Source organism: Vitis vinifera, chromosome 13 (genome assembly GCF_030704535.1).
Source record: "Vitis vinifera cultivar Pinot Noir 40024 chromosome 13, ASM3070453v1".
NCBI lineage: Eukaryota > Viridiplantae > Streptophyta > Magnoliopsida > Vitales > Vitaceae > Vitis > Vitis vinifera.
The window spans coordinates 2,294,634-2,407,110 of record NC_081817.1 but is presented as its reverse complement, the minus strand read 5'-3'; the positions used below and the strand labels follow the sequence as shown (position 1 = coordinate 2,407,110).

The following is a 112,477-nucleotide window of genomic DNA, read 5'->3' as shown; positions in this document are numbered from 1 at the left end:
TTGAATAGATTTTATAAAATATTTGTTTGTTTATATTTTAAATTTTATTTAATGTTAATAAAATTAAATTTATTTAAATCCTAATATACATAAAATAAATCTAGAAAAATAAGTTTTTATAATTTTGTATTTGATATTTTATTAAATATATATTTTTTACTGTGGGCTATGTTTTGTTTAATTTCAAGAGATTTTTAAATGTTTAGACTTTTAAGTTTAATCAAGTATTTTTTACTTCATGACTAGGTACATAATTATTCAAACATATGTTATTTTAATTGTTGGTAAATTTTAATTTAATTTAAATATTTGATATTTTATCAAATATCTTTTTTATTTGTAGGTTATGTTTAGTTTAATTTAAAGATTTTTATAAATATTTAGATTTTTAGATTTAATCAAACATTTATTAATTTAGAATTGACTACCTAAGTTTTAATAATAACATTATATTAGAACATAGATAACTTTTAAATAAAAATTTCATCATAAACAGATATAAAACTTTTTGGGGGTTGGTAAAGTGCAGTAACTCGACCTTAGGAAAATGGGTTTTAGTAGAGGCTTGTTCTGATTTGGCTGCATGTAAGTTTCACTCAAATTTTCAACGCTCTGATACAAATCTCTCAGGCAACCCATCATGCCCTTCTCTGTAAGAAGCATAATAACAGTCCCAACGAGTAATGTAAAAAGATTGAAGAGGAAATCTACGAAGTCATTTTCTGCTTCAGTATAGAGGATCGGACTTTCTGACTGTTCTTGTCTATTACAAGATTCAACTTCATTGTGGTTTCTGCCATTGTTTCTACTATTTAAAAGCCGCTCAGATAAACAGACGATATATACTTGGAGCATGTTTCCATGAACCCATATATACTTGGGAGGCCTGTGTGGGGAAGTTTAATGGTTGATCTAAATGAATTAAGTGCACGTAACCCCTATGATTTAATGCACTTCGTAAAAGTGCAAGTGAAAATTAATGGCTCTCTTCTTCTTTTAAATTCATTATATAATTAGCATAGGGCAAAGTGGCGCTTTGGTCCATTCCTTTCTCTTAAATTAATGGTTTTCTCTTATCCTCAAAAGCCCTTTTTTTTTTAATACTATTCTTTATTACTTCTATGGACGATGCTGGTTAGAACGTGTTGGACTGCAATGATGCTTCCTTCAGCAGCTTAAAACCCTATCACAAAACCAATCAAAATTCAACATATATGGTTCACAGCATGAATGCCTTCTGGAATTGGGAAGAGTTATATTTTCCCAAAAAGAAAACTTACAGTTCTGACTTAGTCTGCAATTAAGTGCAAGCGATTTGAGATTTCATGAGGTTTTTTTTTCCAAAGAGCTGCATTTCTCTGAAAAAAATGCCTCCAGATTCATGTTCATTGGGGCTAATAATGCAAATTTATACTTTTGACGATAGATATATAAGCTAGGCCATTTTACAAAGGAAACCAATGGCAGAAGCTTGCTTGGTCTGCAAAGATGCCGTGAGTAGTAGTTTCAAAGCTAATCCTTGGATTCGATGTGGGCTCACCACCTTGTCCTGGAACCAACCAGATATTCTACTTTCAGTTTGTGTTTTCCTCCCTCTTCCACCTGTGCCTCTTTCCATCCTAATCTTCTTCTCAACTTTATTCCCCAAATCATATTCTTATCATACAACTGTTTTTCAAAGCAATTTTTTACAAAACAATTCTTAAAAACTGTTTTTCAAAACTATTTTCCCCAACATTCTAAAAAGTTGAAATTTTTCTGCACATTTTTTAATTTTTTTTTAAAAATTTTTATCGAATATATAATTTAAATAATTATACAGAGGGAAAAAAAAATCTAAATGTAGAAGTTGAAGAAATTTTGGTAAAATAAAAAATATCTGGGGAAAAAGTGCCATGTCAGCAATCTGCATCAAAGTAAACACCGCCCTGTCAAGTTGGGCCAGTATATTATGATTCCAACATTAAGGAAATGGGCCCCACCCTTTTGTTCCATTATTAGCCCACCAAACTAATACTATGTAACTTAGTGTGCACCTATCTTCTTAGTGGGCCCCTTCTGGGCGGCTCTCGGTTCATATCCACCCTCCATCCTCCCAAGCCCAATCATCCCATACTCTTTTCCAGAAATTTCATATTTCACAACCCACCACGTGGCCGTAAATAATTGTTTTTGTAATGGGTTTATATTCTTTATGATATTTTCTATGTTATGCATGATAAAATAGTTTTTCTTATTCATGGACGTACGGTTAGGTCAAATCACGTCTCATGCATTTTTATTATGTAAATCATTTTATATATAAATTGATGGATTTAGCCCTTCATTAATTCTACAAATAGAAATTAATTTTTTATTTTTAAAGATAGAAAATATCTTTTTATTCTAAAAAATAAAAAATATTGTGTTTTTAAGGAACATCTTTTTTATTATTTTTGCTTATTTTCTAAATTTTATTTTAAAGAATAATTATACAAATATGAAAAATACTTAAAAATAAAGTATTAGGATAAAATATATTTTTAAAATATATTTAAAAATATGAAAAATGGATTAAGAACATTTTAAGTTTTTATATATATTTTTGTTCTATAATTGATGTATTTGAAGATTGTTTTGACTATAATTTATCAATAATGAATTAATTAAATTGAGTCCATGTAATATACATAATAATGAAAGTAACAGATAAAAAAAAAAAAATTCATTCAACGGGAAACCATTATAAATTATAAGAAATATCAATTTGATTTAATTTTTATTGATTAGGAATCAAGAAAATTGAAAATTGAATCAACTAAATCAATTTCCACAATAACAAAACCTAACCAAAACTTCACAATTGTTAAAAATTGAATCAGCTTGGTTGCTTTTGATGGTTTAGCATTTAAATGTGTGTAGCCGAATGGTGCCTATGCTATCTCCTCAACTTGAGGTGGGATTTTTTTTTCATTGACTTTTCTTGAAACTAATCAATCCCACATCTGGTGGTGATAAAAACGAGGAGGCCTTTTAATACATTACGCATCCAAAGGAATGACATCTCCACAACTCCTGGGTTTACCATAGAGCCCAACATGGGCTTTATTTGGATGGTCACCAATGTGGTTGCTGGTTTAGGCGGGGTTTGCAGTCCGTTTGATGGCGAGGCGGTTCAATGGTTGATGGTTGGCAGTCGATTTGATGGCTAGGCAGTTCAAGGGTCAGTGGTTGACGGTAAATTTGATGGCTAGGCGGTTTAATGGTAGATGGTTGGCAGAAAATTCCTTTCAAAACTTTAGAAAAAAATTTAGGATATGTTTTTTAAAACATTCATGGAAAAAACTTTTTGAGAATGGTTTTTTAAAATTATTTATGATATTTTGCAGAACAAGCCTATTGAAGAATCTAAAACGTTCTGTAATTCTTTTTTTTTTTTTTAATGTTTCTAGATATGTTTTAAAAATAGTGTTACATGTAATATTTTATTTTTAATCATTCTTCCATATTTATATTATTATTTTTAGAATAAATCTTAGAAAATAAATGGAAATAATTAACTAAAAAACTTAATTTAAAAACATCATGTTTTTTATTTCCTAATTGAAAATATGTTTTTTCTTTTTATTTTGTTGAATAGAAAACTATTTCAAAAATCAATTACCCAACAAGGTATAATAATTTAATAATTGATTTACAAGTAATATCTCCTAATTAATTATGTTATGGGAAAAAAATTAACTCCAAACCCCAACCAAATCTGCAAGAGAATAAGCCAGAAAAGAAATCAATTAAAACCCAACAAGCCAGATAATTGTTTACCTCATCAAGGCTAATTGCAACCATCTTCTCCTCGAGAACATCAACTTCTTCTATGTTGTACTTCTTAAACAAAGCCATGGTTGTTGCCATGGACATGGGTGTAATCGACAAGTCATCAGGCACCATGTAGGTAACTAAGCCCTGCACATGACCATGACTCCTCGATGAAGAAGAATTAAAGAAAGGAAGAATAGCATAGGCTAGTGTATTCAATTTCAGGGGCGAGTCCGCGCTCTGGTTAGGTTGCAGGTAAGCTCCATCGAGTTTTTTGATACTCTCATGCAGGCCTCCTAGGCAAATTCCTTTTGGAAGAAAACTCGTCGTGGTGCCAATCGGCAAAGTCAGAAGGTTGAATAGGAAATCTACGAAATCTTTTTCAGCTTCAGCGAAGACAACTTTATCATCATTTTTGTTGATTAGAAGCTTCAAGCTCATCTTAGGGGTCACTTTGGTTGCCATGCATGAATTGGATCATAAAACCAAGATTAGTTATATAATAATTCAATTTCAATCCTGTAGATATTGTTGCTATATATAAACCAAAAATCCCAAATTAGATAGGAGAAAAAAAAAAATTTGATGCTATTTATGTATGAATTCTTCCTAATTTTATAAACACGTTTTTAAATCGTGAGAATTCTTTAAGTCCAAAATGAACAATATCTACACAGATTAATCTATCAAGAAAATAAAGAAATCAATAAACATATAAGCAGATAATATCTATATGGATTAATTCATCAAGAAAACAAGGAAATTGACAAACTTATAACTCAACCAAGTTTGATAAGCTTATATGGATTGGAAGCCATTTCCAAAAGAAAAGTAGTCCACTAACTTTACCTAGAATTGAGCTTCTACAGAAAACTCAAATAGAGAGAACATAAAAGGAGATGAAATTAAAATAGCTAAATAGTGATCTTGAAGTGGAAATAATGGCTCTCTTCTTGTTTTAGATTCATTATATAAGCAAAGACAAAGTGGTTTTGGTTCTTTCCTTTCTCCTCAATTAATGGTCCTTTTCTTACAAGTATGGTTTTGAATTTTGATTCTTTACCTTCTAAAAATTTTTATTTTTTCTTCTTGTTTTAAATTCATTATATAAGCAAAGACAAAGTAGTTTTGGTTCTTTCCTTTCTCCTCAATTAATGGTTTTGGTTTTCTTCTTTGCAAGTATGGTTTTGAATTTTGATTCTCTCCCTACTCGATCCTAAAAAGTGTTTTTTTTTTCTTGTTTTAAATTCATTATATAATTAAGCAAAGACAAAGTGGTTTTGGTTCTTTCCTTTCTCCTCCTTTAATAATGGTTTTGATTCTCTTCTTGTTAGTATGGTTTTGAATTTTTGTTCTTTCCCTTATCCTCTAAAGTATTTATATATTTTTTCCGAGTTCTATTCTTTCTTAGTGATGGTGTAGGCAATGTTCTCATGAAATATCTCACATAACCAACCTTCCTTCAGCATCTTCAAACCCTATCATAGAGCCAAACAAAACTTAATATAATTGTTTAATTAAGTGTGAGTCCAGTTATGGTAGGTGCTTTCATTGAGATTTTTGACAATTTCATACTAGTTACCAAAACCACCTGCATTGCTCTTCTTTGCAAGGATATTGACCACAGTTCCAATGGGCAAAAACCGAAGGTTGAAGAGGAAATCTATGAAGTCCTTTGTTGCTTCATTAAAAAAAGACTTTAATTATTGTTATTTGTGTCTAATAGAAGCAGGGAAGCAATGGGCATGGAGTCGTGAAGATTCACCGCATCAACGTTCCCAACAACATTAACATTCTCTGCAACGGCGAAGACAACAACAGACCCAATAGATGCGGAAAGCTCCGCCCTCTCTTATGGGCTTACGCAGCTACTGAGGTGGAGGAAGTGCTCATTGTTGGGGTGGTAGAGGGCTCGAAGCAGCCAAAGGAGGCGGGGGAGTCCTGTAAACCCCCGTTTTGGGTTTATTTTTTGCACTTATTTGTTTTTGCCACATGGTAGGTTTTTAGAGGTCCACGTGTCATCTTTGGAGAGGTCATTAGGAAGTGGCAGCTGCCCTGTTAGTGGAAGTAGGCGTTTTTGGAAGAGGCAATCAGCAAGTGACAGGTGTGTGAGAAGATTTTGAGGACAGTTTTGAGGTCGTTGGGGGGAGGGGAGCGTAAGGAAGAAACCAACTAAGGAAAGAAAAGGAAAAGGGTTTTACAAAGGAACTGAGGATGAGAGGAATAGGTTTTCTTTTTCTGGGATTCAAGGGTTTTAAGTGAGAGCTGAAAAAAATGTGTGAAATAGAAATAGTGAATCGGTAGAGAGACAATTTCAGCTTAAGTGAGGGTCATTCTATAGGGAGTTAGAAAGGAGAAAGGGGCGTTTGGAGTAGCAAAGACAAGAAGTGAAAAAGAGAAAGAGAAAAAACAGAGAATCAGCTCACCACTCTTTTTCTTATCCGGGTATGATTACAACATATTTTACATTTTCCCATTTTAGACTATTCTCCCTTGTTTCCTGCTGATTTTGGGTTCATCTTGGTGCTTGAATGTTGACATCAGATATTGTGCATATTTGTGAAATCTAAGACCGATTTTAATGCATTTTTGTTGATTCTAATATGGTTTTTTTAGTTCTTTTTGTAAGCAACTCGTGCATTTCTCTGTTCATGAACGACTTGAATATGGATCCATCACTGAATCTTATTATCAAAGATCATGCTCTTGCTTCCTTTTGATTCCACCTGTATCTAGCCCATTGACCTTTATGAAATGGAGCTAGGTTTAACCATATTATTTTTGTTTGTGCATGCTTTGTTTTTGTTTTTGTTTTTGTTTTTGTTTTTTTTTTACTTTCTCCTCTGTTTCTGGTATTTTTAGAGTGTTGGGTATCATGTTTGGGTTGGCCATCTTGATCGGGGTGCTTCTGGGAGAGCTCAAGTTGGTCTAATAGATTTAGCTATGGAAGAAGTCTAGCTGTTGAGAGTGTCTTCCAAGCTCATAATTGATTCTGTTGGCACCATTAATTAGAGTGAAGAGTACCCCTGGTGCTTCCGGAGAGCAGTGCTTGAATGTGAAGATGAGAGCCTTGTTAGCATGGATTAGGCTTCTATAGGGACACATCCCGAGGGGTCCCCTAGTGTCGGCGCCTTCTCTTGATTCAGAACACTTTTGGAACTGAATGCATGAGTAGTAGGCATCTGGGGAAATTGAAGTGTTGAATAGATAAAAGAAAAAAAACAAGACTTTTTTAAGAAGGAAATATTGCTCATGGGAATCGATTGGTACACAAGTCCAAGAGAAGTTTCTTATGCTCCTGTGATTTCTATTGAAAAGGCATACCATAAGCAACTTATAGAAGCAAATTACCAATAGTGCTTTTGAGCCCTCTTCTATGATAGCCCAGTGTGACCCTTGCCAGGGCAAGAACACGACATGCTACTTGAAATACCGAGGTGATGGGGTGCCTAAGGACGCAAGTGCAGTTGTAACCACCATCTATCCCACCTTTGCATTGTCATGCATGGCCACCCAAAACCTTTGTAAAACCCTTCACTAAAACCCCATTCTATCAAACCTGAATCTCAAGCCAAACCGCTCTTGTCTGAAACGTCATGACAAACTCACTATCTTCCCATTTATCACACCCACTACCAGCAACTTATTCCACCACCATACCTATATTTCCATATTTCAAAACCCACTAAACCCACTTCTCTCACTACCTTCCACCACCCATTCCATTAATCATAACCCACACCCTTCATACCCATCAGTCCCTGTTGAGGCCTCGCGTCTCTGACGATCCACGTAGTTGCCAAATGGATGGATGCGCGGTTCTCAACCAATATAGGTTCTTGATTCAGTCAGTTTTCCTGCAAAAGACGTCCGGATAGGGTGTCCGGACGCACCCTCCGATGGTTTTGTCAACCATGGTTTAGAGAGAGATAATTAGTTGGCTTTTTATTAGGTATAGCAAGCTTACCTTCCTCTTTGTGTGAAGGTTGATATATATAGTATCAGAGGCTTTGATTCCCTCTTTAATGGTAGGGAGATATTTTGTGTTGTTATGATGACATTAGGTGGTGGCAGGGCTATCATCACCCTACGGGCGGCTGATAGAGATCGTGGGAAGTGACTTGTTGTCACTTCATCTTGTCCTTTCACTCTACAGGTGGTGGAACGTGAGCCATGGCAGGCTGTTTGTGATAACGTGTAAGACTTGCTTACTTTAGTCAATGACCCAGACAATTATATTCGGATGGCTTATGTTGGTCATCCGGATGTATTTGTGGAAGCCGTCTGGATGTATTATGCTTATAAGTGTCGTTTGAACTTCCTTGAGGCAGTCCGGATATGAGAGGCGCGTCACGTGTATCGGGGTGGTAATGCGTGCCACATGTCACCATGAGGTGCGTGGCACGTGTTCTCAGGAGGAGGGGTCCCTACAATGCTCCCCTTTTTAACTTGCCCATTTTGCCCGTGCAAAAATGGGCGGGTTAAAAATAATTGATTTTTTGAAACTGAGGCTACCTTTTTGCGCTCATTGGGCCACGTGGTGAACGAGAGTGGAGAGAGAGAGGAGCATTTATGATGAGTCGTCGTCTCTGTGTATTCCCAGGCAGCATGTCGTTTTAATGATAGTGTAGCTGATCGTTTGGTATACCGAGGGGCTGTCTCCCTATAAATAGCATACTGTGCCTACTGTTGTATTTTTCCTACTGCGTTTTTCTGAGAGTGCTTTCTTCTTCTACCTTCTGCGTACCTTCTTTTTTTCTGAGTGAAACCCTAGAGTTTTTCTACCGGTGATTTCTGTATCGCACTTGTGACTGCGTTTGCGGTGTTTCAACCTTTTTCTTCCAGATTTACACTTGGTATGTGCATCGTTCCTGGCTTTTCTTGCTTTGTGTTTGCCTTGGTTGGGTTGTTTCTGGTTTGTTTGGGCAACTTGTTTGCGACTGTGTGTGTAAATGTTGATGTGTTTTTTTTATTTCTAGGGTTTTGTTGAGGGTGTTTTTGACTGTTGGTACCTTTTTGTGTAGTTTCCATTTCAGTCTCGGGCTAGAAAATGTCTGTAAACAAGGAAATTGTTTCGTCTGGTCCGGCCGGCGATGTTCATGAGAAATCTGCAGATAAGCTGAGTGTAAAAGAGTTCCGGGAACGTTTCTGTATCCCGAATGGCACGTTTGTGGAATTTTTGGACGAGGAGGAAGTCGTGTCGACTGAGAAAGCTGAATGTCGTGCCATCACTTTCTCAAATGAGCAATTCGCTGTCGGGCTCCGGTTTCCTCTCCCAGCACTATTCAAGGAATTCCTCCACTTCACCCAGATCCCACCAGCCTTTATCCACCCCAATATAGTCCGGGTGCTGATGGGATGCAGCATTCTAAACATGCTGTTCAACCTTGGCCTCTCGTTGCTGGAGGTTCTTTTTGTTTACTCCCTGAAGAAGGGAAAAAATGATATCTTTAGCATGGCTGCCCACCTGCCCTCCCTTCAATTGGTGACTGAGTTGCCGGATTCGACGAAGGGAGGGGCGAAGGGATATGTGGTGGTCCGGGGTGTGTGGGCGGGGCTATTGGAGCACCCGGAGCGACCTTTTTCTCCAAACTACTCATTGGTGCTTCCGGGTAAGTCATCTTGCGGTTTTTGTCCGGTATTTGTCTTGTTGTCCTGCTTGCTGGTTTTATCAGATGGAATAATTACCTTTGGCTGATGATAATGCAGGTCCGGACAAGAGGGGTCACGTAGTTGAGTGGGTAGAAAAAGCGTCATTTGTTCGGTTGAACAAGTTGTTCGAGATTACTGCCACCGAGAGGTAGCATGTGACGCTGCTCACTGCGCGGAACCTGATGGCTGTTGTCCGGGAGTCCCAGGAGTATATCATCAATATTCTCCCCAGGAAACTGTCAAAGAAGGTGGTGCCTAGGGAGCATTACGTTCTAAAAGACCTCCTTTTCTACGAGGAGGTGCAACAGGCGGACGCTGAGAAACGCCGAGCACTCCTTGATGATCGGGAGAGGAGAAAAAATGAGGGAACCTTGCGGAAGGCTCCGGGGAAAAAACGGTCCCGTCCTCTCCTCCTGCTGACGCTCCAGCGAAGAAGAAAAAGAAGACTTCAAATAAGGGGAAGGAAGTGGAAATCCCCCCTCCTCCAAAGGAGGTTGTAATTCCTCATTCAACCTATGTGAAGGAGGTAACAATAAAGGAGCCGAAAAATCCCGTCCCAATTTCCATTTCAAGCGGACCCGGACATCTGGCGGACCCGGACATCTGGCGGACCTGAACCACTCCGGTCCCTCAATGTCGGCGGCTGGCCACTTGGCTCTTGTGGTAGAAGAAGCCACGTCAATAAATCAACCCAGCTCCCCTCGTCCGGACGCAGATGCGACAGAGGCTTTATGCACGGTCGCATCTCCTCCTATGGCGACCCCAATGGAGGAAATGGGGGCAGAAAACCAGGGTTTGCCTTCCTGCGAGCCAAGTCCTCTTGCCCTTGTACCGGTGAAGGGGCCAGCCTCAAAAAGACCGAGTTCGGCGCGAAACCTAAAGTCCGGCCTCCTCGGGCGGCTTCAAGATCGATTCCAGGAGACCATCGAAGTCAGTTGCTCATCCGTCCATGATGACCATCCGGAGGGGAGCGAGACGGAGATGGCACCTGAGACCCCAGCCACCCCGATGGTGGTCCCGGATGAGGGTACGCCCGGAGAGACCTATCCGGCTGAAAATGAAGGGGCCCCAGATCCGGGGGAGGAGTTACTTTCCAACGCCTCATCCGGGGGGGATCCTGCTGATGATGCGGCTTGCATTTCTGCTAGCCCTTTTAGCTATGCGGAATTGGAAGAGAAGCTGAAGCAGATTCCACCCGGCTCGACTACTGCCATGCCTTCAGCAAAGATGTTTGAAGTGGTGGAAACGGTATACTGTTCTTTGTGTTACTTGATTTTTTGTCATGCTGACGTGTTTGTGGTATGACTTCTAATTTCGCTTTTGTTGTCTGTGTGTTTTGTTTGTAGCTGGTGAGTGGTCTTCGCGGCATGGCTCAACAACACGATCTATTTACTGACCTGCTGCGGACCATCGATTACATGAAGGCCTTCGTGTCTCAGCGAAAAAATAGTGAAGATCAGTTGCGCTTGAGACTGGAGGAGGCTAAAGCCAGTTTATCCACCGCTCGGGGAGGAGAATGAGGCTCTCTATGTGGATTTAGCTGAGGCAAAGAGCCGAGAGGAATCAATGGAGGCCCGCTTGCATGAGGCGGAGGATGAGGTGGCTCTGTTGAGGGGGGAAGTGAGGCACATCCGGACGGAAGTTTCAATTGAAAAGAAGCAGAGGGAAGATCTGCAGTTGCGCTTATCAGCGCAAAAAAAAGAGCCAGAGGGCGAGTTTGCTACAGAGAGGGAGGAACTTGAAGCGGACTACCAAAAGCAAGTGGATGATATGTTCTTCTTTGGCTATCGTTGCTGTATGAAGAAAAATGGCATTAAACGGGATGTCCCTTCAATTCCTCCGGGTGAAGAGAAGAAGCTGCTCGACAAGCCTGCTCCCTGATAGTTTTTCTTTTTGTAATCTTTGCTACTATCTTCTTTCTGTAACTGTTGTTGTCCGGAGACCTCCTTGTACTTATCTTCACAAATATCAATAAAACATTCATTTTTGACATTTGTACTTGTCTCTTGCTTTTATTGATAATACTGCTTTAAATTCGACACATTCCATGGTCTGAGTAATGGAGTTCCGTCTAGCTTTTGTAAATGATAAGCTCCATTTTCATTTGACTTAGATACTATATAGGGTCCTTCCCAGTTGGCTTGAAATTTTCCTGCGCCTATTTCAGCAGTATTTTCAAAAACTTTTCTAAGGACCAGCGTACCATTTTTGAAGCTTCTGGACCTTACTTTGTGATTGTAATGAGCGGATGCTCTTTGCTGATAGTCTGCCATGCGGATGGCTGCGCTTTCTCTTACTTCATTTTCCAAATCCAAGTTTCTTCCTAACTCCGCGCTTGCATCAACCTGTTTTGCTGCTTCAGTCCGGATAGTGGGTAACCCAATTTCGGTAGGAATTACTACGTCCATACCGTATGCGAGGGCGAAGGGAGTGTTTCCTGTTGGTCGTCCGGGTGTGGTGCGATAGGCCCACAGGACGCCGGGCAACTCTTCCACCCACTTTCCTTTGGCTTGCTCGAGCATTTTCTTTAAGGCAATTATCAGAATTTTGTTTGTGACTTCTGTTTGCCCATTCCTTTGAGGATAACGGGGTGTAGAGTATGAATTCTAGATGTTCAGTTCCAAACAAAAATTTCGAAACGCCATACTATCAAACTGTGGACCATTGTCGGCTATAATGGTGTGTGGAATTCCAAAACGACAGACGATGTTTTTCCATACAAACTTGGTGACATCTTTGTCTTTGATGCTAGCATACGTTTCAGCTTCCACCCATTTACTGAAGTAATATGTGGCAACGAGCAAAAATTTCTTTTGGGCAGGTGCAACTGGGAGGGGTCCCACTATATCCATGCCCCATTGCGCGAAGGGTCATGGGCCTGATATTGGCTTTAATGTTTCTGATGGCATATGTGGAATGGGAGCATACCTTTGACATTTATCACATTTTTTGACATATGCTGCTGCATCTTTCTTCATCGTGGGCCAATAATATCCTTGTGAATGGGCTCTATGTGTCAGAGACCGTCCTCCTGAATGATTTTCGCATATTCCCTCATGCAACTCAGCTAACACATACTGGGCCTCCGAATGACTTAAGGCACCGAAGGTAGGGTCCCGTGAAGGATCGCTTGTACAAGTGCCCCCCGATTATGGTGAAACGGGCAGTTTGTACCCGGATCTTGTGTGCCTGTTTGGGATTTCCGGGCAAAGTGTCTGTCCGGAGGTATTCTGTAATGTTGTTCGTCCAATCTTGGCCGTCTGCTTGGCTTGCCTCAATGGTGTTGCAAGTAGAGGTTTCTGCGACAGAAGGGTTGGATTGCACATGTACAGGCAATAGAATAGCTTCTTTGATGGGGAGGGAGGCAGTTATGCCGGCCAAAGGGTCAGCGCGCCTATTTTCGGTTCATTTGATCTTTTCGATTGTCCATTCGATGAATCGATGTAAGGTGTCTCTTACTTTGGTCAGATACCGCGCCATGCGTGCGTCCTTGGCTTCGTATTCCTTCTGGACGTGTCTTACTACGAGTTGCGAATCGTTATAGATCCGGAGTTTGGAAACGGATAAGGCCAAAGCGAGGCCCAATCCGGATAAGATGACCTCATATTCTGCTTCATTGTTGGAGGTAGGGAATCCCAGCCGAATGGCTTGCTCCAGGTGCTCCCCGGTTGGGGACTATAGCAGAAGTCCGACTCCGGACCCTGATGATCGTGAGGCTCCATCAACTCGCAAAGTCCACCATTCTTTTTCATTAGATTCCTGGTGTTGATTAGGCCTTCGGGCATATTCTAGCACGAAGTCAGCCATTACTTGGCCTTTCATGGACAATCTGGGTTGGAATTCGATTCCAAACTCGCTCAATTCGATAGCCCATTGCAGCATTCTTCCGGTTAAGTCTGGCTTGTGCAGAATGTTGCGAAGGGGTTGGTCGGTCAACACGACCACTGGGTGGGCTTGGAAATAGGAGCGGAGCTTCTGGGCAGCGCTACGAAGGGCTAAGGTTGTTAGCTCCATTTTTGAGTACCTGGTTTCTACGTCCGCCAAGGCTCTGCTAACGTAGTAGATTGGTTTCTACTCCTTTGGTGAGGGGCAGCGGAATAGAACAGCGCTGATTGCCCACTCTGATACAGCCAGATACATGTACAATTTTTCTTTTGGAACGGGACTGCTCAAGATGGGTGGCTGCGTAAGACAGTGTTTAATCTTTTCAAAAGCGTTTTGACAGCTGTCCGTCCAACCATTTGCTCCAGCCTTTCGAATTGCCAAGAAGAAAAGTCGCAATTCATCAGTGAAGCAGGCTATAAAACGCCCTAGTGCGACGAGTTTGCCCGTGAGGCGCTGTAATTCCTTCTTGCTCCTAAGGGGAGGTGTTTCCATGACTGTCTTGACTTGATCCGGGTTAACCTCTATCCCTCTTTGGCTGACCATAAAACCCAGAAATTTTCTAGCACTTACTCCAAAGGCGCATTTGGAAGGATTCAGCTTCATGTCATACTTCCTCAGAAGGTGAAAAACCTCTTGTAAATGAAGAACATGTTTTTCTCGGGTTTTGCTTTTAACCACGATATCATCAATATAGACCTCTACTGTGTGGCCTATCAGAGGTTTGAAGATCTTTGTCATCAGTCTCTGATAAGTGGCGCCAGTGTTTTTGAGTCTGAATGGCATGACTTTGTAGCAATAGAGGTCGTATGGCGTTATGAATGCTGTTTTTTCTTCGTCAGCCGGAGACATGGGAATCTGGTGATATCCGGAGAAGGCATCCAAGAAAGAGAGCATCCCTTACCCGGCAATGGAGTCCACAATTTGATCCATTCGTGGCAAAGGGAAACTGTCTTTTGGACATGCATTATTGAGGTTGGTGTAATCTACGCAAACCCGCCATTTTCCTTCTTTTTTTGGCACCACCACTACGTTGGCTAACCAATCCGGATAAGCTACTTCTCTGATGAATCCGGCTTCCAGCAATTTGTCAATCTCATTCCGGATGACTTTTTGTCTATTCAGGTGAAAGCGCCTAATCTTTTGCCGGATGGGTCTGGCAGTTGAAAAGACGTTAAGCCTGTGAGATGCAATAGAGGGATGAATTCCCTTTATATCAGAATGTGCCCATGCGAAGATGTCATGGTCTCGCCTGAGGACGTTTTGCATGCTCTGGGCCTCTTCTGGTGTAATGAGGGAACTGATGTTTGTGAGGTGAGTACTTTCCTCTGAAATTTGGATTGTTTGTAAGGGATCTGCTGCCGGGGGATCTTTCTCCGCCGGACCCAATAATTGTTATTGGTCACATGTATGGCTAGGGTCAGGGGGGGTGCATCCTCTTGGCTGGTTCCTGCCTCTCGTGCTATCTGGTAGCATTGGCGAGCGGCTAATTGGCTGCCATATAGGTCAATTTGTCCCTCGTCGGTGAAGAAACTCACCATTTGATGATATGTAGAGGAAATGGCTTTCATGTAGTGTAGTCACGTGCGCCCTAAGATGACATTAAAGGGTGACAACTCCTGGACCACCGAGAATTGCACGTTGAGAGTGACTGGGCTAGCTTGAACCGGCGGTATAATGTCTCCCAAGGATGTAGTTGACGATCCGTTGAATCCGGACAGGACTCGTCCAAGGTTTTCGAGGTCTGTGAGACTGTGTCCCATGTGGCCAACGACTGATGCTTGTAGCAGGTCGGCCGAGCTACCCGGGTCAACCAAGATACGTCTTACATCGAAGTCTCCTATCTCTAGGGACAGGATGAGGGCGTCGCGATGTGGCTGCAGTGTCCGGGTAGGATCTACTGGTGGGAAAATGATTGTCCCATCTATGGGGCGAGGGCCCCCTCTAGTTAGCCCAGGCCGGATGGAATTGATGCGTTCGCGTATTGATGCGGCCCGCAACAACTTTTGTCTTTTTCGCCTAGAGTCGTACTCCTCGTTAGATGGGCCTCCGTTAATATAGTTTATAATGGCCTTGGGAGCGGCTAGGGCCCTGGGGGCTCCAGGGTTGTTATTTTGGGAAGTGACTTTTCCTCCAGCGTTTGAGAGGATGTATTGCTTTAGGTGTCCTGCCTTGACGAGCCTCTCGACCAGATACTGGAGGCTTCTGCATGTTTCTGTCGTGTGACCGTGTTCCTTGTGGAAGGCACATCTCTTGCTATGATCCCTTGTGGATGGGTCCGTTCCTTGGGGTTTGGGCCATCTGAAGTCAGACAAGCCTTGGATCATAGGGAGAAGTTTTCCATATGATATGGAAAGAGGCATGAGGGACGGTCTATCCGGGCGACTCGGTCCCTCCTGCCTTCGATCGGACGGCCTTGGCCGGTCCGGAGGTTTAGCATTTCTTTCCGCGTCACCTCTAGATGGTCGTCCGGCAACCAAAACTTGCTGGGTGGCTGCACGCACGTCATCTTCGAGCATTGAATATTTGTTGGCTCGTCTGAACAAGTCGTCCATCGTTGTAGGAGGCTTTTTGGCTAGTGATTCGAAAAATGGAGTGTCTGGACAGATGCTTCGCTTGAAGATCTGTAGGACAACATCCATGCTGCAAGCCTCTACTTGGAGTACGGCTTGGCCAAATCGCTTCACAAATTCCCTTAAGGATTCGTTATCTTGCATTTTTATGTTTTGCAGAGTGCTAATGTTCTGCTTGTGTCGGGCGGAGCACAAGTATTGTCTCACAAAAGCTTCGGACAGGTCCCTGAAATTGCCAACAGAGTTGGGAGGTAGGCGATGAAACCATGAGAGGGTCTGTCCTTGTAGGCTGGCGGGAAATACTTTACACAGTAGTGCGTCGTTGCCAATATCGAGCGTCACGAGCTATCGATAATGCATGATATGATCGAAGGAATCGCTGGTCCCATCGTATGTGGAAAATTTTGGTACGAGGAATCCCCTTAGGGGCTCATAATGAATGATATGAGAGTAGAAGGGCGTGGAGAGCATGTCATCCAGCTTTTTGCTGATGGAGCCAATGGGTGGCTCGTTTGGAAGGTTTCCCCCAGCTTGCTGTACCATTAGGTGCGAATGAACGTTCCGCATCATGGGGGTGACCATGGGGTCACGATGCGGGTGCATGTTCTGCACTATGGGGGTGACCATAGGGTCAGGGCGTGGTGCCTAGGTTGTGGCTACCGGTGGCCTTGGTCTTCCAGGCTCTTGTGGGCCTAGTCTTGCGTGCATTGAATTTGACAACTGAGATATTCTATCACGTTGTCTTTTTGCTGAAAAGTGTGTAGAGTCTGAGCTTTCCTCACGGGGAGCTCGGGGCTTAGGCGTGTGTGGCTCATGAGGCCTCATGTTGCATGCTCCTGGGATAGCTCCTATTGTCCCAGGATATATTAATTCTGGTTCTTGTTGAGGCCTTGAGTTTGCTACTTGGCCTCTTGAACGCTGACGTTGAGGAGGCCCTAATGTTGAAGCCTGGATGCGTAATACAACGTTTTCTTCTCTCAATCTTTCTGTCTCCTGGAGGAGAGCTTTCAGTTGTCGTTCGCTTGCCAACTGTCTTCTTTCGATGGTTTGACGTCATTCAAAATTATCTTCCTCTCCCCTACCAGATGAACGGCTTCGGGAAGGTGTGGCCATCTTTGCTAGTGACTGAATCAAAATGAAAATTTCCCACAGACGGCGCCAATGTTGAGGCCTCGCGTCTCTGACGATCCACGTAGTTGCCAAATGGATGGATGCGCGGTTCTCAACCAATATAGGTTCTTGATTCAGTCGGTTTTCCTGCAAAAGACGTCCGGACAGGGTGTCTGGACGCACCCTCCGATGGTTTTGTCAGCCATGGTTTAGAGAGAGATAATTAGTTGGCTTTTTATTAGGTATAGCAAGTTTACCTTCCTCTTTGTGTGAAGGCTGATATATATAGTATCAGAGGCTTTGATTCCCTCTTTAATGCTAGGGAGATATTTTGTGTTGTTATGATGACATTAGGTGGTGGCAGGGCTATCATCACCCTACGGGCGGTTGACAGAGATCGTGGTAGGTGATCGTGTGAAGTGATCGTGGGAAGTGACTTGTCACTTTATCTTGTCCTTTCACTCTGCAGGTGGTGGAACGTGGGCCATGGCAGGCTGTTTGTGATAACGTGTAAGACTTGCTTACTTCAGTCAATGACCCGGACAATTATATTCGGATGGCTTATGTTGGTCATCCGGATGTATTTGTGGAAGCCGTCCGGATGTATTATGCTTATAAGTGTCTTTTGAACTTCCTTGAGGCAGTCCGGATATGAGAGGCGCGTCACGTGTAATGCGTGCCACGTGTCACCATGAGGTGCATGGCACGTGTTCTCAGGATGAGGGGTCCCTACAGTCCCCATTCTTCATATCCACCAAACCTGATCACCACAATGCACTCACCCATTCAACTCATCACTTTCGCAACCATCCACCTATACCCAACCCTCTACCCGATCTCCTTGTCACCTTTCCCACCCCCCCTACCTGCATGGCATGCATGATATTTTCTAGCATTGGCAGAAATTAATGGAGGATGTGAGGAAACCTTGACACTGTTTAGGAAGAGGCAAGAGTTGGAAATCCATCAAAAGTTGATGAGCTTGCATACATGTCAAAGGCGTAGCACATGGTCCTGACCATGCTACAAATATTAGAAGCTTGAGAATGAACAGAGGAATGACTCAGGTGAAAGCAAGACATATAGATGCAGCTTTTAGGAAGCTGAACCGAGTAACCCAGACAAGGATCAAGACCTTGAATTTGGTGGTTATGAAGGAGAAGACATCTCTAGAGTTGGAAGTAATTGGTGAAGATGGGACTGTACAATCTGTTTAAGCAAGCTGTATTTGGCACAATTAAAGATCTTGTTGTTCCACGTCGGAATGAAAGGTTCCACTATCCACAAGACTATAAGGTTGTAGGGAAGAGGAGATAAGCTACCGCCTTGTTCTATCTCTAATGACCTACATCAGTTCCTTCAATCCTTTGCATGAGCCCTTTTAATCTCTGACCCCGCTCCATTTCTTCACGTGACTCTCATGCCAAATGTAGTCCCGCTGCCAGGTGTGCTCTCGCATCTCGCATGGGTCTAAACGGATAGAAAGTCAAGTGGTCTTGGAGATCTCAGGTGACTCTTCATCATTGGCAAGGGAGGAATTATCATGCAATCCCACTTTAGCACTCCTTGACCCCCATGCTGCCATCTACATGCATTCAAACCTCTACCAGATTACCTTTGTCGACCCCACATGTAGACTATAATACAAGTCCATGATTTGAGTTTGACTCAAAAAAATTCTGAATTTGATGATTCTAATTCAAAGGAAGGTCTCCCAACCTATTCTTTAGAAAATAGAAAACCTGAGCCAAAGGTTGAGTAAGCAAAGGTCGTGCCAACCAATCCAAATGTTGCCAAAGCAAAAGTGAAAGTTAAAGAAATGGCAAAGATACAACTATGTGGAAGCGAAATTGGGTTTTCTGCATTGTACAGTACACCACCCAGATGGGGATCACCCTCATTAGTGATTGCCTATCTCCACCCCGGGCCCACATACATGACCCCATTTTTCATTGGCCACCCTCTTATGCTCCTTTTCAAAACCCATGTGTTTCTTTATCCATCTTCATGCATGTCTTTTAAAATTGATTTTCAAAATAAAAATCTTGTTTTGATTCCACAACTTTTCATCCTTAAAATTTTTTAGGTCTCAAAAATCCCATTTTCAATAAAAATTTGTTGTCATTTTATCTTCGGCAAGCATTTTTCACTTTTTTTTCTTCTTGATTTTCATATTGTTTTAAAATAAGTATGAATAAAATTCTATAATTCCAAATCATGGAATTCGTGGAATTAATTCATACAAAATAAATTGGGCTTTGGTGGGGGTCTAACATCAGTGATGGTTTCTTTAAAATAAAAATAAATTTGAGTGAAGTGCAATGTCTGTCAATAATGGTTTCTTATTCTGTTTAGTGATGCATGTGATACATTTTGTACTCACTATTATGCACTAACCCCATTTCATGATAGTGCATTATTGTTCACTGCTAAGATATGGACTCACTCTCACTTTGACTATTCTTTATGCATGTTTTGGCTTCCAGTGTATGATTATTTTGATATCCATTGATTTCCTTACTGATTGTCATGCTTGTTTCATCTTATTTAGTAGAGACTTATTTTTAGGGGCTTAGAGGGGTGTTACGGTCTTCACTGTACCTTTCCAATAAGTAATCTGATCCTCGAATCCAGGTTTGGTTTTTCACAAACCTTCTTTTCCAAATAAGGAGTCATACTTAAGGTTTTCTTTCTTATTTTGTTTTCTCTTTAAAAATAAAACAAAAATAAGTAGCGACTCCAAGTCATTTTCTAAAAAAATAAATCTTTTTTCAAATAAAAAGCGAGTTCGCCATTTGAGTGGAAACACGTGCATAAATGCAAGATCCACACATCCTTTTATTTTAAAAAACAAAAAATATAATATTTTTAGATAATACCTTTTAATAATTTTTACTTATTTTTTAAATATTATTTTAAATAATAATTATATAAATATGAAAAATAATTAAAAATAAATCATTACAATAAAATTTATTTTTAAAGTATATTTAAAAATATGAAAAACATATTAATAACATTTTAAGTTTTTAAATATATGTTGGTTGTATAATTGATGTATTTGAAAATTGTTTTGACTATAATTTATTAATAATAAATTACTTAAATTGAGTAAAAAAAAAACTCATTCAATGGCAAGTTTTATGAATTATAAAAAAAAAAATACAAATTTTAAAATATCGATTTGATTTAGTTTTTATTGATTGAAAATCAAGAAAATTGAATACTAAACCGACTAAATCAGTTTTCATAATAATTAAACCCAACCGAACTTCATGATTGTTAAAAATTGAACCAATCGGTTGCTTTTGATGGGTTCGAATAAATTTTTGTAGAGTATTTATAATAGTAAATCTCCCTTCGGCTTTCTTTTTAATTTGAATAGATCTTGAACAAATTATATAGCAGGTTAATTATTATTCTTCTTATTCTAGTTCCATAAAATTGGGGACAAATAGAGTTTACATTATATAAAGGCAAGTAAAAATAAACATTATTTAGAGACTTAGAATTTTTTTATTTTTGCAAATTCGAAAACGGAGTTTAATACTACGTCGGTCTCCTGCTCAAACAATCATATTCATAGTCCTTTTGTATTTGTAATACCTCAGCGGGAGCTGCGACTCTTAATGGTAACTGCCGGAGGTGCGGAGCTGCGACTCCTAATGGTGGCTGCCGTAGGTGCGAGACATGCGTCAGAGCAAACTCCGGCATATTCGGCAACTTTGGTACCTGCGGCAACTTCGGCAACTGCGGGAGCTGCTTTGGACTGTTGTGTTTCTTCTTTCTCAAGGAAGACTTCAGTGAGAGCTGCGTTGGACTGCAGAGAACACTTCAACAACTGCAAAGCCTGAAAAGTGAACAAAAAGATTGATTAAATAAACATTCAAAAAGAATGTACCTTTCAAAACTTTTAAAGAAAAATGAAGGCTATGTTTTTAAAAACATTCATGAAAACGGTTTTTAAAAACTATTTTATGGTATTTTATAAAACAAAAACACGAATCTAAAATGTTTTTTAATTTACTTTTTGTTTATGTTTTTAAATACATGTAATGCTTTATTTTTAATAATTCTTTTGTATTTCTATAATTATTTTTAAAAGCAACTTAAAAACATTATATTTTTTGTTTCTTAATTGAAAATGTGTTTTTCTTTTTATTCTACAAAATAAAAAACTATTTTCAAAATCAATTACCAAACAAACAAGGCTTAATGATTTGGTAATTGATTTGCAAGTAACATCTACCAATTAATTGTGTTATGGAAAAAAGATAACTCCAACCAAATCTACAAGAGAATAGGCTAGAAAAGAAATCAATTAAAACCCAATAAGCTAGAGGATTGTTTACCTCATCAAAACCAATTTTAACCACCTTCTCCTCAAGAACATTAACTTCCTCTATGTTGCACTTCTTAAACAAAGCCATGGTTGCTGTCAGGGACATGGGTGTAATCGACAAGTCATCAGTCACCATGTAGGTAACCAAGCCCTGCACATGACCATAACTCCTTGATGAAGAGCAATGAAAGAAAGGATCATTACTCCTTGATGAAGAAGGATTAAAGAAAGGAAGAATAGCATATGTTGGTGTGTTCAACTTCAAGGGCGAGTCCGAGCTCTGGTTAGGCTGCAAGTAAGCTCCCTCCAGTTTTTTCACACTCTTATGCAGGCCTCCTAGACAAATTTCTTTTGGGAGGAAACCCACAATGGTGCCAATAGGCAAAGTTAGGAGGTTGAACAGGAAATCTATGAAATCTTTTTCAGCTTCAGCGAAGACAACTTTATTGTCCTGTGTGTTGATTAGAAGCTTCAAGTTCATCTCAGGGGTTGCTTTGGTTGTCATGCATGAATTAGACCATAAAACCAAAATTAGTTATGTAACAACTCAATTGCAATTGTGTAGATATATATATATATATATATATATGAAATCTCACATTAGATAAAAGAAAAAAATTTGATGCTATTTATGTATTAACTCCTCTTAAATTTCTAAACATGTTTTAAAATCGTGAAAACTCTTTAAGCTTGAAGCAAATAATATCTATACAGATTAATTTATCAAGAAAATAAGGAAATTAACAAACATATAACTCAACCAAGTTTGGTAAGCTTACCTAATATAGGAGAAAAAAAATTTTGATGTTATATATTTATGTAGGAACTCCTCTTAATTTTATAAACATGTTTTTAAATCGTGAAAACTTTTTAAGCCTAAAATGGATAATATCTACATAGATTAATCTATCAAGAAAACAAATAAAGTAACAAATATATAACTCAACCCCCTGCTTGGTAAGCTTACCTAAGTTGACGTTATTTATGATATTATTTATGTATTAACTAACGAGGAAACAAACTAACAAAAATTTTTGACGTTATTTATGTATTAACTCCCCTTAATTTTATAAACGTGTTTTTAAATTGTGAGAACTTTTTAGGTTCGAAACAGATAACATCTACATGAATTAATTTATCAAGAAAATAAGAAAATTAACAAACATATAACTCGGCCAAGTTCGGTAAGGAGAAAATAATTTTGACGCTATACATTTATATATCAACTCCTCTTAATTTTATAAACATGTTTTTAAATCGTGAGAACTCTTTAAGCCTAAAGCGAATAACATTTATATGGATTAATTTATCAAGAAAACAAGGAAACTTACAAACATATAACTCAACCCCATGTTTGATAAGCTTACGTGAGTTGGATGTATATATATACATGAAATCTCATAATAGATAGGAGAAAAAAAAAATTGACGCTATTTATGTATGAACTCTTAATTTTATAAACATGTTTTTAAATCATGAGAACTCTTTAGACTCAAAACGGATAATATCTATACGGATTAATTTATCAAGAAAACAAGGAAATTAACAAACATATAACTCAACCAAATTTGATAAGCTTACATGAGTTGAAAGCCATTTCCACCAAAAAAAGTAGTCCACTAACTTTTAAGTACCTAAAACTGAGCTTCTACACAGAAAACTAAAATAGAGAGAGAGAGAAAGGAGATGAAATTAAGATAGATGACTAGTGATCTTGAAGTGGAATTTGTGGCACTCTTCTTATTTTAAATTCATTATATAAGCAAAGACAAAATGGTTTTGGTTCTTTCCTTTCTCCTCAATTAAGGGTTTTGGTTCTCTTCTTGCAAGTATGGTTTTGAACTTGGATTCTTTCCTTTCTCAATCCCAAAAAGTATATTTGTTTTCTTTTTATTTTAAATTCATTATATAAGCAATGATAAAGTGGTTTTGATTCTTTCCCTTCCTTTCAATTAATGGTTTTGATTCTCTTCTTGCACTTTGAATTTTGATTTTTTCCCCTTTCCCAAAAAGTTTTTGGGTTCTATTCTTTTTTAGCAATGGTATAGACAATGGTTCTCAAGGAATATCTCACATAACCAAGCTTCCTTTAGCCAAGGGCAAAGCCACCATAGGCTTGGGGGTATATGCCCCCGCTCATATTTTAAAAATAAAAATTTCTTTTGCTTATTTAGGAATTTTAGAAAGTTAAAAAATAAAAATAAAAATGCAAGTTTGCCCCTCTAAAAAACTAATTTTGTGTGTGAAAGAAAAATAGATATAATAAAAAATTAGATAACCATGAACATTGAATAGATTTTATAAAATATTTGTTTGTTTATATTTTAAATTTTATTTAATGTTAATAAAATTAAATTTATTTAAATCCTAATATACATAAAATAAATCTAGAAAAATAAGTTTTTATAATTTTATATTTGATATTTTATTAAATATATATTTTTTACTGTGGGCTATGTTTTGTTTAATTTCAAGAGATTTTTTTAAATGTTTAGACTTTTAAGTTTAATCAAGTATTTTTTACTTCATGACTATGTACATAATTATTCAAACATATGTTATTTTAATTGTTGGTAAATTTTAATTTAATTTAAATATTTGATATTTTATCAAATATTTTTTTTATTTGTAGGTTATGTTTAGTTTAATTTAAAGATTTTTATAATTATTTAGACTTTTAGATTTAATCAAACATTTATTAATTTAGAATTGACTACCTAAGTTTTAATAATAACATTATATTATTACAAGATTCAACTTCATTGTGGTTTCTGCCATTGTTTCTACTATTTAAAAGCCGCGCAGATAAACAGACGGTATATACTTGGAGCATGTTTCCATGAACCCATATATACTTGGGAGGCCTGTGTGGGGAAGTTGAATGGTTGATGTAAATGAATTCAGTGCACGTAACCCCTATGATTTAATGCACTTCGTAAAAGTGCAAAAGTGAAAATTAATGGCTCTCTTCTTTTAAATTCATTATATAATTAGCATAGTACAATTAAAAACTGTTTTTTAAAATAGTTACCGAACAGACGCTTAACTTTTGAGCGTACATGTCATCATTACTCTTGATTTATAAAAACAATTGTTGAGTACTTTAATCCAATAAAAACTTGTTTAGCTAAGTCTCACTTTAGAAATTGTTAAGCATTCGTCCACGAACGGTATACAAGTTCATTTAAAAGTAATAAATTAATTTAACACATTAAGTATTACTTAATTTAGGTTTTATTTATTAAAAAAATATAGTTTCACATATAAAAAAATAGAAATCATTGAAAACCAATTTTTGTTTTTTAATTTCTAATATTAATAAATTCAATATTTGAATTTTGATTTAAATTATTTTTAAAAATTATTAATAGGATCATAAATTCATTACATACCAAAGGCTATGTTTGGTTCTCAAAAAAATACTAAGGAAAGAAAAATAAAAATAAAAAACGAAAGAAAATATGTTTCTCATATTTGGTTTCATAGTAGAAAATACCAAATGGAATTAAATATAATTAAAATTAGTAAAAATTTTATATATTCTTAAATTACTTAATCTTTATATAATGAAAAAAATAAGCAAAATGAATTTGAAGAAGTATATGAAAATAATTTATTGACTTTAAATTTATTTTTTATTATTCTTTGTTTTATTTCCTTTCACTTTTCTTCTCTATTTTTTCCCTCACATTTTCCCCCAAAATTTTCAGGAACCAAATAAAGTCAAAGTAATTAGTTATTTAGCATGAACCCTATAACTTTAGTAATCAATAGCTAGGTTTGATTAGTTCAATATTCCAATCTTGTGGTAATTACAAACTTTTGATTATTTGTTTAATAGTAAGAGTGAAAATCATTGGCTAAGCCAAATCATAATTTTCAAATTTTGAATTGCAAATATTAATTCTTTAAAACCATCTTAGTAAAATGGTGTATATCAAAGTCTATCAAGGTTTACAAATTCAATCAATTAATCAAGTGGCATGTTCAGGGGGGAACTCTCCAATATTTTAACCCTTTGTTTTTGTCTCACAACCTCCAATTAGTAAATTGAAGAACACAAAGGTATAGATCATCCTTCAAGTAGATGTTAAAATAAAATTAAAAATAAAAAATTTAACCAGCAAAAATGAATAATCATAAGATAACAACCATGCATGTTTAATCAACTGAGTCAAAATATGGTGGTGTGAAACAAAACCCATCATCAGTTCCCCAAAAACTCTCAAAGTCCAAAGAGTCATTTTCAATGGAATGCTTGATTAAGCCCCTATGTTCCAAGGAAGAGGCCAGTTAAGACTGCCTTGGACTGCAGTGATGCCTTCAGCAGCTTCAAACCCTACTATCGAACCGAGGAAAAACCAATATGGTTTCTGTCAGGACTTTCTTTGTCTTCAAAGAATATTGCAATTATCTAAATAAATAAATAAATAAAAATAAAAATAAAATAACAGATAGGTTAGCTGAATTGCATACCTCAGCCATGGTAAAATCGACGACTTTCTCCAAGGCACCCACTTCCTTCACATTGAACTTGTTGAGGAGAGTAATGCTAGAAATGGTAGACATAGGCTTCACCACCAAATCATCCATCACCATGTATGTCACCACCCCCCTCACAAACCCTCCCTCATTGGAAGAGGACTGATTTGCAGCCGGAGGAGCAATGTAATTCACCTCAGTGCTTGTGCAGCGCCGGCAACTAAGGCAAGTGGCAGAGTTATCATCAGCCATACTTCTATGACAGCAGAACAGATATAGAACTTCTTTGATGAGGTGGGTACCTGAGCATCACTTGTTAACAAAAGAGGGCCATGACTTAAGGCTGGTGCATTGGGTTTGAGAAGTGAGTCCTTGTCCTGATTTGGCAGTATGTAGGTTTGACTGAGATTTTCAATGCTGTCATATAGGTTACCAAGGCAACCCACCATGCCCTTCTTTGTGTCTATTAGAATCTTCAAGCTCACCTTCGTGTCTGCCATTAATGCTGTAGAATATTGGTGCTTGATAGTTTGAAGTTGCAGTGTGAGTACTGTTTATATGGGGCAACCATATATATAGTTGGCATGCAGGGGAAGTTGAATGGTTGATTTAGGTTTAAATCAAAATATATTGCATGGTAGGTGGTCATATTTAAGATTCACATACTTAAGGAAAACGAAGGGGTTGTCTGCTATTATACCATTCTGGAAAAAGTTCTACCAGGCATGCATGGATGGGAAGAGTCACTTTCCAATATATAGGTATCTGCTGCAAATGTATTGTTAGGAAGTAATCCATCTCTTTATCCACAAACATTACGGCTTAAAATTAAATTGACAGAAAAAAAAAATGAGAAAAGCAAAGTTTAGGACTGCATCAATTTCAGTATGAAACTGTAATATAAATATTGATTGTATTTATAAATGATAAAACAACTACACTAACTAATACCCATGAAAGGAAATTGATATTCTTGAGGTTGTACTGTGAGAACAAAAACGTTCAAGGAATTGTGAGTGCCATAGCTTCAGTATAGGTAATCAGTTGACCATGCTGTCTTGATTTGCAGAGATGCCTCGTGCAGTTTCAAATTAAGGCTGGGAAAAAGGAAATGAGAGACTTTAATTAATTATGGTCTCTAATGATAAATACTAAAATGAAAATTTTAAAATGAGGAGGAGCAATCAGATATATTATCTGCCTTTTTAGAAAGGAAGACGCTTGTTAGAACTTCCTTGGTCTGTAAAGATGCCTTAAGCAGCTTTAAACCCTGTGGAACAATCAAACAAACAAGAAGTAGGTTGGTTACAAATGACTGAATATAATACTAAGATGTTGAAATATTGCTTTATCTTCAGTATTTATTAGTTTCAATTTTGTATGGTTTTACTTCAGACAATTTGTACTGTGAATATTATCACATATTTTCTAACTCCATGCTCATAAGATTGAATTTTTCTGAGTTCCTCCTAATACCGTAGAAAAGAACCAAGTTTGTTTCTGAATCCAAGTGAAGTGGTTAATTTAATTTGGAAATTTAAGACAGAGGGTATTATTTAGATTTTAGATTGAACATGTAAATACCTCCGACAATGTAACTTCCACCACCTTTTCAAGTACTCCAACTTCCTTCACATTGTAGTTTCTAAGTAAAGCAATTCCAGATATGGTGGACATGGGTTTAACCGCTAGATCATCATTCACCATATAGGTCACAATACCTTTCACATAACCTCCATCCCTTTGATACGACTCAGATGTAGCAGGTGGTGGGCCGACGTAAGGCACCTCCGTGGATAAGGTGTACTTGCACTGTGGGCAAATGGCACGAGGATCATCTGCTATGAATCGGTGGTAGCTTCCACACATGTACACCTTTTTCGCCATTGATAAATTCTCGGTTAACAAAAGGGGAAAGTCAGCAGCTGAGACTTGGAGGATTGGTTTCAGTAGAGGGTCCTTGCTTTTGTTAGGCTGCATGTATGCTTCACTCAGACTTTCTAAGCTATCATAGAGGCTTCCCAGGGACCCCACCATACTGTTCTTATTGAGAAGCCTGATGATGGTTGCCACGGGAAGGGAGAGGAGGGTGAAAAGGAAATCTACGAATTCTTTTCCTGCCTCAGCAAAGAGGACTTTGTTGGCTTTTGTGTCAACCAGAAGCTTCATACTCATTTTGGAGGAGGCCATCGTGGGCTTTTTCTGTGATATATGGATGATGGGGAGGACATTTATATAGAGAGCCGGAACAGAAACATATGAAAATTAAACATTTACTGTATGTGAATGTTTGGGCTTCCAATGCAGAGTGGGTAATTGGAAAGGACAATACGGGTTATAGGGTGCATCAGAATTGAAATGGTTCTTTGAATGGAGGCGCATGCTCCCTCATTACTTAATGATTTCACTTTGTTTTTAGAATTTATTTATTTTTCAATGGTCCCAATGCTCAGAGCATTTAAAACTAGAAATTTTGATTATGTAAGTGCTCACACAGAAGGCCCATAGGCCCATCTTTAGAACTAGTATTCCCATCTAACAGCTTGTGTTCAGGATGAACTGTAATTGCTTTTCTTGCAGGTTAAAGATTTGATTGAGATGCCTGTAACACACAAAAAGAAAAAAAGAGCAAACGCATGAAGCTCCTGCAAGGGCGTTCCAACATATTTAACTTTGGCCTGAATGGGCTTTGGCATCTGTTTCCAGTGGCATGTGTTAAAACTAAAACACAAAAGTAGCAGAAAGATTAACCTGCAGAAATTAAAGTTTTAAAACATTATCTAATTTGCCTGATTTGGCTCTGGGAATCTGTTTCTAATAATAGTTCATATACAAGAAGATTCAGTCAGTGGGACAATTAAGTCCGGGTTACGAAGTTGTCACAGCACTGTACAACCAGTTGAATTGCCACAAAGAACTTATGAAGCAGCATCTCCTGCAAACAGCATGTGATACAATATGAGAAGAAAAGAATGTGAGCAGAAAAAAAAAATGCATGCTTAAAAATGGAAACAAAACGTGCTCTGCCTCAGCCAACTGTAACTGGAACCTCACGACTAGCATTTCAAACTGAAAGAAGGAAAAAAGAGGGGAAAAAAAAGTAAAGGGAAAAAGAGAAAATATTTGTCTTCTTTAGGCTAGGAAAGGTTAAAAAAGACAGACCAACAAACAAGCAAAGCGAGGGCAATTGTGGGCCCAAATTTGGAAGCAAACTCCACCAAAAGGAAATTGTGTAAAAATGACAGTCCTAAACCTACATAAACCCAGGCAAACATGAATTCTGAAATTTCCAAGAAAAAATGTGGTAGATTGACATGCAAAGGAAGGAGTAGTTGCAAGTAAAGCAAGTTTAGCAGTTCTACGGTGAGCGGCTAAAATATTTGAAACTTGTCGAACTTGACAAGCATCATCTTTTTACGGAGAAAATCAGATTGGCATTTTTCCATGGAGGCAGCTAAATATCTGCTCCTTGGGATTAAATTGCTATTCCATTTAGAACAAGAATATCACAACAAACTAAACTATGGGTGATCCACTAGCCAACAATATGCCACATCACTGGGAGAAAAGAGCGGTCCTGTTCCTCCACAAACAATGACTTTATTTTCTTTGTACTGAATAACTGGGCTGTAGTGGAAAAACAGGACTCAAAGGTCTGGCCACAAAATATCTCCAAACCAAAACAACAACCAAAAAAAATAAAATAAAAGGAAAAAAAAAGAGGCAGAGACCAAGCCCTTTTACAACACCTAGAAATAACAAAACTGTATGTTCTAGAAACTAGAGTTGTATTCATTTTTGAAAAGTAATTCATACCTCACTGATTTTGTCAGGGGAAGGTCCTTCTGATGCCTGACTAAGTTCTAGTGCAAATTACACCACCTGAAGAAATGGGAAAATAATGCGAGCTATTGGATTTCAGAATATCTCCTGAACTGTGGTAGTGCTACAATGGATGCAACAATGCAAAGAATTCTACTGGCTCTTCATCTTCTTTAACAATCTGTTAATGTCCACGATTCAAAATGCACAGTTAAAACAACTATGAGATAATTCAAAATCTAATCAGCATTCTTCTCCTAGCTTATAAATCAGAGAAGAGAATGGAATGTAAGGGAGAATGTGTAACATTACTTAAGAAAGACAACAGAAGTCAAAAACATCTAGGTTTGATTTCTGATAACAGAAATCAAACTTAAAGCATTTAGATAAATAATTTAGCAATAATTTATCAAAATAAATAAATAATTCAGCAATAGACACATGCCAAAGATCAGTACATCATGGAATCAGATAAAAATGGTAACTAACAGATATGTAACTAACTTCCCTGTATTAACAAGGCAAACAAGGATGCAGAGCTAAAAAAAGCGGCATTGAAACATATAGAAAATTGGGTCAAATCAATAATAAAAGCAGGCAAGAAATTGAAGAGGAACTAATGGAAAAATCAAAATTCACCCGGAAGCAAAATTCCCAGATTTTCTTTGCGCACTTGCCAAGAGCTTCACAACCTTCTTTTAGTAGGAGACAATGATATCCTACTCTAAGGGCTTCACAATTATTTCCCCTCATGTACCAATTCTCTTTTCCACTTTTAGGGAAACCGTTTTCCAAATGGGTGCCCAGGATGTATCTCAGCATGCTTATGCTTCTGCCAAAAGGTTCAAATAACATCTTCATACTGAAGATCATGTCAGGAAAAATGTTACAAACTCCAATTGACCTAGAAATTCGTCATGGGGATCATAGAACCAAGTAATAGCATTAATAGGGAGGTCAACTTTTTCAATCCTCTGTTTTCCTGTCACTTGTTCCACAAACACCGAGAAAATGACATCTAAGTCATCTGAATCCTCTTTTCATACACTTCCCTCTCTGCACCATACTGAACTCCTTAACAAACCTCACCATTACCCATAAAACCCCAAAACAAGAAAAATATGAACATCCAAATCTCTCAAGTCACTCTACCAAACAATAAATGATGATTTACCATTTTTGCACCCCTTCTACATGTACAACACCAATTAGGAAGCATGTTCCCTCTCCTGGCTAGCCAGTTATCATGAGGATCTTTCCCAGTGAAATGCCATCCAGGCCGAGAAACCAATCTTTGAGGGGAGCTAGAGTAACCCATACCTCCTTGGAAGGAAACTAACCACCTTCTATGTACAAAAAAGAACAATAGAATTTCACATGGTAATTTCCTCTTTGATGGCTCTCATCTTATCATATCCATCCCCTTCCTCAGTATAAATGCTCAATAATGACACCAAAATTAGACACCTGCTGGCTCTACCCCAGGTACAGAAAAACCCTAATGAATCCTGGATTCAAATGTCCCTTGGATGACAACAAAAATAATCAGCAACTGAAGCACCTTTGATCTTTTTTTATTTTTAGGCAAACAGAAAATATATTAAAAGTGCTAAGAAATGGGTACCAAAGTACACATGATATATATGATAGACACTACTAGGCAAGCGAAAAGAAGAGAGAAAACAAAAAAGCAAACTGCCTGCCCTTATTTGGAGTTCAACCAATCAACGAAGCATATCATGGTCATTGACATCTATATACACTCTATCAAGTCTAACCCTTTCCAAAAAAATTACATAAAACTATAAAAGAAGATTTGATTGCTTGGTCTATTTGTTCAACATCTTCAAACAATCTCAAATTTCTTTCCTTCCATATAGTCCAAAGCAAGCATACGGACAGGCTTCCAAGCTTTCTTCATTTCTTCCCCACAAAGGAACTGTGCCAAGTAAATCTCTTGAGTTGAAATGGCCCCTTTGTAGAGAAAGAAATTCGAGCACCATCCTACAGCCTTCTCCCCACCAAACATCCTACAAAAAGAGAATCATTTGGCTAATTCCTACCTGATAGAACACCCAATTGGAGAACTCTGCACAACATGTCCTAGTACCTTTTCCAAAAGCTAACACTGAACGCTGCTCTATGATCATCAGAACACCTACTTCTCTAACCTTATACTTTCTAGCCACCACCATCACCTTCAAAACCATCCATCTGCATAGACACTTTGTTAGGCAACCCTGTATTTTCACTCTGAGACCTCCACACTTCAAATACCCCACCCATTCAACTAAATAGTACCTTTTTTATGGGCAAAATATATTGTACTTCCTTTCCTCTTCTTATGTCTTCTATTATTTTTTTTTTCAACAGGCCTTTCCCCTCCACTAATTCCAAACCCCAAACCACCTCGTTTGCAGCTTCATACCTTTTTTCTTGATAATTCTCAAAAAATTTCTCTACTATCCCTACTTGCAAATCATGTGTCATGACTTTAAGGGATGACCTTATTTCTGTTGAACAATTTCTTTAGCAGGCTCTCAAAAACATTTTGAGGCTTCAAAAGAGGAATGCTTAATTGTCGATTCTCTTAACCATTTTGCCTAATTAAGCAAGAAACTCTACAAAACATTTACAAGAATGAATCAGAGCTAGTACTACAATAATAATGCATAGGATTTTGATAGCATCTTCCCTAGATGAAGTATCATAAGCATAAATTCCCAAATTCATAACGAAAATTGCAATTATCTATTTCAAGAATAAAACATTGCTTTTCATGTTTTATATGACTTCATCAGGAGCACTCAAATGCAAGAAATATAAAGTTGGTGACTCCAAGTATTCCTAAACCTTAAAAGCCTTCAAATCCAAGAAAGCTTCATCACATAAGAAATGAATAAACAGAGCACAAACTTAGAGGTGCTGAAGAAAAATAAGAAACTAAGGAGAATTAAACAGAAAATGCTAAAACACAAGTTCTGTACCTTAATGGCAGTGTCCTCTGGCAGACCCAGCTGAGAACGAACATCACAACCAACTTGGTTCCAGTCAATCTCTTCTAGATCACCTACCTCTCTGCTGCTATCTAGTAGAGCCCGGGTATTACCATGATTGAAAGATCTTCCTACCCAAATATATATAATCCTATCCTCAGCTTTTCCTAAACCTGTACTTGGAAAGAAGAAAACAAATGCAGCTTTGGAATCCAGATCACCTGCACCAAAGGATGCAAATTTTTCTAAGCTAGGCCAGCAACATACTAATGGTTGTACTGGGTCACCATGAGCTTCCATCATTCCAGTCAAGACAGTTGAATCCTGACTTCCTTCCAAAGGATCATTTCTCAGTGTCTCATCACCATTTCTGACAAAACCAATGTCCTTATGTGAATCATCACTAGCTACTCTACCTGATGATATCCGCAACTCGCATTGTTCAGTTGAGTTCCCATCTCCATTTCTAGCACCATTCTTGAACTCTGAGACATGTTCTACACTAGAACATGGTTCAGAAAAAGAGCAAGTGTTGACGTCTATCCTCACAGCATCTTCTTGACAGGAAACCGAAGTTGAAACATTATTTTTTAACCTTGTTTCATCAGTCAACACAGGCAGTGTAAGTGACTTTGACAAGCTACCTCTGCGCTCAGCCAGGGAAACGGGAAATCTTTTAAATGGTAGGGAGACTGATTGAGAAGAATGCTGTGAAGTAACACTAACAAGTTCTGGATTGTTAGACACAGATTGAAAAGAAGCATTAGATGCAGATTGAGAAGAAGTGTTAGATGTGCTAGATGTGAAAAGAGACAAATTAGAAAGGGTAGACAAGGTTGATGATAGAGGAAGAGGGCATGCAACAGTGGAAGGAGACATCAGAGGGGACTCAGAAAAATACTTTGATGTACCACTTGAATCGGAAGAAATGGAATCAGGGGAGAGATAAGGTGGTGAGGAAGATGAAGATGATGATGATGATGATGATGATGCTGATGATGATGATGATGGTGGTGGTGAGGATGATGTTGAAGAATTAGCAGGAGAATGTGATGGTTTGTTCATAAAATTATCAACACCGACTATTAACATAGAATCTGAAAACACCCTGTGAAAGGATAACCTGGGAGCCGAAATGAACTCCTTCATATTGCCAAAGGCAAACTTACGCCTCAGCGCACTCCAACTGCTTTCTCTTACAGGAAGGTGGGTTTCATGTTCAGTCTCAGATGATGCAAAAGGGGGCACAAAACCCCCGGAGATTGCTTTCTTGAAAATCTCATAATCAACATTATATGAATCCACTTTTCTCTCACCAAGGCAAACATCAACCATTGATTTCCCAACCTCCACCCCATTAACAGATTTATCCATCAAAGGCAAAAGGTTAGAAAAAGCATCCCAGAAGTATGACTGTTCTTCTCCTTCCTTGATCACTGTTATTGGCCCCTGTACTCTTTCATAACGAACAATCTGACAAACCGCAGCTCTGGCATCCCTTTCCATTATGAACTCACAATTTTTACCAATCCAAACATAGATTGCAGAAGGTACATGTACAATAAATGCACCCCTAGAATCAAGAGCAGATGGTGAAGGATCATTCAACATTTTTGGAACAAGATGCAAAGGATCATATGGAGAGTGTGGGGCAATTCTATACATCCTCAGTAATGAACTTGGACTAAGAGGAAAGGCATGGACCCTTTTTTGACACTGTAACAACTGGCAAGCAAACCCCATATTTGGATCAGCAATTCCCCTAGCTGCTTTCACATACTGAAATGCATCTTCAAAACTCTGCCCTTCTCTCCACATAAGATATGCAATCACAAGCGAAGTGGATCGAGACACCCCTTGGCAACAATGAACAAAAACCCTTCCCCCCTGTTCTCTAACATCCTCAAAGTAGTCAAAAACATCATAAAGTATACTGGTGATGTCTTCAGATGGACTATCCTGCAACCACAAAGTTCTGTACACAAAATCGGCTCTGAAATATTCAGGACAAACAAAACCCACACAATTGAGAATATGGGTGATTCTGTTCTGCTTCAAAATCTCCCTATCCTTTGCAACCGCATCTCCCCCAAGATATATATGTTCAGCAACCTTAGAGCACTCTTTATCAAAGAATGCAATCTTATCCCTCCTCACAAGCCCACCATTCTTATCCGGGTTTTTCTGAATCGCAGACAAATCAAGCTTCAGCCTATCTCCACCCTTATTCATATCTCTCCCACTTGGGGTGGGTGGTTGAGGCCACTCCCCAACATCATCAGAACTTGCCTTTGGCCACTCATCCAAGCTCCTGCGAGCAATGGACAATGGCTGCAGTGGTGGCAAGCACGCCCGGGCCTTACAGTTTTGCTGAGATCGTGGGGTTAATGGAGCCGGAAACCGCCGGTTTTGGCCACTATTATTCCCAATACCACCGTTTGGATCTGAGCAATCCTTTTCTTCAGACTCAGGGTTTCTCAGCCCCGTCCGAGACGAAGACCAGGACGCCGACCGCCAGAACGTTTTCCGATTTCCAGCAACCTGGTACGGAACACGAGAACCATCCTCTTTTCCCACCATGCCCACAACAAACCCTCAATGCGGAGGCAGGAACAAACTCAGATATCCAAAACAGCTAATCTCGCCAATCCCAACCAGAAAACTGGAGATTCTCACCCAAACCCAAATTCACAAAAGAAAATCAAACCGACACGGGAAACATCCGATTGACCAAAGCAGTCAGTCTTACAAACAAATCCTGATCTGGGGTCCAGAGATTAACTATAACAAACAAAGAACCCACAATCAAAAGCAGTAAATCCACCACTAAACATCCAGATTCAGCAGGAAAAGAAACGAAAACCCTAAAATCTTGAAGCAAAATCTTGCCAAAAAGCAAAAAGTAGAGGAAAACAATTCAAACGGCCGTGCACTTTTCCGGGGTTTCTCGAGCAAAACATCAGCCTAGAAAGATTAAAAAATAGGGAGAGAAAATGGGGTTAGGTTTTGGAACTTACAGGGCAAGAAAGAGGTGACCATGAGAGAGTGAGGAGCATCCAAAGAGAGGAGTAGGGGCAGCAAGAGTCTTTTCACAAATTCGTTTTTGGGTTTTATGATTATCGTTCAACCCAACAAGACAATGGAGATTTGTATTGTATGGAGAGAGCGATGGGGCTTTTTCTATATATTTTGAAACGCAACTTCGACTTCACATAAGTTGAGTGTTCTGCCATTATTCTTTACTATTCATCCATCCAATTTCCCAGTCAGCGCTTTGAAAAAGACAGATTTTCATGAACCCTAATCCGGTAAAAATCGATTCATCTGTTTGATATTTTTATTCTTTGATTTGATTCTTATATTGATTTTTTCACTTTTGTCTAATATACGTTAGTACAAAAATAATAAAATATAGTTTTTAAATTTTAAAAAAAAATAACAAATTTTGAATTAAAAACCATTTTTTTATGACTTTTTAAATTTGATACATTTTTAGATTTTCCTTTAATAGAATATTCTATCCAATAATCAAAAATATAAAAATAAATAAATAAACTTAAAAATTTATATTTATAACGAAGTATATTTTTTCAATACCCATCGAAAATACATCATCAATCGAGTAATATAATAGATATAATTTAAATATTTTATCTATATATTTTTCACCATATCTAATTCGATAAGAATAGACTTGTTAGAAAAAATTATATTTTATACAAATTTTTAGTGCTTTTATGAATAATAATTTTTTTTTAAAAGGTTTTTTTTATTTGAGTCACTAAATAAAATTTTATTCATAAAAATAATTAAAAATTATTTTTAAAACTTTCTTCTATAATATTATCAAATAGGCTCCAACTTTCTTTAAATATTATGGATATTGTAAAATTAATATGAGTTTAAATGAATCCATATATAAAGAAATTAATAAAATACATGATTTAAAAATAAAAATAAAAAAGTTGAATCACCAACAATGGTCAATGACTATTTATTATATTCTAAGAAAGACAAATATCCAAAAATTATTATTAAATGGACCATTAATTAATGGATCATGTTTGATTGATGATAAGAATATAAATGAAATATAGATAAAATCACTAAATTTAAGACTTAAGAGGATTGGCCTTTCTTGGAAAAAGCCTTCAATCCACAACCGTGTTCAATATGCATTAATTCTCCCCTTAAAATCAAAGGAAAAGCCGAAGTATACATTTAGATAATCTTATCATAAGAAATTTGAAATTAATGAATACATAAAATAAATAAATAGAAGTTGAAACCTGAACAAATTACATTATCACTTCTTTTAAAAAAAATTCTTTTGTATTTATCAAAAAATTTCAAATATCATATCTCATATGGGATAAAGAGGAAAGTTTCTATTGTCATATAGATATGAATTTTTTTAATTATATAAACATATTTTCAAGTTTTTCTTGAGCTTAAAGTAAACAATATCTACACAATCGATCCTACACTCAAACGTAAATGTTTGTTTGACCTGTGAAATGTGTTAAACTCTTGATTTTTTTTTTTAAGGTAAGAGAAGCTACCATAAATAACATTAATATTTATTATACTTTAAATCTTATAATATTTACAATTTAAAACTATTTAGAAACATTCCAATATTCTCACTTGAGTGGTTGTTTAAGTGATTTTATTACCATCATAAATTTCATTATTACTAGTTTTAGGGTCATATACATTATTCATATATGCAAAAATTTGTGGGTTTGGGTTCAAAATTATTTTCTCATATTTTATTTACTTAAAAATTTATAAAAATAAATATAATTAATAATTGTTTAAAAACGATATATTTTTAAATATTTAATCTTTAAATAAAAAATAAAAATAATTTATATGGTTTTAGATCAAATTTTGATCATCTTATTTGAGAATTAATTAATGTTAACCCAAAAAATAATATTTACAAATAAATTAAAAATATTCATAGAGTTTGTTTCAATGTTAGAAGCGTTTCTAACTTTCTTTTACTACTTTAAAATTAAAAAAAATAATCATTATCAAACAGACTTTTAAGTTTTGAACAACGGGAAAATTGTTATTTTATTAATTTTCTTATATTAATAACGAAACATTAGTAAAATTAATAGGTGGTGGTAGTCAAAATCAGACAAAACAACAAAAATTTGTTAGATTCTAACATCAAATGATGTCTTCCCCTTCCATCGTTTCTTTTCCTTTTTCCCTTTTTGTTTATTCATTTGGTTTGCTTTTTAAAAACCAAATTTCAAACTAGTAAACATTTTAAAAAGAAAGAAAATTTGATTGGGCAGACCAACTTTCACCCCAATTTCAAAAGCTTGCTTCAAAACGACCAAGACCTCACTTTCATAAAGAATAAGACCTAACTTGAAGATTGGGGCCGAGGAGAAAATTGATGCCACAAAAATCATACCGGTAGCAAATCGTCAAGAGCAAGCTAAAAATGTCTCCTTTTTTTTTTTTTTTTTGGCCCCACGAATTTGATGTCACATATGAAGATGAAGATGATGTTTGAGACGAAGGGGTTCGATTTAAAATCACAAATTTAGAATATATCGAATCCTACTAGGCATGGGAATCTGTTGAATCTTGTTATGCTTTTCCCCTAAAGCTAAAAATCTCCTCTGCAAACCTTCATCCCTAAGGCACATTTTCCATATGGAAACAGGAAACTAGACTCTTTTTGGAAATTGTTTTTTTTTTTTTTTTCAAAACCACAAAATAAATTTTTTTTTTTATATTTTTAAAAACATAAAATATGATATTTTCAAAAAATATCTTTTAATTATTTTGATTTATTCTTTTAATGATTTTTGTAAATAAAAATAAAATTCTATATATAAAAATATGGAAAATGGGTTAAGTAAAAAAATTTAAGTTTATTTTGGGATAGACATCTCTAGCGGTGTGTGGTTCACACTCCACACTTCTTCATAGATTTTTTTATATTTAAAAAAATAAAATAAAATTGGGGAGACCCATTTTTTTCCCTTTCAAATGTGGAACTTTTACTTTTTGTTTAATTAAAAATTTTAAAATATTAAAATTATGTTTGTTTTTAATTTAAAAAAATTATGTTTTATCTTAAACATAAGAGCACTCACAAATAAAAAGTAATTTACTTATGTTTCTTAAAATAAAGTTAAAAACTATTCCAATTCATCACTTAAAGTTAAAGTTATAGATTAAACAAGTGTCGGGTAAAACTTAATAGTTATTACTTAATAATTTAAATTAAATTATATTTAAATTATATAACTAAAAATGTATTACTTAATTATTACTTTAAAATTATTTGATAAAATTAACCTAAAATATATTTTAAATTATTAAATTAACATATTTATCAAATTAATATATTTATTTTTATAAATTATAATTAAAGTAAAAGAGGAGGTTGAATAACAATGAAGGTTGTGAAATAGCAAATGAGATCTTAGAGATAACCAAACAAATTAGTGTAAAAATATACGAACTTAAAAATAAGTAAATTATTTTTAATTTTAAGTTTATTAAGTTATTTTATCAAATATACTTAATTTATTTAATAACTTAAATTAAGTTATTAAATCACTGTAAATTACTAAGTTGGTTTACCAAACATCTGCTGATGGATAGTTTTGTTTATGAAAAGTTAGCCGATCCTAATTAACACCCAAATATACTATCACCGTCTAGGCTTGTATTTAAGAAGAATGGGCACATAACGAGCCAATGTTGGCAACTATTGTTGAAAACAAAACACAACACAGTTTTTAATTTTGAAAAACACATTTAACCCTTTTTTTTTTATTAAAGATGATTTTTAAAAGAATCCATTTTCAAAATAAATTGTTTTTTACAACATATTTGAGATATTTTTCACAAAGTATTTTGAAAAACAAATAAAAATACAGTTTTTACAGTGCACGGTATCTTCAAAGAAAATAAATGGAGAAAACTATTTTTCATATTTAAAATCCTGAGCAAAACTTACCCTTAGAAATAATTAAGAACTGTTTCAAAGAATTGTTCTCAAGTCTCTTTGTCTGTCACACATTCGATCCCTTTTTTAGTCGTATTGGAGAAAAATGCAAAGAAGAGACACGAGAGAGACAGAGTTTTCTCCAACAAGGTCCTGTTCGTCAAATGGTAGGGCCAGCATTTTTGTTAGGCGTGAAAGAAAGCAGCTTCCAAAGTCTATCCATGAACTACCATGTCGGATAGCATTGAAATTGATAAAGACTACCACATACAGAATTATTAGGAATAGACCCGGAATCTATATGTAATCAAATGAGAAAACCCCAACTCATTTAGCATAATTGAATAGAAAATCATAGAAAGTGGGGTAGTGTGAAGTGTGAACCAAAGACCATCGGAAGTAGAAGTAGGGCAGGAGCTGTTGATAGGTTATAAATCATTTCAAGCTAAAATTCCAATTGGGAGAAAGTAGACAGATGGATATGATTCTAGACTTGACGGAACTCAATTCTGGAACTAAAGAAGAACCCATAAACCAAGTTTAGTCGGTAAAAGTAAACTAGAAGTCAATGTCACTATGCGGAATTCAAGCAAAGCATTTGATTCAAGAGTCTAGTCTAAGGATATGGTATCAAGACAACTATGTCATTCCAGTCTCGAGGATTGAATCATTTTCCTTTTCCACGTAAGGGAAATCAGAACATTTGAGAAGGGTATGAAAAGAAGTAAAGAGCAATCTCAAAGGCCAAAAGAAAAATCAAAGGTTCAAAGAAAAAAATTGTCCTCACGGAAGTGTTGATGCCTAAAATTTATACTGCCATTTGGGTTTATGAGAATTTGTTATGATGTTTGGCTATAAGGATGTGAATACATACATCTATGGGGTCATGACACAAATGAGTTCTCTTCATGCAGAGCGCTTAAGAGTGTTCTCTGTTGCTTTACCTTCATATAGGCTTTTTCAAGCATGGGCCTCACTTCACTATGCTACACCTATTTTTGGGTAAAGGCTTGCTTATAACGGAAGCTGAGAAAAGTTTTCTGCCTACCTCAGGTTGGAAGCATTCCTTCAGTATTGCGGATGAAAGAGGGCTGGATCATCCCCTAACAAGTTTGGAGGGTGAGACCTTCACATGTTAGCAAGACCAATACCTTCTTATAACCCAAAAATAGTCTACCCTATTCTATCTATGGTCAATTTAGGAACACTTTGCAGCTTGGTGACACCATTGATGTATCAGTTTTGGATGGATTCCTTACTTAGGTACAAGTACAGCTGCCTTGTGAAGAGGTTGAGAAGAAGCAATTTGAAATGCTCTGTTGAAGTTACATGACCAAAGCCCCAAGCCTTACGTTTTCACCTTCACTATTTTACTTAACAATCATAAGTATCAATGCAATGATAATCATTCAGTAGCCATTGGAACTCATATAAAACTGAATTATCATATTTATGATTTCAGGAGGATCCATGGGATAAAAAAAATCAGTTCATTTGCATCATGATTACTCCACACACGTCATGGATAGTTCAGGACGATAATCTAGTGGACATTCACTGACAAATTTAACCAGTTCTAGACTTGCATTTTTTTTTCTAATCAAGAGGATGCAAAGGAGGGGAGAAGCAACCTCTAAACAAAGAGAAGGTAATAAAAGGAACAAAAAAAATCTGGAAGGGCATAACTGTTGACAAAGGAAAGTATAATGGAATTCATGGAAATTCATAAGTTTACTTTCAAATACAAATGCCAGCAACAAGCAAACTAAACCAGAAAGAAACTTACACTTTTGGTTCCATAAAAGGACGAGGCAATAGTGATGATGATGCTGAACTATTATTACAATCTTCTGAGATTCATCTCTTTTCACAAATTACAGTGACCTCAACATTGAGCACACCAAGATTCCGAACCATCAACATAAATACTGAATCAATGAAAAGATTGTAGAATTTATCATACAGAGCACAGGCAAGCAGCTTAAGATGTCTAAAGTTACCTAATATGACAATAGAAGATTATTGCTCATAGCATGATCCAGGTCCATTTGGAGGCTGTCGAGCATACTTATTTGTAACTGGATCAGCTTCAACCCCACGCCTAGTCAAGAGGCATCTGTAGTAATGCAACCTCGGTAATGCAGTTAAGGTAATATTTTTCCCTGATGTTGCTTCCCTCTTGCTCCACAAGCGCTCTAAAAAGAAGAAAGTGGAGCATGAATGGCATGCTTAACGGCAAAAACAAATGAACAAAAATAAAAACAAAATATAGAATTTAAGGTTGTAAATAGTATTTTGGTACCTTAACACAGAGACAGGAAGGACGTTTGACAGTAGATGAAACATATTAATAGTAATAATGCATATAAAGATTTTTTTTTACATCATTAACAGGATGATGGTAACATTGCAACTGAAATATTGCTTATTAAAGAAAAATCATTACAACCTAAGTTTTGGCAACTAGGATTCTTTGTTCAGACAAGAAGGGGGGAATAGGGCAAATTTTCTATTGTGAGTCGAAGTAATAACAAAGTGCAGATTCTTTTGCCCTTCTTTTTTTTTTTTGTTAGGCAAATGAGAATATTATTAACAGCACCTAATCAAAAGAAGGCACACCAAAGTATACAGGGAGTATACAAAGGTGCCAAAAATAGAAATAAGATGGAGAAATTAACAAAAAAAACCCCTCTTTTGCATAAAAAAAAAGAGCTTAATGAATCAACCAAATCTAAAATAGACATACAGGTTCTATCTAAAGACTTTCTAGCCCTTAGCCAGAGAGTGCACAAAAAAGAGTTTTTGAGAGTTTGCTCCAATTGTTCTTAATTGACAAAAGCTCTGTGATTCCTTTCCTTCCAAATAGTCTAGAATAAGTATAAAGAGGCAACCCTCCACACCTTCGTGTGCCTCTTGCCCCAAACCTTGCCAACTTGATGACATTTCTCTGAGTGTAGAAGGCAACACAAAATCAACTTTAAATAATGAAAACAATGTGTGTCATAAGATTCTCATTGTAGCACAATGAAGAAGGACATGATTATCTTATTCCTCCTCAACTTTACTATTAAGACCATATCTATTCGCTAAAGTCCATCCTCTTCTTTTTAGCTTATCTAGAGTCAAAATTCTCCCCTAAAAGAATCCTACTTTTGTAGGTAATCATGGGATCCACACTACTTTTACTAGAGAAATCCATCTCTTTCCACCTCCCATCAAGAGTAGAAGGCTTTGACTAGGAACAGTCCACCCTATCTTCACTGAATACTTTTGCAGCTAGAAGTACAAATTCTCTTGCATGTCCAATATACTTTGAACACTTCTTTAAGGTTACCTACAATGTTATGTAACTCTTTGCTGTTCAAGCATCCTGTACCACAGAAATACAAAACTGAATATAGAATACAAACTCAGAAGTGGTTTATCCAACCAATCCACTATTTGGATCTTCTAGAATGAATTCCAGACATCGATTTAAAATTTTCACTCCAAGAATTAAATGATGAGAATATATAAACTTCCACAAGAGGGAAGATGGGAAGTAATTGGGAGATTAGAAATGCTCATACCAACAGTGCATTTGGACATTCCTAGAACATAGAGAGAAGTTCCATTTCCAAAAATTATTCCAAGGGTCTACAAGAATATAAAAAAATATTGGATTGTATCAAGAATTATGTACAAAAAAAATACAATAATATCCTCTGGTGTCAAGGGAATTGCACATATAGAGATTCAACAAACGGGGACAAAGCCCCGGGTCCGGACAGATTTACGGTGGCCTTTTGGCAAAGATGTTGGGAGATTGTCAAGGAGGACGTCTTGGATATGTTCAAGGAGTTCCATGAACAGAATTCCTTCATTAAGAGCCTAAATCATACTTTTTTGGTCTTGTTACCGAAGAAAGGGGGGGTGGAGGACTTGGGTGACTATAGGCCTATCAGTTTGTTAGGGGGATTGTATAAATTATTGGCTAAGGTGCTGGCCAACAGGCTTAAAAAAGTCATAGGAAAGGTGGTTTCTTCTGACCAGAATGCTTTTATTAAGGGGAGACAGATTCTTGACGCCTCCCTAATCGCAAACGAGGTAATAGATTCTTGGCAAAAAAGGGGAGAGAAAGGCTTAATCTGTAAATTGGACATTGAGAAGGCGTATGATAGCATCAATTGACAATTTTTGTTAAAGGTCATGCAAAAGATGGGATTTGGGCCAAAATGGATAGGATGGATGTTGAGTTGTATCTCCACTGCCAAGTTCTCAATGCTGGTGAATGGGGTGCCAGCTGGGTTTTTTTCAAGTTCAAAAGGGCTAAGGCAAGGGGACCCTCTTTCCCCTTACTTGTTTGTCATGGGAATGGAAGTTCTAAGTGTGCTAATCACGAGGGCCGTTGAAGGGGGGTTCATCTATGGCTGTAGGATATGGAGAGGAAGAGGGCAGGTTGTCAATATTTCTCATTTACTGTTTGTGGATGATACAATAGTTTTTTGTGAGGCAAAGAAAGAGTTTTTGACATATTTGAGCTGGATCCTATTTTGGTTTGAAGCAGCCTCAGGGTTAAAGATTAACCTGGACAAAAGTATGGTCATTCCAGTAGGGGAGGTGGAAGGGGTGCATGAGATGGCTGCTGAAATAGGGTGTAGGGTGGGACAACTGCCTGCTGTTTATTTGGGGCTACCTCTTAGGGCGGTTGATAGGGCCTCTTCCTCGTGGGATGGGGTGGGGTGGAGGAGAAAGTGAGGAGGAGGCTTGCCCTTTGGAAACGCCAATATTTGTCCAAAGGAGGGAGAATCACTCTTATAAAGAGTACGCTGGCCAGCATTCCCTTGTATCAAATGTCGTTATTCCATATGCCAAAATCAGTGACAAGAAGGCTTGAAAAGCTTCAAAGAGATTTTTTGTGGGGAGGAGCCAATGGGGGGAACAAAGCACACCTAGTCAAATGGGAGGTGGTGTGCGCGGATAAAGAAAAGGGAGGGTTGGGGTTAAGGAAGCTTGTTTGTTTGAACAAAGCTCTTCTAGGCAAATGGATTTGGGGTTTGCGCGTGCTAAGGAGGAGCTTTGGAAAAAAGTGCTTGAGGCAAAGTATGGGCAAGAAGACTTTGGGTGGAGGACAAGGAAGGCAAATGGGGTGTTTGGAGTTGGAGTTTGGAAGGAGATCTTGAAGGAGTCCACTTGGTGTTGGGAAAATATGGTGTTCAAGGTGGGAAAAGGCAATAAAATAAGGTTTTGGACAGATCCTTGGTGAGGGAATAATGTGCTGTCCCAAGGCTTCCCGGACCTCTTTTCCATGGCTGCCCAAAGGAATGTCACAGTGGAGGAGTATTGGAATCAGAATTTGGGTCAAGGAGGGTGGAATTTAAGGCTTTTAAGGGACTTTAATGATTGGGAGTTGGGTATGGTGGGCAATTTGTTAGCTGAGTTGAGGGAATATAGAGTAACTTTGGAGGAAGACTCGGTGTTTTGGAAGGAAGGAGAGAACGGGCTGTTTAAAGTCAAGAAAGCGTACAGTGTGTTGGCAAATACTGAAGGAGCTGAATTCCCTCATAGCAATGTTTGGGTGGACAGAGTTCCAACCAAAATTGTTTTTTTTGCTTGGAAAGCTGCTTGGGGGAAAGTCCTTACTTTGGATAGGCTGTAGAGAAGAGGGTGGCAATTCCCTAACAGATGTTTCTTGTGTGGGTGTGAAGAGGAAACGATCAATCATATTTTAATTCATTGTACAGTGGTAAAAGGGTTGTGGGATATCATTCTTGTGTTGTGTGGTGTTCAGTGGGTCTTTCCAGAATCTGTAATGGAGGTTCTATGTAGCTGGAAGGGCTCTTTTGTGGGGAAAAAAAGGAAAAAATTGTGGAAGTCCATTCCGCTATACATTTTTTGGACAATATGAAAGGAGAGGAATAGGCTAGCTTTTAAGGGGGGGGAGGGGGGGTGTTAGCATTTCAGAAGTTAAAAACTTCGTTTGTATACAATATTTAGGGTTGGGCTAAAGTGTACATTGATATGGAGTTGAATTCCCTAATAGGATTCTTGGAGTGGTTAGCCTCCAATTAGGGGTTGGGTTGTTTTGTTTTTTGGTTGAGAAGCCATAGCCGCCTCGTATATTCCCTGTATGCTTTGCGGCTTTTAAGCCTTCTTTAATATATGTGCTTGCTTATCAAAAAAAAAATAGAGATTCAACAAAGAATCAATCTAATTTAGGTCATAATCTATATGGGATTCCCAAAGTTATTAGTAGAAGGTAGACCACGAAGAATTGAAGAATTACATATGAAGGTACAAAAGGAATTTAATTACATGAACCATTATGGCATTTGAAAAGAAAAAACCCCAAGTCATTAGAAATATCGTGGTCCTTTCCTTATCTGACAGTAAAAATATTTCAAGGCATTTCAGCACATGCTGAAAATGATCCGGCTCCAGCAACAAAATGGACTTGCATCAAATACTACAAGAAGAAATGGATTCATCCCAAATGCTTGGCAAACTAGCACAACATAACCATTTTACTTTTTAGGAATATCTGAACACTACTAAAGAGAACAATAATTTATTGAAGATTTTAGAAAAAAATATTAGATTTGAAATATGCTGCACAAATTTAATAATAATAATAATAAGATTAGATTTTAATTTGAAAATTTTTTAGTCTCCAACTCCATCAATGGCCAATCTAAGGTTATCAATTAGAAAATGCTAGACAGAGATCTTTAAAGCATTCCGTATGCTCTATAAGTTTCTGATTCATAAGGATGAGAACAAACTCCTTCTATGATAAGAATTTTCTGGGTGTAAGCATTAATTGAAAATTTATATTCACTGCATACCTGCAGCTGCTGCAGCTCGAGGCCATATTGTTTGCAGGACGTTTGAGGTATCTGCTACCTCACTCCACATGCAAACTTCTCCTCCAAGCACAAGTTCTTGTTCAGAAGCAGAATTTATTCCTTCCAGTGGCTCTGCATTATAGAATCCATCCCAAGGGACATCAAGATGGTCAAGATACCAAACTCCTTGATTGCTGTAAATGCACCTGAAACCCTTTGCAACAGCCTTCGGACAAACTCCAGGGCCCAACCTGCAGTGGTACATAATATTGTTTGCAGGTGAAAAACAAACCTCTCTGGTTTGATATCATTGTGAAACTTCCTTGAAAAAACCCATTAGAACAAGAAAGAAGAATACAAAGAATGACAAGGAATCCTCGTCAAAGGAAGCTATACAAGAAAACCAGAAAAAGAGAGAAACCAAAAAGTAGAACCAGATACAAAAACCCCTATTTGAGAGGAGGGCCTACAAACCCATAAATGCCAAGGATCCCATTTTGGCCAAAAAATCAGCCTCTGGGCCCCCTACAGTTTCTCAGATCGTAGAACCCATCTAGACATGATTTTCATCCTAGATGGAAGCCACTGTGATGCAGCATAAAGGGATCCCATTAGAAACTCACCAATTATGTATCACAGTCCGTGGATTAAGGTTTGTCGCAAATGTGTTGAAGGTTTCTTCCCTGAGATGACAAAACTCAGATATGTTAGAAGTTTCTATGAATGACTTGCAAAGACTGTGCTAGTATTAAGTACTTATAAGTTAATAGACACATCAAATTAAATTCTTATCAACCAGTTATCCTTCTCTGTTTTATATTCTTCTTTTTTGTGTTTCTGAGCAGTTGCAGAAGTAACCAATATGTTTTTGTTTAATTCACACAAATTGATGAATATAATTTGTTCAATTTTAAACTTTTTCTATTCCATCTTTGTTGACCTCCCAAAAAGTTTCTCAGTTTCCTAGTAAAATCCAAGAAAGAACAAGTGAAAACAGGCCCCACTTAGAAACTTGCCTGGCAGAAAAGAAAAAAATCCAGGGCAAGACCAATATGCAGTATGCTAATTATAATTTTATTGGATTAATCAACATACCAGTTGACAGGGGCCCAATTTTTTGAAATTGCTATTTCTTGTGCTCTGAGTACAAAATATTGATATGCCTCTTTAGGAGTCATGTTGTGATCTTGAAGCCTGCATTAAAAATAGATCCATAAACTGAATAAACATTAATCCAAGAAACTTAATCCTGGCCTTGAAGAGATCAATAACTGCATAAAAAGTACATTTAAACAACACATGGAATCCTTCAATTAGATGAAATCTAAAACTTATGACAAACAAAAATAAACCCAAATCAATCATTAATTTTTTGATGGGATTACTTCATCACTGGACACCATTCGTTGAACCAAACAAACTATGAAAATGTGGATAGGAAAACATCAGACATGAAAAAGATTTCTATACAGACGAATAATAGCAAGCAATAAAAAATAGCTAAAATCATTTTGAACATGTAGAATATGCCCAACAGGAAAACTGATAAGGTGGCTAACATATGAATGGAGTGAATGGAGTTTCTAAAGCGGGCATGCCTAAAGACTTGCTGCAACTGCAATTCATCAGAATAAAATTCTTAATCATGATAAATTGACTCACATGGCAAGGGTCAAAATGAACACCCACCCCCTAAAATATATGAAAAAAACAAAAATAAATTTAAACGCCATGCTCTTCAAGGACAGGTTTTAATTATCTGTTTCAAGCCATACATTAATCTATAAAACAGTTATTATCAAAATTATAAGTCATTAAATAAAACGTAAAAGAGGATTAACAATTAAAGATGAGGGATGTACCATTGCTGCACATGTGGAGTAGAGTTCCAACAATCTGTCAGATTTTGGACCATTTCAAAAATAATAAATGTCAGAAGGCATACAAGTGTAAATTTCATTGAGAAAGAGCAATACCACTTGAACTGAAAAGTTTTGAATCGCAAGTATATATAATACAGAGGACAACAAGACTACAGTTGAAAACCCACAAATTGCCACCACTTAATAAGCATGGAATATGTTGATCAGCAAATGGTCTTGATTCTTTGAAGTTTTTTAATCATGAAACTGAAGAGTTAGCACATGATATAGTTCAAGTTCTTGAAAGATGTTATAGGCTTATAGCCGACAATTTGACTTGAACAATCACCATTTCTTTGTAGATTCATTGGCTACAAAGCTTTTATACCGATGGAAAGATTGTAATAAAATATTTATAGTAAAACAGGCAAGAGAATCATGTCTATAGATACAAACTTGCAGATTCATTCAGAATCAATATGTAAGATCCGTATCTGAATTGGTTTTGTTAACATATTGTGAGACAAATTTGGTTATTTCACCATGGAAATATAAAAAATGAAATGGGATCGACTCTAGAGTTGTTCCCTATTTTATAACTACTTTTTCTCCCTCTTCTATTTCTTCTTCTTCATTTCTGCCAGTCTTTTTATGGTAAAAGTATCTTTGAAGCATGCAGGTATGCAGCATTTTTGGCTGATCAGTTGTCATTTGATTAGACTTTCATGAAACCTAAAAGATGACCATCAGAATGCAGCCAAAAACAAAAATGCAAAACCAGAGAAGCCTGAATGTTGGAACAAGTGAAGATTTAAAAACTGCAAGAAATTATTCTATCATAGCTCTACGATTTTAGAGTTCATCACCCATATAATGTAACATGCATTTAAGTGAATGATTCCCAAATGCATTATAGTTAAGGTCATTCATAGAAACCACCTCCCTTTTCTTAATAAATCAGATAAGTTTTGCCAGAGACAGAATGAAATAGATATCAAGTTAGTATCCGACCTCTGTTATCATGCCCTTTGTCCTATTAGATAATATATCAAGCCAGACATAGAATGCCGGCAATCTTAAACTCTCAAATTTGTGAAGGAGTGGAATAATAATCTACTCCATTTGTGATAATTAATCATTTTATGTAAGAACCTCCTCAAGTAAGAGATACAGTAACAAAAAATTTTAAGATAATCAAGATCATGCCAGGAGCAAGATAAATATCAAAGCAATGGAAAGAAAAGTACAGGACAATCATGCTTGTGTATAAAATATGGCATCTTTAGCATAAAGATAAAAGATCACAGGTTTTTACAACCAAATGAAACCAACCATAACACAACCCAACTCCTGCAAAACCAAAATACCCTGTCCCTTGGATCATTGGAATGGTCAAACCAAAAGATCATTATCATTATCTTTTTTTTTCTTCCTTTTTCTCAATTAAGTGATAGTAGAATCTAAGCTTGTAAAAAGAAAACCACAATGTTTTAATCAGAATAGAAGAGACACGTTAGAGAAGAGTTCATAAAAGAATCACTAATACTAACCTGTATTGACCTCATCACCACCCAAATGGAAGAGCTCAAAAGGAAAAATTTTTCTCATGTCTATAAAACAAAAACTTTAAGTCAGAAATTTATAGTAGAGAAAAGAATAATTACCACACTACCTAATTTCTCATAAAAACCTAATAACAATAGTCTTAAAGTCCATAAGATAAAAATGTTGAGTTTCAAATGTAATGCTTTTGTAATTGCAAATCAAGCATGCCAAGAAATGATGAAGACATGGGTTCACTATACCCTTTCAAGCAGTACAAGTTGGCATGAGTTAACTCAAATCAGCATTAAAATAAGAACACTCTTGTGAACCACAAGTAGAAACATGCTAAAAGGAATGACTCCAAGCCTTTGCCAAGGATGCTTTGACATGTTAATGTGATCTTCAAACCCAAAGTTTCTCAAGACCATAACTTTCACTAAAGTTTCAGTTTTTCACTTTTTGACATATGAGTTGCATATTTTTCCATGACATCTATTCTTAAACATTATTTAATAATAAATATTCTTTCCACAGTAGAAGTATGCAAAAATTGGGGACATTAATGTTGCAAAATAATGAGAATAAATTACTTTGCAACCCTCACCAGGGGTATCAATGCAAATATCAATCCCTCAAAAGGCATCCATACAGATTAACATTTAACTTCGGGTTTGTATACCTTTGCAGTAAGATGCCAATACATATGCAAGAGGGTGATCCTTGGAAACTATAGCAGATGATGCACCATAGGCTAATGAGAAAAAATATGGAGGAATTCACAACTACAATTATCAAGGGTCGGGGCTCCAAGGATGAAGATTGATCATTCTTTGTTTTTTTCTCTCTAATCTGATGAACATTATATCCATAAAGGAATTCCCTCTTGACAGCATTGCTCTTTATTTAAAAACAAAAGCATCAAATATATGTAACAGGGTAACATATGCTACAAATCCTCCAATGAGGTATGGGACAAAATGCATGCCTTCCGATTTATTTTTACAGAATGGTTTCTATCATAAATTTAGGGGCAAGAAAAATGTCTGCCCAAAACAGCTGCATGGAAAATACATAATTCTCTGTCAGCAAATAGAATCTCGAGTAACCAATTTCTATCCTTATTTTTGCTTCATCCACTAAATTAAAATTGTTCCATGTGATGTTACTAACCAGGAAGTGACACCATAATGCATGCATCAAAATCACTGGTGTAAAAAGGGAATCTTTTAGGAAAAAATTCAAGTATTAAGACATTTAATATGTTGACAAGTTTGTAAAACAAAACATACATAATAGAATAAAAAAATTATTTTCAAAAATATCTTTATCAACCAATTTTTTTTTCAAGGAGAGATTAAAACCTCCATTGCTCAGGTTAATATCAATCAGGTTGACACATTTTATAGAATCCCCAAGTACAAGGATCAAGTGCATTAGGGATATTACTATTCACACAAAGGCAGCAAATGCAAAAATAAAAGAAAGAAACATGACCATTACCAAAGGAAAGGCTTTAATGGAGCTTAACCTGTCAAAATTCCAGAAACCATATCGAAAGTAAACTCTTTTGAAACATCAAGAGGCTCTCTACAGGAAGGAGAGGGCCAAAGGTCAGGATATCCTGTGCCCCTACATAGAAAAATATATAACAAATTTGAAATGTCATGTGTTGAAGGATAGTCTAGATTACCTAAAATAAATGCACAAGTGGTCAATCAAGAAGCAAAGTTTCAATATTTCTCATCTTTTGTTGTTTTGACTCCTAGGATTTTCCACAAGTATCCATGAGCACTAAACCAATGAAATAAATGTACTAAACAAGGAAAACTACAGATTTCACAGTTTGATAGACAATGTGAAGATTAAAAATGGTTCAGTCCAGGAGATAATAAAACCATGATTGTGTTATTATTGTGTAAAGTTCGCTACTTCAAAAGGATTGTCTTCTACAAAGTTGTCAGAATGAATCATTTTTATATTATTGAACAAAAAGAGGGTCTTGATTAGCCTGCTACAGATGCCATTGTCAAGTTCTTTTGTATTTTTTGTGGCAAACCAAACATGAGAAAATAATTTTCCTCAGCATTTTTTTTCCTTTCCCTAGTACTTTCCGGGAACCAAAAATAATCTGAGAATTTCCCCAAAAGAAAATTAACACCAGCTAGAATAACATGATTTTGACATGGAGATGATATAAATAAGTGTTTTACCATGATTCTGCATGACCAGGGATATCTATTTCTGCCATAACATTGATGCCTGCCATAAATGATGGAGAAAAACTTAAAAAAAATGTATATGCAGCTATAGATATCTTAAAGCCAGAATGCAATTCAACTCCCAAAGATACCCAACTAAAACTGAAATTGAATTGTTCTATTAAAGAAAATTTTGGACTTCCTTGAAAAAAGAAAAATGTGAAGTTAAGAGTTCCAAAAGAAAAATGTTTGGAACATGCCAATGAAAACTATACAAACTTTGAAGATAGAACACACCTCTCATTTTGGCGAAGCTTCAGATCCAAACATACCAGGGAAATATGCACCAGAAAACAAACTGTTAGAATATTAGAAAACAAAGAAATCTTGAGTGCAAAAAACCAAGACAAACCAAAAAACATGAATCAGGTCAAACATTCAGAGAACAGAAGTGACAAGTTCTGTTTCGTCTCTGACTCTATATCACTCTGCTCAATTTGATCCCATATAAGTGAGGAAACCAGATCTTCTTTAAATTCAAAAGACTGCATAAATTTTATTAAAATATTAGATGATTACAAATGTATTGGTTGAAAGTAAAGTCATATTTAAAGTGCACATAAACTTGTGATTTATTATCTACATTGTCGACTGAAAGCATTCTTTTTCACTTTGCCTGTTCTGTTAAGAAAACCTAAAATAAAATTAGCAGCAAGAGTAATGAAAATTATCACAATGAAAACAATATAAGTCCTGACTATTTGGGTTCAACTACTGTTGGAAAATCAATAATTCGTTATGTTCATAGCAGCTTCCACCAAATCTTATTGATAAGATCCAATCCATTTGAGGATCATTATAGACACACATTCATTGTTTCAAAAAGCATTGGAGAATACTTGGAAGAAGGTTCTTAAAAACATTTTCTGATTAAAAAAAAAGGTTCTTAAAAACAATTAAAAGCTCCGGCACTACTTATATATTAAATAAGATACAGAATCTTACTTGACAATATCATACGCATCCTCAACTGTGTAGCGCTCCCACTTTGTATATGCACCTTTCCACAATTTTGGATACGTAGGTACTTCCAGAGGAAATGACTGTTCATCAATGATGTGCCAATGCAGGACATTCTACTGATTGTAATTCTCAGTATCAGAATTACAGCCAGAAGTATTAGAGAAGCAGGAAATGGGATGACAATCAGATGAGTGGTTACAATGAATTCCAATTTCAAAATGAGCAGGAGAAGAGCAACGTATCTTACAAGTTTAGCATATGACATAGATTCAATTACGTGTTTAATTACATCAATCGGTAAATAGTGCCTTGAGGTATCTGCAAAAGAACATAAAATATGATGCATATCAAGGTTGATTCCAGAAAAAGAATATAAAAAATTTGGCAAACTTAATTTCCTGATCAACAAAAGAACAGTGGCTTACCTAGCATAAGACCACGATATACAAATCTTGGTTTGTCTTGGATGTACCATGGTGCATTGTACACTTGTACAGTTTTAGTTCCATAATCAAATGCACATAATTGGCTAAATGTCTGTAAAACAACAGAAAGAAAAATTAAATAAATAAATGAGGAAAGAGAATCCATATATCATTTTCAAAACCTACTTAGAAAAAGAGCTTTTGTCCATCCAATCTTGGGAGTGATGAGTTTGATACAATCCTAAAAACAAGCATTTTCTATGAAGTGGCCACTCTCAATTCTTGAATCTGTGCATTTATGCCAGACAGCCTGTGACTTTGACCACTGAACAGTGGCACCTATGAAAACTACCTAACAATAAAATAAAGAAAAATGACAATATCCAACCATTTTTATCATCAATTCCTCTTTATTTTCTTGTAATTTTCTCTCTTATGACCAAAAGATTGATAAGGCACCATGTAAATGTAGCCAATGATTTCCAAGGATTCAGCATGATTGCATTACAAGATAGGAATCTATATAAAGAGATCAAAGTCTAAAGGTCAGACAAGATTCCAATGATTAACCTAGACAGTGACATAATACTCTTATAATGATTGGTTGACATCAGCAGAAGATTGTCAAAAGAAAGAACAATGGGCCAAAGTGGCTCATAGTATAGACCAAATGAAAGAACACAGAAGTCCGTTTCACTAGTTAAAGACAAATGCCTAGGTAATATGAGTTCCATGTTTTGTATCAAACAAAATGCAGTAATACAGTATACATACCTCTAATCCACGCAGAGCGCCATAGACAGTATTTGCCTGAAAGAAACACAATATTAAAAACAGTACCATCTGGAATGAAAAGCACAACTCTCTATATAGGTTTGTGCATGCATTAGAAGGACTTGAGAAATAAACCCAAATTATGCCTTAAAAAAAGACAGAAATAAACCCAAATTGAAATGGGAATTTAATATTTAACCATTTGATTTTTTGCACTGACTAGCTTGAGCTATTCCTCAAGAAGATAATAGAGAGAGAGAGAGAGAGAGAGAGAGAGAGAGAGAGTGGAGATTCATTAACTGAAAGAAAATAGTGCTCACATGTTGAGATGCTGCATAACATATCCAATACAACTATTGCAGTTCAATGCCCAATAATTATTGAATTGTTTGTTATAGGCAGAAGTCCTGGAATTGTTTGTGTCCTTAATATGATAGATAATAGTTAACACGATCAATTGGAGAAGATAAGAACAAAATACATGGATGTTAGTTGAGTGGCAACACGAGAAAAGTCAAATGAGAAACAGTTAACCAGTTAAAGGTGGCACAAAAGAGGAGTCATTTAATATGAGTTGGAGACTCAACAAGAACAACCGACAAGAGGAAGGCCAAAAAGAATTGAGGCAGTAAGAAAGGCATGGTAGTTGATGATTCAGTGGAGAGTATGACTCTATAAATAGTTGAATGGAGGAAAAAGCTCCTCAGAGCAGGCCCAAAGCAAAAGGGATCCAGATGTCAAGTGTTCAAACAAGTAGAAATTGTTTGGAATGGGAAGTAGTCATCTTAATATGTAAAATTTTTGTAAACTATCAAGAATTAAGTCATGTGTAGTTATTGAATTATTCTTGAAGCAGAAAGTATTAAACTAAAGAATCAATGATTATTTTGTGAATATTCAAGTCCACTGGATTAGAGTAATCAAGCGTTTCCCTTTCAACTGTGAACATATCAGAAATCCGGAACATTGCTGGTGACATGCATCTAACCATGAACATGGCCTCAAATAAAACAACATGAAAAGGGATGAAAAAACTATCATCGTTGCCATATCATAACTGGTTCAAATGTGAAGATCGACATTGTGATGCACCACCTCTGAACAAGAGGTGCAATTATTGACTCAAATGACTGGAACATGCCTATTCTAGTGCCCACTCATCACAAAAGCCCACCTCCTTCCTCAGTTAATTACGCCTTCCCCCTCTTCCATCAATTGAAATGTGAGGTTGTACAAATGAAATTATGCAAAAATCAGATCGAACTAATCACTACAAACACACATCCCATAAGTGGCAGGAAATGGGACAAATACTGTCAAGCAAATATAGCATAACACTTAACCAATAACCAAATCAATCATAAAGACTGTAGGAGGCACCAAGAATCACGTTAAACACATATCCAAGACATTTTAAAATTTAGTATTTTTTACACATTTACATCTGGGTCTCCATCTACCATGTTCAAAACTATATATGAGCTAAAACCAAAAAGTTCTTGTCCTAAGTTACCTCAATTGTAGCCTCTCCAATAATTGAATGGTCATCGTTTTTTGCCACAAGTAAGGAATAACTCTCATCCACACCAAGTTGAAGCTGCAAAACAAACAAAACGCTCTCAAAAGCACATAGAGGTGAGACACCAAGAAAATAATTGAGGCTGGCACAAGGTTTTTCCTTTTCTTTTCAATTATTATTTTTTTCTCTTTTATCCAACATGAGCGGCACAAAATTTCAACAAAATAGGATCACACATCCAAAACCGCCTTCAGATAAATTTTAAAATTTAAGAATACAATACCAATTAATCTTTGTTTTGATCAACATCCCAGTGTTTTCCCAGTAACCAAACAAACGCCTAAAAGACCTCATATTCACCTACTTCTCAGACTCACCATTTCACTGTCGGAGTGAACAATAATCCTAATCTTGCTAATATCATACATCGATCTCCCCCTGAACTTCGAAAACCTAGTGCTGTGCTTGAATATGATTCCTCTGTATCTTAGAAACGCCTCTCTGACAATATCGGAGTTCCCGCCATCGCCACCGACGGCAAGCGAGAGATCGGGGTCAACGGCAAGGACGTCCTCGCCGAACGTGAACTCCGAGGGCAGGGGCCAGAGGTAGACGAGGGAGTCATCGAGGTCTGAAGTGGAATTGAACCCGAGAGAAACACCCAGGGCACAGATTAAGGTAAAGACGAAAACGAAAGAGGAGAAGTGGTACGGAACTGCCATGAATTTGCAGGAAAAAAAGTCCGATGACGATCAGGTACGATTCGGTTATGTACAGTTGGTGTGGATCAGATGAGTGGTGCCGACAGCTGGAGTGCCGCTGGCGCTGACTACCGTTCCAGGTAACAGGAGCGACCAACGAAAACATCACTTAAAATCAAAACCAAACCGTTTATAAGTGACGATGGTACAGTGAGTGATTTAGTTTAAATTTATTTTGCTAGAGCGCTCCACAGCATCCAGTGGCTGTAGTTTAGTGGTAAGAATTCTACGTTGTGGCCGTAGAGACCTGGGCTCGAATCCCAGCAGCCACAATCTGTTTTATAAACAAACCTTTTGCTTCTCTATCATTTTAAATTTATTTTTATTTTTATTTTTCATGTACCATAATTAATAGAGTTTATTTTGAATTATAATTAAGAAAAACATAAAGAAATGTCGTGGATTAATGAAAGACATTGGGTTATTAAAATATTACAAAACACTTGAAGATCAATAAAGTTACGTTACAATTCATTCATTCATCTTTGACTAGTCAATAATAGTTTGATATACCTACTTCCGAAACAATGTAATGCTCATGGGAGGTATCAATTTCAGCCTTTCAAGCATTATGGTTTTTTCTTTTGCTATGATTAGAATTGTCCTACACTTATTTCCCTTTGGACTATATGTTTAAGGTAGGTTTTGATAGTCATTCGCACATCATGGGTTGACAGCTGCATAATTGAGTATTAGTGGACAAAGAACATGGGGGGTGGCTCTCATGGCTCATGTCTAATCTATTAAAGTCGAAGGTGTAGTCAAATTAAATACAAGGTAATTGGAATGTTTTTCCATCACCCCTGGCATTAGTCTTGATAGGCTTCAACAAACACCTTTTTCATTTACATAAGCTCAAAAAGGTATAATATAGTTAATACCTAGCTACTCTCCTATTAGGTGCATGATGCATGCCCTCACCTAAAAGACAAGTTTTATTTCATTGATACTATCAAGTGTGGCTCCCATTTAAGAGCATTGGTGTTTGTTCAACCACTTTTTCTATTTTCAAAATGTCTACATTTCCACAATATGGCTTGCCATCAAACACCTTTTCTAGGAACATCACTTAGAAGCTTTTGTATTTAAACTCCAATTTCTCACTATTGTAAGAGTTTACAAAAGCTCTCTAGGATTTTTCACAACATTGATTTCTCCCATTTTTCGCTAGCATGTTGTAGTCTTTGTAAACTTTTGTTTCTTGTTCCCATTTCCCTTACTAGTAAGCCTTTGTGGTGCCTTTTTATTCTTCGATGTTTGTCTTGCCTTATTTTGTCTTTTTCCTTCCTATTTGTTTTTTCTTTCTTCTTTTAGTTTTTATCATTTTATTTATTTATTTATTGTCTTTCTTATTGGGCTTATCATTCCAATTGGTTGATAGCCACTCTCACATAACCTCCATCATTTAGAGGACGTGTTCTAATATTTATAAAGTGTTTATTGGTTTATCCTATATAGTGAATATCCTAATTTTAAGTCCGACAATCATAATAAGATTACCTTACATTATTCACACTTTCAAGCTAGTGCGAGACTACATTTTCTCCTCTTAATTCAATTATTCTTGCATTTCTTTTAGCTTTACCCACAAATCCATTCCAATAATATCCACTTTCCAATTAGGGTTCTTATCCTTAACTCTTTACATCACCTAGATCTCAACTTGATACGATTTACCATGTTGACCATCTTAAGCTTTTATATGTTAAGAAGATGTTCGTGCTCTTTCTTGTTGGGATAGAGCCCTTAAAAGTAAGATATGTTGTAACAAAGTTATACTAAGTTTCCACCATTTTATTCATTACTTACATTAATATTGAGTTGAGAATTTAAAACTATATCACTTGCATTGTACATAATTTAGGTGCGTTGGAAGTTAAACGAAAGATCCAAGTTATGGGTTTCTTACAAGATTGATAAATCGTTCATAATTGATTCATGGACTTAGGCAATCCATTTGATGTTATAGTGCACCTCCTAATTGGAATGATGACTTATCTTGGTCATCAGAATAGTTTCACATGATAAGTGTACTAGTGTGTAACATATTAAATAGGACCTAAGATGAATCATGACATTAACTATCGAGTAATCATGATTCATCGAACTATTATGTTGTATAGGCTTTCAACCTTGAGAGAATATTGAATTAGTTTTGATATATTTGATGATTTTGATCTTTGAATGAGATCTTATGGTGGTCATATATTCCCAAGGAATTAGGTCACTATTAATTAAGACAAATGACAACAAGTATTATTAATAGAAGAACCACAATATCTCATGAGATTGAAATAATATATCTTATTAGGTAAATCTTAAGGACTTGTAATCATGAAACCAATAGTGCCACAATAATTCTTATTATGAAATTTGACCTATGTTCTTTGTGAGATAAACTATATCATTTGATCACATGATATGAAGATTTGTAACTCAAGGATTGACAAGATAGCCTTGATAAGTTGATAGCACATACATCGTTAAATTATGGATATCGGTTCATAAGGAATCTATATGCAGTCGTTAGTAAGTCACAGACCCAAATTATCTATCTCGATCTAATATCATACAATCTTGAAATGCAATTGACTCTTTGTAGTAAAATGTCGAGTAAACTTTAGAATTGGATTTTGAGAAAGCTAGTTTTTTCTTATTGGTCCTAGTGGTCATTGCTCAAGTTTGTATTCCATGGTGACACATTTTATGAAGGTTAGGTAGGTTATTTATTCACATGTGTGTATATGGGTATTTTGGTAAAAATGCAAGATTGTATAGGAGTTTGTAAATGTCATCTTCGGACTTGACCAATCAATTAATTGGAACCCAATATGGTTTATTAATTAATGAGGACCTAAGTAAACAAGATTAAGTGATCCAAACCCAAGTTAAGTCACTTAAACCCACAAAGAGTCTATATAAACCCTTTTAGGGGTTTGGGATTCAGTCTTATTCTTTTGTTTTTCAAAATCTAGATAATGTAACCCTACCTTCCACCCTTATGAGGGAAAAAAGAGTCATTGAGCGGGAAATCTCTTATCTTTGAGATTCGTGCCACCTTTTCATCAATTGGAATTGACTTGGGAACATTTGGATCATAAGTATGTTTTTCTAAGCAAATAGATTTATAGTTTTACATGATTCAGTGTTTGGAATGCTTCAATTACATAGATTTAGAGATCTACATGATAGTTTTGTATGCAACTCAATGTTCTAAGGCTTGGCATTGAGCAATCCAAATAACTCCTAAGCCCTTGTTGTAATGACGACAATCCTTTTGAACCAATAGTTAATTTTTTGAAAGTTACTATCAAGGTTACATAGTAAAATTTCCTAAAAGTAGCATAATCTCCTAAGATTTCTATGATTCCATGTCCAATCAAAAATAAAAAATTTTAGTGGCAAGTGAAAGGTATGAATCTCATCTAGCAAATCGATATTCTTTCCAAAATTATATTATAATGGGAATTGATGTCAACTATAAAAAACTTGATCATAATCATGTCTAGTTCAACACGTATTAACCTAAAGAACTAACTCATACTGAGAACTTATTGAATCACCATTAAATCTAACCAATGAACTATTACTCATAGTTAGTTGTGTTATTAATATCCCCATATTACGAAAAGTTGACAATAATAAAATATTTGTTGAGCCATCGACTTTGACCAAGATATGATACATGTTATAAATGGCGATAAAAAAAAGTCACAACTAGTGTTCCATTATGTGACTAAACCATCCTATTACTAGGAGCTTGACTAAAAACTAAGTCTTGACAGCATAGTGGCAAACATTTATGGGATGAACTTTTATTTTTACTCAATTTACTTGTTCTATTGAGGTTAACCACACCTCGGAGGAAATCTCTTCTAAACAATGAATATAACTCTTTTTTGTCTACTTACAATACATTTATCTAATAGTTTTTATAAACTAGGTGACTCTTACATTATTTCATTCCCTTTTACCAAGAATTGTCTTACCTCACCACAACATAAGTACATCTCCATGATGTGCTTTAAACTTCTACATTCTTTTGTATTACGATAGTTGTAGACCACTAATTATGTTCCAATGAGTATGGTGTGGAACTTGGTATTTTGTTTTTATTTTACTTTGAGTTTTATTTTTTGTTTGTATTCCTCATTTTTATTTTTATCTTTACTCATTTTTTGCTTTTCCGCTTGATATCATGTTTTTATGCTTCATTTGTTGTATTTTTTTTTAAATAAAATATGAAAAAAAAAACTACAAGACTGGGTTGAGTAGATCTATAATTGTAGCTTATCAATTCCTATTCTTGGTTTTTGGTTGGTGGCATTTAAGGTGAATTGTCATGGTTCTCAGGAATTGAGAGGATTAGGTTATAAGAATTATTGGATTAGTAGATAATTGTCTAACAAATCTCATACAATTTGGAAAAGAAAGCTACATACAATTGATTTTCTTGAAAAAGTAGGGTATATTATTACCCTTGGTTTTGGGTTGGTGGCGTTAGTGGTAAATTTATTATGGTTCTTGAGAAGTTAAGGGGATTTGGCTTTGAGAATGATTGGATTGGTGGATATTTGTAAAGTAAAAACTCATACAATCAAAAAAGAGTGCTTGATATAATTGATTTTCTCAAGAAAGTGGATATAATGAAGAACACATGGTAATGTGTGATTAAAAAGGGCAAAGGAATAAATTTAAATGGGAAAAAGACAAGAAGAAAAAAAAAAGAAACAAAGGAAAGTGATAGGTGGGATCCTATGAGCTTTTAAAGGTGTAAAAAAACAAATAAAAAAAAAGGAATAAGCCTTTTAGAAAAAAAAAAAAAAAAAAAAAAAAGGCTGCCAAGAAGTAGGAAAGAGGATTTTTTTTTTTCAAAAAAAAAAAGAAGATTTGATTTTGAGGATGGAAAAATGTAGAAGTTAGAGAGAAAATGTTTGAAAACCCGGGTATCCATAGATTGCAAGGGAAAGAAAATTTTATTTCCATGCTCATGATATTCATTGCTATTATTTATTATTTTTTGTTGTCACTTTTCTTTCTTTTAGTTCCCACTAGCATGACTTCTACACCGACTCCCTTCAAGCCCGGGTATCCATATACTTTAAAAGTCTTACCTTTCAAATCACCACTCCCATGCTGAATTGAAGGAATTTTATGAAGTGATCTCACTTTAAAAAAATTTATTTGAGAAGGAAAATTCAAATGCATTAGTGGGTCAACAAAACCATCAACCAAAAGTGATCCTAAGCATGAGAATTAGAAGGCAGAAAACTTCATAGTAATGTAATCTTGGCTACTACACTCCAAGCAATCGGAGATCAACAAGGCATATCTAGTTCTTCTCATGGCTAAAGACATTAAGAAGGCTATAAAATAAGACATACTCCAAGATTAGTTTTGCTTCCCAAGTTTTTCAAATCAAGTGGCAAATTATTAATACCAAGCAGGGTCTTCAAGTGTTCTAAATTACTATAACTCTCTCAAGGGTTACTAACAAAGTTATATATCTACGAAAATGTGAAGATATGATCTACTATTGATATAGAGAAGATGAGGAACATGCTAGAAATGGAATAAAATTTTCAATTTTTTAGTGGGGCTTAATCCTAAATTTGATATGAGTGTTAGGAAAATACATTTTTCCTTGTCTTTATGAAGTTTTTTCACACATTTGCAGTTAGAAAAGTTACAAAGAATTGATGGGAAATAGAACTAAAGATAGTGGAGTTTTTTTAAAAAAAAAAAAAATTTAAATTAGCTCTAGAAACATCCAAATTGAATAAAAATATGCAAGAGATAGTAACAAACTAGTAGATAAAGACAAAATATGGCGTAACCATTGTAACAAACCAAAACACATAAGAGCCATGTGTTGGAAGCTACATGGCTTTGCCTTAAAAGTCAAAATAGATCTAAGTTAAAAAAAGAGAAAATCAGTCTACCATATTAAGATAAGCCAATCACAAAGTCATTGTTAAAGAAACAACAAATCTAATATTGGGAGCTTAAAGCAGTTGTTAAACTAGATGGAGAATTCCAATGCAAACTCATCTTTGAATTTAGGTTCTTATTTTATGGCTCAATCAAGTATAAATGCTTCAATTTCCTTCCAAAATAACTTGAACACCTAGATTGTTGATTTAAGTGTTTTAGACTATATGCTTGGTATGTTTAATTTTATTTTTATTTTTATTTTTATTTTCTAGTTCTTAACCATGTTCAAGAAAACAAAAAAAAAAAAATCAAGGTAGCCAAATGGTCATCCTTCTTGATTGTCAGCTAAGGATCCATACACATCCCACCTACCTTAACCTTACACTTCGTCTTTCATGTCCCAAATTTAAATTATAATACATTATTTATTGAAAAAAACACAAAAGATTTGAATTATTTTGTGAAGTTCACTCTTGTTAGTTATTATTTTCAAAATTCTTTAGGGAAGATGATTGAGTATGCTAAGTTGTAGGATAGACTTTACTACCTTGAAATTGGTTGAAGAGGTGGAGGAAAAGAGTCTCAATGCTTGGTTTTAGCCCACAAAACTGATTTAGACCTTATCATAATAATTTAGGACACCTTGTCTATCTTTCATTTCTTAAAAATGTTGTTTTCTTACTTGATTTGCGAATGTAGATGTTAGCAATTTCCATTGTGAGTCATATACTCTTACTAAACATTATTGTGTGACCTTTCTAATAAAAGAAATTCATTTTGCTGCTCCATTTAGTTTAATTCATTCAAAAGTTTTAAGGCTTGTCTTGTGTTTCCAATATTTTAGGCACTTATTGGTTTGTTACTTTGGTAAAAGACTATTCCAAGACCATTTGGCTTTATCTCATGAAGTTCAAGACTAAAGTGTCTTCAATTTTTTTCACGTCTCACAAATTTGTTACCGCTCAGTTTGAAATCAAAATTCAAACCTTGAGATCTGATAACAATAAGAAATATTTTAATCAAGAATCAATTAATTACTTGAATAATAAAGGAATTCTACATTAATAACATGTGTTGGTACCTCACAATAAAATGGGTGGTTGAAAGAGAAAATAAACATCTTCTAAATGTATTTCACGCTCTCTTGTTTCAAATAAAGGTTCCAAAACACGATTAGGATGATGATATACTAATAGGTCCATACTTTATCAATAGAATGCCAACTAAAATTTTGGAAAAGCAAGCACCAATGATAGAACTCATGACACTTTTTCCAAACTTTCAAGGAGTAGGCAACTTACCGACAAAGATTTTTGAGTGTTTACCCTATCTTTATACCATCAATATTTATGTGGAAAATTGAATTCTAGAACTATGAAGGATATGTTGTTAAGGTACTTCCCTACAAATAATGGTTATAGGTGGTATCACCTTTTTACAAAAAAGCTTATGTCACTATGTATGTGACTTTTGTGGAGAATTAGTTAGCCTTTGATACCACCTATCTTCATGGGTGGAATATCTCAACATTGGAAGATAGGAGAGATCGGGATACGGAAGAAGAGTCAAAACAATGAATCATTGGCTTTGAAATTGAAAAATAAATAAAAATGATAATGTTAGAATGATTATTGACCCAACCCTAGTAATCTTTCTTGACCATGTTTCCCTAAAAAAAAACCTTTTGAAAATCCTATTGAAACTTCTCTTAATTTTCTCATAAATATTGAAACTATGGTCAAAAGGTAAAGTTCAAGGCAAACCCCATTTTAAAAATTCAACCCTCCATCATTTTTTTATTTTTTTTACCATATTTTGATAAAAATGTCCTTATATTTTTGGTAAAATAGGTAATAAACATGGTTTCCGTAGAGAAGTATGCAAGTAGCGAAAAGTGCGGGTGGGCCCTCAAAAAATCCCACTGATGAAGAGTGATCATGAGATCGTGATGTCATCCAAACGGCGCTGTGTCAATCTCTTTGACGCCCCGCATTGCCTGCACGCAAGCTCACAGAAGCACGCAGCAGTATGAATATGATTGCGTGGCTTGAAAACGAATCAGCGGATTAGTCCGACATTTACCGACCCTTCTTTCAGGAGCTTCCTGACTTCTGACACGTATCAATCTCGCTGAGGAACTCCTACTCCGGACGAGGATGGCAACAGTTGAATGGATGGAATCCTATATCGAAAAGGTTTCCAAATCGAGTGGGTCCCATCAACAAGGGGAATCATGTTGCCCAAATCATTCTGTTTCCGATTTGACTCGGTACACCTCATCACTTATCCACTGATTCCTCAGATTTTTCCTTATAAAAAACAGAATCTTCATTATCCTTAAGGTCAGGTAAAACGTGGGAATAAACTAAAAAAAATCACTTAAAAAAATCTGAAAAATGATATAGGTGGGATCATAGGACTTAAATGACGGATTAAGGTGTCGTCCCAAACTTAACTTATTCAAAAATGATCGATTAATATAAATATAATTTAAAAATCAATTTAAATCTCTCAATTAAAAAATGATTTCAAGTTGATATTGATCGACAAATATAAAAAGTTATGAATATATTTTAAATATAAAAATAAAATTTAAATATATGCACTTTTTATTTATAAAAAATATAACATGAATTTAACTTTTTGTTTTTATCGGTTTTTAAAATTTTAAGAATAACTTAATTAGATAAAAGTCCTAAAAAAATCCAATGAATATCCTTTTTTTTCTTGTAATATTATGAATTTTTTTTAGGAAAAATTAAATGTCATTTCTTCTTGCTAGATAGTAAAGGTAAAAGAAACATCAAAATCAATTATGTATCATTTTGAACTATTTTTTTATTTTATTATTATTTTTTTCTTTTGTCATAGTTTAAATTTTATTCTTAATTTAAAACGTACCATGAATTTAGCTTCTTGTTTTTTTTTTTTAGGGGTTTTCAAAATTTTGAGAATAATTTAATTAACTAAAAGTATAGAGAAATACGACGAATGTTTCTTTTGTCACATCATGAAATTTTTTTTAGGAAAAGTGAAATGCCACGATCGCCGTACACGTCATTCAAACGAAGGGATCACTTTACCCTGTGCTCACCCCCGCCTCTTATAATTGACCCTTAGAGCAAGCGCACCCACTAGGATATTTTCACTGTAATAACACTTGCATCCCCTAAGCTTTTCCATAATTGCATAAGGCTCCACTTTCCATTATAGGTATATCATGAAGAAATAAAATAATGTAAATAAATAAAGTTTTTTGCATAGATTTTTATTTCTACTTGTTTGAATAAAATAATAATTTTTTTATAATATTTATTAATCTAAAGTTATAATTATTATTATTATTATTTTAAAAAATAGACTTTGATGAATCAATTTTTACAAATTGTTATATTTTTAATATAATTTTTTTTAAATAATTCTTGTACATATAGAAGTTACATGAATAGATAATATTTGAATTAATCTTCAAATTATTTTAATTTACTCCTTCAGATTATTTATGTATCGAGAATAATTAATCTCGTACAAATATAAATAAGATCAATTACACGATATTTTGAGAGTTTGAGGATCAAACTTTTAAGAACATTCTATTACACTATGTTTGGTTCCCACAAAATTTAAGAAAAAATGTGAGAGAAATAAAATAAAGATGAAAAGTATAAGGAAGTAAAAAAAAAAGGAAAATAAAAAAAAATTTAAAATTAATAAATTATTTTATATGCTTCTTCAAACTCATTTAACTTAAGTTTTTCCATTATATAAAGATTAAGTAATTTTAAAATGTATAGATTTTTAACTAATTTTAAATATATTTATTTAAAAAAAATCATAACGAAACCAAATATAAGAAAACCATTTTCTTTTATATTTTTTTATTTCCTTGTACTTTCCAAGAACATAACCTTAAGGTTCATGAAATTCTACACATTTTTTTTGTTGTAAAAGTAGTTTCCAAATTCTAAATTTTCTTTTTAGAATCAAATAAACAACATTTTAAAATTTACCAAAAGAATATTTCAAAAATTATTTTTAGAATCAAACACAAATTTAGAAATAAACATAATTTTAAATTTTATCAAAAATGGTTTTTGAAATTACAAACATAGTACAAACCAATTTATATAAGAAAATAGCAAAATTGTCAACTAGATAAAATACACTAATAAAAGTGACTATTTTCTCCTTATAAAACAAAAAATAGAACATGTCGTACACACAATTATAGTGAAATCCTATAAAAATAACAAAATTATATGAAAAATAATGTGAACAAAAATTTATTAAAATTAATAACTGTGGGATATAATCTCAGGGTTAATATTTTTTACAAAAAAATATTTTTCCCTATGATTCTTTCACTTTTATCACGATCCAAAAGTGGATGATGAAAGTGTTCCCTTAATTTTGAAAGTTAATCGAATACTTAAAGTGACTTATATCCTCGAATAACCTTGTCAATTGAATAAAAATATATGTATTATTCTTTTGTGATTTCTTGATAGGGGTATTGTGTGCAACTTCGAGTCAATCAAGAGTTTGTAGTGACTTATTCTCGAATGAATTTGATCGCAATCTAAAAATAAATTATGGAAATGTTTTCTTTATTTTGAAAGTCAATTAAGGACATAGAGTAACTTAATTCTAAATGACTTTGTTGAAAGATAAACAAGTATGTATTTTATTTTTTTTGCGATTTTTTGGACTTATAAGGGGATTTTGTGAAACCTTTTTTTTTTTTTTTCTTTATGAGACATTTTTTCTCATGTAGAGTTATTTTACCGATCTAAAGTGTCCTTAATGGAAAGAAAATCACCCCATAAAATGGAAAAAGGGAATTAAATTTGGAATCTCTTAAGCTTTAGTTGCTTAATTTAAAGAATTTGGTTAATTGATTTTAATAATTTTGTAACCTTCCAAAATTTGTCACATGTCACATGTCAAAATATATGTGTGACCCATCATTTGTAGAGTCCAAACTTTATTGAATTAGGAAGACACAATTTTAAAAACCAATCTTATGATAATTTAATGCACTAAAATTTTTTATGTTTACACAGGTATACAAATTAATCTTAAACTTTTCTTGTTTTCTTTTTAATCTTGATATTATTAAACTTATTACATAAGCTAATTGCAATTATGCTATCAACTATGGAATCTCCTTTTGATAATTTATATTATCTTTTAAAAGTATGGAGCTTTTTTTGTAATATTTTTAGAAAAAGCATCTTTAGTCTTAATAGTGATAAGTGATTATGTTAATTTTATTTTTATTAAAAACTCTATTAAAGAAAATCACTCATGCTATTCCAAATTAACCAGTAAAGTATTAAATAAATTTAAAATTTAAAAAAAATATTTTTTATGTTTATTTTACCACAAAAACATAATATAAAATGGAGTATAATTAAAATTAATTAGAACTTATATATATATAATTAAAATAATTTGAATATACTCCTACATTTAAAAAAAATGTATAAGAATATAATATTTTATACAAAATATAAATTTATTTTATACATTTAAAAATTATTTTAAATTTTTTTAACATTTAAGGTAATAAAACAAAATAATAAACTAACAACTCTTACATGTCTATTTTAAAAAAATGACACAAAAGTCATGCAAATTCCTTTTGATATTGATTCGTTCAAAATAATTATTTTATTTTATATTTTAAAATAATTATTTTTTTATATTTTAATTTTCACTATAAATTTTAAACTAATTATTTTTTAAATATGAATCTTTAAGAATTCTCTATATTGTTACTGTTATTTTTTATTTTATAGATTAAAAATGGAAATAAAGGTATAGAATTAATATTTTAACATGCTTGATTTGTAATTATAAGAACATTGTTAGTATATTTTGCAGATAGTATGAAATTTTCGGGGCCAAGTTACAATTTCATTTTTTGCCGTTTCCTTTTTCGTGTTTCTCACTACCCCTTCCTCTTCTTCTGGTTCGAGAGGTTGAGCCTACTTCGTCCACAACAACGTGAACATATCCCCAGAATGCCCCTTTGCTTCCATTAAATTTTCAAGCTATACCATACGCCCCTAGTCGCCGCAAAATGGTGGAACCAGTGATACTCGACGGCGATCTCGACGGGTCCGAGGAACTCCTCCTCCGGCCAACGCCCAAAAATGGCGACCGCTCGTGGCGGCTGAACTTCGACGGTTTTCAGTTGTCGGAGCACAAGGAGAAAAAGCCGCCTCGTAGCCTCCATGACTGTCTTGGAGTTTTGGGTAATTTGACTGCGCCTGTTGCTTTCCCATTATATTCTGTTTCTGTTTGTTTATTTTTTTGACGTTTTTTCTTTGGTGTCAATCTCAAATGGAAATATTCTGTCCTCGCTGTTGTTTGGTTCTTTCCTGTTGTGGTTATATTGGATCATCTTTCCACGATAGGGGTTTTTTTTTTTGCGGCCTTGCATTTGTGTGAATCAAATCTGTACGAACATGTATAGGATATGCTTTTATTGTAGTTCTTCTTGATTGGGGAAGAAAGGGTTAATGGGTTTAGCCTATTTTAATGTCTTTTTGATTGTTTGGAAGAAATATGGTTAATATCGGAGTATCCTAGAAGTGAAAAATTAGTGAGCTTTCTAGAAATACCTGAAAAGCAGGTAAAGCGAAGGTTCAGAGTGGGTATGAGAGGAATACTTTGTGGAAGAAGGTGGGTATTTGATTATTGGAGTCTGAGTAGCTTCAAGATTGGAAGCTTTTTTGGAATCTGCAATCAAATTGCTGTATAAGTATATGGTCTTGCTTGAAGATTGAGATTTGTAAGTTCTCTTTTGTCTAGAGAAATTCATGCTTTGAGCATCGGTTTGGCTAACTTTTCTTTTACATATCACTTTGCCACCAATATGTGTTGAGAAAAATCAGAGGAATGAAAGAAAGAAAAAACTTTTACTAGGTTCTTAAAGATTTGAAGAAAAGAAAGGAAAAATTGAAGAAGCAGAATTTAATAAGCCTACTAGTTGTGGTATGCTCAATGAGTAAAGATTTTTGTTTTCTCGGATTTAATGAAATTTGGTATCAACTTATATCATCCAAGAAGGGGAGTTGTTTTTGTGAACATGTATGTTTGAACTAAAACAACAGATGCTAGTGTGGAAAAATTTAAACAGCTATGGCCCAAGGATTGAAAACCCTTCCAGGAAGTGTAATTGTATCGATTTCTTACACTGATGAGAACAGCAGGACCATCCCACTCTTCAGGTAGCCTCAATATAACTTATGCTGTTATAGTTATGTCAAATATTTGAAGGGAAACACTACCATTGTAAAACCTGGCTACATTTTTTTTGTTGCGGGATTTCATGTGACCAAAGTGACAATCTAGTTCATGGTTTCTATATCTATGTAAACACAAGAGGAAGGAATTTGACATGTTTTAGTGAATATGCTTATCCACAGAGAAAATGAATCTATAGACACATGTTGATGAATGGGATATTTAAAACTAGTGTGCCAAGAGACTAAACAATGTTCATATCAATTGTTTTGTTTGACAGCTCCTGGTCCAGAAGATGATGTGGCTGAGTATTATCAGCAGCAGGTAGAAATGCTGGAGGGCTTTAATGAAATGGATGCCTTGGCAGAGCATGGATATATTCCTCGAATGACAGAGGTTCATACTTTCCATCGGCCATCACCCTATTCTTTAAAAGTAGTGTGTTCTTGATCTTGTTAAACTCTAAATGCCTCAGACTAAATGGTAATTGTTTGGGTTTGCAGGAGGAAAGGGAAAAGTTGGCTCGAAGTGAGACAACTGCCATTAGAATATCAAATATTGCAAACATGATTCTTTTTGCTGCTAAGGTTTATGCATCCGTCATGAGTGGTTCGTTGGCCATCATTGCCTCTACACTGGACTCACTTCTTGATCTTCTTTCTGGCTTCATTCTGTGGTTTACTGCATTTTCCATGCAAACACCGAACCCATATCAGTACCCCATTGGAAAGAAACGTATGCAGCCATTGGTCAGTAATTCTGCAATTATTCATTATAGTGATCAGATGCATATATCTAAATTCATATAAACCTATGTAGTTCTACATGCAACTTGACAAGTTCACTTAATTGAATGTTTACTTATTTGCACATGTTTCGATCATATTACCTTCCTGGCATTGCATATTCCTCTTAGGTTTTTGAATCTACGGCATTTTAAAGACATTGGAAATTAGATGAGTATGGACACTGATTTTTCCCGTCCCCATCCTTTGCTTATTCGTTAGCCAGGTCTTTATGACTGTTCATCTTTGATTGTTTTTAGCATTCATTCCAAATTTCCTGTAGGATCCTTGTCAGCTCTATTGTTTTTGATTTTTCTTTTTGATAGGTAAATTTTTGTCCTAGACTAACCTAGAACCTCAAACCCTTTCCAACCATTTACCACTTGAGCCAGGCCTCAAGTGCAGGATACTTGTTGGTTGGAACTTGAACAGTGTATACTTAATTCAGTGGATACTTGTTGACTCTGTTGTTACTCTGGATTATGTATACCATGTTCACAAGTTCTAACCAGATGGGAATCTAGCGATCTGAATCTGGTTGCTTGTCAGACACATATTTGTGCTGCAAAAATAGAGCATTTGGTTTCTAGAATCCTGGAAAGTGTCTTTTTCTGGGTTGTGATATTGTTACTGAAGCCTTGAATCACCATTGATGTGCAGGGAATCCTTGTTTTTGCTTCTGTTATGGCAACTCTGGGACTGCAGATAATCTTGGAGTCAGTACGCACACTATCATCTGACGTAAGTGGCTGATCTAATTCAATTATTAGTGTAAGAAGGAACCTTTTTCATAGATGAATTTTACTTTAATTCATTTGTGAACAATGAACTAATGGTTATCAATCTGTCATATAAATAATGTGTCCTTTCCCAGGAAGCTGAATTTGATTTGACCAGAGAGCAAGAGCAATGGGTAATTGGCATTATGCTCTCAGTGACATTGACAAAACTCATTCTTGCTGTCTATTGCCGCGCTTTCACTAACGAGATTGTCAAAGCATACGCCCAGGATCACTTTTTTGATGTTATAACCAACATTATTGGCCTCATTGCTGTACTCCTTGCCAATTATATCAGCGATTGGATGGACCCAGTTGGAGCTATCATTGTAAGTGGAAATTCTTTCCTGCTTTCCCCAAATTCCCAATTTTCCCCTGGGAGTTGAATGTTACTTGCAGATGGTTGTAACTGATCAGAATCAGTTCCAACCTCTTGTATGGTTCAACTAATGGGATTTCTAAAGATAAAAAATTCTTATATATCTTAACTCAGAATTTGAAGAGTTCAGATCAAAAGGCATTGAACACATACAAATTAGGCTTTTATCAAAGGTTGCCATCTGTGTATGATGGGATTCTGGTGAAGGTTTTTCTCCGTTCTGTGGGAATCCCTGGTGCAATAAACTGGCATTATTAGATGATCGTTTAACTCATTTTTCTGTTTTTCTAAACCTACTGACCTTGTTCTTTTAAACTCTGCCATTAGACTGACTGCAAGTATTTGAAAAATACATGAATGGTCTACTTCTTCCTTCAACTCTGCCTTTAAACTGTACACTTACTGATGTAAACTTCTGCTTGCTGCAGCTGGCCTTGTACACCATCCGCACATGGACATTAACTGTGTTAGAAAATGTAAACTCCCTGGTTGGAAGAACAGCTGCACCAGAATATCTGCAGAAACTCACATACCTCTGCTGGAACCACCACAAGGCCATAAGGCACATTGACACAGTCCGAGCCTACACGTTTGGGTCACACTACTTCGTTGAGGTTGACATTGTCCTGCCTGCAAACATGCCACTGCAAGAGGCTCATGACATTGGGGAATCCTTGCAGGTGAAGCTCGAGCTCCTACCTGAGATCGAGCGTGCCTTTGTCCATCTTGATTATGAGTACAGTCACAAGCCCGAGCATGCACAAACATCCTCGTAGCTGGGAAGTCTCCCTGTTTCATTCCTGTCATTTTTCTCACGTTCCCACCCTAAAATTCTTCTGAACGGCCAGCAGAATTAATGGGCGTGGGGACATATGATTAGCAAGGGTCATATGCGAATGCGTCTGTATGTATCGAATATATGCAGAAGATACATTCCACTTGGTGCTGACCAACAGATTAGTACGTTAATGGAGTTGTGTGCTTTACTTTGTGAAACAACGTTTATTGGTTACACAAGGGGAGGGGGGAAATCAGTCGGGTTCAGCCATTTTGTGAGCTAGAGAAGTTTAGATGGGCTGACTCTTAGTGCCGGGTGGGTGGGTAGGTAAGCAGGCGTCTTGTAGTTGTGGCCAGGGTAGGTACGAGGAGTTGGTGATAAGCATGAGCGTCTTGGAATTTCCACTGGGGCGATCATGGGCGTTTTATTTTTTCTGAAAATAGTCATTCTTATTTGCACCACTAAAACATAGTTTGAATTTTTAAAAATTTTAAATTATTTTTGACTTAGGTCAAAAGCATGCTCACGTAGTCACGTGTCATATCTGAGTTGACTTATTTTAATTATCTTTGTGACTTTTAAGTTTTAACTCAGTAACACGTATATGAGTTTTAATATGAGACATCAACACAAATTACCCGAAGAACATGTATATGAGTTTTAATGCGACGCACGAACCCCAAAATATGACATGTATATGAGTTTTAACACGAGACATTAATATACATATACAAGTTTTAGAGTATTTGATAATAATTTTAAAAAATATTTTCTAATCTTTTTAATATTTTGAAATATATGTTTTTTAAAATATTAAAGAGTCTAGGCTCGCTTTGCGAAACATACTTTTAATGAGACACCAACACAAGTTACCTATCTGGTTCTTTGGTAATCCATCGTATTAGTCTATTGTGTCAGCCTATCATGTTGGCCAACTTATTTTGTTCAAATACGATTTTTTTTGTTGGTGTAATTCCCTTTTAATAATTATATAATGATTAGTTTTAATTAGTAAATAAGTAAATCAATTAATATCTTTATGTTTCATGTCTAATGCTAACCATTTTTTTTTTCATATAATTTATTGAAATATTCAATAAAAGTATTATATATATTATTTTATATTTCAACCTAGAAGTTTATTTACTATGATCAATAATAAATTCTAATATGTTTTTTTCTATTTTAAAAACAAAAATTAAAAATTTTATAAATTTTATAATTACAAACTTCATAAAAATAAAAAGAGAATAATTAATTTAAAAAAATAATTCCACTTAATAAAAAAATTTCTGAAATAACAAAATGACTTAAAGAATGAAATTAAATATTAACAAAAGAAGATGGATTCATCAAAATAACCCACCAGAATTGTCGACAGGGAAAAACATGATACGATTAACTCGCGGGGAGCCAACGTTGGATCTCTAACACGGTGGTTGCTAATTCACCAAATAATAGCACCTTTTTCAAAGGGAATCCTGCCAAGGAAGAAAAAGTCTACTCTGGGTGCTGCCTAATTCACCCAGCGGTACAACCTTTTTCAAAAGGAAAGCTTTCTACGAAAAGAAAAAGTAGAGATAAGACTTGCGAGCTGATCCGCTCCCGAGTACTGTCAACCTCACCTTTTTCGAAGCAACGTCGATTAGGAGAAACACTGCATAATTAATTACATAATAGACTCCAACAGTTGAGAAAATGTGAAAATTAAATTTTTTATTTTTTTAAAAATAATTTTTAATGATTAGAAAAAAAAGAAAACAAAACAGGATAATATTAATTTAAATTTTATTAATTTTGTAAATCTCAATAAAATTTAATATAATTTAGTAATTTGGAAAAAAAATACATAATTTTCCAAAAAAATAAAAATATATTTGTGGATCCCGCATTTCGGCTCAATGCGTTTCCCACTCGAATGGCAAACTCGATTTTTTATTTGGAAAATTGATTTTTATTGATTAAGAAAATTGACTTGGAGTCGCCACTTATTTTTGTTTTATTTTTAAAGGGTAAACAAAATAAGAAAGAAAAACCCTAAATGTGACTCCTTATTTTGGAAAATGTGGTCTGTGAAAAACCGGATCGGGTTCGGGGGTCAGGTTACTTATCGGGAAGGTACGGTAAAGACCGTAACACCCCTCTAAGTCCCTAAAGTCGGGTCTCTACTAATAAAATGAAGCTAACATGACAATTGATGAGGAAATCAATGAATACTCAGAGCGAATCATGCACATACGAGAGTCAGAAAAATGCATATAGACTAACTAGAGTGAGAATGAGTGTGTACCTGGGCGACGAACCATCATGCGCTATCAAGAGAGGAGGGTTAGTACACAATTAAAGAATAATCTCATTTATGTCATAAAGCAAAATAAATCAATCATGTATGATAATCAAGTCAATCAAATCTCATATGTCGGGCCCCCACCAAACCCGTTTCATCTTGCCTGAATCAATTCTGTAACTCCATTGTTCAGAATTACGGAGTTTGATTCCTTGCTTATTTCAACACATTTTAAAAAATAGAGGAAATGTGAAAATTGCTTGCCAGAAATAAAAGTGGTAGCAAAACTTTATTAAAAATGTGATTTTGGAACCTAAAGAAAATACTCTAAGGATGAAGAAAAAGGTGGGACGTCGGCTGGACAGAATTTCGAAAGCGAGATATCCGGGGAAGGTTGAATGTCGACGGACAGGATTCCGGATGTGAGATATCCGGAGAAGGTGGAACGTTGGCCGGGTAGAATTCCGAATGTGAGATATCTGGGTGGAATGTTGAATGTTGGCGGGGCAGAATTCCGGGTGTGAGACATCCGGGTGGAGTGGCGGCGGAGAAGAATTTCGGATGTGAGACATCCGGATAAAGTAGAACGTTGACAGGGCAGAATTCCGGATGTGAGACATCCGGATAAGGTAGAACGTTGGCGGGGCAGAATTCCGGATGTGAGACATCTGGGTGGAGTGGCGACGAAAAAGAATTCCGGATGTGAGACATCCGGGTGGAGTGGCGGCGGAGAAGAATTCCGGATGTGAGATATCCGGGTGGAATGGCGGTAGAGATCGTTGGGAAGGCAAATCCGAGGAAAAAAAGGAAGAGAAGAGAAAGGAAAAAAGGGAGAGGGAAAGACTCTGTGAAGGAGAGAGGGATATTTTGAGGGAGAGACTATGGAGAGAAGAGATATTGGAGAAGCTGTATAGAGAGTGAGGGGTGTTTCCATGATCGTTTGAGAAGGATTTTTGAGCAGAGCACCCACGAAATATGAAACAGTGAGTTGGAAGCCTCAAATATTCAGTAGAGAAAGGGATTTCCAGGTATGTTTATCAATCCTCTATATCTTTTATTGATATTTGAATGCTCAGTGATTGTTTGGGGTGGATGTTAAAGGCCACTTGTTTGTTTGTTGGGATATAACCATGTGTTTGTGCTTGCTATTGTGAATATAAATTTGGTTTGCCTCTATTGTGATTATGAAATGCCCGAGAATCATGCCCATGGTAGCTTTTGATATGATTTTCCCACCTGCTCGGAGGATTCACTGATGATTCATGAAGTGAAGTCTCTACAGTTTTATCTATTTATTCGTTTTCTTTGGTGCTCTGTTTTTTTTCCATCTTCCTTTGTTTCTGGCGCCTGTTCATGGAATGGGTTGTTTCTTTGATCCCTGCTTAAAGGAGATCCTAGAAAATCTGGAATAGTTGCCATGGCAGCAAAGCTCACCTCATCAGCATCCCCATACCATCGTTCATCTATCCACCTCTCTCTCTAAATCGTCATACCCATTTCCTCACTCAAGCTTGCAGGAATCAAGCATCCTCCACCACACCCATCTTCCTCTCATTCATTCTCCATCCCACTCCCTCGCTTACATGGAGTCTCACGGGTGCATGTCATCCTTTACTCCTTCACATACCCATTAAAACCACTCACCCAAGCCCCCATATCTATCATTTATGCTACTCATAACCACGTTCTACCTAATCCGGATGCCTCACATCCGGAATTCTTCTCCGCCGACATTCCACCCAGATGTCTCGCATCCGGAATTCTGTCCCGCCAACGTTCTACCTTATCCAGATGTCTCACATCCGGAATTCCTCTCCGCCGCCATTCCACCCGAATGTCTCACATTCGGAATTCTTCTCCGTCGCCACTCCACCCGGATGTCTCACATCCGGAATTCTGCCCCGCCAATGTTCTACCTTATCCGGATGTCTCACATCCGGAATTCATCTCCGCCGCCATTCCACCCGGATGTCTCACATTCGGAATTTTGCCCCGTCAATGTTCTACCTTATCCGGATGTCTCACATTTGAAATTTTTCTCCGCCGCCACTCCACCCGGATGTCTCACACCCGGAATTCTACCCCGCCAACGTTCAACATTCCACCCGGATATCTCACATTCGGAATTCTACCCGGCCGACGTTCCACCTTCTCCGGATATCTCACATCTGGAATCCTGTCCGCCGACGTTCAACCTTCCCCGGATATCTTGCATCCAGAATTCTGTCCAACCGACGTCCCACCTTTTTCTTCATCCTTAGAGCATTTTCTTTAGGTTCCAAAATCACATTTTTAATAAAGCTTTGCTGCCACTTTTATTTCTGGCAAGCAATTTTCACATTTCCTTTGTTTTTTAAAATGTTTTGAAATAAGCAAGGAATCAAACTCCGTAATTCCGAACAATGGAGTTATCGGAATTGATTCAGGCAAGATGAAACGGGCTTTGGTGGGGGCCCGACATATAAGATTTGATTGACTTGATTATCATACATGATTGATTTATTTTGCTCTATGACATGCATGAGATTATTCTTTAATTGTGTATTAACCCTCCTCTCTTGATAGCGCATGATGGTTCGTCGCCCAGGTACGCACTCATTCTCACTCTGGTTAGTCTATATGCATTTTTTTGACTCCCGTATGTGCATGATTCGCTCTGAGTATTCATTGATTTCCTCATCAATTGTCATGTCAGCTTCATTTTATTAGTAGAGACTCGACTTTAGGGACTTAGAGGGGTGCTACGGTCTTTACTGTACCTTCCCGATAAGTAACCTGACCCCCGAACCCAATCCGATTTTTCGCAGACCACATTTTCCAAAATAAAGAGTCACACTTAGGGTTTTTCTTTCTTATTTTGTTTATCCTTTAAAAATAAAACAAAAATAAGTGGCGACTCCAAGTCAATTTTCTTAATCAATAAAAATCAATTTTCCAAATAAAAAATCGAGCTCGCCATTCAAGTGGGAAACACATTGAGCCGAAATGCGGGGTCCACAATATTATTATTTAAGAATTAAACATCTTGAAAAATATATATATTTAAAATTATGTATATAAAAAATAACTAAAAATATGTCAAATTTATTTTTTAAAAATGATATATTTTTTAAAAAATTAGTTTTCTAAAAATAATAAATTTTCAGAATAATTATTAAAAAAATATTTAAGATAAAAAAGTTTGTCAAATGTTATGGTAGAAAATAGTTTTGAAAGATATATTGGTTTTTTCATATTTTATATCATTCTCATCAATTATATAATTTATATGAATCAAAACTTAATTTTTGGGTCCAATTAGATCAAAAACATAATTATCATTTTTTACTTTTAGTTATTAACTTAATGGGAAATAACTGTAATAATTTTTTTTTTTTTTAGGTTATGTTTGGTTTTGAAAAATTAGAAAGAGAAATACAAGAAAAAATAAAAGAAAATAAATAGTGAGATAAAATAAATTTAAATTTTAAAAATTATTTTTATGTATTTTTAAAATTTATTTTCTTTATTTATTTATTATTGCAAGATTAAATAATTTTAAATTAATTTTAATTATATTTAATTTTAAAAAAATTTATAAGAAAAAAAAATAATTTTTTAACAATTTTTTTAGTATTTTCCGAAAAACATAGCTTTGACGTGTTGACCAAATCATTTAATCCCATCCCACCGATGCCTTTGCGCCACATCGGAGTGAACCCGGACGTGATCACGTCCACATACAAATTCATGATGATGAAGACAAAATATTAAAATTTTCTGCAGGGGAGCATGGTGCATAATTAGTATTTTGTAAGGTTGAGTATTAATAGGAAATGGACCCCACGAGACCCGTGCCCGATGTTCCAGCTCATTTATAGAATTCCGGGAACTTCATATCCCCTGAAAATCCACGACTTCACCAATTTTCTCGGGCTGGAATTTGATGCGGTGAGCCAGGGGTGCGCATGGAGATATCGTACGCCTCCTCTAGCTCCCGCAACCTCTCTCGCTACTCCACCTCGACCTCCTCCTCCTCCAATATGCCGAACCGCCCTGTTAGGATTATTCAGCTGCAGCATCCCACGACGACGTCGCTTTCGAGTTCTTCGTCGTCGTCGTCGTCGTGGTGGTCTGTGCTTTCGAGATGGCGGTCCAAGGTCAATGCTATGAGCTTCACTGACTGGACCGACGTTTTAGTCCCTTGCTCCAGATGGATTCGAACCTACCGGTGGAGGGATTACCTCCAGATCGATCTCGCCGCCGGGTTAACCGTGGGCGTCATGCTCGTTCCTCAGGTGCATTTCGGTTCCAATTTTCGTTGCGTGCTCTGTATGGTTGCTGAGAAAATGTGGGAAAGTGAAGGAAATGAGTTTTTTTTTGTTTGTTTCGCGGAAATGTAAAGGAAAGAAGATAGGTTGAATTCAGATTACTTAAGTAAGGAACTTAGTTCTCTATTTTTTCTGGGAGATCAAACGGAGGGCAAGGGATTTTGTTTTTGTTTTCAATTCATTGGTTGTATTTGCTTTTTGCTGAGATGTGTCTTCTAGTTCTGGATGCTGAGAACATGAGACAGTTATTTGGAATGGCTTTTTAGTTGTATTTGAGTCAATCGAGGGCCATCTGATTTAACTTTTGTTTTTCCAAATATGAATAGTTTATCGTCCATACAATTAATTTCCTTCTTTTCCCTCATTTATTGATCTCGAGTCACTCTTTTGTTGAGATATCTTTGATTGCTGAGGACAGGAAAAATATACGTATATCTCAACTTTGATGATAAATTTTCTGTCTTTTTCGTTGTGGGGAAATTAGAATTCGAGTCGATTAGACCAAATTATTGTAGAAATTTTCTTCTTTATGGGTAGCGTAATGATGAAAATTTTGACAGTCATAATTTATTTTCTTTTCATACATCTTCTCCGCACCCAAACAAAGATTTTGGGATTCTGTACTTCTATAATTACATATAATTACACCAGTTTCTCCAATTTATAGTTAGTCTTCTTTTCTATTTTTAATGGAGACGCATGAAATTGTCTGAGAATTGATGAAAGTGGTCATGCTAAGTGTAGTGCAGGGATCAGAATCTGCACATTGGTTTGCTTTGGTTGCATTAAGCACTTATCTGTTGGTGATTGGATTGATTTCTTTTCAGGTTTTAGTTAGTTCTTTTTCATCATTTTGGCCCTTTTCAAATAGTTGAGATTTCTGACTCTATGTTAATTGTAGTGCTGATCACAACTTGCTTTTTAGCTAATTTGATTCAATTGACTTTCCAATTTAAATTATTGACAATTAGGTAAGTTTACTTTCCAATTTTAGTGAGTGATTTGGCATAATTTCTATACACCTTTCTATCATGTATTCTTGTTTATTTTAACTGTCTTTAATCAGGTTGGAATTTCTTGAATTCCTGAAATGACTTTTGTGAATTTTCTTTTCATCAAATAGGATTGGGTATCTAAGGTTAATTTACATAGCGTGATTGTTTACATTGTTGAATAAATATGTTCTGCAGCTGATTGTTTGTTGTGCATGTCCAGGCAATGTCTTATGCAAGGTTAGCTGGGCTTGAACCAATATATGGACTTTGTAAGTTTTTCATGAGAACATTTATTGCTAATCTACATGGTTATATGTATCTTGAGGGGGAAACTGTTATGTATATCCTTGTAATCCTATCACAATGTGAAGTTGAGCATCTGTTGCATTTTGTTTTACTCTTGGAAATGGAGTTTTTACCTTTTGCCCATTCAATTCTTTAATATGTAATTGTTTTGTAGGTCAGATATCTAAAAGGTACTTAAAATTGAGGTGGAATTTTTCAAATTAAATATGTACCCATCTTTTATCATTCTTTTGGAAAGATTTAGAACTAAGATGGGATTCTGCCAATTATTATCTGCACCCATCTTTGATCATTATTCAATACAGGTGGTTTCATCAGCATCCCACTGATGGATGATGGCCCAATTATCTTGTATTATAGCCTTTTCTTCTGACACAATGCAGCTGATGGATGATGACCCAATTAACGGCATTATAGCCTTTTCTATTGACATGATGTGGCTGCTTAACTATTGAATTATCTCTCTGTTTTTGTTTTGTACTTGAGTTACTAGTTTTTTCTTCTTTATTTATACCTCTTTTTCTGAATCATTTCTGCCTCTTTTACACTGGAATTCTTATTTGTCCTTCTTAAGACAGACTCCAGTTTTGTGCCTATATTTGTGTATGCAATATTTGGGTCATCTCGCCAGCTTGCAATCGGTCCTGTAGCATTGGTTTCACTACTGGTCTCTAATGTATTAAGTAAAATTGTTGATTCATCTGATGAACTATACACGGAACTAGCAATACTTTTGGCGCTTATGGTTGGCATAATGGAATGCATAATGGGGCTCCTGAGGTACTTCCACTAATCCTCTCTTCTTCATGGAAAAACTTGCATCATGTAAGGGGTTCTAAAGTTGAGTTTGTTATAATGTCTTTTGAAATTTCTATTTTAAATATATTCAAGGAAATCCTTGCATGATGCAACAGGTTTTGCATGTCAAGTTGCCCCAATGTAATACTCTAACTGAACTTGTAGATGTCATCCTCAGAGGCAGTTTTCTTGAAAATTCAAGTGGATGTTAGCAATGTCCTCATATTTGATTGCGAGCTAAATGACCTCATGTTTTGGTTTAGTCTTCTGTCTTAGTACAACTTTAACCATGATGTGAATATATGGTTATTTATGTTGTTTCTGACACAGTGACACTGCTACTCCATGCCTCATGATTATATAAATTCATGCTTTTGAACTGGGCATACGTATTCATATTTGATTTATATTGCACAAGTTTGCAGAATAAAGACATTAAAGAGTTATACAATGAGGAGTGTGGTACCTATTTATTATATAATGGATTCCCAAACAAAAGTGCTTTACCCTTTAGTTCTTTACTTTTTCTGTTTCCAAGTAGAAATTGTAAACTTTAGAAATCAAAATCAATCAGGTAAAATGTATTCTCAAGAGACACTCATTGTTTTGTTTGTTAAAAAAATATCATTAGAACAAGAAATGGGGATATAATCGGAGGAGATATCCTCTGAAAAGTGAAAGCAGGTGAGAGTGTCCTTTATAGAGAGAGAGAGAGAGGGGGGGGGGGGTTGGCGTGTGGGGGACTGAAGATACTTTTTCCTTTCATACTCCTTTTCCTTTCTTTGTTTCTTTCTTTATTTTTAATATGAAACTATGTTTCTATGTGACTATTCAAGTCTGTGGTCATTTTAAGCAATGAATTTTGGGAAATATTATAAGTGATTATTGTTTATGAACCTGTAGCCAAAAAACAGAGGAGAAAGTTAGCTATAAAGTTGGTCCGGTGAATAGAGGCTTGGGTGGCAGATTTGTGGGACTAGACGGGTGAGAGGGGTTATTGGAACCTTGTTTTTCTAGACATCTAAATTATTGGGAGCTAGATAATGTAGAGCGATTCTTCTCTACACTACAAGGTAAGGTGGTGAATAGAGAGAAGAAGGACATGATGGTGTGGACAAATTTGAGGAATGATGCCTTCTTCGTGAAGTCTCTCTATGTTACCTTGGAGTCAGGGAGTTTAATTCTTTTTTCGGTAAGGGTCATTTGAAATCCATGCGTCCCATCTAAGGCAAGTTTCTTTGTGTGGAAAGCTTGTTGAGGAAAGGTGTTGACTCTTGATCATATTTAGAGAAGAGGGTGGATGTTGGTTAATGGATGCTTCTTATGTAAAGTTGAAGAAGAATCGATTGATCATATTCTTTTCCATTCTTTCAAGACAATCTTTGGCAGTTGCTCTTCTCTTTGTTTGGTGTTCCTTAGTGTTGTCTACTATAGTGATAGAGACTCTTTAAGGGTGGCATGGATCTTTTGTGGGAAAAAGATGAAAGAAGGTTCAGAGAGCTATTCATTTATACATTTTTTGTACAGTTTGGAATGAAAGGAATTGAAGGTTGTTTGAAAGGAGTAGTCTTTCCATGTTTTGAAGAGTATATTCCTTAGTAATCTCTTTTTGTGGGTAAAATTGTACATAGGTGAAGGCTTAATGGCTTCAATTAATTTTGTTGATTGGTTGGGTTATTGTTAAGGAAAGAGTTGTTTTTTGTACTCTAGCTTTGTTTTGTCCTTGGCTCCATTTTTTTGGCGCTTGTTCTATATGCCCTGTGAACCTTCATGCATTGTTCTTTGACGCATATTTATAAAATTATATTATTGCTTATCAAAAATAAGGTTGGCCAGGAAAAAAGCCTGCAGATGAAACTATATTTTTATGTTATCTTTTGAACTCTATGGCCATTTTAAGAAATAAATCTGGAAGAGTGATAATGTATCCTTCAAGTTGGACAAAATGTTATAGTTGATTGTTGTTTATGGACTTTTCATTTAGCATCTAGCTTGTCCTTGTTTCTTTGGAGGAAGATGGAGTTACCTTAGTCATTGATCACTATTTGTACTAGAAATTTGCATATTTTCTATCTTTTAATTATTCTCAAATTTCTGTGATGTCATTTAGAAAGAAAATGATGCACCCTTTTTTCCTTTCTAGGCTTGGATGGCTTATTCGTTTCATCAGTCACTCTGTGATTTCTGGGTTTACGACAGCTTCAGCAATTGTGATTGCCTTATCTCAAGCAAAGTATTTCCTGGGATATGATATAGATCGAACTAGCAAAATTGTGCCTCTGATTAAAAGTATAATAGCTGGAGCAGATGAGGTATGCTTTGCAGGATTAATTTATAGATCCTTCCAATTGTAATTTTCCCATATGTTTTCATTTTCCCGTTCAACTGCATTTGAATTTTCTTCTACTGGTTTAAAAGGTACCATATCAAGGATTTGGTAACCCTATTAGTTTGATGTGAAATCAAAAGTTGATGCCTAGTGTTAAAGTATTTCTATCATTTGAAAATTTTCTATTTTGAGTAACCTTGTTTATTACTTTCCCAAATGCTTGTGCAGATGGTCAATGAGCAGAAGTAGAACCCTTTTGCTAGTATTGCCTTCAGCATTATGTATGGTGATTCATTTAGTTCAAAACAGTACTTGGTCCCTAAGAGATACCAGATCAGTGTATCTGTATTGGATAGGATTTTGTGACACTGTTGTGATTTCTTTTGGGGATTAGAAGATTTTAGAAACCTAAATACATGTGTTAAGACTCTGTTATCCTTGTACTATAATTTGTAATCACCATTGATTCTCAATCCATCCATTTACAGATTGCATATGCAATCATGATGAGAATCTGCTATTAGAAAAAAAAAAGTCTTTTCGAGACATTGATTGAACAAATTAATAAAACATTTGGAACCTGTGAAACATACCTGGTTGTACACCAAACTAATAGAAATCCCTGAGATTTTTAGGTTGCAGAGGTGTTCTGTTATTATCATAAAAAACCTGATGTATTATTATTATTATTGTTATTATTATTCTTATGATAGAAAACCAGAAAACTGAAACCTGATGTATTATTATTACTATTACTATCATGGAAAACCAGAAAACCAGATGTGGAATAACAGACCTTCATCATCATCATAGAAAGCCAGATGTGGAATAAAAAACCTGAGGTGGAGTGGGAAATGAAAAGGGATGTGGAATAAAAAAACTGGGCGTGGATTGGGAAATTAAAAAGGGTTTTTATTACAAGACCAGATGCAGAACAGAAAAGAAAAACAGATTTGGAATGAAGCAAAAGAAAAAAGAAGTGGAATCAAATCCCTCTGACCTTGTTTTCAACCTGAAAAAGTTACAGTTGTGTTAAAAAATAGAATTTTTTACATGGGACTGAGAAGAAAAGGAGTAGAAAATAGAAAGGGATTTTGGTTCTTTATTTAAAATGAGCAAAGTGCAATTTACATGGCAATTAGTTGGTCATGTAGCTTTGTTTGCTTATCATTGCAGATGCTCACCTATGTATTATCGTTATTGGTGTGATTTTTGGCACCTTTGATGTGCTTCCCAGTATTAATGCTTCCTATGTCATTCTATATTGATTGATATCCTTTGATTCTATTCTCTGGAATATGCATTGTAAACTTCTGATTTGATTCTCATGTGTCCAGGTTTAGCATTTCCTTACTGTTCTATATTGCATTTATTTGTAATTGTGAACTGCACTACTTAGATTTGTGTATTTAATTTCCTGTTTAGTGTGTCCTGCCTTGGGGTTTCACTTATTTGCTTTCATTTCTTTAACCACAGGTGGTGTTTTCCTTTTGTAGTTCTCCTGGCCTCCTTTCGTAATGGGATCCATCATTCTTGCAATTCTTCTGGTTATGAAGCACTTGGTATGAGCTCATTGTTTCATTAGTGAATTAAATACTCATGTCTTCTAATAACAATATTTTAGATTTTGGTCATATTTTTTTTCCTGTGCTTAGGGAAAAACAAGGAAATATTTGCGGTTCCTTCGAGCATCAGGTCCCCTCACAGGAGTTGTCTTGGGCACTGTTTTTGTGAAAATATTTCATCCATCTTCAATTTCTGTGGTGAGTATAACATGAATTTGGCTTTCTTTGAACTACTGTTTACTTAATCTAACAATATAGTGATCAAAACGCTCTATCAGATTTTATGCTTCAGAAGAGTTAAACTAAAGATGACAAATTTGATTATTTTCTGTTGGTTGTTTGTCTGCAAGCCATAAATGTTGTATCACAGTTCACATGCAGGAGTTAGCAATTCTAACACCCATGAAGTTCATCGTTGTCCTTACTGCAACTATAAGCAATCCTTTGGTGGTTTTTCAATATGTTATGGGGCAGGGTTCCTCCTGTGGATTTCCAACATGTTAGAAGGCAGTGTTTCTTAGTTTCTATATATATATATATATTTTAAATTTCTTTTATTATTTATTCTTTTAAATTTAAAATTTATTTATTTATTTATTTTATGATATTTTTCTATTAGTAAAGATACAAAAAGGAACAAAAGGAGTATATGGCTTCTTAGTTTTATTTTTTGGGATAATGCTCAACACAAAGACAAGCACACTAGTGCCACATTCGAGGATATGACCATCTACTAGATGATATAGTCTCTAGCTCAAATACTTCTCACTCAAGGGACCATCTTTAGATGCCTAGTTGTGCCTTGGCTTAGAGGATGGTATCCTACACATTCTACAGTCATATGCAGCCTTCCTGTTTGTTATTTGGAACCTTAAGCTCATACGAGCACATATCTTCTTGATGGTTTCCCACCGTACTGTTTTAATCGGAAATCCCTTGTTCATCACTTTCTAGTGGGTTTCCAAGTGTTCTCCTTGTTTTTTCCTTTTTCCCCTTTGGTTTTGGAGCTAAAAAAACTTTCACCACAAGATGAAATTGAATGGAAAAGAAACTTCAATATCTGTCCTGTTCCAAAAAAAAATAATTTTATGAATGTTGAAGGGTTTCAAAGGACAAGAGGAAGATGAAAAGAACTTGGGTTGAGGTAGTGAGAAAAGGCATCACCATTTTTAAATTAATGGAGGACATTGTTTGAAGTAGAGCTGAATGCTTGATGGAAATTCTTGGAGTGGACTGCAAATAGTTGGGGTTTAAGGGTTTTTATCATTATTATCATGTTGTGTTGGAGAAAAGGAATTTTTTACCCCTTCATGTTTCTTTTTCTTTTTGTGTATTAATATTCTTATTGGCCTAAGTTTTTGTTTAACTGGCCATTTTTTTTTGGAATTATAACTGAGTAATACAATTTACCATTTATAACTTATTGACAATGAAAGCTTATAAAAAATTGGTTATTGTTTAGGTTGGAGAAATACCTCAGGGCCTCCCAAAATTTTCTGTTCCTAAAAGTTTTGGGTATGCAAAGGATTTGATTCCGACTGCACTTCTTATTACTGGTGTAGCTATATTGGTAAGGGAAATATGTAGACCACTCTACTTCAAATCTTTCTCTATTGTACTTTGAACTATGGTAATCTATCCAGCAACTTTATTTTTTGGACTCTAGGAATCTGTGGGGATTGCCAAAGCATTGGCAGCGAAGAACGGGTATGAGCTGGATTCGAATCAAGAGGTATGTTTTGTGAAAATGAACTTATAAAAAAGGCATGTTTTGTAAAAATGGAAGTGCATGCCTGGCTATAATAGTTCCTAGAAGATTAATTGCTTTATTTCGTGATACCAAGTTTTTGAACTACAAATTTTCCTAAAAGCTTAAGCTTCTAGGATTTGAGTTTACAGATTATACTCTTTAACACACTTCCTCACATATGACCCCACATCCATAAGTGGAGGGATACATTAACCCATAGCCAAACAACCACAATTATCCTCTTTTGGGATTACACAAAAAATTTGGGAAATAAATATGCAGTGAGGCTCGAACACATGACCTCCCATCTGGATGAGGCTTTGATACCATGTTGAACCACCAATTTTCCTAAAACCTTAAGCTTATAGGATCTGAGTTCACAATGTATATCGTGCTCTTTTAACACTAGTTAAATAGAAATTGCCTGTTATAGAACACGGTCATTTCATATTCTGTCTTCCATACCTGTAGCAAATTGTACCACCTGGATATTTGGCACTTGGCAGTGTGCTGCGTGATTGTGTTTTGGGGAACAGTTGATAAAGTTCTGAAGATCTTTGATTTACATTATTAAATTGTATTGAGTTGTTTACAATACAAATAGCTCTCTCAGATGCTCTCCTTTTTGTCATTCATAACAAGATAAAATCGTCCCTCTCCATGAGGTCTGACCCGATTTTTTTCCACTTTGCTAATACTCCAAAATCCAACTAGCCTTCTATAGGTGCTTAGGTAGGAATTGGATGTTTAACATTTATACTCATTTCAATATAGTGCTTCAACTTTCTTTAGAATGCCATAATGAGTTACCATTGGATAGAACTTCAACTTTCTTTAGAATGTTGTGACTGAATTTGCATGTTTGTTTGCAAAATTGGGGTAAATTTATTGGTTGCCTCATTTAAAACTCACTATTTTTCAAGTTAGAACCTTATTCTAGAAGTTGAGATTTTGTTGAAAATTTTATCTTTGGTCTCTTCACCCTGTTCCTGTTGATTGAAGCATATTCCTCGTTATATCTGCCTGCGTTTTAATGATTTCAATGGTATAGCATGCATTAAATGACAAAGGAGTTGTCAAACTGGACTTGTCAGTGGAATGTATTCTATCACAAGGGTGTGGAGGATTTCTTTATATAATGGCTGTTTTTGCCAATTCACTTTTTTCTTTCTGATAATTATGTAGTTCGATTATCTTGTTCACTTGCTATTTCAGCAAACAGTCTACTCTTTGGGCGATATTGATATTAAAAATGTCTAATGTTTATGTGGAAGTATTAAAGAGTCAAAAAAATGTGGGTGGCTTTTAAATTCTTGCATGTGCTTTATGTGTCATTGGGTGGCATATATCACAGCTATGCATCTCTTGATCTATAAAATAGTAGAAAGACATGAAATTATAATTGCATTGGTCATGATAGGCATATACCAAATCAGTCACTAATTTTTAAATTTAACTGATATATTTATAGTTAAAAGAGAAAACCAAGTTATGGGCTGTGAGATGTAGTATAAGTCTTCTCATTCTTTTGATTAGTAAGCAATCTTACTACATGACATTATCTTAAAGGAACTGCTAATCAGTTAACTTTATTTGTGAACAGTTGTTTGGTCTTGGTGTTGCCAATATCTGTGGTTCATTCTTTTCAGCATACCCCACGACAGGTGAGATTTATTTGAGGTTTGCTGAGCTGCAAATTGAGGTTCATCAGTCATACCTGTAGTGGAGATTAACACAAAGCATTAATTTAATCCTTCAGGATCTAGTGTTTCATGGAAATTTTTATAACCAAGATATGCTTTTGAAAGGTAGCTTCTTTTATTTATTTTTGAATATTATGCAGGCTCCTTTTCTAGGTCGGCTGTAAATCATGAAAGCGGAGCAAAAACTGGATTATCTGGAATTGTTACAGGAATCATAATAGGCTGTGCTCTTTTGTTTCTGACTCCATTATTTACAGATATACCCCAGGTCTCTTTCTATGTTGAGGCATTTGTTTTCTTGTAGAAATTTACATGAATCCAGGATGATGTTAGAGTCCTGGTTTGATAGCATAGCAAATACTACCATTTCCACTTGTCCTATGAATTTCAACTTCCAACACCTTTTCTTGCGCAAAATATGATCTGATCATTACTTTGAGATCCATGGCCTAAGAAGTTGGTAAATCTAGGTCACTGGATGTGGTAACATTGCAGCTATCATTTGGTTTTTCCTTTATTGAGTTTTCCAGTTCTTAAAATTTTTGAAGTGAATTTATTTGTGATGTTCACTATGGGTCTATGGTTTCTGAAACCTTTGCAGTGTGCTCTGGCTGCCATCGTGGTCTCAGCTGTAATGGGTTTGGTGAGTTTACTAAAATTTCAGATTAAGGAGTTCTAGATTTTATTTGCATCTTTAGCTTTGCATGTTGTCTGACCAATTGATTGACTGTCATACAAAGTACATGAGATAACTTTTGAGTTGCACATATTTATATGGCCATTGACTTATGAAACCCACTTTTGAGGCTGCTTTTTGTAGGTTTTATATTTCATCACTTCTCTGAAGATCAATTTTTTTAGTTTGGTTGAGTTCTTAAACCTTTTTACTGTGAGAGGAAGTGCACAGCAGTCTTATGCTTAAATAAAATTGTCTTGCTGAACAGAATTACAAGCTTGTACTTAGAAAGAAACTGCTACTTCTTGACTGCATGGAATGTCGTGATAATTTTTGGATTTTCTTTAAGCACCTATGACCAGTTTTAACCTTTTAAATTTCTCTGCTTTAAACAGCTGATTAAGCGTTTGATTGAAATTTATTGTGTAGCACAAAATAACCTTGTTTAGTGGGTGGAGAATTTGTTCCTTGAAGAAGTCATATTCATGAATATTATATATATTATTCTTCCTGATCATTCATTTACTGATATTCTTGTTGAGAAGTGGAAACTGCTATTGATCAGTGAGGAAAGGCAATTACCATGTAATTAGATGGATCGTGCTCTAAAACGAGAGCTTCAAAAGAGTCATTTTAGTGATTGTTATTTCAGCAATGAAGCTCTTACTTCATTATTTTCAAAATTTTTAGATACTGCTGTGTCAGTAATAAAATCTGTTACCCACCATTATTTTCATATATAGAGTAACTTACTTGGGTTGATCCATAAGAGTGAGTTTCATTGGTTTGGCGATGTTCAATCTCTTTGTTATGTTTATAATTTCAGGTGGATTATGATGAAGCTATTTTTTTATGGCGTGTAGATAAGAAAGATTTTCTTCTTTGGACCCTTACCAGCACTATGACATTGTTCCTTGGTATTGAGATTGGTGTCCTTGTTGGGGTAAGAACTTAAAGCAGTTTATGCTAATGCCTACTATAAGATTGATCATTATCCAACACATGTGAAATTTTCATGAGTTATTATTCAGATATCCCTTTGAACATTCATGCCCAAACACATTCTCAGTTGTAATATTTCAAGTTTACTATGATGTTTAATGTATCAAATTTGTTGTGTTAAGCCAAATGGGGTCATAGCTTATTCATTTTTCCTGATCTGTTTGAAAATTTGAGGATGGTTGGAAAGAGTGGAAAGGATAAACAAATGAATCCAAATTCCTCACTGTTTCTGAGAAACAATCATAGTCTAGAAGATGTTCCTTTTGTCTTTCGAAGGTGTGTTGTCTATTGAGTTTAGGAAGTTTTTCATTGGTAGGATTATGAAAGTTTCCTCGAGTTAGAGAGTTTCACAGACATTCGAAGAACAGCCAAAAAATAAGACCTCTGTGAATTTCTCACTCCTTTAGTGATTAGACTTAATTAATTTCTCTTTGAGGTGAAACTTCTTGTAGGCCTTAGAGAGATTCTAACGTTCATCTTCAATTAACAGTGCTGTGCACAACTTATCAACAAAACCAGCCTTTCCCTAGACTTAGTTTATCTCTAAAACCTTTTTTGGATGATAAACCATAGCCCAACATTTGTATACTACTGCTAACTCTGAAGTGCCTAAATCTCCTCACCTCTAATTCCACCACACAAGCCACATAAAACTAGTCTTTCCAGTCCTAATTCCACACATAGTTCTACTTTCTCCTCCATAATTTCTATAACTAAATCCACGTCCCACCGTTATGTGATTCTATCCTTTGGAAGTGACTACTTTAAAGTGTGTCTAGCTTCTTCTTTTTCTCCGTTCCACACTTCATCAAGGGATATAAGGTATTATACTCTCTCTCCCCTCTTCTCTCTCTCTCATTGATCTGTTGTAGGATATCCTTTGTATTTTCTTTCATTTTTTTAAATGGTCAATAATGGAACACTTCTAACTTCAGTGTCTAAATTTTAGCATGTTACATACATTTAGACTGACTTTTGTATATTATTGTCGAAGCTCAGTGCCTCGCATATTCGATAGTACATTAATGTCTACTGTTGGATAGCATGATAACACCTCCGTAACATGATATAGCTTATCGTATTGACTCTGAAAAATTTTGAAATTGTAGGTTGGTGCTTCGCTTGCTTTTGTCATCCATGAGTCAGCAAATCCTCGTCTTGGTGAGTGAGACTCATTATGTCAAAATGTTTATGCTATTACTTGTGTTAAAACAGTTTTGCTTCCTGCACTTTATTACTTAAAACATTTTATGCGTATTGCTTGTTATGTTGTTTCTACTTCTAATGTTTCTAATTATCTGGCCTATTAGTAATTTTTATTTTTTGTTTGATCACTGTCATCATCATCATCTTCATATTATCATCCTTGTCCAAGCCTTGTCCCAAATGTTTAGCGTTAGTTGTAGTTATCCTGTTTCACCCCTGTGGAGAGTAATTTCTTTGGTTACATTGTGAAACTTGAATTCTAATATCATTCATTTCCTTTTTCTGGCTTTCTTTGTCCTCTTGGTGCCTTCAATGTAACTTGGGATTTTCTTTAGGGTGGCATCTCAGGTTTAGAGCACACTTCTCTGAACTTAAGACCATCAGATTTAGCAAATATTTGTCTCTAGGCCCAACACAGTGACACAACACTTGATTATTAACTTTTGGAACTCTAGGCTAAGAGCTTGATATTGGTGGAGTTTCTTTATGTAATAATATATGGCTTACTGTTTCATTATTTTGGCATTTGATTTCTCCTCACTCTGATTGTTCTGCAATCTGTTCATTACTCCAGCTTTCTTGGGGCGTCTTCCAGGCACCACTGTTTATAGAAACATTCAGCAATATCCAGAAGCATATACATACCATGGGATTGTGATTGTTCGGATTGATGCACCCATTTATTTTGCAAATATAAGTCACATAAAAGAAAGGTGAAAAGATGTGCTTCCTTACATTGCTATTTTCCAGGCACCTGATGTTTTCTTATTGCACTGTATGATTTTTCTAATATCGGTTATAGTTCATAATTCCCTAATTAAAAAATAACTTTTAAATTATTGAGCTGTTCTCTGCCAGGCTACAGGAATATGAAATGAAAAATGACGGATCTACAAGACGTGGACCAGAAGTTGAAAGTGTTTATTTTGTGATTCTAGAGATGTCACGTAAGTATTCTCTCGGAAGGTCTTTTAGTATCAGGGCTTCACATTAGGTCCTCAATACGGTTTGCTAGTTGAAGACATGTAATATGGTTTTCTAGATGTGCTCATTATCTTCTTGGATGATCTCTGAGGTTAGAAATATTTATTGTATCCATGTAGAGTCTCCTTAGTTCATAAAAATAACATTCTGATGGCAGTTGAGTCCCTCTCCTTTGTTAAGTGTTTTTTCTCCTTTCCTTTTGTTGCAGCTGTTACATATGTAGACTCCAGTGCCGTTCAAGCTTTGAAGGACTTGTATCACGAGTACAAATCACGGGATATCCAGGTTGAAAGCCCATTCAACGCAGTGTGCAATTCAAATATTTTACGGTCTATTTAAATCACTGAAGATCATAACTATAATGTACTTTCCCACCTTTTGTGTCACTTTGTAGATTGCCATTTCCAATCCAAACCGTGAAGTTCTGCTGACCCTAGCAAAGGCCAATTTGGTGGAGCTGATTGGTAAGGAGTGGTACTTTGTAAGGGTGCATGACGCTGTTCAAGTTTGCCTTCAACATGTGCAAAGCATAAATGAAGGAGCTAAGACAGCAGAGCCACTAGAGGAGGATAAACCGAGCCTCTTCCAGCGGTTGCTTAAACAGAGACGGGAGGACTTCTCAAAGGCCGAATTGGAGTCCGGAGATCAAGCTCCTTCGACTCCCGCTGATTCAGATTCGCAATTGGAGCCATTGTTGTCTCGCAAGTCTTGAAAATTGTTGCTTTCCTGCAAGTTTGTGATGGCAATGCCTTTTAAAGAAGTGATTATATCTGAAATTATATACACATTTTTGCCTGATTGTTTCAGTGTAACTAGGCTCCTTACAGTGAGCATGTAATAAACTTCATGATTATAGTGCTATTCTTGTATTTAAGGTTGAAATTACACCTTTGCCTTAGTTTATTGGTCTCTGTTGCTGTAACAATCAACTGGTTTGGACCAAGGATAAAAATATCATAATTTTTATCCAAGAAATTTGAAAAAAATAAAATATCAGTAAAATATAAATTAATTAAAATTTATATAAATATTTAAAAAAACATTAAAAATGGAAAAAATAATTGAAATTTTATCCAAAAATCAATAAAATTATAAATTTTATTACATTTTGATAAAAAGTTAAATCATTGAAAAATTTTGATGACCTAAAATATCCATTTTGTTTCAGTGTAATGGATGTACAAATCTTTTGGGTGTGACCTTGTCAGAAGAGGAATAGAACTTCTTTCTGAGCAGAATACAATAATATCCTGGCCAAAGTTTGACAATTAGGAAAACGTGTTCTCTAATTTGTGAGCTCCAACGTTTGATAATTACGAAAGCGCGGTCTTTAAGTTGTGCGAAAATGGATAATTTTTTTTTCTGACACAATCCATAAATCCCCCATAAAATATTACCTGTAGTTGTACTTGTACTCTTGCGGCTGAATTTATGGTTTCCTATTGTCCCACATCGAAAAGGAAAAAAGTCATGCAGAACTTGAATACTATAAATATGGGTTCTATTGGAACATGCAAATTGCCTTAAACTAATGAGTAAGGAAAACAAAGCAAGCGGTGAGAGCTGCTTGCAGCGCCTATCTCTATAATGCGCAAGAATTTCTGGAGGGGGTTAAAGGCTGGCCAAGTGTTGACGCTGCTTACTTCTGCAGAACTCGCTTGAGTGGGCCTCCCAAACCCAACCCCTGTCGAAAATAACATTATCAAAATTGATTTATGAGTTTGACAAATAGGAATAGTTGAATTGAGATTGCTTACTGTGTTATGATTTTTTATTATTAATTTTTGGGTTTAAGGACTTTTAAATAAATTTTATCTTATGTGTATTTAAAAGGTTTATTTGATTTAGTATATTGGTCAGAATTAGGACCATAAAATTCTATTATTTAAACTAGGTTATTAATTTATCTAATTTTCATTTATAGAGATTTTTTTGTAGTTATGAAATGTTGAATTTAATAGACGAGACAAAAGGTGTTTCGATTTTTAGAGTAGTGGATTGATTTTGTTTGAAATTGTGGTAGGGTTTATTCCTATTGCCTAGACACTGTGGTGTGATTTATTTCTATTGTCTTGTTAATAGAACATAGGTATAGGTATGTATGTAAATGGGCCGAGTATTGGCCCGGGCCGGGATGCTCCTATCTTCGATTAGGTGGCCCTTGGGCCAGCCTCAAGGGGGATGCTCCTAACTAGGCTTAGGCAGTCCTTTGGGCCTTTGGCTAGTCCTTCAATAACTTGAAATTGAGACCCAATTACTTGATATTGCATAGGTCTAGTGTTTTGTAATGGAATAGCCTATACATAAAAAAAATGTTATAAGGCTAGGTTCCCTCACTTTTTAAATCTAGACTCAATCTAATTAACAATATCGAGTGGCTTGTCTCATTAATAGCTATCAAAACAAGAGGAGGTTGAGGAAGATGCACGTATTGTTTCAATATTCAAATGGTGTCAATTTTCTACTCTTGTTATTTACTCTCTTGTATGTTGTAATTGTACTTAAAACCTCCCGGCCCCCAAAAATTAATGAATAAATTGGCATTGGTCATTATTGTTAGATCAAAGTTTGGTTAATTTCAGTTTTGATAATAATAAAATAAGGTTTTGATCTAATGGTTGTATTAAGTGTGATAAACAATAGGATCTTCTTGGAACCATTAAAAAGAAATACATGAAGCAAAAGAAAAGGAAATAAAAAGGAATCATAAAGAAGTTTATCATTAAAATATTTTATGTAAAATGACAGGTGCATTAAGGTAAAATGATATATTTTTGTTACAATACCGAAATATTCATCCATAAGTTTTTAATTGGTTTTATACTTTTATATTTGGATGAAAATTATTTTGAAAGTGAATAGACCTACCTAGCTTAAGAGATCTCTTTGAACCTCAAGTTTTTCATGAAAATCCATAAGTTTTCTTACAAACATTTTTGACTTACCAAAGTGCTCTTAAACTTGAAAATATTTCTTTAGATCGGTTAAGTTTTAGATAAAAGCTAATGCAATTTCATATGAGCTGATTAAAGAATGTTTAAAGCCTAAAAATTGCTCAAACTATCAAACTTATTAGGCTAGAGCACATGTGGATGACCACTTGCTCTATTGTGGGTGCAATAACTACTGAAAGCCATGTGGACAACCATATGGATGCAAGATAGATAACATCGCTACCACCTACTTCCAAACAATAAAGAAGTTGAACTCTAAGCAAGTATAGTAGTAAGCAGTGATAGAGCTAGAAAATAAGTTGAGAAAGGGGTGCAAGAATAATAATCTATTTTAGAGGGAACAAAAAAAGAGTACAAATCATACATAGCTCCGTGGTAACTAAGGTTTCCTTATAAACCAAATGAAAAAGGATCCAATCCTCACGAGTTGGTAACAATTTCCTAGAGGTTCATTAGAGCCACTACCCACACTCGAGCAACCATGGGAGAGTGTCACCATATACTTCAACATTGGGTTACCTAAGTCAGAAGGCTATGACTCGATCATTATGGTGGTGGACAGGTACTTTAAGTATGCCACTTTTATAATAGCCACTACTAACTACATCGCAAAGGAGGCAACAAGACTATTCTTAAAGCATGTGGTCAAGTAATAAGGGTTGCCTAAATACATCATTGATGATTGTAACTCATGCTTCATTGAGAAGTTATGCATGAAGCTCTTCAAGATGATGAGTTTAGAGCTTCACTTTTCTAATAGTTTTCACTTATAGATCAATGAATAGATAGAAAAGGTGAATGCTTTGTTGGAGCTATACTTAAGACACTTTGAGAGTGTTAAGAGATTAAGCTATGTTGCTAGATGTGATCCAATTATCTTACAATCTACAAAAGAAGTGAGGTAACTAGTAAGAGCCTTTTTAAGCTGGTTATGGGGTAATAACCATTGACTACTCAAACCCTAGTGATGGGCTATACAAGGAGTCTAGTGACATTCTAGTTCGCTAAAGAGTGGCAAGAGCAAGTTGACATGACTCATTCATACTTGGATAATACTCTTAAGATGATTAAGAAGTGAGTTGACAAGAAAAGACATCACATTGATTATCGGGTTGGAGACTTGGTACTTGTCAAGCTATTTCTTTTAACAATTCAAATCCTAAATGCCAATACATAAAGGCCTTGTGAGGAGTAGGGATGACTATATGACGAGTTCAGGATGGTTCGCCTCTATCCCAACTCCATCTCGTTTATTCAAAATATTTCATATTCCCATTCTATTAAAAAAATTAGGGGGAGGGGCAAGGTGAAAATGGGAAATTCTCATATTTGCCTCATTCGGGCTTGTTTAAATTTTTTTTTAAAAATTATTTAAAAATTTTAATTACATTAAAATAAATATATTTTATAAATAATTAAAATATCATCATTTTTATAAATTATTTGAAAAGTATTTTATTATATATATATATATATATATATATATATATAAGAAAATGAAAATTAAATTAAATTAATTTTTAAAATTAAATTTTATATATAATTGAAGCAAGGTGGAACAAGATAATACCTAAACTCGTTCCGGGGTTTTAAAAAAAATCCTAAACCTATCCTAAACCCGTTTATTTAAATTTTAAACTCATCATATTAGGGATGGAATGGGTACTCGAAAAAGCCCGACCTATTGTCATTCATAGTGAGGAGATATGAAGGCTCTTTCCCTATACTTGGGAGAGTTGATAGGGTGTCCTATTGGGTGTAGTTATCTCCTAGGTTAAATATTCATCTTGTTTTCCATGCAAGTTACTTGAAGTTGTGTCATGAAGATAAAGATGATCTCGGTCATAGGATATAAAAAAAGGTGCCAATAGCTATCGTAACCTCATACGATAGGGAAACAAAACATGTACATTATCGTAGATTGAATTATCATAAGACAAATACTTAGTCAAATGGAAGGGATTACCAAAGAACAAGGCTAGTTGGGAGCCTATAGATGCCTTATGGCAGTTTCAGGAGCAAATAGAGAGGTTTCAGGTAGAAGGAATGTTAAAAATGTCTATACCATAGGTGGGGGAGAGTGTCACAACCCGCTCAAATGATCCCTCACTTGAGCTTTTATAAGGAGCAGGAAGCTTCTAAAATCATCTAGAAGTCATCTATACATCTCTACAAATGGAGGAGTGTAGATTATTATTGAGAAGCCTTGAGACATCCACACACGGACGTGAGAAAACGAAGTAGTGTGGAATATTATAGACTTCATGAGAACTCTTGTATATAAATTGTTCATAACTTTAAAGAATTCCAAAATGGTAGGGAACTTTAAGAGTTCTAAAGAGTTTCTTGATGCCTATAAATAAAGGGTGATCTCATTTGGTTAAGATACCATACACTTGAGAGCTTTTCAAGTATTGTAAAGTGTTTCTGTGTAATACAAACTTCATTATTCTAAAACTTTCTTTTAAGTGTTGCCTCATTCTAAAATAGGCTACGTCCATGGAGCTGTTGCAAATCTTCACAAAGAAAAATAACAAATGTTTATAAACACTCACTCCTCACAAACCCAAAACCCAATTACACCAAGAGAATAATAATTCTCTTTTTCTCCCAATTTTGGGATGAATAGATTGAGGAGAGGAAACCTCTATTTATAGTCTTCTATCACCACTAGGTTTTCATGTAGATCACATGTGACATTATACGATTCTGATTTAATTTACACGTTATTACCAAATATAAATGACAATATACGATTCTGATTTACTCGTGTCCATAATTTCCTTTTTAAATATTCTTTATATATATATATCATACACATACATATATGGTTATGAGATTGTCAATGTATATTTTGTGTCTTAAAATCAAGGACTTTTTTGGGCAACATATGTTTAGTGGCATGCCACGTGCTTGTCTGTTGTCTTTATTTTATATTGTCGACAATCTCATTTAATGAAATGAAGCGAAACGGGTCCCCTGCCTGCACACCAGCCGGATACGTTAAAAGTCATATGTTCATTTAACTTGTTGGAAAATATGAAGCTATGAACCTATGAACCCATGTGATGGCAACCATTGTGGTCCAAAATCCCTTTGAATTTCATGAATTTATATTTTTTTTGTATGCTAAAATACACTTTTATAATGCTCCAAAGGGATTTTGGACCACAATGGTTGCCATCACATGGGTTCATAGGTTCATAGCTTCGTATTTTCCAACAAGTTAAATGAACATATGACTTTTAACATATCCGGCTGGTGTGCAGGCAGGGGACCCGTTTCGCTTCATTTCATTAAATGAGATTGTCGACAATATAAAATAAAGACAACAGACAAGCACGTGGCATGCCACTAAACATATGTTGCCCAAAAAAGTCCTTGATTTTAAGACACAAAATATACATTGACAATCTCATAACCATATATATATAATATATATATATATACACAAAATATACATTGACAATCTCATAACCATATATATATATATATATATATATATATATATATATATATATATATATATATATATATATATATATGGTTATGAGATTGTCAATGTATATTTTGTGTCTTAAAATCAAGGACTTTTTTGGGCAACATATGTTTAGTGGCATGCCACGTGCTTGTCTGTTGTCTTTATTTTATATTGTCGACAATCTCATTTAATGAAATGAAGCGAAACGGGTCCCCTGCCTGCACACCAGCCGGATATGTTAAAAGTCATATGTTCATTTAACTTGTTGGAAAATACGAAGCTATGAACCTATGAACCCATGTGATGGCAACCATTGTGGTCCAAAATCCCTTTGGAGCATTATAAAAGTGTATTTTAGCATACAAAAAAAATATAAATTCATGAAATTCAAATTTAATATCTTCAATTTAAAATATCCAGGATTTGATATAATTTTATAGCAAAGGTAATGTCAAGTTTCTACCTTTGACTTGAATAAATATTAGTTTTACTTTTAAGAGTATGTAGAAATTAAATTATTTTAAGAGGAAAACACACTTTATTTTAAACATCCCTTAAGACTACTGTGGTACAAGGTTACACCTGAAGTTATGACGGTAGCAGGTTGCTCATGAAGCCTAAGCTTGCCTAAGAAAGATAGTCCTTTCATACAATTGGATTTTTTACTAGTTATTTTATTATGGGTCTTATTTTAATATAAAAATGCTCTTTTTCTATATCTAGTCAAAAGATATAACTGATATCACCAATAATGTGGTGTTATGTATATATTTTTAGACATCGTTTTATTTATATCTTTATTGGTCAATGACTTAAATCTCATCGTATATATTCAATAATTCAAATATTTTGTTTAGTACCTTAACATTTTCCCTTTCACCACATAAGGATGAAAGGAAGAGACCTGATAAGAAAGTGAGTCTTTGGTTCACCATGACTTAATTTATAATTAAAATGGTTTAAAAATAATTTTCATCAAATTTATTTTTATTAATTTATTGTCTCACCCTACGTGAATCCTTCTTAATTTTTATCCTTTTTTTTTATTTATGAATTTTTTCTTTATATGCACTTATTACCATGTTTGGTTGGTTAAATATAATATCAAATAGAATAAGAAATAAAATATCATATTTTATTACATATTTGGTTCACAGTCAAATATGATAACAAATTCTACCGCTTATTAGTTATTATATCTCATATTCAACCAACTATATACACTCGTTCGGGAATGCATGTACGTCCATTAATTCCTCTGTGAAGTCATAACAAAAAAGAATCCCAAGACGCATCAAGTTCTTTTGGATCCACTGGACCTCTTTTTCAACTCCAACCAAAACTCCTGGTTCTTGAATCAGCACGACATTGAGTTTCTCCATAACCCTCGATACGGCCAACTCAGCCACCCCTCGTGTGTCGTTGAGCTTACTAAGGATCTCCATAGCTTCTTCATTTCTCCCTTCCCTAAACATCCTCATGCCGGCCAAACTCAGACATGCTCAACAGTAAGTCAACCGTCTAGCCACAAATTTACTTCTTGAGTTCTAGATAGGTGGATGGGGGGTTAGGAGTTGAGTAGGGTGCGTGGGGGTCGAGGCCTTAAGGGTGAGTGGGCGAAGAAAGAATAAAAGAAAAGAAAATGGAATTTCAGTTGGAAAAACGTTGTGTTGCGTGCTGCACTGAGAGTGATTAGGAAGGGGACCAGAGGGGGTTACATTTGGTAGGGAAGACACCACAGGATTCTGTGGTGGGGTTTGTGGTTGAATTGGGCTATGAGGGTGATTAGGAAGGGGACCAGAGGGGGTGGGGGGTGGGAATACACCACAAAATTCTGATCATAGGTCTACTAATTGTCTCATTGTTTTCTCGTTTTTCACACTCAACTCAAGATGCTCATTGACTTATCTACTTGAGCAGTTAGTAGATGAATTGTTAGTATTCTCTAAAGGTTTGCCGACTATATCCATTATGGGGGACTCTTCTGCCTCATACATTCACATGGTAATTAACTAACTCATAACATGCTTATCCGATCTCATGTTCGATTCTCCTATCGCTGTTCTGTATGTGTTTTGTAGGTACGACAGCTGATAGAGCTAGAAGTGTTTTATCTTCAACATGAGTAAAGAAGAGTGCATGGAAGCCCTATCCAAACATGCAGGCATCAAACCAGTCATCACCTCCACTGGTTAGCTAGCCACTTTACGAACCCTCTCCCATGCCTGCATGCATGTACATTTTTGACTCATGGAGTTCTCCAATTCAAACCCCAAACTCATTGTCTATCCTCATCTGTAAGTTTATTTTTTTTATGCATGCAGTGTGGAATGAACTGGATAAGGAGAACAAGGAATTCTTTGAGTCCTACTTCACTGGCTTAACCCAAATCAAAGCTGATAGAATGTCAGAGGCGGAATTTAGAAGATGATATCAGAGTACTCCTTTAAAGACTGAGGCAAATGATCATAGATCCAAAGAAACTATCTCTACTGTATGGTTCTGGCTAGTGGTTGCCCATCTCTGCTCCCTCCCTATCCAGCAAATGGGAAGAGAATATGTAATAGAATAATATGACCAAAGCCTCTACTGTCCATCTTGGTGTAATAATGTGAAGCTGTAATTAATTAAGGTGAAGAACTTCTTAAGACTGCTGTTGAATTTCCTATAGAAACTGCATGAAGAAGTATGTTTATAACAATGTAGTAGACTGAATAAAAAAGTGGAGATGGCGACTCCTGGTTTATATACAGTGTTCCTATGTACGTCTTCATTGTTGCATTGCAGAGAATAATAACTTGATGTTAACAGCTAAATGCAGCTAAATCAGTTGGGGACCGGGGGCAAGCAGAAAAGGTAATGTCATATTGTTGGATATCGTGGACAAAAAACCCTCCATCAATGTGATTCTATGTAAATTTATTAGAAACCTCACATTTTATGGTACACATGCACATAAAACTACTCTACATTGCATATGATTATATTGTACATGTAGCATACATACGTGTGAATTTTTATTTATTTTTTTCTTTTTGAAGGAATTAAAGATTAGTTTTACCAAAGCAATTGGATGGAGGTTTAGTTTGGGAGACTCCATTTTTGGGTGAAAACTAGATTAGTTTGTGTTAGTTCAAGGGTTCTCGGGTTTTAATGATCACAAAACAAGGTTAAGATTAGTAATGGTTCAATAAAGTATTTCAGGTTTACTTATGAAAATTTAAAGAAAGCTCAAACAATCATGGAAAAAGATTAATATTGTGTGAAGACTTGGGATCCTTGAAGGCTAAAAATAACCTAGGACCTTGTGTAAGATGGTATTTGATGGTGTACTTGAATTTAAATTGTTTTCATGCACTTAGAGCTTTAATTTCATTTCCTTGAACTTAAAAATATCACTTTTATCAAAGAATTTAATTAATGATTTATTGTTTTAAATTATAACTTTGAGCCAAAATTTCTAAACTTATCCTAAAAGAAGATTAACAAACCTCAAACCGGGTTGTTTAAGCATTTTATAGTGTAATCAATCGAGGGGAATTGGATTGACTTGTTGAGGGGTATTTTTTCATCATCTCACTTCTAGTAGTTGGTGTATAGTCGATTGAGATAGAACCTTGACCAATAGAGGATCGATCAAGGATCAGTTGAATCAGTTGCTCAACCAATTAAGGGTTTGAACTCCAATGGTCACTTGCTAGTGCATCAAGTGTACAACAACTAGTAAAGGTTATGTTGCTCGATTGGTCAAGGCCTGTTTATGGCTTTTGGGGTCCTTGAGTTGGAAAATTGTATATTGAAGAGTTTTAGAGAATTTGTTGGTGAGAAAACAACTACATTTAATAAAAAAAACTCTATTTCTTCTCATTCAAAAACTCTTCCAAAATTACATTCAATTCTCAACTTACAAATCCTCTTGTGCACCTTCAAATTGATCCTATTGTATTGAGAGTCTAATTTGCTACTAGGTTTGAAATTATTAAATTCATTCTTAACTATCCATTGTGAGAGAAGTCATTCAAGTAGGTTGATTCCTTGAAGAAGTTATAAAGGTTCAATAGAACCTTGGAATCCGAGTGCAAAGAGTTTGAGGACTTTGACTTAAAATTTTTTGAAGATGGTGAAACTTTCATTTGGTTAGGAGCTCGAGGAGAGTGGATGTAGATAGTTTACCAAACCATTATAAAAGAGTTTGTAATTTTCTTCTCTCAATCTCTTTATGTTGTCCTTGATTTATTTGTTCTTTTCACTTGTATTTAATTAGTTCCCCCTTTGATGATTATCTAATTAATTTAATTAGTCCTTTTTCACATTTTGTTCCCAGAAAATCTCACTTTAGTTGGTTTGCTTGACTTACTTAACTTTGAGACAAATGAGGTGAAGATATGGTGCCAAATTTTAAAGGACGTAGTTGAGTTTATATGGCTATATATTTACATGGAATCAACAAGAATCCATCTAAGAAAAGCTTTGAGGAAGTAAAAACCTATATGCCTTAAGTTATATTTTCAAATGGATTTGAAGACAAAACAATTGAAGAGTTTGAAGAGGAAAGTGTTTGACGATTTTGACAAGGATGAGGTTACTTTGTAACCCTGACCTTGGTATTGGAGCGAGATTATTTTTTATGTTGCTCTACCTCCCGGAAAAGACTATTTGATTTGGCTCAGTTACCAACTAGCAGTCTTGTATTTGCACAACCCTATAAGTTCTTTCTGATTATTAGATTAAACATTAGTCAATTAAAATATAGTCTCTAAAATTATCAGTCATGAGCTTAGTAAAACTTAAAACTTAGTAATTAAAAATTTTCAACTTTGAAAAAGAGAATTAGATATATTATTTTTCAAGATAAATTTGAATACACAATTGATTCTCCTTTATCAGCACCAGAGAGAAATGCTTCAACCACAATTGGAAGAAATTATGAAAAATTCTTAAAAGATGATAAGAATGCTAGTGATGAAATCATGTTGACCTATATGGAACCTAATGTAGAGATTAGTCTTGAAGATTATAAAACTACTAAAACAATGCTTGATGCTATTTCTGTAGCTCATGGAACTGCTTTTGAATTACATGTACAATCGCTTATAAAAAGTAATTTTGGAGCTAAAATGAAAGAGTCAAATTCTGTAGTTGAGCATATGAGATGATTATGCTTGCTAAGGAACTTGTTGCCATGGTAATCCCATTCCTAGTAAGTTACAAGTATTTACCATTCTATATAGTCTTCCTGATTCTTGGGAACTTATTGTAGTTGCTTCAAACATTAGTAATACTTCTCTCTTTATGAAAAACTTTCCCATGATTTTAGGAATAGAGGCACAAAGAAGGCAAAATAAAAAGAACAATGAATCATTTTTAATGTTTGGGCAAACTCAATCACAAAGACCCTCATTGTCTAATCCTAATAACAAAATCAAAAGCCAGATATAAAAGACTTTAAAACAAAAGGAAGATATTTCAACAAGTTTAATAATCGTAAAAATTCTAAAACCTTAAAAGGTAATTGTTATAATTGTGAAAAACCCGAACATCTTAAATTTAATTTCTAAGATAATCATAGTGCTAATAATAGTAATGAATCATGACTTGATTTATGTGGTATCTAAGTCTTTACTTGGTGATAGTAACACTAATGCTTGGTAGCTAAATTGACTCAGGATCTTTAACGATATGTGCCAAAGAGCAAAGAACACTTTCTTACTTTCAAAGAAGTGAAAGCTGGCGATCATCGTATTTACAATATAGATAAGAATACATTTTATGATGTTTTACAAGGAGTTGGCACTATTAGACTCCACTTATTAGAATAAACAAATCTTTTTGTTATTGAAGTGCTCTCTGCACCAAATATGTGAAGAAATCTATGTCATGCCTTTATCAGGAAACTCACTTGAAGATTTGTGGGAAAATATAGAAGAATTTTATTTCAAAGGTTAAGCGTGATGATCTTTATCGTTTGATAGTTAATAATTCTTTCGTTGTGATTACTAATATTGTATTGTCTTTTTCTTTTTATATTAAGAGAGTATATAATATAAATGATGATGATGATATTTCTTATTTATGGCATATTAGACTAGGTCATGTATTAGAATAAGTTAAATTTATTAGATATTTGCGAACCTTAACTTAGTGGAAAAATAACTAGAGAACCCTTGAACAAATAAAAAAATCTAAAAATTTATTAGATATTATCCACTCTGATATACATAGGCCATTAAATGTTGAAACTTATAAGGGATGCAGTATTTCATTATATTTATAGATGGTCACTCTTGACATGATATATTTATTTAATTTATAAAAAATCACAAGTCTTGTAAAAATTTAAAGAACATAAATTTGAGATGGAAACTCAATAAGTAAAAATATCTAATGCTTTCTGAAGGTAATGTTTCCAAGCCTTACTTCTCATCATTTGCTTATATTGGTTAAATAGGACTTGCGCCCATCTGTCTTACACAAAACGGATTGTTCTTGGATGTCAAAGAATAGAAGATGAAAGGACCATATATGAGAGGATTGGGTTGAAAATTATATTGCATTTGCAATACAAATTTCTACAAATCAAAACTCCATTAAATGCCCATGCCTACAATTTGGCCATGTAAATCTCTCATATTTTATCCACGCAAGTCCAAATTTTAGGATTAAATCCCAAATGAACTTAATATACACGATCGGTTCATTGCCTAATAACTTAAGTTTTAAGAAAATTGGAAACTTAATATGACTCAATAACATAGGGGAAAATTCAATATGGTAAATGATAATTAAACATGATAGAGGAGAATTTCAATTTGGAGCCAAAGCACACTGATTAGAAGACAATAGAATCTATCGAGTTTTGGGCTCAGCCACCCTATGCCATGGAAGTACTCCTCCTGTGCCTCAGCCCAACAGTAAACATTACAAATACCTCTTTTTTTAAAGCTAGAGTTTCTGTATTCCTACTCTATCCCTGTTTGCATTACAAATACCTGCCATACAATTGATCGAATGGTTAGAAACAGTACTGCATATTGAACACTATAGGTTTAAATTTTTAAGGAAATGTTCGCTGGTTAGAACAATTTCCTTCTGGATCTTTATTGATAATGCTAATTGTTTTTTGGACAATTGCTTAGGTCTCAATTGAGATTGTGTGTATAAGGAAAATACCAGGACAGGTGCCTCATTTTTGTTTGAATGCATACTATTATTGGTTTTGATTTATCAAGCAACAGGGAGCCCCAACTGATGTCAATTTTCCTTTTGTGGGGAATACGTTGGGACTGCTGGACACTGAATAATAATAAAAAAGACAAATCTGTCAACAATTCTATGAACAAGACAGGAAAAAATTATAGGAATATTGGAAATGTATCAATTGAACTGCACATCTTCAATGAATTCGACAAATTTGATCTGATTTTCTTCATTACTAAATTGAGAAATGCATCAATCTGAACTTGAATTTTCCTTTGTATCTTCCATGCTTTGTATGGGGTTGATATATACAATAATTAGGGTAGATTTGGCACATGATCTACAAGGAAGAAGGAACCCTACTCCCAAAATCAAACTTATCCTTCTTCCTTATCGTATGGACTGATAAGTCTAATTTCATATATGCTTTGAGCCACAGGATTGGGATAATGTAAGTGGGCAGAGAGCTAAAGGACACTCAGAAAAGAAACAATAGTAAGTCGACATGATTGAAATAGATGGAAGATGGAATATTGTCCAAATTAGTAAAGCTGAGATTCTGAAAATAGTATAAGGTCCTCACAAAGTCCTCACGCTTGTAAACCGAAGGCACAACAATGAGCTAAACTGCAACCTTTCAGATCAAGGAATTGAAGAAGGACCCACCAAGCCTGAAGTTGCGTAAGTGCAGCTGTTTGATTATTATTATAATTCTGCAAGCTAATATGAATTATTTTAAAATGGAAAAACAGGAGCTGAATCACCAAGGTGCCCTTGAATTATATATCACTGAATGGTGATGTATAGTAGAGGGCGCATTATGAATTAGGATAGCAGCCGAGGAAGATACAGTTGGAAGGAGGATGCCATGGGATGCATACTGGGAGTTTGTCTGTTTGGAGAATGTCTAAAAGGAGGACCCACTGATCACATGGGGCTAGTGTGGGGCCCTTAATTTCTTGCGGACACTTCCTTCTAGCCAATGAATTCTCATTTACAGATCCTCTCCAATCCCCTCTCCACCAGTTATCATTTATCTCCCACGCAAGACTTCTGTCCCCACTCCACAATCATCCCTTCCCTTCATCATCCTAATTATATAATAGTCATTTGCAAGTCTCTGGAGTTTGCTCCTTGATCAAAAGATTACACCTAAAGCTCACAGATCAGTACTATAGCAGTTATGGGGGACTCTTCTGCTTCATACATACACATGGTTCCTAATTATTCTCCTATATTTGATTTTTGTTTCTTTTTTTCTTTCTTTTTCGTTTACTACTGTTTTTTATGATCTTGGGTGGTTGATTTGTAGGTGCAACACCTGATAGAGAAGTGCTTGATCTTCCACATGAGTAAAGAAGAGTGCATGGAAGCCCTCTCCAAACATGCAGACATCAACCAAGTCATCACCTCCACCGGTTAGCTCCTTTAGATCATGCACGAATCTCTCTCTATGTGTTTGCCTTTCGTTCACATAACTCCGTACGGTCGTAATATTTTTGTATAAAAATTTATGTGTGCAGTGTGGAATGAATTGGAGAAAGAGAACAAGGAATTCTTTGAGGCCTACCATACTCAAACCCAAACCAGAGATGACAGAATGTCAGAGGCTGAGACAAACGAAATGATCCAGAAGATGATAGCAGACTCCAAAGATTCGGACTAATCAGAACATTAATCCTCGACAACTCTCCCTACCTTTTGCTTCTGGTTGGTACGAACGTAGTTGCCCATCTCAGAATCATCCATATCCAGCAGCCAATGAACTTGTTGTACATGCAATAACTTTGATTCTACGAATTGGGTAAATTTCTATTGGGAAATACTCCTGGAATCTTGGTGTATATATCATGCGTTTATTTGTGGGAGTTGTTGAGTAGTCTTGTCTTCAGTAGTGGGATATAGAGAAGATCAATGTGATGTTGGTAGGAAAGCCAGTTGGATGGGCCAGTTGACGCAGCCCAGTAGTGACGGCAACCTTTTTTGGGATTGAACCAACGGTCTAAAACGACTGCCATTGAGCTGATCTCACTTCTCAATAATCGATGTTGTATGTGATGTCATCTCCTTCAATCACTCCATAATAATAATGGAAAATGTCGGATGGATGGGTCCATTGAATCGGACATCACATACATGATCATGCGTTGGCACTTGTCACTGCAACTGTGTTGTTTCGATTGATTGATAGATTTTCCTTCAAACAAATAAATTGTGTTGAACAACAGCATAAAAGAGAGATTATGCCCTCAGTGGGGATGGTCTTGGTTTTAAGACTTTAGAATTTATTTCCAAGTTGGATGAGTTGTTAAGTCATGAATATAGGTTGATAGCTAGGTTTGATCAACCAAAAAACAATAAACTCTGACCATTTAAAATTATTTAAAAAATTAATTATAGAATTAAATATTTCATATCATGAGTAGGAATTGATGTTGGATTCCAGTTAAACCCACAACTATACCTATTATTTTCAATTTCACGAATCCAATTCAAATTTAAAAACCAGCACAGTCCAATCAAATGGAATTTGACTAAAGTCGAATTCAATCATATTAAATCCACCCTAATTATTTTATCATGATTTCCCTTCAAATCAAACTTTGATATCATATTAAACTATCAATTTTTTTGACATTTAAATTTACAGGATTTAAGGGGGAAAGAAAATAAGGTGAGATAAAGATAAAAGATCAAAATTTTTAATTAATCCAAAATATGAGAAGAGAAAAAGACAACCTTCATTTTGGAAGTTTGCCTAACTTATTCCAAAGAAGTATCAATGCTCAAGACGCATGAAAAAAAATGAATTGCAGGGTTCTCTGGACTAGCTATTGAACCTACTTTTGCAATATCAAACTCAGCATTAGTGAATAGCAGAAAAAGAAATCTTAATCATGAGTATTTTTGGGGTTAGCCAAGATTTTCAAACAAGGTTGGTACGATCTGTCATGTTGTCAGATGGAGACTAGACCTTGTAAGGATAGTTGAGTGGCTATCTATGGAGATATCTAGTCCTTTTTGGTGGGCATTATTTATATTAATCATAGTTTGTAAAGAAAGGGACGGATCCTTCACTTATGTCTGGGCGTGTTATTGCCTCCTACCTCAATTAACTTCTTTGTTGCATGAATGCATTTTTTTTTTACCTCTTTTGGGTGCATTTTGGCCTGGTAACTGGTCCTTTCTGTCCAGGTATATAGCTCTACATTGATCAGGGCATAGGCGAGGAAGCAGAACACTTTGTGGGCAAATGTGCAACAGTTGAGCACAGCTCCTCTTCAATGAGAAGATTAAACACGAACAAAATATTACAATGGTTTGGGCTGAATTTTTTTTTTCTTTTACTGTTACATGCAATTTTTGGATGCAATGAACCAAGAGTCTTTTGACCTTTGTGATGTCTTTTCCAGTGGTATATGTTGATTGCTATTTTTAGATTTTTCTAGCATTGACCAAAGTTTGATTTGTCTTTCCCATTGTCTTACCTAAGCTTATTATACATTGTTACCTTTTTCAAGTAATGCGTGCTCCTCTGCGTACCACATATTATTAGGCCCTTTTTTAGGATTCTTGATAAATGTACTGCTATTAGAAAAAATAATATTTAAAATATCGTAGATTGGAAAATAATTCCAATTCTAAGATACTTTTGAACACGTAGGATAACACGTAGGATGAGATATGAAAACTCATTCCCCCCTTTCCATTTCCCTTCTCGTTTTTCTTCTCTGCATCAAAACTCCTCTACCTGAAAACATATTATCTCGCATGTTGAACTATGTTTTATCTCGCACGCTGAACATGGGTTAGAGATCCTTGCCTCAACACCAATAGGAAGGAAGTGAAGTGCAGATCTGAGAAACCATTGCCCCCGGTGTTTTTTGTAAGTTTTGTGGTTATATTTGGTGGTGTGGTTGTGTTTGGTCATCGAGAAAGTGTGGAAAAGTTGTAAAAAAAATAAAGTTTTCGTTTTTTTTTACAATGAAACTGAGTAGACTAAAAATTATGGAGAAAGTTTTAATTTTTTTGTGGTTCGGTTTGTTGTGATTTTGTTTGGTTGCCAAGAAAATGTGGGAAAGTTGAAAAAAAAAATTTTCCCAATATTTCCTACCAGTCCAGCCAGCGTACATGATACAAAATCTATCCAATTTTTTTTATAAAAAAACATAAGATACTATTTGGTAATCTAATCATGATTTGAGAGGAAAGGTTGTGTTTTTCAGCCTGGCTCAAAAATCGTGGATTTAGGGTTTGTGAAATTTAAATCCAATGGCACAAAAGCAAAGAGACCCTTAGAACAAATCCAGAAAGCACGAGCAAAAAAAAAGGCATTTTTTTTTTGTTTGTTTTGGTTGGGGCTTTTCATGGATTTTCTCGGAAATCAAAGGAGGATGAATTTTCCTGGAAAGCGAATAGGGGATGGATTTTCTTGGGAATCAAACGGGGGTTGCAAAAAAATAAAAAATAATAACCTGATTAGATTAGTACCTGTAAGAATTGAAATTCAAATTTAAATTCAAATTCAAATCCAATGAGATTCTTCACTGGGCAAAATGGATATACTAACTTTTTATTTGTTAAAATAAAAAATAAATAAGAGACACCTTCAAGTTATTATTTGGAAAAATTAAAAATACTATCTTTTTATTTGGCAAAATATTGATTATAATGTATACAGGTGATAAACTTTAAACATTTGGTTGTACGGTAGGTAATACTAATTAAGAGATATAATTTTTTTTTTCTTGAAGAGACACTTTCAGTATAAAGTAAAATTTTTTAACAAATAATGAAAATTGTGGAAAGTGTCTCTTGAAGAGACCTTTAGTATAATTTTATTTTTTGGGAATTGTAGAATGTCCCTTTTTAAAATTCGAAATTTCCACTGAAAAATTGTGGAAAGTGTCTCTTTAAGAGACACTTTCAATATAAACCCAATTTTTAAAAAATTATGAAAGGCGTCCGAATATAATTCCATTTTTTTGTAATTATGGAAGGTGTCTCTTCAAGAGACACCTTCAACATAAATTCAAAATTTTCCACTGTTTGAATGAAAATTGTGGAAAGTGTATTTTGAACAAACGCTTATAGTATAAACCCAATATTTTTTAACACATTTCACAATTCCCAAAAAATGGAATTATATTGAAGGTGTCTCTTGAAGGTCTAGACACCTTCCATTATTTTAAAAAAATTGGGTTTATATTGAAAGTGTCTCTTGAAGAGACACTTTCCACAATTTTCATACATTGAAGAGAGACATTTTTAGCTTTAAAATCATTTCCACAAATTTTAATACATATTGAATTTTATGGAATTGTGTAAAGTGTCTTTCCAAGAGACACCTTTAGTATAAATATAATTTTTTGGAATTCTAGAAGGTTTCTCTTCAAGAGACATCTTTAACTTTAAAATCAAATTCATAAAACATTCAAATTTATCAAATTATGGAAAGTGTCTCTTCAAGAGACACCTTTAATGCATATTGGATTTTTTGCCATGTGGAAAGTGTTTTTTTAAGAGACACTTTTAATATAAATCAATTTTTTTGGAATTGTAGAAGGTGTCTCTTGAAGAGACACCTTTAGCTTAAATTCAATTCTTTCATGATTTTGAAATTTATGAAAGGTGTCTCTTCAAAAGACACTTTTCACGTGGCCAAAACTGTCGTAAATCTATCAATATTTTCACAACTATCATTTTTTAATTATAATTTTTTAAAATTGCCGCAAAAGTTAAAAAAGCCCCCCCTTTTTAGATTGTTTCTACCTGAATCATTTCAATGACAAACCAATGTACAAAATTTTGAATGGTTCCTCTGAGAGCTTGTTTCATATTAAAGAGAGCTTAGCTTCAAGCTTGGATCTCTACTTCTAACTCTTCATACTTCTGATTTAATGTCAAAGCGTCTTGACTTAACCATCAATACATCCCATACAGGCAAGTTCCCCTAAGTAATTGACTTCATGGTCTGCATCCTAGCGAATTCTTCTTCTTGATTAAGCTTACTTATCTAGATAGTCTTAGTATAGGTAGTGTTGGGATATCGTTGGATCATAAGCATATGCTTTCTAATAATTTAGGGTTTAAACATTTTACCTTTGATTAAATGTTCCCTGACAAACTCTACTCGTTGAAGAAAGTCTCAATGACCTAGTAATCTTCCACCCAATCAATCGTTCTATAAGTTTTGGCACTTGTGCAAAATGGCTACTAGTGAGATGAAGGCTCTCTATAAGACAATGGGTTAGAATTGTTAACTTTAAACCCTTAAAAGGGGTTTATATAGACCTTTTTGTGAATATAATTAATTTAAGTCTATCTAAGGTTTGGATTACTTAATCTTACACACTATATTTAATTAAGTAATTAGACCAATTTATAAAAATCAAATTAATCAATCATAAAATGTCATGTAATCTTAGACTTTTACCAAAACACCCCATGTATAT

The 112,477-nt window shown here is 35.2% G+C and overlaps 7 protein-coding genes, 1 long non-coding RNA gene and 3 other non-coding genes across 18 annotated transcripts; 6 read left to right on the top strand and 5 right to left on the bottom strand.

The window, feature by feature from the left end:
* Window positions 1–20,456: 20,456 nt before the first annotated feature.
* Window positions 20,457–23,079, bottom strand: LOC100245104 (uncharacterized). The gene is made up of 3 exons (XM_002276275.4): window positions 22,936–23,079; window positions 21,365–21,846; window positions 20,457–20,862 (listed from the first exon to the last, which is right to left on the bottom strand). Exons 1-3 carry the CDS (start codon window positions 22,949–22,951, stop codon window positions 20,620–20,622), a joined length of 741 nt encoding a protein of 246 aa, XP_002276311.1. The 5' UTR covers window positions 22,952–23,079; the 3' UTR covers window positions 20,457–20,619.
* Window positions 23,080–25,523: 2,444 nt separating this feature from the next.
* On the bottom strand, window positions 25,524–26,486 carry LOC100250229 (uncharacterized). The gene is made up of 2 exons (XR_009467227.1): window positions 25,831–26,486; window positions 25,524–25,693 (listed from the first exon to the last, which is right to left on the bottom strand). It is a non-coding gene; the product is annotated as an uncharacterized LOC100250229 (transcript).
* A 515-nt stretch (window positions 26,487–27,001) lies between these two features.
* LOC100255403 (uncharacterized) lies at window positions 27,002–28,026 on the bottom strand. The gene is made up of 2 exons (XM_002276227.1): window positions 27,421–28,026; window positions 27,002–27,106 (listed from the first exon to the last, which is right to left on the bottom strand). The coding sequence occupies exons 1-2, from the start codon at window positions 28,024–28,026 to the stop codon at window positions 27,002–27,004; spliced, it is 711 nt and encodes a 236-aa protein (XP_002276263.1).
* Window positions 28,027–28,461: 435 nt separating this feature from the next.
* LOC100260475 (protein-tyrosine-phosphatase MKP1) lies at window positions 28,462–35,868 on the bottom strand. Of its 4 annotated transcripts, XR_009467225.1 has the most exons (4): window positions 35,672–35,863; window positions 32,646–35,435; window positions 29,653–29,839; window positions 28,462–28,771 (listed from the first exon to the last, which is right to left on the bottom strand). XR_009467225.1 is itself a non-coding variant. In XM_059741410.1 (3 exons), the coding sequence occupies exons 2-3, from the start codon at window positions 35,232–35,234 to the stop codon at window positions 29,783–29,785; spliced, it is 2,646 nt and encodes an 881-aa protein (XP_059597393.1). In that variant the 5' UTR covers window positions 35,235–35,435; window positions 35,672–35,863; the 3' UTR covers window positions 29,398–29,782. The 4 variants fall into 4 exon arrangements, 2 of the variants coding, with proteins under 2 accessions (XP_059597393.1, XP_059597392.1); XR_009467226.1 differs by having other exon boundaries at window positions 32,646–35,863; XM_059741410.1 differs by lacking the exon at window positions 28,462–28,771 and having other exon boundaries at window positions 29,398–29,839.
* A 5,459-nt stretch (window positions 35,869–41,327) lies between these two features.
* LOC100251825 (beta-hexosaminidase 1) lies at window positions 41,328–56,688 on the bottom strand. The gene is made up of 15 exons (XM_002282499.4): window positions 56,187–56,688; window positions 55,804–55,887; window positions 54,291–54,326; window positions 53,517–53,628; window positions 53,339–53,409; window positions 53,074–53,204; window positions 52,366–52,382; window positions 52,081–52,129; window positions 51,399–51,499; window positions 49,876–49,935; window positions 48,326–48,359; window positions 47,559–47,657; window positions 47,087–47,146; window positions 46,464–46,714; window positions 41,328–41,834 (listed from the first exon to the last, which is right to left on the bottom strand). Exons 1-15 carry the CDS (start codon window positions 56,529–56,531, stop codon window positions 41,659–41,661), a joined length of 1,626 nt encoding a protein of 541 aa, XP_002282535.1. The 5' UTR covers window positions 56,532–56,688; the 3' UTR covers window positions 41,328–41,658.
* Window positions 56,689–56,770: 82 nt separating this feature from the next.
* Window positions 56,771–56,842, top strand: TRNAH-GUG (transfer RNA histidin (anticodon GUG)). Its single transcript has one exon. It is a non-coding gene; the product is annotated as a tRNA-His (tRNA).
* Window positions 56,843–68,406: 11,564 nt separating this feature from the next.
* Window positions 68,407–72,700, top strand: LOC100256956 (metal tolerance protein 11). Of its 3 annotated transcripts, none has more exons than XM_002282472.4 (6): window positions 68,407–68,764; window positions 70,039–70,154; window positions 70,262–70,507; window positions 71,204–71,284; window positions 71,418–71,651; window positions 72,130–72,700. In XM_002282472.4, the coding sequence occupies exons 1-6, from the start codon at window positions 68,590–68,592 to the stop codon at window positions 72,475–72,477; spliced, it is 1,200 nt and encodes a 399-aa protein (XP_002282508.1). In that variant the 5' UTR covers window positions 68,407–68,589; the 3' UTR covers window positions 72,478–72,700. The 3 variants fall into 3 exon arrangements, with proteins under 3 accessions (XP_002282508.1, XP_010658638.1, XP_010658639.1); XM_010660336.2 differs by having other exon boundaries at window positions 68,591–69,742; XM_010660337.3 differs by lacking the exon at window positions 68,407–68,764 and adding an exon at window positions 68,887–69,303.
* A 5,837-nt stretch (window positions 72,701–78,537) lies between these two features.
* LOC100262061 (probable sulfate transporter 4.2) lies at window positions 78,538–93,288 on the top strand. 3 transcript variants are annotated; one of them, XM_002282455.5, is made up of 17 exons: window positions 78,538–79,043; window positions 80,292–80,340; window positions 80,956–81,157; window positions 83,319–83,487; window positions 85,001–85,066; window positions 85,160–85,267; window positions 86,532–86,639; window positions 86,736–86,801; window positions 88,423–88,483; window positions 88,663–88,790; window positions 89,124–89,165; window positions 90,025–90,141; window positions 91,310–91,361; window positions 91,981–92,119; window positions 92,265–92,353; window positions 92,599–92,675; window positions 92,785–93,288. In XM_002282455.5, exons 1-17 carry the CDS (start codon window positions 78,714–78,716, stop codon window positions 93,100–93,102), a joined length of 2,121 nt encoding a protein of 706 aa, XP_002282491.2. In that variant the 5' UTR covers window positions 78,538–78,713; the 3' UTR covers window positions 93,103–93,288. The 3 variants fall into 3 exon arrangements, with proteins under 3 accessions (XP_002282491.2, XP_019080100.1, XP_010658640.1); XM_019224555.2 differs by having other exon boundaries at window positions 78,539–79,903; XM_010660338.3 differs by having other exon boundaries at window positions 78,979–79,043; window positions 80,952–81,157.
* A 620-nt stretch (window positions 93,289–93,908) lies between these two features.
* Window positions 93,909–94,064, top strand: LOC132254999 (U12 minor spliceosomal RNA). Its single transcript, XR_009467536.1, has one exon. It is a non-coding gene; the product is annotated as a U12 minor spliceosomal RNA (small nuclear RNA).
* A 6,613-nt stretch (window positions 94,065–100,677) lies between these two features.
* Window positions 100,678–101,262, top strand: LOC109122113 (uncharacterized). The gene is made up of 3 exons (XR_002029553.2): window positions 100,678–100,829; window positions 100,907–101,016; window positions 101,150–101,262. It is a non-coding gene; the product is annotated as an uncharacterized LOC109122113 (long non-coding RNA).
* Window positions 101,263–107,071: 5,809 nt separating this feature from the next.
* On the top strand, window positions 107,072–108,145 carry LOC100267224 (uncharacterized). The gene is made up of 3 exons (XM_002282451.4): window positions 107,072–107,238; window positions 107,335–107,440; window positions 107,546–108,145. Exons 1-3 carry the CDS (start codon window positions 107,206–107,208, stop codon window positions 107,686–107,688), a joined length of 282 nt encoding a protein of 93 aa, XP_002282487.1. The 5' UTR covers window positions 107,072–107,205; the 3' UTR covers window positions 107,689–108,145.
* Window positions 108,146–112,477: the final 4,332 nt, after the last annotated feature.

Bases quoted from the DNA above. Each gene is read 5' to 3' on its own strand.
- LOC100245104 (XM_002276275.4), bottom strand. The intron at 20,863-21,364 runs GTAAACAATCCT...TTCACTTTTCAG, and splicing joins TTAAAATTGGTTTTGATGAG to GCTTTGCAGTTGTTGAAGTG.
- LOC100256956 (XM_002282472.4), top strand. From the start codon at position 68,590: ATGGTGGAACCAGTGATACTCGACGGCGATCTCGACGGGTCCGAGGAA. The intron at 68,765-70,038 runs GTAATTTGACTG...TTTGTTTGACAG, and splicing joins TGACTGTCTTGGAGTTTTGG to CTCCTGGTCCAGAAGATGAT. The intron at 70,155-70,261 runs GTTCATACTTTC...TTGGGTTTGCAG, and splicing joins ATATTCCTCGAATGACAGAG to GAGGAAAGGGAAAAGTTGGC.
- LOC100255403 (XM_002276227.1), bottom strand. From the start codon at position 28,026: ATGGCCTCCTCCAAAATGAGTATGAAGCTTCTGGTTGACACAAAAGCC. The intron at 27,107-27,420 runs GTATTTACATGT...ATTGTTCCACAG, and splicing joins TGGAAGTTACATTGTCGGAG to GGTTTAAAGCTGCTTAAGGC.
- LOC100267224 (XM_002282451.4), top strand. From the start codon at position 107,206: ATGGGGGACTCTTCTGCTTCATACATACACATG. The intron at 107,239-107,334 runs GTTCCTAATTAT...GTTGATTTGTAG, and splicing joins CTGCTTCATACATACACATG to GTGCAACACCTGATAGAGAA. The intron at 107,441-107,545 runs GTTAGCTCCTTT...TTATGTGTGCAG, and splicing joins CCAAGTCATCACCTCCACCG to TGTGGAATGAATTGGAGAAA.
- LOC100251825 (XM_002282499.4), bottom strand. From the start codon at position 56,531: ATGGCAGTTCCGTACCACTTCTCCTCTTTCGTTTTCGTCTTTACCTTA. The intron at 55,888-56,186 runs GTGAGTCTGAGA...TTTGTTTTGCAG, and splicing joins TTCACTCCGACAGTGAAATG to CTTCAACTTGGTGTGGATGA. The intron at 47,147-47,558 runs GTATGTTGATTA...TTGTCATCTCAG, and splicing joins AATTGGGCCCCTGTCAACTG to GGAAGAAACCTTCAACACAT.
- LOC100260475 (XM_059741409.1), bottom strand. From the start codon at position 35,234: ATGGTGGGAAAAGAGGATGGTTCTCGTGTTCCGTACCAGGTTGCTGGA.
- LOC100262061 (XM_002282455.5), top strand. From the start codon at position 78,714: ATGGAGATATCGTACGCCTCCTCTAGCTCCCGCAACCTCTCTCGCTAC. The intron at 83,488-85,000 runs GTATGCTTTGCA...TTCCTTTTGTAG, and splicing joins TAATAGCTGGAGCAGATGAG to TTCTCCTGGCCTCCTTTCGT. The intron at 89,166-90,024 runs GTGAGTTTACTA...TTATAATTTCAG, and splicing joins TCTCAGCTGTAATGGGTTTG to GTGGATTATGATGAAGCTAT.